At 50.9% G+C, this 115,673-nt stretch overlaps 3 protein-coding genes across 6 annotated transcripts; 2 read left to right on the top strand and 1 right to left on the bottom strand.

Moving 5' to 3' along the window:
• Positions 1 to 17,001: 17,001 nt before the first annotated feature.
• Positions 17,002 to 87,886, top strand: LTBP2 (latent transforming growth factor beta binding protein 2). Of its 4 annotated transcripts, none has more exons than XM_059473884.1 (35): positions 17,002 to 17,706; positions 25,484 to 25,554; positions 31,169 to 31,409; positions 49,648 to 49,829; positions 51,169 to 51,339; positions 52,909 to 53,109; positions 53,438 to 53,706; positions 55,242 to 55,344; positions 63,837 to 63,911; positions 66,834 to 66,956; positions 67,416 to 67,580; positions 68,409 to 68,639; positions 69,174 to 69,196; positions 70,838 to 70,877; positions 71,297 to 71,380; positions 72,406 to 72,531; positions 72,714 to 72,842; positions 73,240 to 73,359; positions 74,299 to 74,418; positions 74,624 to 74,746; positions 74,946 to 75,071; positions 77,431 to 77,553; positions 77,851 to 77,976; positions 78,074 to 78,196; positions 78,425 to 78,556; positions 79,506 to 79,631; positions 80,358 to 80,501; positions 80,776 to 80,967; positions 81,090 to 81,170; positions 81,770 to 81,898; positions 82,133 to 82,273; positions 82,518 to 82,685; positions 83,173 to 83,436; positions 83,671 to 83,820; positions 87,026 to 87,886. In XM_059473884.1, exons 1-35 carry the CDS (start codon positions 17,252 to 17,254, stop codon positions 87,190 to 87,192), a joined length of 5,244 nt encoding a protein of 1,747 aa, XP_059329867.1. In that variant the 5' UTR covers positions 17,002 to 17,251; the 3' UTR covers positions 87,193 to 87,886. The 4 variants fall into 4 exon arrangements, with proteins under 4 accessions (XP_059329867.1, XP_059329866.1, XP_059329868.1 ...); XM_059473883.1 differs by having other exon boundaries at positions 71,294 to 71,380; XM_059473885.1 differs by lacking the exon at positions 74,946 to 75,071 and having other exon boundaries at positions 71,294 to 71,380.
• Positions 87,887 to 88,516: 630 nt separating this feature from the next.
• On the bottom strand, positions 88,517 to 90,657 carry NPC2 (NPC intracellular cholesterol transporter 2). Its single transcript, XM_059473887.1, has 4 exons — positions 90,489 to 90,657; positions 90,301 to 90,408; positions 89,939 to 90,111; positions 88,517 to 89,309 (listed from the first exon to the last, which is right to left on the bottom strand). The coding sequence occupies exons 1-4, from the start codon at positions 90,571 to 90,573 to the stop codon at positions 89,223 to 89,225; spliced, it is 453 nt and encodes a 150-aa protein (XP_059329870.1). The 5' UTR covers positions 90,574 to 90,657; the 3' UTR covers positions 88,517 to 89,222.
• A 4,197-nt stretch (positions 90,658 to 94,854) lies between these two features.
• Positions 94,855 to 96,291, top strand: ISCA2 (iron-sulfur cluster assembly 2). The gene is made up of 4 exons (XM_059475298.1): positions 94,855 to 94,966; positions 95,128 to 95,296; positions 95,434 to 95,549; positions 95,742 to 96,291. Exons 1-4 carry the CDS (start codon positions 94,881 to 94,883, stop codon positions 95,914 to 95,916), a joined length of 546 nt encoding a protein of 181 aa, XP_059331281.1. The 5' UTR covers positions 94,855 to 94,880; the 3' UTR covers positions 95,917 to 96,291.
• Positions 96,292 to 115,673: the final 19,382 nt, after the last annotated feature.

Genomic DNA, 115,673 nt, shown 5'->3' with positions numbered 1-115,673 from the left:
GGCCCCTGCACAGGCCAGTGCCTTCCTTGGATACTCTTTGCATCAGGTTGTTTTTGGGTAGAGGAGGCTTGGGCCAGCTAACCTTACACTCAGCAGTCAGTGGTGTCAGTAGCCTGTTGGCAGTGCCTTTGGGAAGTGCTCCAAGAATGTCTTTCTAAAAGATGGCTCTGCTGTGCTCATCTCCCGTGGTTCCTCCTCCTGGGCAGGGCTGAGCTTCGTTTCAGGTGTGAAGGGGCAGAGTGTCAGAGGAGCTGTGTAACAAAGACATTACTGAGGCGTAAGGCACTTGATGCTGTGGAGCCAATTCAGGCCTGAGGCCCTGCCCTGGGCAGGGCTGCTCCCAGCAGTGCAAGGAGCAGAGGGAAAGGCACCAGGTCAACAACAGCACCGGGCTGGAAGGTGGTAAAGAGTCATGGCACTGGTCATGCTGGACTCAAGAGGCATCTTTGGATTCTAGTGCAGAAATGCTTCTGGGCCAGAAGGCACCCGGACCTTCTAACTGCATTTCTCAGCAGGATTCCTGATTCTTAAGTGCTCCGTTTAGTGCTGGAGGTTTAGGATTGCATGAGCAGGTAGCCCATGGAGATGGGGAGAGGAGCAGAGTTTGATATGAGGTTGTGGTGTTGAAGTTTATAAGAGACTGAAGGAAACACACCACTTCTCATGCCTTTGTCTTGTTGAACAAGGTCACAGTGACAGCCAGCAGGGATTGAAAGGCAAAAAGCACGTGGCTAATCAAAACTGTCTGCTCCACATATGGACTGAGGAAAGCCTGAGTTTTCCTGCCTATCCTCCTAAGGGCAGATAAAAGAGTGTGACATGCATGTGGATAATGAAAACATCCATGTCTAAATAAGATTTAAAGCAAATAAACATTCCTGCTTCAGGGCCAAAACCTGTCTCTGACAGACAGAAGTCAGAAAGGAGTTTTTTTCTGCTTTTCTTGAAGCTGTCCACTGTCCTGTGCTGGATGCTGATCAGGAGGAGTGTTTGGTAGGTGGTGGCCCTAGGCAGGAAGAAGAAGGTAGAATCTGCTTTAATCCTGTCATATATATTGTGCTAGTTAGGCTTGAGTCAATTTAATACAGGAGTAAGGATATATCCTAAGGCATATCCTTCACAAAACTGGGTGTTAATGTCTTTCCAGAAAATCCCCTCCAGTCTAGAGGAGGGCCACCCTCAGCATCCTGCTGTGTCTCTAAGAGGGACTTCATGGAGAACTGGCTTTTCCTCCTGCCCTGTGGCCCCAGTGCAGCACTCACCATGTTCCTAGTGGATGTATCACCAAATATGGTGAGAAGTCTTTGACATGTTTCCAGAGTGTCTAGGAGTCTGCTGTTAGTCAAATTTCAGTATTGTTGCTCTGTTTGCTGCATAGCTTATTTCCTTTTCACTCTCTGAATTGTTGTATGGGTGTGGGATGATGACAGAGCCTGAGCCTGGAAGAGAGCTGTGCTGTGGCACTGCATCAGGGAGCCCCACACTGTGCTCTTACATGTCCGGGAGCTGGCAGATTCATGGCAGGCAGTGTGCACTGCTCCATGAGGCCAGCACCTGCCCCATGCCCTTCTTGAGCTGTGAAGCCTGCTTGCAGATAAAAGAGTACCTCTGGTCCTCTGTGCCCTCAGCCCAGCACAGGTGTGAGGAGAAGGAGGGTTGTCTCCTGAAGCTCATCCCGGGTGAGCCCCATGGAGAGGTGGATGCAGCTGTAGTTCTTTGCCTCCTCACCTCCATGCCTCTCCCTGCATCTCATCCTCTGCCTTTTTCTCTTCCACTATTGCCCCTTCTACTCTGTTTGCCAATATGGCAGTGGAGAAGACAAAGTACCCTGATGAACTCTGGCTTGGCCTTCTCCCATCTGCCCAGGGAGAGCACTCTCCCCAGCCTTCTCTGCCTTTTGCCTTTCTAATCAGTCATGGTCATTTACCCTGGCACTCTTTGGCAGGGGCTGTACCTTGGCATCATGAGCAGCCAGGGTCAGCTGTCAGCCTCTGAGCCATGAGTGTAATGCAACAGAACAGATGTAGGTATTTTTTCCAAGTTTTTCCTGGGCAGCAAGATTAAAGTCTCTGTTCTCAGCTGGGGTCCCCAGTGTAGTCACTTCCCTCTGTGTTACACAACACCCTATTAAGAACAGCACAAACATGTTCATTGGGATCCCTTCCCCCAACCCTACAGGGTCAAGGAACAAAGGCAAGGGAGGTTTCCAAAGGCTGAGGAGCAGTCTGGTCCAGGAGCCCTGGGATAATCTTGCCCACTCCTGTGAGAGGGCCCTGCCTCTCTCTGCTGTTCTCCATCCTTGTGGTGCCAGAGGTAAGAGGGAACACACAGGGTGGTGGTGGTGGTAAAAGAGCAGCGGGTCGTGTTCCTACATGCATCTGGCTGTAGGCAAACTCGAGTGAGCACCAATGCAGGGAGAAACTATTGTGGCAGCAGCATCCCTGCCAGGCTGGTGTCTGCCCATCCCACTGAACTGGAGGCTTCTGTGAGTGTGTGTGTGTGCATGAGCACCAAGCAAATAACAGCACATGTTGAGAAACCCCAAGGGGTTTCTTGGTGCTAGCAAGGCAAAAGGGGAAGGTGCAGTCCATGGTCTAGACTTGCTTGAGTTCAAAGGTGTCATGTCCTGAGACAATCTGTGTCTTCTGATTGCAAAAGTACTGAGAGAGATTGCTGGAAATGGAGGCAGTGCTCTCCCTAGATGATCCTGAAGTGTCTGGCCACAGAGAGGGGCTGCAGGCACCCTTGGTGAGCAGGAGAGGGCTTCCCTAGCAGCCCAAAGGGAGCAGTCAGGTCCATGTGAGCACACGAGGATCTGCTGCTTGTGTGCACCAATTACTTGCTTTAGTGACAAAAGACCATAAATGAACAAGAGAGTTAATTAGGTCTGCAGCAGGCGAGGTCTGGAAGCCTGCAGAGCTGAGAAATTTGGAAAGGGTTCAAAGGCTCAGGGGGAGGAGAAGGCCCTGGAGCTCTGGGTAGCAAAGGTTCTGCTGGTTTTTCCCCTCAGAGAGCACCAAGAAAAAACATCTCTGACCTGAAGGACGGTCCCCAGGAGGGGAAGAGGCCAGCTCCTGGCAGCATCTGTTTCTTCAGCCTCCAATGAAGGCCTTAAACAGCTTGTTAATTCACTGCTTTGTACAGCTGCAGACCCTTCATCATTGCAAGCAAGCCTCCAGGCAGCGTGTGCAGTTGTGAGCCAGCTCCTTCACCCTGGTACTCTGTGCACTGGGGCATCCAGTGAGCTGTCAGCAGGCTGGGGGGCACACTGCAGCTGTCTGGCCCATGTCTAGTAAAATACTCACAGCAGGTCCTTTCCATCTGTCTTGGCCCAGGAGTGACCCTTGCAAACCTCCTCTCCCTTGCAGCCGCCTCAGCAGATGGTGGGAAGGCAGATGGGAAGAGAAATCTCTGAAGATTTAGCAACAGAAAAGTCTGACCTTGTGATACCTCTCATCCCACCACCCACAGGTACTGGGTTCTTGCAGTGCCACCTTAACCCCCTCTGTGTCCCTTCTCCCACCCCCTTGGAGCACCTCCTGCTCCCTTCTCTGGACCTCAGTGGAGGTCTGCATGGCATCCAGTTGGAAGAAAGCCTGCCCTAGCTCTGCAAGCAGGGTGGGAAGGGGCAGCCGTGTTATGAGGGAAGCTCACAGCATGAAGAGATCTGATGTGCTCTACGTGATGTCCCTTTGGGGTCTCAGGGTTTATGGTTTGGGGCTGAGGGTGTTCAAGTGTGGTGAATCTCTGCAAACCACTTTGAGCAGCTGGTCTTGACTACCCCCTCTTGTACCCTGAAAGCATAAAATTTGCTTTGGGAGTGGGGCAGAGGGTCCTTTCTCTATCTGCAGTTGTGGGGACTGCAGCAGTTCGAGGAGGTGAAAGGGGCACTTGGCCTGTGGGAGCAGTGGAGGAAGTTCCAGCTCAGCAAGGGTGCTGGGGACAGCTGAGTCGAGTATTGCCTGCCAGACTGCACCAGCTGCTCTGGAGTCAGGACTCAAACGCAGGCTTGGTCACTGTTCCAGACTTTTCCTTCACCTCATTTGTTAGTGGCTTCAGATGCAAATCCAGTGGCCGGTATGTGGAGCCTTGGTTGGTTTGCAGGGCTCCTGTCCAGCTGCCCTCACTCAATCTGCCTCCCTGGTGGGCCTGGCTGGATGTGAGCACTGCAAAGGTCCTGGAGGGAATGTGTGGGGCATCCAGGCTGTAGCACTGTCACCTTTCTCTCTGTGTGGTGGCAGTGGCTGGCTTGGACAGAGGACAGGCCCTTCCCACAACACCAGTGGTGTTGATCCAAGTACAACACAGAGGTGGAAGGTTTGCTCTGCAGAGGCTGTTCACCCCACCTCACATCAGTACACACAGACAGCTCATGAGAGATGACCCTTCTTCCTGCAAAATAGCTTGTGCAGGCAGTGTGGACAAGGAGCAAGAAACAGACTGAAAAGAAATAGCAGGATAATGGAGAAAAGCTTGGAAAGGTCTCCAGGCCTGCAAGTACAAAGATGTCCAGGGGCCATGTAGAGGGGCTCCACTGTAGGGTTTGGTACCATGCCCAGCCTGAAGCTCTAGCACCATTTAGAAGGCTGGACCAGCCTTGGCCTCAGTCTTGTTTGGCTGGATGAAGCAGTTGTCATCATGTCCCAAGTACAGTATCATCATTGCTTTTTAATTCCTCCAATGAGGTGTTGCAAACAGATATACATGTGCTGTAACTGTAGTTTGGAATTAGACTTGTCTCTGGGGGCAGGCAGTGATAAGTGATAAGAGCTGTTTGGTTCCCAAACTCTTGTGTTTCTGGACTGGTTTCTAACAAGAGCAGAAGGCACAAAGCTGGGAAGAGGCTGAGCTCCCCACCAGCACAGCCCTATGGTTGGGGAAGGGATGCTAAGCTGGTGGTGCCCCTCCAGCAGCTGGGGTTAATAACCACTCTAAGGTCACTGGAAGCGTTACCTGACAGCTGCTAATTGGGTTTGCCCTTGTTCAGTGCCTGCCCCTGGGGTTTCCTTGGCAGCTGCATGGGCAGGTCTGGGTCTGTGGACATGGGACCCCTGTGGGAGGAGGCTGCTGTGATAAATGACCATTGGTGGATAAGAGGATAAGGGGTAGGAGGAGAAAGTTGCCAAAGCTGTAACTCCAGTGAGTGCAGAGGTTCAGCCTGGTTCAGGTCTGCTGGCAGGCAGGGAAGTGTCCTTGGCCAGCCAGGGTGTTAACCAGCCAGAGGTGAGCTTGGGTGAACAGGACACCAGGACATGTTGCATAAGTCAGACTTAAAGTTCCAGAGAAAGCCTCCAGGGAGATAAAATGTCTTAAGTGTCATCAGCTCTGCAGGGATAATGAGAACCAGAGAACAGCAGGAGGTGAAATGGCACAGACTTGTGAAACCAGGCTTGTGGGCCTGGGATCATCATGGCTCTGTGCTGGCTGGAAGGGCTGGAAGGGACAGTGGCCATGGGGTACTCTGGTGTTTATGGAGGGGCTGAAGAGTTAATCCTCCTAAATCTTAGAGGCAATCAACTCTGAAAGAAGAAAGTCCTTCTCCCAAGCGATGTCCCCTGCTCCTCACCCCTGCTTCTTCAGTTGTCTTGAACAGAAAGCAAGAAACCAGGGAAACAGCAAGGGCTGGATCTGCTGTCACCGTGTTTGCATGGTCAGGGAGACATTCTCAGGCTCCAGGCTCAGCCTCTGGGCCAGCCTGGGGGCTGAGGGAGCCCCTTGGCACTGGAGCCAGCAAGTGCAGCTAAAAGCATGTGTGGGTCCAGTGTCACAGCCCCAAGAGGGGCACCTCCACCTCCTCTGATGGTGACAAAACCCATTACAGCAAAGTTGGTGGATGAGCACCTGTGTTAGAGGTCAGAAAAGAGTTAACAATGCTGGAGCAAGTTGCCCAGGGGTCTGTGGAGCCTCCATCCGTAGAAGGGTTCAAAAACTCAATCGAATGTGACTCCAGCATCCTGGCCTGAGCAGGGGACTGGGCCCTTCTCTAGAGGTCACATCCCACCTCAGCCAGCTTGTGAGTGTGTGGGAGAGCACCAGGGAATGATCTCCACTGCCAGGACAACCTCTTGCTTGGCTGTGGCTGAGAGGTTCACAGCTGGCTGAGGCAAGGACAGTAGGAACTTTTTTCTCCTTACCTGCACTGTGAAACTAGAGTGAGGGAGTCCTTCACCTCTCCCTTACCTGTGTCAGTCCTTGCAGGGCTGTGGTGAGACCTGCAGGGCAGGAGCACTCCAGGGCACAGCAGAGTGCTTTTGGAAGCCATCTCAGCTGGGCCCCAGGGTGTAAAACTGACTTGGTTCCACACTCCCAGGGGGAGGCAGGGCTGTAAGGCAGCTGTGGAAGTTGGGCACCATCTGGCTGTCTTTGGCATCAGGCCTGAGCTGGTGAGGATGAGGGCAGGCTTATTTCACAGAATAGTGATGAAGTACCTGCAGGGGGTTTGTCTTCCTAGCTGGCTCCCTCCTGGTGCACTGAAGACCTGTGGTGAAGGACAGATGTTTGCACTTACACCTGTGCCTCAGGTGTGTGCCTCCCTCTGCCCACAGAGTGTTCCCAGGCTGGAGAGAAGCTCTGTGTTGGCTGTGAGATCTCAGGCTGGATTAAGTGGCAAAGGCAGATCCTCAGCTTTGGGAAGAGCACACTTGACCTTTGCCTCTAGAGGGTTATGCTCTCCCTTGGGAGGAAGTGTTGGCTCAGCTGCTAAACAAAGCACTGGCTGTCATGAGCAGGACCTGCTGCCTCAGGGAGGGCCGGCCTGGGCTGGGGGTCACATTTATAGTCCAGGGGGGAGGAGGAGACAACACACTCATTGACCTGTAAGCTTAGAGGTGACCAGCTCAATTTAATGAGAAATGAGAAGTTATGCTGCCTCCTCTCTCAGTAAAAATAGACCATCTGGAATGGTCTGGGCAGATGGGCTCACTGGCACATGCAAAAGCAAAAGGGAATTTTGCTTGGCAAGATCAAAATGATATTTTGAATCCCATTCCATTATTTTCCAACCTGTTCTTCTCTGTTATGTCTTGCAGTGCCTCTTAACCTGAATTCCTTCTAGCAACTTTGTAGGTTCTCAAGTCCCATGGAAGAAGAATCCAGCAGTAGAACTGGGCCCTGGCATGGACTGCAGACAATGTTATATGTGCTCAGTGGAAGGAGCAGCTAAACAAGGTGCTTCCCCCTATGCAGTGACCTGTGTACAGCTCTCACACTCATTCAGGTGTTTTCTCCTGCCCTTTGTTCTATGCAGTGTGGCTCACTCTAGACCAGAGGGCCTAGCAAGGTATGTGGGCAAACACAGAGTGGGTGTGTGGGGTGGTCTCTTTTCCACTTTTCCCTCAAGTTTTTAAAACAAACAAGTAAAGACATAGAAATTGACTGAGTGCAAAGAACCATAGAAATCTATTTGTATCTTCATCACTACAGGTACACTGTTTGAAGGTTTGGGGTTACCCCTGACCATCACATCTTTCCCTATCTCCAGGCTCCTCCATTAAATCCTCTTGAATTTGGAACCACTTTGAATTAGTGACTCTAAAGAGGTAGTTCAATATTACTGAGAGCATATGAGTTTGGGAGGGAAGATATTCCCTGGGGTGGAGGTGATGGAAGAATCTATGTTTGCCCCAGTCTCCAAATGGCTCAATGGTCTCCAACAGTGCTCAGCCACTATGTTGGCAGAGTGGTTTCTGTCAGGGGTGATGGGAGCATAGAGTGGTAGACAGCACTGCAGGACAGGAATGTTGCCTTCACCTGCAGGTGGACTGTCAAATTGGAAGCAGATGAGAGGATTGTTAATCAGTCACTGATTAACTTTGGCCCAGACCATCTGAAGATCTTGTGGGAAACAGCCACCACACTACCAAAGCTCTCCTGCATACTGGGGCTGCAGCTACCTCCTGCCCTCTCTTTACAGGTTGTATGTGTCTCCTGCCTCTGTCACCCACACATCCCAAAGTATCAGCTGTGTTTCTGTTGGTGTGGATGACTGGATAGAGACCAAAATCTGTAGAGTGTGTTACTGAACACTGATGTGGGAGGTCTGTTGTTAGCACCAGTGTGAGTGCTGCACATCTGAGAAACAAATACGATGAGAGGGGCTGCACACATGAAACACTCAGGGCAGCGGGGCCTGCTCCTCCTTTAGATCTGCTTGGTGCTGACAAACCCATTAGTGGCAGCTTGGTGCTGCTGCTCAGCAGGACTGCTGGGAGAAGCAGCCCTGGAGCCTGTTGGCAGCTGAGCTTTGCACAGGACCAGGCTGGTGGAGCCAGTTACCCCTCCCAACCCATATGGTGCAGATTCACAATCAATTTTCTGAGCACGTGGAGTTTCTGGGAGACATTTGGCTGAGGTCTAGGCTTTGTGCAGCTGTGTCAGCGGGTTCTGAGGTGGGAAGGGCACTGGATTTCACTTCCCTGTTTCCTTCCTAGAGCCTTGCTGACACAGCTTCCTGGACCACTAGTGTCAGGAAGGGGCAGTTCAGTTTCTAGAGGAAGGTGGGAGGGAGGAGAGGCTCAGCCCAACCTGCATGAGCTGTGAGAAGGGCACCAAACCATCCTTGTAGCCCAGCTGCTTCCTCCACTAAAGCGACCAGACAGAGTTTCTGCCATACTCAGACTGTTTGGAAACATGTTGATAAACTTCCAAATGTCTATTTTACAATCCAGATGTGCTGGTCTTGGCTGTAAACCCTCATCTGAAGAACAGGTGTGCTATAATGTTTCTAGCAGTGGCTCTAAAGCCAGCTGGAGGCTTGAACTGAGCAGGGGCCAAGGGGCTGGTGCCATATAGGATATGGATACTAGGGCAGGGACAGGTGAGGCAGAGAGCTGTAGGTCAGCTGTAGTTCACATCAACTCAGATTCAGACTGTGCGGGAAGAAAGGGACAAGCCAGAATATCCCTCAGCCCCCAGGCTCTGCTCAGCAGCACTGGAACCGTCACTGAAGAGGCTGCCCTGCTTGTATGCATCCCTGGGGTGCATTGGTCTTGCTTGGATCTGTCCTGGTAAGGACGCACAGGGCTGGAGCTGGCCACCAGCCTCTGTGATTTCTCTTGACATCCCCAGGAGTTCTATGGTCTGGGAGGCACTGCAGGTCAGAGCCCCTGCCTGCTGGCATTGCCTTGGGAACTGAAATAAGTGGGGCAGCTGCTTCCTTGGGCCAAACTCCGCATGCACCTTTGTCCTGAAAAGCAGGTGTTCCTTCTGGGCTGGGAAAGGTGTCTTGCTGGGTCTGGATCTGGTTTCTGCAAGCTGTGCTGAGGAGAAGCACAGTCCCAGTGGAAGGGCTGGTGGCAGCAGTGGGATGTCAAAGAGGAGCAGCAGTTCTCTGGGGTGGGAAGGACAGCCAGCCCGAGGTGCAGGCTGACAGGAGGAGGCAGGGCACAAGGTGCTGATACCAAATCACTCAGTTACACGTGGTGCCTGTGAACTCAGACACGAGGTGTGTGCTCACAGCCTATTGTTCTCCCCAGGTCCCCAAACTTGCTCTCACATGGGATTTTAGCTCCCCTGTTACCTCTTGGTGATTTGTGTAGCCTAAAGCTTTTGTCAGTGGTGTTCATACCCTGCATAGCTCCCACAGATCCAGCCAAAGCTGCAGGGAAGCAGAGCCTGACTGAGAGCAACCTGCCATAGGAGCAGCTGCCTTTGCTGACAGCGGGCAGCAAGGTTGGCATGACTCACGCCAGGGGCCATATGTGTCCCGTCTCCTGGTGGAACAAGAAACCAAAGTGGCATTGAGAGGGATCCCCAGAGACAGCACTTCTCCTGCCACCTGGGGTGGCCCTGGCCATGCTCTGTGCCCAGCCAGGAGCATCCAGCATCCCAATGTCCCTTACAGTGGGCATAAGGCTGGCTAGTGCTGTTGCTTCATTTTCATCTGCTCCCAGATTGCACTCTTGGCTGGGGAAGAACTTTCCTGCCTTGTAGCTCTGCCTTCCTTCCTTCCTCCTGATGCTCTGCAGCAGGAGCTGCCCAGAGAGCAGCCCAGCTTGCACGGCCTCAAAGCAGGCAGTTCCGACCTGATGCTGTTGATGCAGGGATGTGCCCCAGAAATACCAGGAGCTCCCCATCTCCTTCACTCCTGCCACCCTCCTGGAGCTTCCCTTGGCTCAGGGGTGCAGGGGGCCTGGCTGTGGCAGGGAGGAAGGAGAGGGTATCTCCCTCCTGCCTTCCTCAGCTGCCACCTCTGCTGTCAGGGCCTCCCAGCCTAGAGAGAAAGCAGGAGGCCCCTGGGCTCTTGGCATTGCCTTGGGCTTGAGCTGTGCAGCTCTTCCTTGCCTGCTCAGAGGGGCTGAAATGGGGAAAGTGAGAGGGTGGGAAGGCAGAGGCACAGCCTGAAAATGCAGGCCAGAGCTGAGCACAGAGGTAATCACCATCATCAGAGAACACTGTCCCTGCTTTTGTCTTTAACTCCAAACTCCTCTGGGGGAGGTAGAACAATCATGAATGCCATCCCTTTAATCATGTTATAGATTTCTGTGCCTGGCATGGCCCCTGTCTGGGTGGGAAGTGGATGCTTCCTCATCTGAAGTTCCTTGCATTTCTCAGAAGATTATGACCGGATGTGGTGTGGTAAGAAAGGAGGCTTTGCTCATCTTCTCTGCAGATGACCTGCATTTATCTCTTTGTTAGACTCCCAGTCATCATTATTCTTATTTCCTGTAAGAGTGTGGGTCCTTGCTTAAGGCTCTGTGCCACCTCCATGTAGTCACCACCTGACAGTAGTCAGCATGGCAACTCGTGAGGGAGACTGTGGAGCTGTGATGTCACCAGAGAGCTGGATTCCCAGCCTGTGAAGTCATAGCTGGGAAATTGGGTACTCAGCCTAGTCCCAATGATTACCCAATGGGACTGTAAAGTGTCAATGCATTAGTCTCCTGCATGATGACTATTTAAGCTCTAACACATGCCACCTAATAATTGCCACTTTTTTCAGTTCCCTAAGATTCACTTATTAATAAGCTATTAAACATCCCCTTGAAATCATTGCATTGTAATGAGCTGAGATCACAGCTCACACAGTGATTGCAGTGCCCAAACTGGTAGGAAAGCACCTAAAATCCTGTGATGGGTGTGAGCCCACAATCTCAGGATGGTAGAGTAATCAAATTAATATGCAGATATAACATCACTCCCACCAATCATTCTTATTTCAGGATCTACCATCATCAGTTTTACTCTGTAATGCAAAGCTGAAGAGCTTGAAGTCCAAGGTCCCCATGCCCTGGGCAGCTACAATGAGGTTCTTAGGGAAGGAACAGCAACCTGAAAGAAACTAATTGCTTTTTAGGAAGATTGCTTTGGAATCAGAAGTAGGAATGAAGCTACTTTAATCACAAACACTGTAGAATTCAAAGTCTGATTCAGGTTTGTTTTTTCTGATGTCTTTGTTGTTAAGAAGATCAGCATGGGAGGAATTTCTCAGGAAGAGCTTCTTCATCACAATCTGGACATTGCCTGGTTTCTTCTGTCTTCACTGCTGGATCAGCTGGCTTGCATCTCTTATATTTTCTACAGGTTGTGGTTTTGTTCAGAGGTGCTGCCTGTGAAGTTGTACCAGACACCAGGAAGGGAGACTTTTCCCTTAGGAGAGCACCTCAGGCTCCCTGCATCCCCTCAAGCTGCAGTTCCTGCTTCCCTGATCCCTTCCAGTCCGTGACAGGCTGATGTTCAATAGCTGCCACAGGAACAGCCTCCTGGCATTGAGACCCCAGGGAAAAGGGGAGAAGAAGGTTATGGTAATTCACTATCAGAGCCCTTTCCACTGTTTTCAGCAGTGCCCTGGCCTCCCAAGAAGAGGGTCACAACCCATAAAAATGGGAAGATGTTCTGCTTCCTTCTTCCCTTTCCCTTTCCCTTTCCCTTTCTTTCCTTAGTGAGGACAGCTGACAAATGAGTGGAGCAGCTGAAGTCCCCCATCTGGCTGATGTCCTGAGCAGGCTTGTTCCACAGGGAACATGTGATGGGATGGATTTCCTGGTCAGGGCAGCCTCTGTGCTCTTAGGGCATGATCAGGCTTTCCTGATTTTCAGGCCCTGCTCACTGCCACGCTCAGTTCCAGCCACAGGTACTGAAGAAGCAGAGAGGCCAGACCAGCCTCTTGGGAAGAGGGAAGATTGCAGTCAGATCATTTCAAACAGGACTTCATTAATTATAAATGAACAGACTCCCTTGAGCTGCTGTAGCTCTGCATGAGTCACATTCGAACTGAGCATTCTTTTTTTCCTCCAGAGGAGTTGCCAAACGGGCTCTAAACAGTGTGATGGATAAATAAGGAACCAGCTGTGCTCTGCAGCCAGCCCAACCAGGGCATTTCTACAGCAGTAGCCCACAGCAATCTCCTCTCTGCCTCACTCTGCACTCCCATCCCTTGGGCTTTGCCACCTGATCATTCTCTCCAGGTTTCATTTTCCTGGTGGCAAGTCTTTGTGTTCTCTTGTAACCTGTTTCTCAGCACGTGGTCTCAGCCCTTGGCAATGCATGGACACATGCTTAGACAGCAGCATGAGCAGCACATCCAGGTGTAGGACACCAGCTGCCTGGTCTGGGCCTCCATCTCAGAGATTGCCCTGGTGAAATGAAAGCAGAAGGAAAAATAAAACCAGCAAGTCTTGGCTTTAGACTAGGAACTGGACAATTTCTCTTCTGTTTTCTGACAACAAATCACTGCTCACACAGCTCTCAGCTGCCTGCTGGTGGCCTCCTCCCAGGGAGAAGCCAAGATGTGCCCAAGGCTTTGAGGGATGCACCAGGAGTGCGTGGAGGTGGCTGAAGGGCCAGGCTGTGTGTCTGGCTGTGGTGCCTTGTCTGTTGGGTGGGGATGTCTACTACCCTGGGTGCCCAGAAATATGGGTGTGCTGAGCTGTGTGTGTCTCATGGCAAAGGCAATGGGTGCAAGTGCTGTCCATGGAGGGTTTGCAGGCTGTGTTTGCAAATTCAGAAGCTGCTTTTCCTGCCTCTCTGATACCCATGGTTACAGAGATCCTCTCCAGAGATCTCTCTGTATTGCTGCCTTGAAATTGTTTCTCTATCCAGCTCCCCACAGCTGCCATGTTCTCCCTCCTGGTGTGAGATGGCTCTTTTCAGAGAAGCTGTGAGTTCTAGCTCTACAAGGCTGGCTCCACACCCCCATTTTTAAGCCAGTGAGCCTGGCCAACCTTCCCCTGCCCTTGAGCCCTGAGCTATGGGAGCCCTCCTTCTTCCTCTGTGGGAGCTGCAGGCAGCTTCTGAATCCATGGAATGTGTCCCATCTGCAGCGTGTTACGGGTGTGCTCTCAGCAGAGGAAGAGGCACATGTGGGCTGTGAACCCTTCTGAAGAGAAAGAAAAGGGGCTAATTAATCTAAGGGATACGGTGCCAGGAGCCACATCTGGGGGCCAACTGGCCCTGGAAGCATGGCTCCCAGGTGTTAGCACCCCAAGGGAATTGTGCAGAGCTGCTGTGGACCCAATGGTATCTCATGGGTGGGGTAATGGAGGTGTGAGGGGGCCTAGCACAGAGGGGCCCCCATCAGCACAGTCTGGAATAGTCCCTTCTCCCTGTCCTTTGAGAGGGCTCAAGATGGTGTGACATGCATGTCCCTCCAGGTCACAGCCTGCTGTGACCCCTCTGCCTCTGGCCCTGTGGCTTTGATCCTCAGCTGCCCAAGAGCCCCACCCAGCCTGCCACAGACCAAGCAGGTGAGACATGTCATCAACGCAGGCCACACGTGCTCTTCTCTGCAGGGTCTGATGAGCCCTTACTTTCTGAACTGGCTGCCTCATTCAGCTCAGGGCCCTGGTCCTGGAAAGCATGGGCTTGTAGGGGTGCTGCAGGGGTGTCTGCCCTCAGACCCTCCCCTGGTGCCATTTCTGTCACCTAGCAGGTCACTTGGTGAATTAAGGGAATGAAGGCAGCAAAAAGCACTTTGAACTGCCTGCCTGCAGGTCATGTCCCCAGAGGTGCCCTGTGCTCCCTGCTGCTGGGGGCTGGTCTGTCACACCCTGCTTGCCAGCTTATTGCCCCATCCTCACTCTGCTGCTGCTGCTTTCTCTTCCCAAGCGCGGGCTTGACCTCAGAAGCAAGCAGCCCAACCATGCACACTTTGCCTGGGTGAGTTCCTGAGCAATGAGGTATTTCATGTTTGACTGCTGAGCCCCCACTGTGCCGCATGCTGAAGCCCAGCCTGCACTGCACCCCTGTCCTTCCCCTTTTCTAATGGGTTTTGTTTTGGGAATGGCCAAATACCTGCACCCCTGTCCTTCCCTTTTTCTAATGGGTTTTGTTTTGGGAATGGCCAAATATCAGCCATCTGCAAATAACTCCTGTGCCATCAGCTCCTTGTGCCAGACAGCCTCAGGTGGGGGGATTGGGGGCACTGCCCTCAGCTGCCCCCTGCTCTGCTGCAGCACTCCCCTGGGATCAAATGGCAGCAGCGCATCCCTGAAAAGCTGAGGAGTGTTTGCCTATGAGAGGCAGCAAGGAGCTCAGTGTCCAGCTCCAGGGGGTCACTGTAAACACGGAGCTAAGCTGATTTGAGGAGGGATGCCAGCTCCCTAGGCCAGGCTCCACCGCAGCCAGGGGCAGCTGCAAGAGGTGCCAGGGGGCTGTTCATGGCTCTCATTGCACGTCATTGCTCAGCCCCATCAGGGGGCACAAGCCCCTGGAACCCACTACCACTGGTGCCCCACGTGCAGGCTCCTGTGCACATGATGTCCTCTGGGGATGCTGAAGTCATCTTTTTCTCTGGGGTGATCCAACACCTCTGGGAAGGAGGAATCCACTTGTGCCCCCTGTTCTGGGGTCTCCTGTTCTGGCTTTGAGCCTACCCTGGCTCTTGGCTGCTTTGTTTATGGCTTTGTTTATAGTATTGATAATTTTCTCATGTCAGGTTTAGGCACAAGCATTCTTTCCATTGCTGCATAAGAAAGTAATTAGGTGAGGATGGAAAGGACATTCTTCTTCTTCAGAACAAAGAAACAAGCCACGGCTGTTAGTGGGCATTGCTTATGACATCCACTGCCATGCAAACCCCTGCCCAAGTGACTGTCCCTGCCCTCACAGGACAGGGAGGTAAACTGATTGCACCCCAGGGAGTGCCAAAGCACCCTCTGAAATTTCTGCCTGCCCTTCAGCTGCCAGCACCAAGGTAAAGCCTGAACCCACTCTGCCCATTATTCTGGTCACACTTACTCACCTGGTGGTTGCCTCCCATCTCCCCCGCTTGCCATCCCCGGCCAGAAGGAATGTGCTGGGGTCCTGCTCCACTCCAGAGCCAGCATGCTTTCAGGGGGATTCATTCCCTGTGCTTTTGCTCCTTTCCCAGCTCCTCTGCACGCTGGAGGGTAGGCAGCAGTGCTCCTATCCCATGAAGGAGGTGGCTGTGGTCTGAGAGTGTAAAAGGCAAGGGGCAATGAGAAGAAGAGAGATGGAACCACTGGTTTCAAATAGGAGAGGCTTTAGGAGCACAACTGCTGGAGGCTGGAGAGACAGAACTGAGTGAGCTGGACACACCCCTCTGCCACAAAGCTGTTGGAAAGCAGACAGCTTGGTGAGGACCTGGGAGGGCAGCACCTGTAGTAGGAGGCTGAAGGGGGAGGAGCATCAGTGGGATGGGGCTGTAATGGGCTGGGGGAGCAGTGGGCACAGAAGAGGAGCCAGCAGTCCTATGTTGCAGTCACCCCACAGATCAAAAGGAACAAAAGAAATCAGATAAAATCATGGACTGATATGACAATTTGCCTTTTAAACCCAGTGGCTGAGCTGCAGCAGCTGGCTGAAGGAGCCCCTACCCTGCACACTGCTGGAAGATGTGAAGATGCCCCTGAAGGATCACTCTGTGCACACAGTTCCTTGTGCTCTCCTGCAGACATCCAGCTGCTGCACTCAGGGCCACCACAGGACCCACTGCAGGCACATAATCCAGTGTATCTCCTTCCTGTGAGCATTTCCAGTGCCCTAGCATGTCTCTTTGCATGTAGAGATGCAGCAAAAGGCCTTTAGTCACCCACTAAGGTAACCAGTGCTTCTGTGGGTTGGAATGAGCCCACCCCAAATAAAGGACAGTGTCTGCACTCCAGTGGGAGGATTTGCTCCTTGCCCAAGATGGCCAAGAGCAGCAGGATCTGTAGAGATGTGGCAGAGCACGAGGTTAAACTGATGTGTGTGGCTGAAAGGGGATTTGTGCCCCTGTTCTCCCTCCTCCTACTCTTCTCTCAGTCTTCCTCAGCACATATAAAGCAAAGCAGTCATTTTAAGTCCTCCCTCGACCTCTTGGTACTCAAGCAGAGGCAGACAGAGGGAGAAGGATGGGCATCTGCTCTAAGCTCCTGGAATACATCCCCAGAAAGATCTGTCAGGCTGAAGGACCTGGAGTTTCTGAGTAGGTCTTTTTCTAGCCTAAATTTATACAAGGAAGATTATAAAACCCTGGATGGGGTTGAGAGGATCCAAGATCTCTGGAGCCAGCGTGGGATAGCCAACAAGGCTCTTCCCATTGCCGTGCCTTTCTCCTGGTCGATGCGATCCGGAGCAGCGAGAGGGCCAGCGGTGCTGATGCAGCTCCAGAAGTGCCCAGATGCTGAGGGGCAGCGGTGTATTCTTCTGGCATCCGAGTCTTCTGCTCCGTGCCCTCAAAGCCGGGGTCACTCCCCCTTTCCCGAGCGCTCCCAGCTGCGGCGGTCGCTGCGGGCCGGGCGGCGGGGCGGGCTGCGGGGGCTGCACACCGACTGCCGGGCCGGCGGCGGCCGGGGCTCCCTGGCCAGGCAGGGGTTAAGGCTTCTCTGTTGTAGTTTGTTTCCCTTTGCCAAAGTGGGTGTTGCTGGAATGTCTCCTCTCCCAAGAAGGGGGGCCGAGCCGTGTCCTCTGGAGAGGGGGGATGTCAGCATCAAAAAGACACAAAGGGGGAGGTTTCCAAAAATAAAACCCTCCATCCCCTCCAGGCGCTGCCAGTGCCAGAGGCAGGCGCGAAGGTGCTTGGAGCTGCCTGCGGAGCGCGGGATCTCGCTGGCAGCCCGGATAGCGGGGCCGGCCGCCCTTCTCCTCTTCCTCCTCCTGCGGGGGCCGCCCGGCAGCCCTCTCCCCGGCTCGGCACCGCTCTCTGCGCCCCCGGCCCCGGTGGGCGGCAGGTCCCGCCGGAGTCCCGGAACGGGATGGGGCGGTGAGCGGGGGCGGAGAGCCGGCGGTCCCCGCTGCCCCGCGCCCGCCGGGGATGCCAGCCGGGCTCTGAGCGCTCCGCACCGCCCGTCTCCCCTCGCCACCGGCTGACACCATGCGGGGCGCTGCCGCCAGCCTCCTCCCGCTCACCTTCGCCGTCCTCCTGGGCTTCTCCCGCTGCCGGCCGGACTCGGCGGCCCGGCTGGAGCCGGGGGCCGGGGGCGCGGCGCGGCTGCGGAGCCGCGGGGCTGCCCTGGGGGCGGCGGGCACGGCCAACGGCCTGTCCCCAGCGTCCCGGTCCCCTCCGCCGTCACGGCCCCTCCCCGCAGCCCTCCACGTGGATCGCGGCTCCGCGGCCGCCGCGGGGAGCCCGAACGGTGCCCACGGCCGCAGGCAGCGTCCCGACCGCGGGCTGCCCGCGCCCCGGGGCCAGGCGGGAGATGCCGGGCTCGGTCCCGGCGCGGGGCAGAGGAACCGGCAGGACTCCTCCCGCCAGCGGCAGGGCGGCGGGCTGAAGGCGCGAGTGGTGCCCCGGGCGAAGGAGCCAAGCGGCAGAGGGAGGATGGCGGGGTAAGTGCTGCGGCCGGGGGGATCCTGCCGGGGCTGCGCAGCGTGAGCCCCGGTGGTCCCGGCGCTGGGCGCCCCGGACAGAGGGGCAGGGTCCCATCCCGAGCCCCGTGTGCATCCCCTCTTCCATCCCACGGGGCTCCCGGCGCTGCCACGTCCCTCGCGGGATGGCGGGCAGTGTTCCCCGGGACCGGGTCCGGAGCGGCGCAGGGCACCCCGCTGGATGCTCGCTGTCCTGTGGCGCCTCTGTCCCGCACCGCTGCAACCACTCGTGGTGCCTGTGTGTGTGTGTGTGTGTGTGTGTGTGTGTCGGTGTGCACGCAGGCGGGGCGCGCTCCCGAGTGTGCGTGGGCCGCCGTCTGCCGGGCGAGGGGCTGCGTGCTTCAGGCGTGGTGGGATGCAGTGCCCTGTGGCGGGTCGGGGCCCCGGGCGGCAGAGAGCTGCTGTCCCCGCTGCCCTCCGAAGCTGCCCTGGGAGGCTGCAGCGTGGGGAACTCCCGAGGGGGATCGAGTATGATTGAGGTGTGGAGCAGCTGGAGGGGCTTGCTTGGCTCTGCGGGACGAGGGTGTCGTCTGCCGCCCTTGCTGCAGGTACCTGGCCTCTTGGCTCCTTCCTCCCATAATGGGCCCCTTGTAAGCACTCCACGCCGCAGCTTCCCATGGCTTGAGCTGGCTCAGCCGAAGGAGGCTTCCTATGACTTGCCTGGCAGGGCTGCTTCCAGCTCCAGCCTCTGGCTGCAGCCCTAAGGAGGTGGCGGGGCCAACTGCTCCATCGTGAGGGGAGCCTGCCGTCTGTGCAGGGCTGATGGACTCCTCAGCCCGGGGCCCCTTCTTCGGCAGCTCCCCCACATCTCGTGGCTGATGCCCTTGGAGATCAGCTCCTTTGCATTTGGGCAGGGCTGCCAAAACCATCGCGCAGGAGCTTGACCAGCCCGTGTGGCACTGTGTGTGTGTCTGCTCTCGTGTGAGCCTTGCTAGGGGGACTGTTGGGGGCAGGCTCTGGGTTACAGCCCTCTGAAATGGGCAGAAATGTCTTCTAACATCTGGTGGGAAGCTTCACTAGAACACAAAAGGTCTGTCTCTGGGTTTTCTCTCTCCCTTACTTGTCTCCTTGTAAAGTTTGGAGACAGAAATTTTTTCTGTGCCACTCTGTGTACTTTCCTTCAACACATCCACAGAAGCACCAAGTTCACTCTACTTCTATTATGTTTGATATATAAAGTATCACTACTATAGGTTCTGAGCTTACCCAGCTCATTATCTTGGCTTGTTAGCCACCCAGAGAGGCAGTCTTGGGAAGATTCAGTCCTGCTCAGTCAGATTTGGGTGTTTTTGGGCTCAGAAAGATTTTACCCTTTCTGCAGTTGGAATGTTGTCAGTGTTGCTTTGGGATCATGTAGCAGTTTGGTTGAATTGGAGTCATCTGATACCCAGCATGTTTGTTTTCAGACTGCAGCTGCCTCTGGTGACAACAGCTGGCCTGTGCTGCTGTCAGGAGCGTGAGGGCAGCCCCAAGGTTCACACTGTGCTCGGAAGAGCCCTGAACCTTTTTGCAAGCAGCTCTCATGCCTTAATCCAGGGTGTAAACAGGGATGATTGGTCCAGCACTTACACAGTTTACCTGTTATTATCTGTATCTGAGAGTGCCACTGCCTCCAAGCTCAAAGCAAGGAAGAGCTGTGTCCTACCACTGTGCTTCTCATGCAGGCTCTGCTGCACTTTCTGCCTCTGCTCTGCACTGGAAGATCAAGGCTGGGGATACAAAGCTTTCTGCAGTCCCCAGGAGCCTCAGTTCTGCAAAGTGTCTGTAATGGCTTTCTGTCTGTTCTGGACTCCAAAGCATCACTTTGAAGATTCTCTATAACTCACTGTCTTTGGAGCTTAAGAGGAAGCCTAGCTGCAACAAGTGCCCATGAGTAACCACATGGTGCTGCTCCTCATGGAAAGCTAGCTGCTGCTGCCTCCAGCCACTCTGGGGGCCTCTGTCCTTCCACCTCATCCATCTTCTTACACCCCTTGCTGCACCAGACACATTTTCATCCAGGAAACTCAGGGCCCCTAAAAAACTTCAGTTTGTGATGTTTCATTGTTTTGCCAGGTGAGATATTTTCTGTTCTGCTATTTACACTGAACTCCTGCAAGTCTCTGGTATGACAACCTTCATTTTCCCTTACTCAGGTAACTTTTCAGGCACACTAAACCCCACTACTATTTATACAATTATTTTGGCTAAAAATCACAACTCCTGCATGTGTTGCCTTTTCAGATTCCCCAGTGAGAGCTCTCTGCTGGTACCTTCAGGGGCCCTGCAGAGTTCTGTGGTTGAAAAATCCCCTTTTATTGGCACTCTATGTTTTTCTAGATAATTATTTTCTCACCTTGTCTGATAGCTGCATACCCAAGATTGAGTTTCTTTCCTGGGGACTCTTTGGATGCCATCCTGCTCAGTCTCTTTCTGACCTTTTTGCAGGTGTGACTTGTACAAACAATTTCATGAATGCATCCAGCTTCAAGACTTGCAAGAGCTGGGTTTTAGTATTTTCCCCAGAAGACTCACTGTGAGGTGACTTTTGGTATCCCCACAAACATCACAGAAAATTACTGACTCCTGACTCTGAGTGAACAAAACAATCCAGCCCTGAAAACATCACTGCTTTGCTCTGCTCAGCTTAACATCCCTGTTTCTCCAGCTCCCCTGACTAGAAGGATTTTCCTCTTGAGTGTTGTGGGGTAGGGTAGCTGTGACACATACCAGCTGTGACTGTACTTGTGTGCTGGATGCATCCCGAATCTGGGGTGGCCAGTCCTGCTGCGAGGACACTGTGGGCATCTCCCTCTACACCAGTGTCCCCTGGGATGTGTCCCCTCTTGTTCTTCTGCCCCGTGGCTGGGAGGTGGGTCACAGTGATGAGGAAGGTGGGTGATGGGAGAGTAATCTGGGGAAGCCTCTACTTCTGGTACCTGCCTGGACACTAGCAGGCAGAGAGTCCCAGACCCATTCTTTCCCCTCCCATTTTCTTTTGGGGCATTCTACACCCCAGTTCACGTTTTATTGCTGTTGTAGACACCATCTGTGGCTGTGTAATCCTGCATTACCCAGGCTTTGTGGTATATAGGCTCTCACTGCAATGTGTTTACAGGATTGCTCAGGAGTGGAGGCAGTTAAGTGCTGGTGTGGACTTGGCAGAGGGTTTTCAGAGACTCATCGATGCCAACAGCCTTTTGCTAATGTTCTTTACTGGGTCTGACTGCAAATATTTCATATGCATTTGGATGAAGTTCACTTTCCTGCAGTAGAAAGGCAGACCTGATGATCTAATGGTCCCTTGGCCTCCTGTGAGGATGCTGTACATGGTCTGAGTGGAGTCAGCATATCTGGCAGCACAGAGTTCTGTGTGAAGCTGAAAGATGATGCATAGATTGCTATTAAAATAAGTGGTGGAAAAAAGGGTTCAACTGAATGCTTCAGAAACAGCATGTGATCATTGCTGTAAAATCCATGATCTTACTTCTGTTTTCTTGTTTTCCTTCCCCCTGGTGCCTGTTATGGTTGCTTGGTCTTGTTTAAGATAACACTGCAAGATCTTGCAGGCTGTTCTCATCCTGGGTACCTCAGCCCACCTGAGTCTGATCCTGCTGGTGGCCTCTGGCTGCAGCAGCAGAGGAGGGGATGAGGGAGAGGCTTGCAGCAGCTCCTTTGCTCACGTCCAAGGTTGTGCCAGTGCATCAGTCAGGGCTATGAATGGTTCTTTGGGGTGCAGGGAGATTTCATGGCACTGGCTTCAGCTCTGTGGGGAGTTTCAAGGAGCTGTCTATCCCAGAAAAGGAGCAGGTCAGTGAAGAGTGCCTGGGAGCTCCTGTGCACCAAGCTCACCATGCCAGGGATTATACCTGGGCATGGATGGTGCACGCTAGCCACAGAATGAAGAAAAAGCTTGGTTTGCAGTTGCTGGCTGCTGCCTGTGCTCTTTGGAGACCTCAGGGTGTACCTGGTACTTGAGGCAGAGGCTGAGATGTGGATCCAGTGCCCCACTCTGCATTTTCCCAGAGAAGTACTGAGTTCTGCCTTAGGGTTTTCTCTGGTACTGTGTCTATTTAGCTGCCTGAGCTATTCAGTGCCCTTTCTCTTCAAAAAGGGGGAACTGGCTGCTGGAAATGGTCTCTGTCTGCTTTGGTCTGAGCTGGGCTGGGAACTATTTTGGAAGGTGCTAAGTAGACCATGAGCCCTGAAGCAGAACAGTGTTACAAGCAATCAAGTTCAGTGCCTTTGAATGCTCTCAGCAATGTTTCTTTTCACAGGATATGTGCTAGTTGACCTGACCCTTAGGAAGGCTAATACATTATTAAAATCTTCCACTGGTATGGAGACAGAGATAGGAAATACTGATTGTTTGCTGAAGGCTTGTTTTGGCATCAGCATTAGGGCTGGGATGAGGGCATCCCATGGAACGTGACCAATATGAGGTTCAGTGGAACTTCAGTTTGCAAGGCCCCTGTGAGGACATGTCCTCCCTTCTGCTTTGACTGTTGAGTTTCTCTCCAGCTGGGAGAGCTGCTGACCCCTCCACCTGCCCATTCATCCTCTGGTCCCCCTGCAGCCCAGGCTGCCCTGGATGGGGGTGTGAGTCATGCTCCCGTTTCCTTTCTGCTCTGCTTCCTGTTCCAAGGAGTGGCTAAGCAGGAGAAAACCTGCTCAGGCAGCTGCTGAATGCTTCAAAGTTCCGATCGTGGCTCTGGCCTGTGCCATTGTTGGGTCTCCAGGGGCTCGGTGTGTCACTTACGGCACCCAGCAGCTCCTCTTGCCGGGCTGTTCTGCCCGATGCCTTGGCAGTCCTTGTTCCCTGTGCCATGAGGGGTGACCAGGGGCTGCTCAGTGTCTGCAGGTGGCTCCTCAGAAGACACCCCCATTGTGGTGACACCAGACCTGGGGGACCCTGCCACTTGTTTGTTCTCCAGAAGCAGCCCTGGATGGAGAGGCCAAGGGCTGGGCTTGCCCCACAGGGGCCTCGTGCTTGAGCCACATCTCTGCCTAAAGTGTTTGTGGTGTCATGTGCAGCAGGACAAATGGATGTGGAAGCCACCACTCTCTCTCAAGCACCATCCCACAATGCTGTAAACATGCCATGCTCCTTAAATTTCCTTGGATTCATTCTGAATTCTTTGCAAGGCAGTACAAACCCCATGGCATTCAAACCAGGCAAATGACAACAAAATACTTGAAGTAGAACCAGAAGTGCTCAGGAATGGGTCCCATGCAGCAAAGCTCCCATAGCTATTTTCTTGCAGCTGATACTCTTGCTTACCTGTGCCTCATGCTCTGTGAGGCCCTGCTCACTGGGCTTTCATCAGGAAATAGTTGTGGTTCTTCTCTACCCTCCAGCACTACCTACATGTTGTTCCTTCCAGCTGCTTATTTCCAGTCTAGGAGGTCCTCCCTGCCTCCTGTTCCCATTCTCTCATCCAGGACCTTATGGTAGGAAGGAACATTCCTTTCCAGGCATTCCTTCTGCCCCTGAGGGCAGCCCTGCCAGGCTGTCCTCCCTCCAGGAGCATTGCCCTGGTTGGTGCTGGCATCAACACCAGCCCTTCCCCTGGGGCTGGCAGCTCATGTCTGGAGCTGGCAGTGACACAGAGGGGCTCTGTTGAGGAGGGAGCTGTGCTGAGCCCAACAGGGGTTTCATGACTCCAGGAGTGGCCTTGTCTGCTCAGCCTTGGGCCTCTGTCCGTTTGAGCCTCGGATCTTTTCTCCTATGACTGCTGGCTTGGTGTGGGCATTGAGAGCAGCTATTTTGCCCACAAGAAACATGATTTTCTGGATAAGTTGAGGTGGGAAAGGGCAGGGGCTTTGCTCACTGAAGAGACTGAATATGACTTATGAGATGTGTTTCACCTGTGCCAAAGGAAGAATGGGAGCTGTGACAGTCTAAGCAAAGCTGCTTATGTTGCTGCTTGGAGCAGAGTCCCTCTCAGGACCTTAATTATCCAAAGACCTGCTCCAGCTCAATGGTTTTCTCTTTTTACTGATCAGGACACCTTGAAAGTGTTTAAGGCCTTGTAAGCTCTTATGCAGTAAATAAAGGAAGGTTTGGTTTTTTTTTAATGGATGCATTCTGAGGATGTGTTAAAGAAGAGACTCATACATCTCTTTGAGTTGACCAACAAAATGCTGGAAATTGGTGGTTTTACCCAGCTAGAGCAGATACGAGTGCGTGCTAGAATTACTTTGGCTTGTTCTGCATGCAGGAAGTTGCACCAAGGGAATTTAAATGCTTTCTCCCTATAAAAATTTACCTAGATTAATACAATATTGATCCTGAAGGACTAGGTAACACTTTTAAATGATATGTCTTCTCAGACCACTTCCCTTTCCCACATGTAGCAATTGTACCTCTGCAGGCAGCTGCATCTGTGAACACCAGAACAATCCTTGGCATACCTGCCACCCACTGTCCTTGGCTCTCCTAAAGAGAGCCCCACAGCTCGAGCCCTGGCACTTCTGGAGTCCCATTTCAGGCCATGTGGATGCAGGAGTCTGGACGATGCCAGTTTAGAGCAGGATTTTCCTCTGACCCTGCTGTGTTCATGTTAAAGTCAGCCCAGAAGATAAATGCGCATGTTTCTGTGGTTCCTGTAAATTCTGTCAGCAGCTCTGACTGCCTTGTCCAGCATTAGAAATAAACCATACTTTCCACTTCTTTTCCAGAGGATTTCCAGAGCTTTCTGGCTATTTCTAAGTTTCTATCTTTTGACAACTGTTCTTTCTCATCTACTTTGACATGCAAAGGTTACCTATCTCTAAAATCTTCCCTCCATGATGATTAATACTCTTGGAGAGCACCCTGCAACTTGTTATTCCTTCTCATTATAGACACTTAAATATGATGTGACCAGAGGAAGCAGCATTAGCTGCCTGCTTGGGCATTGCAGAGCACCCCTTAGATGCCCAGCACTGTCTGTGATAGCTGTATGTTGACTGTTATCCCTACCTGAAAAGAGACAAGAAAAGAGAGGTGGGGATGATGTCATTTATGTAAGGGCAGTCAAAAAGTAACTGCAGCTAAATCCTGGACTCAACACTCATGGATATGATTTCAGCATCTTGGAATTAATGTAGCTCTGTGCACATCAGGTAGACACAAATTTCATAGCACCAGAGAGTCCTCAGAGCCCTGGGTCACTGCACTAGAGACAGATCACAAAGGAGGACTGGGGTGCTTGCAAAGGGAGAGCAAGCTGGGGAGCATCCCAGAGTGTGGCTTCTGACGTGCCATCCCTGCCAGGGCAGGGCTGGGCAGTGAACAGCAGCAGGCAGCAGCAGTCAGGTGGAGAATGGAGTGTTGTCCTCGGCTGGAGCAGCTCAGGACATTGGCAGGGGCAAGATACTATGACCAAAGTTGAAATTGAGCCAAATTTACACCCCAATACCATGAAGAACCATGAGATCTTTAATGATCTCTGGCTGCTGGCCTCCAATTGCTCTCAGGAGGAAAATGGTTCCTCTGAGTGCTGTGCCAGGAATCCAGCATAATGCCAGTTCAAAAGGGAGCTCCTCTCTCAGGGATCGCTCACACTGCAGCATTCACAGTCCTTGGGGGTTTCTTTTCCAAACACTTAAACAACTCAGCCCTTGTCCCATTGGTTTTGATCTCAGCTGCTGGTCCATCTGGAAGGAAATATCAGATGCTGCAGGAAATAATTTTGTGGGTGACTCAGAGGTGATGGCTGCAGCAAGACCTCAGCTTCCCCCTCTCCTAACCACATTGCTTTGTCTCTCTGCTTAGGCCAAATGTCTGTGGCCGACAGTGTTGCCCAGGATGGACCACAGCTCCAGGCACAAACCGCTGCATCAAACGTGAGTATGAGAGTCTCAGCCAGTGCAAGTCTCAGGATGCACCTCTAAAAAGTGCTTGAATACTTCTGTGACCCCACACACTGCCCATGCACTGTGCCAGGGCGGGAGATAAATCCTGGGGTCTTTGGAGGCAGTGCCAAAGCCTTGCTGTGGGACTGCCAGGCTATAGGTCAGCTCTTCCCGTCTGCCAGCAAAGTTGGAGTAGAATAATTATGGTTTTATTTCATTATTGTTATTAGTGTCCATCCATGGCAGGATCTTGTTGGGGCAGAGCATTGCAGTGGCCAATTTGTGTGTGAGTTTTGAGCCTTGGGCTCTCACCTGTCCTGCTTGGAGCAAAGACAGGTCTGTGAGAGTCCCAGCAGCTGGGAACCAGCACACTGGGGCTGTGCTCATGTGGGTGAGCATTGCTGATGCTGAGTGGGGAATCAGGGCTGCAAATTATCTGAGTGCTATTAACAAAAGCAATTAATGGATTTGGCACAAGGGCTGGGATGGGTGGGGCTGGAGCATGGGGTGCCTAAGATGGCAGTGAGGCACAGGGCGCTCCTGCAGTGCAAACTGCCTGGCCAGGACCCTCCTGCCTACCCACAGAGGAAGCATGAAGTGCTCTGCTCACCCAGGCAGCGCTGGTACGGCCCTGTGGGCTGTGGTCACTGTGGGCTCCCTGACACAGCCCTGGAGAGAAGATGTTTGGGTAGGCACCAGTGCAATGCCCACCAGAGACAAGTGAGCTGCCACCTCCATCCTCAGTAGCTCCTCAGCTCTGAGCAGCCCTTGTGTGGCCCCTGTCCCTGAACAGCAGGGCTGCCCCAGCAGCCCATCCGTGGCCTTCGGAGGCGCTGCTGGCCCCGTGCACCTGCCTGGTGCCAGGGAGGTGCGGGGCTGCCTGTGGCTCTCTGTCAGCTCTGGGGGCTGGAGCACGGCCGGGGGGAACGCCCGGCCCACAACAGCGACAGCATCTGCCTCTGCTGGGGCGGCAGCAGCAGCTGCCCAGATGTGAGGCAGGGAAGGAGGCTCAGCTTTGTTTGCCGCGGGATCTCACGGCGCTCTGGCCGTGCCGGGGTGATTGCATTCGCGATCCTGTTTGGGAGCAGGGGGCCAAGGGCTGACTCACCTCCCTTCTCCCTCTCCCCCCTCCGGCAGAAGCCAAACGGTAGAGAGCGTGCTGTGCTGCCAGACAGTGTCTGTAAACACAGCGCGGGCCAACCATGGCAGCATCTTTCTCTCATTAGGGATTTTGGTAGGAGCCGTGGATCTGGGCTTGCAGCCACGCGGGCTGCCTGGTGATTGCTCAGGTGCTGAGCCCTTGTTCCCAAGGATTCATTAAAAGGACAGTGTCAACATGATCAGGCCTGACAGTGTCCCCCTGACCGGGGACGGTAAAGCTCAGCCGGGACTTCGGTGGAGACTGGTGATGTGTAAACATAATTTAATTCCCAGCTACCTCCTTCCCTGAGCTTTTCTGCTGGAACTCAAGCTGCTGGAGACATACAGCTGTTTTTAAAGCTGCCAAGGCAAGCTGGACAGCCCATCCCCATTAAGTTTCTGCAGTGTAATGCTGTTTAATATCTGTTCCCATGGTCTTTGATATGTGGCATATCAAGGAAGTCAGTGGGGTAGAAATGCAGCCAGAGAGACCCTCTTAAGAGTGATGAAACATGAAAGAATTAGTATTCAGGCGTTGGACAGATACTTGGTTTTCAAGGATATGAGCCTTGAGGTACAAGACAGAGGACATGTCAAATTGTTGCCATAATCTACTTCCTCTCACCTACCAAGGGTGATGGTTTCTTCCTTCACCCATGCTTTTGTAGGCACTTTGTTCTTTCAATATCCCTGCATATAACTTAACTCCAGCCTTAGAAAAGTGTCTCTCCGTATGTTTCAGATTTGAGGACCAAAGTTGCAGTGAGGACTTGTGGAATTTTCAGACAGTCTGTGACTGGGAAGATAAAAAGAGAAATATCTTTCCCTGGAGCAACAACATCTCCTGGGATGGTGGAAATGAGCTAAGGGAGTTTAGGAGGAAGACCTTGGCTATTTGCAGAGATCCCTGTGACCTCTGCCCCCAGGCTGCCAGGTGATGCCATTGAGCTGCATACAGAGGACCTCTCACAGAAGGGGCCTTTAGGGATAGTGAGCTGCATCTGAATGTAGGCCTGAAGGGTTCAACCTCCTGCCTGGTTAACTTTGTTCTGGAGTGAGATTCTGGCCATTATGTTCTTAGTCTGGTGGAGAAGAAACCTGTATACACAAGTAGCCAGATGCCCCCTTGCACTGCCCACATTTTCAGGGCTGCAGTGGCTGCAGGGTACACTTGTCAGTAATTTAGCTGCTGCCTGTTAGCTCATCATGCTCAGCCTCCCCATGTTAGTTTATCAGCCTCCACTTCCATCAGCATTACTCATGATAGTTCTTTGCTGCTTCCAGAGATAGTAACCTGGGCTGGGAATGCAGCATGAGCTTTTTTCCTGACTGGAATATTTTAAAATTTAAAAGAAACATTTTTAATCAGTGTGTCAGGAAGGACTAAATAAACTAATGCACTTTCCAATCTTATACAGATGGTCTTGCAGTTAAGATGGTGAATAAAGGTGCAGGGATTCCAGGCTGAGACTCTGGCTCTGCTGTGGCCTCACAGCGTGACTTCAGACAGTCCCATTAACATCCCTGGGGCTTTTCCACATCTGCAAAATGACATTCACATGCCTCTTCATTTGTCTTTCTTCTGAACAGTGGCTATAGGGTTTTTTGAACCCTGGCTGTTTTTCACTGAAGTTCTGTTTCCTCTCTGTTATTCCTGCATTGCTGTTGATCCACCTCCCTGTCACTCTGCACAGATCTCACTTGTGGTAAACTGTCCATCCCTTCTGGGAGTGCTCCCACAGTCAGAGCCATAAGTTAGAACTGAGAAGTTCTAAGTTAGAACTTTTCCATGAGAAAGTGGACTGAATAACCCCAGTGGTACAAGTCCTTTAGCACCTTCTCAGTTTTCCTATGGAGGCCTTAGCTGATGGACAGGTTCCCCTGCATTTTAAGTGGAATTGCACAGGAGCTGCTTGCAGTGAAGATCTGCATCACTCTCCTAGATGAAGAGCATGAGCAGAGCTTCAGGGACTCAGTAATTGAATGTTACCTTACATGTCATTGCTCAACCCCGGGCCAGGTGTGCCTGCAAAGCAAAGCTGGGCTGAACTTGGTGGCATTCCCCTCTGACAGGCCTGGCTTGGTGGTCGAGTCATGCCACAGTCATCCCTGCTGTGTGACCTTGCTGGGAGGACTTACCTCATGCACTAAAGACTAGACTTGACCTGTGAGGGCACTGCTAGATGGTCTTGAACAAACTACATTTTCTATTAGTGATACTTCAGTAATGTTCCAAGTTATATTATTTTATTAAGAGTTTTGGGATGGCTATTTTTGTTTTCCCTAATCCCCAGCTCCTGGAAGAGGTGATTGCATGAGACTCCAGTGAGAAGAAATGAGTGCCTGTCATCTTAACAGAAACTGTTTATAGTACCCTGAGTTGGGGAGCAACGCCTCAAAGTAACCCCTGAGGTCAGAAAACAGAAAGCAAAGAGAAAGATTTCAAATATATATGTGTATTTTAACCATCTTGTTTCTTCAGCTAATGTTATGGTTTGGGGGGCCTGACTGGTGATTTCACACACTTGTCAGTGGCAGTGCTGCCACTGACTGATCTGCTCTCTTTGTATTGCATAGCTGAACTGAGTGGAAACCAGCAAATTTTAAAGCTCTTTCAAGTTTCCCCCGAGTCTGTAAAGGCAACTAGGAAGGGGATTAATCCTAGAGCTGAAATATTTCAGCTAGGGCAGCTCCCCATTCATCCTTCTTGAAGAGACCAGAAGACTAATCTCATTCCCTCCTTCCTCTTCTCTATGTAAACTGCCTTAGGGGCTTTTTAGAGTGCCTGGTCACTTATCAGCACTTTCCTGCTGAAGGGTACAGTTGAAGGTGACTCTGTTGGTGGGAGAGGTTGTGAGAACTGCTGTGGTTCCAGGTCCCAGCATCGTGGCTCTGCAGTATTTCAGCATGTGAAGTGGTTGTTTTCAATGGCAGGCTTCCTGGGCTGGTGGCCTTTGTTAAAAACCAGGCATTTATTGGGAGATAACAGTAGGGACTGGCAGCCTATTTAAATCACAGCTGAGTTTTGTATTATAAATTACATCAACTTCTGGAGTGCCAGACTTCCCAGAGACGCTTAATTCCTGCCTGACTAGGACCTTGTCCCTGTTCCAGGGACTGCAGTGTTGGCTGATTTATTTTACTGGGAGATTTCATCAAAACCTCTGGCTTTAACCTATACAGCCTTACGTGACTTGGGGTCTCCTTTTCCTTGAGATCTCCCTCTCTTCTTGAGTGTTAACATGGTAATAAATGTCGCATGAAGCATTCCAGTGAGCATATCCTTGATCTAGTTAGGAAAAGTTGATAGCAGGCTAGTTTTGGGATGAGGGAAGGGTTGTGGGGGCTATGCTGCAGTGAAAAGAATTCAAGTGTCTGCATAAGGACTTCTCTCACTTGATGACTGCAGGATGATGTGTGGATGGCACACGAGGAATGAGCTCTCTGTATGTTTGTTGTCCAGAAGCAGTGTTTCTTACAGGCATGCTTGTATCTCACAGGAGTGGAGAGTTGCAGCCAGAAGGGGAGGGACATGCTCTTGAAAGCCCTGCAGCTGTGTGTAAAGGTGGTGAGATGCCCCTGCAGTCTCCCTAGGGCAGTCCTGGGAGAGGGGATTATCAGCAGAAGCAGTGGCTTCATGGGTTGAAACCCATTCACAGGGTTTCCATGTGACTGGAGGTTGGTGTCCACCTTGTGTTGTCCAACACGGTTTTATTACCCTTTGACCAGCTGGCATCTTCTTTCTTTGAAGGACAACACTGTTTTCCAGTGCCTTTTCAATTACCCTTGCACAGAACAATGAGCCCAGTCCTACTGGAGCAATCTGTGGATTCCTGGCTGCCACTGCCTGGGTCATAAACCCAATTTGGCATCTGTTGACTTGGGAAGTGTTAGGGTCCTGTGTATAATTAATAGCACTTTCCTCCCAGGGCACAAACTGAAGCTGATGTGCTGTAATTAGGAACACACAGGCTCAGAGGTTGATTTAGGCATAAGGTTAATGAACTGTAAGTCCCCGTAGCAGTGGAGGAATTTGAGTGACTCCAAAATCAGCCGTGGAAGGAAAGCTGGAGAGCACTGAAAGGGACAGGCCGGGGGCATTGTGCAAATCAGACCCCAAAACTGACTAAAGGTAACATGCAATCCCTTGCTTTGTGAATTAGGAACCTATTCCTGTCCAGAGCACTCTGGGCAATGCTAGCAGCCATGTGCTCTCTGCAGGCCATGCTGCTCATTTCTGAACTTTCTGAAATGAGCCTTGCTGGAGAAGAGCTCTGCAGAGACCAGTGTGGAGAATAGAGGTGACCTTGTGTTAGGGGCTGACAGCATTGTAACACCAAAGCTGTGAGGGTCACCTGCCTGTAGAGATGAGATGGGACTGTCCCAGTTGTGCTGCCCCAGCTGGGTGTCACCACCATGGGGCTCAAGTCCTGTGTGCACTAACTGCCTTTCTGTGTCTCCTCAGCTGTCTGCGACCCGCCGTGCCAGAACAAGGGCTCCTGCAGCCGCCCCCAGGTCTGTACCTGCCGCTCAGGCTTCCAGGGCTCCCGCTGTGAAGAAGTTGTTCCTGAGCAGGAGTACCACCCGCCTGGTGCCGCTGCCTTCCAGCCCCCCGCAGGCTCCCTCCGGAGGAGGACCAGCACAGTGGGGCGGGATGCCTCCCAGCACGGGGCTCAGGCGCCCATCCCACGGCACGTCCCAGCTGTGTAAGTCAAACTGAGTCCTGGCATCATGCTGTGCCCATCCCTCAGGCAGATAACACCTTGGTCAGCTGGGCCACGGCCTCTGCTTCATGAGACCAGGCAACCTGGCTCTTGATGAGCACTCCTCCATAGGCTGTAGTAGCTGACATAAGGGGGTCAGGTCCTGCTGTCCCTCCAAGGGACTCAGTTTGTTTCCAGCACTTTGTCACAGTCCCCTGGCTACACAGGAATGTGATGGGCTAATGATGATCCCATGAGAGAGGAAAACTGTGAAGGTCATCAGTTTGCCCTTGTCCTGCTGGTGAATAGCCTTCATGGTAGCAGCAGGGTGGACAGACGAGTGGTGGGTAAATCTCTTTCCCAAGAGGGTATGTTTAGAGCAATATATCCAGGTAGTACCGACAGAAGAGAACACCTGAGGTGTGCTTGTAAGTGCTGGTATTAGCAAAACAATGACACTCACAGATGTCTCCTGGCAGACTCTAGCAATTATTGAACCATTTGTTCTGTATTTCTGAGTAATTTTGCTTTGGTTTGGGTCATTTTGGCACTCAGGCAGATGCCTGCATATTGGGTACAGAAGCAAAGGTGGAGCTGCTGGAGCTCAGAGGTCCATGCAGGGGGGAGTGTGAGGAGTGTGTTAAGCTCAGAATGACAACTGTGGCATCGTCTGGTCTTTTCTGAGAGGAAGGACCTAGGGCTTCAATGCACCTGCCTCAGATCAGTGCTGAGATATGCTCCTGTACCTGAGCTACCACTGCTTCACAAAACTTTGTGTTTTGTGACACCCTGCTGGAGCTGGAGCTGTTTTTACTGAATGAGGCAGTAAAGATGGGAGAGGTTATTAGAGATGCTTCCCCTAATAAGCACTACTACTGTGCCAGCAGCTTTTTGGGGATGGAGCACTGAGAGTAGTGCCTGCTACAATAACCCACACATATTACTTGTTTGGGTTTTTTTAGACCATCTCCACTTCTCTATAACAGTCCATGAATGTGGGAGCAAATTGTTAGACTGCATCACCCCTAAAGGCCCCTGTGTTTCTTGGAGCTGTTCAGTCAATTGCTGGGCCAGAAAGACTGGTTTTGTTGGTGGTCATTAAAGCAGAGAATTTTCTCATGGCTTCCAGGAGGAGCTCCTCTGTCACAATCAGGAAGACATTACAGCAAATTACAGGTGTTTAACTGGGATGTAACTTCAGTTTTTCCTTCATCTTCTCTGAACTTTTGGCTTTCTCTGTCAACATCACTTTGAGCTGCCTGAGGAGAGGGCAATTTGGCCTTTGCTTTTCTATTTTCCTGCAGGTGGTTTCTGACATGCCCATTGCTCCTACAGTAGCTACTGCCTTTCTGTCTCTTTTGAAACAGAGGCAATGCACGGGCTGGAGACAATTCTAGACCCTTGGCTGTCAACAGTTTTGGAGAGGCTCAAATGACTGGCTAAGATTTTACTGGCACCGAGTAGTTCACTGAAGCTGACTTATCTTGTGCCCAAATGGAAGACTATCTGATAGAAACCAAACTGAGCAAAGGCAGAGGTGATGCTGGCAGGGAGAGGTGACCAAGCCCCTGTCATTGCTGCTCTAAGAGAGGCTTGCTGCCCACGTGAGCACACAGCCCTCTCACGTGCCTGTAACCCTGGGCATTGCTGCTGAGTTTCCCTGTGGTGATGACCTCCTCCTACCCCTCTGTGCTACCACTCTGTGAGGAGGGGCTGGAGGGGAGGGAGAGCAGTGTCCTTGGAGATACAGCACCTGTTGAAGGCTTTCCCTGTAGGGAACATGACCTCAGGCTCCGCACAGAGGACGGAGCGCTGTGCAGGCACTGGCAGAGCATTCTTGCCCAGTCAGTCAGACATAGCAGCTAGTGATCACTGAGCTGGGATTGCTGAATGCCCAGCTGCCCAACGTACCTTAAATCCCCTGGCACTATCCCAAGGAAACAGGACTCCATTAAGGACCGTGCTCTGCTGTTCCTCCTTCTCTGTCCACGAAGGCCATAGGATGTCACCTTCATCCCATGCTTCAGCAAGAGAATTTGACTATTGCCCTTTGCAATGGCCACAGTTAGGACACCAGGACATGTCCACCACTGATGGCCTTCTGGAGAATCCTGAAGGATTCACTGAGGCTGCTGTGTGTCTCTCCAAGAGGGAGTTGTCACCCCCCTCTGAGTGCTGTGCTGCCCAGGCAATGTTTGCCAGCCCTGCTCTGCAGGCAGGTGGAGGGCTGCCTGCACCCTGCCACTGGTCTGCATTGAAATACCTCTCTTCAGCCCCTGGGTGCTCTTCTATACAACTCAGTCACTTGGATTTTTTCTGTGGTCTGTGCAACTTATAACATGGTGTGGTACTGCATAACTTAAAAGCCTTGTTGCTGTTAGAAGAGTAGTTTCCCAAAAGTTTTTGCGTGTCCCTTTCAGCATGCCAACTTCTGGGCTAGCTGCAGAGCCTACTGTAAGAGTGAGCATCTGCAGCCAAAGGCATGGTCTTGGCCATACCCTCCCATTGCTTCACTTGTTGGTCCCCACCTGGTCTCTGGGTGAGTTGGCTCAGTTCAGTAAACCAGCAAAAAAATTAATGCAGCAAAATCAAAGATAATTTTCTGCCACTTCAGGGGACTAAATTGGCTTATTGGAAGATCATGAGACCAAAAGAATTGGACAGAACTGCAAGTCTAGCAGTGAAGGGGAGGAAAGGAGGGTGGGGAAGTCACTTCTCTAGGTTGGTTATTTGTATCATGAAACCACACTCTTAGACTCGTCTGAACTTGCAGTGACAACATCATCTCTTTCCACTGAAGTACATTCTGTGCTTTTGCATGAAGCTCTCTTCATACAGTTTTGTAGCAGCAAAAGCAAGAAGTTTGTCTTAAAAGAGCTAGGTAGTGGTTGTTCATGTTTGCAGGTGTGAGGATTGGCTTTTAGGCACTGCAAACTCAGAGCTGCATTCAGTGGAGTTCAGTTCACTGTAAAGTGTGAGAGGAACAGCTTGGGTTGTCAGGTCCATGGTCTGCTCCAGGATAGGGGGGTTTTGCTGGTGGACACTGATTTTTTCTAGTCAGCCTGGCATGATTTCACAGGAGCTGGCTTACTCATCTGATTTGTCTATAAGGAAGAGGTAGAAGAAGTTCTTGAATGGTTCTGTGGATGGAGGACACTGGTGATTCTAGGTCAGTGTTGTGAGAAGACTCTGAGTTCCAGGACAAATACCCAGTCCCCAGCCTCCATGTACATTTGAATTGCTTACAAGCAGGAGTTGCACAAGAGTAGGAGCTTATAGACATCTTAGCCTTGTCTTGCTATTTCAAGACAGGAAATCAATCCTCACATGAGTGAATTTGCATTCTCTTTTTGTTTATTTGCATCTATATTGCCTTTATTTGTGTTTGCTTGTACAGAGCTAAGTATCAGAAGCTCTGAAGCTATACACTAGAACAGTACTATATTAGATTCCCTATAAACATGCAACAAAACCCATGAATCCACCACAGAGACCTGGTCTCTAAGAAGTAATTGGGTTGCTATTGGTTTCAATGTGTTTTGAAGTGAGTCTTCAGAGAGAGAGTTAAGAGAGCAGCCAGCTGAATTAGTTAGGAACTGCCTGGACCAAAATATTCCCCACTTACCTGAGTGATGGGACTGCTTTAAAATTATTTCTTGTCCTCATCTAGTTGGATTTGCTGCTTACCATGACTGCTCCTTCATTGTGGGGACTAACTTGGTCTGGAGGTAGGAAATTTTTGGGGGTCTGTAGGAGCCCATAAAGTGTTAGTGAAGAGCATGACCAGACAGCTGCCTGTTTTCATGGTTCTGCTTCTGGTATGCACATGCTTCTGGTTCTGCTGCAGAACCACAGTAGCCTTCTGTGGCTTCCCTGCCAGGAGAGCCCAGGAAGCACAGCTGGGACAGCAGAGATGTTACTGTCAGTCCTCTACCCTCAGGTACCTCCTCACCCTTGGTGAGAAGCAGCAGCTCCTTGAGCAGCAGGGCTGTACCAGTCATATGCCTCTGGTTGTACTGCTTGGTTGGCACTTTCACCTGCCAGATGTGAGGGCTAGTGAATGGACCTGTGGGCATTCCCACTGCAGCTGTCATAGATCCTTTTCTGGGTGTGCTGGCAGTCTTGGAAAAATATGGATTGAAGGTCAGCTTGAATGTTGTGCTGAGCACAGGCATCAGTGCTGCAGAGTTACTTGTAGCCCTCAGTGTTTCTGTCTGGAGAGCTACTGGGTAAGAACCACTCCATCCTGGGCTGGCCTCTATGGTGTGCATTCTCTCTTCCTCCTGGGACTAAAGAAGAAGAAGATGTATTCAGTCTTACTTGAGCTCAACCCTTGCCCAGGGAAGGACAAGGCTAGGAGAAAGGCAGCTCTGAGTCTACTTTGCTGACACCAGAGCTGGTGATGCTCCAGCTGTCATCCCTGGAAATATAGGCTAAGCAGTGAGTACCACTTCCCAAGTCCCTTCAGCAGTCTGTGGCTCAGTGCAGATTTGGAGTCATGTGTCCAAGAGAGCCTGTGGAGACTTGTTAGCTGCTGCAGAAGCTGAGAGGGCCCCATTCTGTGTTGGGTGGAACAGCAAGTGCTCTGGAGAGCAAAATCCTGGGGGTGTTAGAGGCCCTCCCAGCATGGACTAGCTGCAAACCCTCCCTCTTCTTGATCTCAGCCTGAATCTCTGCCTGGAGAAGCAAAACCCTGATGGATGATTGTGCGGGTGGAGTTGCACCTCAGCCCAGAAGCTGAGCTAAATGGAAACAGCTTTGTTTTCCTAAGGCTGGAGTATCAGCAGAATTCATGTTTATTTAGCAGGGGGTGGAAAGGGTTTGTTCCCTTGCCCCTTACCCTCAGGATGGCTGACCAGATGCCTTTGACTCTGGCAGGGTGTGTGGAGGGTCCTGTTGCTGCCCCCTGAGAAGGTCCCTTCTGCCAGGGATATATAAATCTGTAGCCAGCATGTGTGCAAGGGAGCTGTGCTACCTGGATGGGAGGTGTGTGCTGGGTGATGGCTGCTTGCAAAGCAAGGCATCCTTCCTCTGGGAAGAGAAGCAGAGATGGCTGGGACCTGCAAAGGATTCCCCCAGTGATGCAGGCAAGGGAAAAGGACATAGCTATGGTGTCAGGTGCTGAGACACTGTGCAGACAGCTTAATGCAGCTAAGCTCTTGAGGGCAGGGAGCTTCCTGCTCTGAGAGGGTTCTGTTTAGGCAAGGCAGTTGTTGGGAGTTGCCTGGTGTTTTCAGGGTGGAAAAGGAAGAAGGCTGAGTTGCAACATGCCTGGCCCACTGATTTCTGATCCCAGACTCTCTGCAGCACCCTGGAGGAGACACCTCCTCCCTTCCTGATCAGAGGAAGTGCTGTATGCAGCCCTTGAGGAGCTGTGGCAAGCGCTCCTGGCCTGGGAACACTGGGAACCTCATGCCAGCAGGCAGGCTCTGCCAAAAATCTCTGTTCTCTCTCCTGGAAGCAAAGGATTAGAACAGCAGGGAGCAAACAGATGGGAGGATCTTGGGTGGGTGGCAGAGGTTGCTGGATGGAGAAAGTGTATTTCTCCCCATTTGAAAATTGTTCTCTTTCATTTGAAAATCCTGTCCCGGTGGTAGTCAAATGTCAAGCATGATCCTTTGCAAAGGGGAGTGGAGCCCATGGATGGATACAAAGCTGTCTGCCCTGGGGTCACCACTTAAACCACGACATTGAGAACTGTGGCTCGGCAAAATCAGTTTGATGAGCTTGTTGTCATTGAGGACTAGCAGATAGAACAAAAAGTTCACTGCAAGGTCACTTGCTTTTTAAAGATGCTGCTCCAAACAGAGGCAGATTTGTCTTAATTGTTAAAGCAGGATCTGGAGCCTCCTGTCTTGCCAGCTTTGAACTTTCCACATTCATGAGAAAAAGGGGAACTTGCTTACTGCCTTACTTGAGTTGCTGACGAGTGTCCAGGACTGTTTATCCACCATATGTCTAGCACTAGCAGGAGGTCTGTACTAGCTACATACTTATTGAATGCATCTTTGCTCTTCTGCTCACTTATGATTGTCACTCAGTCCACATTTATGAGTGTTGCAATTTATTAATATCCAAATATCAGAGAAAAAAAAAGCCAGACCTTGATGAGAAGCATCCCCCTGTTTAAGTGCATTCCTGTGGCATAGGCTGTGGCAGCTTTCCCACTTCATTTGGTATGGGACCAGCCCAGGAGATCCATAGTACACAATGTTGAATTCCCGGGGTAGAACACCGGTGCCAGCCTTGTGCCACTACAGTGTCTGTGCTTGTCACTCGAATGGCATATTTTCTCAGTGCAGATAAGCCCTAACTGCAGCTTTCTAAGGTGCTTCCCTTTGGCAGTATGGTTTTTACAAGGTAGCCAAACATTTACATTCCTTGATCCAAAGCCAACTTTGAGTAGATATCTGAGACATTGTTAAAAAATTGGAACTAAAAAGCCAGTGCCACTCCGGGTGAGAATATGTGAAAAGGAAAATATGTCACTCAGGACAATGGGATCTCCATAAGCTCCAGATCTAGGCCCCTTTCCTGCTTTGACATAGTCAAAAGTCCTTGGCAAGCTGGATGAGAAGCCTAAAGGAAAAACTCAAGCTACTCAAGAGGAGTGTAAATGCCATTTTTCTTATATTAAAAAAACCCTCCTATTTTTAAATTACATTATATACCTTCTCTAATCTGGCACCAGATTCAGTTGCTTTATTTTCTAGTGTTTTAAAGTTGTCAGCACCCTTCTGGTTTATATGTTTTATGTATTTACTTTCTAGGGGGTTGCATACCCTTCAGAGCAGCAGGAGAATAGCTGGCTTTCAGGCCCCTTTTCAAAACTCCAAATATGGTCTTTACATTAGACCTGGTTTTTCTGCACCTCCTTGGGAGCCATTCATGTAGCTTAATGCAGCCTTTAGGCAGTTCAAATGCACTTTTCCTTCTAACTGAGAGTGCTGCTACTGTCAGCTCAATCTGAGACTCCATGCAAGAGAGCAGGGTGCAGGGCAAGTACATTGTACATGTGGTAGGTAAGGTAGTACAGAAAATCCAGTTTATAGCCTATTTTATATACTATACATATATCATTTAGGACATTTATGACAATACAATTTATATAGCAGTTGTATAAAAAAGAAAGTTGTTAGAAGAGCACTAAGGCCACATGATCAAATACTGGGAAGAGCTTTCCTAATGCCTGAATTTGGATTGCCATCTATCTTGCTTTCAGCTCCCTTGTGCCTGTGGATTGCTGCAGTTTCTCATACCTGACTGTGTGTTGCCTTTTTTGGTTTAAACTGGTACTTCACTAAAATCAAAGCTGCTCTCTTTAGTTGAGAATGTTTCACATAAATCACCGGTGCTAGCAGGAAACAAGGGATTAATTGAAGTTTTAATTTGATACAAGAAGTGGTTGAAATGAAGATCTAAAAGTCTTCATATAAAATTTACTCGTTCTCTTTTCCTTTCTTCAGAAGCATCCTGAGAAATGCTGCCCTGAGTTCTTGATGCTTGGTGGGATTGGTACCTTGCTCTCCACACCACCTCATTTTTTTTCCACCTGTGTGAAAGCTCTCATTTAGGCAGAAACTAAACATCTAGACAGGAATTAAGAAGACATTCAGGCTGGAAGAATCTTATTTATCTATTGCTGCTGAAGGAAAAATATCCTCTATGCAAGGAAGAAATCTGGAAGCAAAGGCTAGGATTTTTCAGGGTAGAAGTGAAAAGCAAATTAGTCAATGGTGGGTAATTCATGTGGTGCATACCAGAGACTGACGGTGCTTAGGACCCAAGTCAGATGAGTTTTTTTCCCTGTACACCCTGGGCTCCTGCTCTGAGTCAAGGTATTCTTTATTGCCAGAAAAGATCTTGACAAATTGGAAAGAATTCTGAGGGAGGGAGGGAGCTGAGCGGAATGGTTAACAGACCCACATCTGCAAAACTGAGCCAAGTGTTGGCCTTGGAGGATGAGGAACATACTTGGAGGCTGAGGCTATCAGGATGGGGCAGAGTGTATTAGGTTGCCTGTAGCCTTGGCAGGGTGGCCATGATAATATTTCAATGGTATGGCTTTCTAAAAAGCAATGTGCCAAACTATTCCAGGGATGTAATGACAGGTTGATAATGACACTGAAGCTTTGCCTTCTCCATGACTTTGGAGCTCTGTTGTTGCTGAACTGGAGTCCAGGCACTGCCAAAGCAGGTGCAGGGCTCCATATCTCTTCTCAATGAGGAGTCTGGGAAACCTGTTCCTCCCTTGTAGTCCTTGGTGTGGGTGCTGAGGGCTATGTGAGAGAGGTCTAGAGCAGACTGATGGTCATGGTACTCCTGAAGTCACTGGCTTTGCCATCAGGCATCATGCTGACGTGGCCAGGAGTGTTCCTGGTTCCCAGACACCCACTAGGCATTTGGCTAGTGAGCACGTGGAGGGATGGAGCCGGTGCAGAACAGTACAGACTAAAAATCACCGGGATGCTCATTCCCTGATCCTCATCTGGAACGAGACTTCAAGAGTGGATAGCAAAGGTTACATCTCAGCTCAGCTCTCATGGATTGAGTGCTGAAGGTGCAGGAATCCTGTGTGTGGCTGGGGATGGAGCAATGTGAGAAGACCTAACAACACTGAGGTAATAGATCCAAAGGCCAGGACATCCTGCTGGGTGTTTAACCATGATTTTAGCTTAAAATATGTCTTAGATCTACAGTGTTCCCAGGATGAGTGGGAGACCACCTGCTGTAGATGAAAAGCCTTCACTTCTTCAGATGAGAGCACTACACACATCTCTTCACGTTGTTGCTCTCATGCTGTGTGTGTGTGTTCATCCACAAACTCCTCACCCCCCTCACATGCCTGGGATGAGAGAGGCATTTCTAGTCCTCTCTGTGTCCTGTGTAGAGCAGTGGGCAGGCAGCTGGCTCCCCCCACTCCCAGGGGTGCATGTGGGTGCAAGGATGAATAGGCTAAAGTGTTTTCTCAGGGCTTTGAAGCTGGCAGCCGAGTGAAGGGGGTGGGTGTTGCTAGTCAACAAGATGGAAATGAAACTCAAATGTGCTTGTTTTCTCACTGTGTTATGGGGAAGATGAGTGACCTCCCTGCAGCCAGTGTTGAGCTTTTCTCTGCCTGATGCTTCTGCAGCAGGTTTCATTAGATGGCAGCCAGGCCCTCAGCTTGCAGCTGTTGTGTCTTGTGGAAACAGAGGGCCCTTTGAGATGGAGATCTGTGCTCTGTGTGTACAAGCACAGGTTGATGTGTTGTCCTCTCCTCTTGTATGCCACTGCCCTAAGCACAGATCCTTCCCTGCCAGGTAGGACCCTGTACTGGGGAGTGTGGGGAGCAGGAGAGGGGCAGAGGAGGCATTGCTGTGGTTGGTGGGGGGTTGAACCTCGGTGGGGTGGTCACAGTGTGTGACTGACAGCTCATTGTGTGACTGACAGAGCCCACTGTGTGACAGACAGCCCATTGCTGACTGACAGCCCATTGTGTGACTGACAGCCCACTGTGTGAGTGACACCCCATTGTGTGACTGACAGCCCATTGTGTGACTAACAGCCCATTGCTGACTGACAGCCCACTGTGTGACTGACAGCCCACTGTGTGACTGACAGCCCATTGTGTGACTGACACCCCATTGCTGACTGACAGCCCACTGTGTGACTGACAGCCCATTGTGTGACAGACAGCGCACTGTGTGACTGACAGCCCATTGTGTGACTGACAGCCCACTGTGTGACTGACAGCCCATTGTGTGACAGACAGCCCATTGCTGACTGACAGCCCACTTTGTGACTGACAGCCCATTGCTGACTGACAGCCCAGCTCTGGCTGTGCCAGCAGCTTGTGCCAGGGCTTGTGGTGGAGCACAGGCTGCGGCCATGGCGTGATGGCTGCAGTGAGATGGTGACACTGATGGTGACCTGCGTGTGATGGCAGCTGTTAGGATGCTTCTGCATGTGTCTCTAATCACTAAGGTGTGAGACTGCCTGTGTGACTGCATTTGGCAGCAGTGCTGTGCCTGTTGATTGTGCTGCTCAGCACCAGCCCCTCCATGCAGCAGGGAAGCCAACTGAGGCAGTTTTGTCACTGTTCCAGCCCAAAGGAGTGTGCAGCTGAGCACCACAGGCCATCCTGGGCAGTTCTGACAGAGAGGTGGTTCCTTGCCTGGTCTCCCTCACCACTGAAATCCCAGTTTTAGTCTATGGAGTGTTCAAGATATGGCCCAAATGTGGCATTTGTAATCAAGTAACCTGGCATGGTTCCTCTGTTGGCTCCACTTGGAGCTCAGAGCAGTTGCAGGCTGCATTTTTATTTTTGGCTTTGGCCTGCACTTCAGCTCTGGAGACAAGCAGATTGCAGACAGCTCTTTATCACATTTGGCATTTGGAAATCATTATTCTGGCCGTTTAATGGATCAGCACTAAGGTCTGATGGATGCACAGTCTGCAGCTCCTAGTGACCACCTGATGCCATGTCCTTGAGCAGGGCATGTTTCTGCAGCCTCACTGGGCCAGGCAGGTGCTGTTCCCATGCTTGGAGAGTTGGACTTCTTCCAGGGAGTCAGTTGCTCACTGCCTAATACATGAGAGCAAAGAAGAGCATTCAACAGAGTGGCAGGTGGCATGTGTGGCACATGTGGAAAAGGAAGGGCATTTAATGTCAGCAGAGAGCTGTGTGGAGGCATGTGAGCAGCCACTTTGGCTAAGGAGAAAATTGGATCCCAAGAGACTGGTTGAAAAGGACTTGTTAGTTGTCTGTGGGCTTAGAGGGGTTCAGTTACGTATGTGGTGTCTGGCAACTCCTGAACAGATAAAATTAGAGTTCACAGCCCTCTGTCTCTCTGTTCTCACACAGTACATGGCAGGCTGGGAGCCAGCTAGGATGGCTCTGCAGCACTGGCACTGCTTTGGGGGCCAGAAGAAGGTAGATGCCAAGGTGGTGGTGATGGAGTCTGAGCTTGGTGGCATGAAGCAGACAGCTGGTGATTCTGCTGCCCCATGGACTTGCACATCTACTACATCAACTGCTGCTACAGTTTGTAGTGAGAGATTCAGAGAAATCTTGGCCAGCCACTCGCACATATGTCAAGTGGAGCTGGAGTTACCCCTGCAACATGGCACAGGTGAGAGCCCAAAATAAGAGCCATGTGGGCTCTATGAGAGCCTCTTCATCACTGTGGTAAAGGATAGGGCTGGCACCTGGGTGCTGGATTGACATGACTCTTGGCATGTGCCAGTGACAGAGTGTAATGTGCATCAGGGAGCCTGACACATGTTCTTGGCCCTGCAGCCCCACTTTGTGGGTGCTGTTTGTGCCCTCCCACACAAAGGGTGTCATCAGTGACACTCTGCCAACAGCAGCTCTAGAGGTCTTGGAGGGGAAGAAAGATTTTAATGACTTGCACCTTGATGTCCCTGCGATGGTCCAGGTGCCAGTGTCTCGTGTCCTGTTTTGCATGGCATCTGGCTGTAGATGTCTGTGGACCTGGCCCAAAGGCACCAAGCAGTCATTCTTGTGGCCTTCATGGTACATAGATTCTGCTTGGCTCTCCCAGGAAGGTCTTATTCCTGTGGAGGCTGGCAACTGCTTCTCCTGTGCAGGAGAACTTCCCTTGCCTTCCATCAAATGCTGGGGAGCATGAGCTTCAGACTTCAGGGACTCCTCATTTCAATGGTAGGTACCAGGGCTGAAGACACCAGCAGGAGGGACAGCAGGCAGGTTTCAGTGGTATTTCTGCTGCTCTGGAGATAATAAACTGAGCCAGGATTTATGGACCTAATGTGGGTGAAGTCAGGTACCTTGTACAGTGTGGTTTTCCCCCTCCTCCCAGAGTCTTAACAGAGCTGTCTTTCTTGTCATGTTTGTGAGCTAATTGATAATAAACTGGAGTGATCTCTAAGCAATGCCTCTCCTGTGCCTGAGCCCTGAATCCTTTCTGCCTGCTGAGGAACCTATTTGGAATCCAAGAAAGGGGAAGTTTCTGGTTTGCAGTCAATTTACTGCTTTCCAAGGCTGGCTGCTTCTCTTTCCCCCATAGACACAGATGCTGGTGTTAAGGCTGCCCATTCTTCTGTTATGCTTTAGTGGAAAATCAGCAACTGCTGAGCATTACAAAGGGGGAAGTGAATCACTGATTTTGGTCCCTGTGGCCCCAAGCAGGGAGGGCATCTTGCCAGAGGGACAGGCAGATGGACAAGACAGACACCAAATATATTGTTCAGCATTTAAAATCCAGGGGAGAACCTGCCTGTTGCCCTGGCAGGTTATCAGGGATTGAGCATGACTCAGTCCCTGTCCTGGCTGAGCCCACTCATGTGGAGATGCACATGCAGGCTGCAGTCTGGAGTAACTGGGGTGCACTGACCATGGACTCTGCTCCCAGCCCACGGGCAGCACATCTTCTTTCTGGGTACCTGGAGGCAGCAACTGCATCCCAAGCAGCAAGCTGGTTATATTTGGAGAGATGGAGCTTGTTGGGCCCTGATATGGGGTTTTCTAGACCCTGGGAAGATATTTTCTTCTCTGATATCTGCTTATCTTCAGATTGGTTTTGGCCAGTGCTATTGTTGCCCTTCTGAGAATTGTCCCTTAGGTCTCAATAGTCTCTGTCATCTTTCCCTGATCTTCAGCATGAACATCAGAAGATTTGTTTCCAGCTGGAAGAGTAAATTTCCAATCCTCATCTCCTCTGTCCGTTCCTTGTCTGGGGTTAGTGCCCCTCCCTGCTGACCACACTGCCCAGGACTCACTCTCTCCACAGTGCCTCAAGCCATCCACCCTGCTGTGGTCTGTCAGGCTTTGGCTGGGGAGAGGGTGAGGCAGGCTGGATGAAAAACCAGTAATACTCTTGTGGTACTTGGCTCGGCATTTCTTTTACACAAATAGAAAAAAGCCCCACCGTTTCCCAGCTCACTAGCACTCTGGCCAAAGTCAACAGCTGGATGAAGAGCAGCCGATAGAAGCTAAATCCAGGAAAGACTGAGGTGTTGCTGCTGGGGAGAGGGAAGTGCTTTGAAGAGTTTGCCACCTTTGCCTCTAGCTCCAAGGAGGATGCCTGGTGTTAAGTCACTAAGAGAACAGTTTGCCCACCTGTACTCCCTCTGGCTTTTGCTTACCCAGAGAATCGTGATCACCAGGAGTGATCAGAGATTTGCAAATAGTTTCTATATACAGTGGGTTAGGAAAATAATATTGTTTTCCAGATACCTCAGTCTCAGTGATTTAGACTTGGTTATTGTGACTCTGCGTATCTAATCTTGAAATTGCAGGCTTTAAAAAAACCCTGTTGTTGATTCAGAAAACAGAAGTCCTCCTATCCATCTGTGCAGTTTCTGGGAGTCTGCCAGCTCAGCCCTCAGTGGAGTGACAGGAAATCACTCACCTGCTCTGTTCAGAGAAAGGGCACCTTGTAGGTTCATCTGGGACTGGCAGCAGAGCCATGATATCCAGAGCATACAATATTTTTGTACCTTCTCTACCCTGCTAAGACTGAAGTAAATATAGAGCAGGGTTCAAGTGGTACCAAAATTCATTGAAAATAAAGTGTTTACACACAAAAATGCTGTGGTGATGTGTGGGATCGCTTGGTGAATGAAATACAAGTGTTATTTGGGTCCTGCAGGGATATGTAGCACAAGAATGTAGGGGACCAGACCTCCCTTAGTTCTCTTGACTTCTACCATGTGTCCTCAGGCTTACAGAGGATCCAGGCCATTGACCTGCACCTCAGAATAGGGCAGCTAAAAGTGCTTGTTGGATAGTTTTGACCTGTTGCAGATGTGGGTCAATCTGTCTGCACAGCTTCCTCCCATCCCAAATCTCTTAATTCTGATAAGCACCCAATACCTATAGGTGTTTCCATGGGAAGGTGACTGAGGTCTCTCAGCTGGACCTTTCAGCTGGTAGAAATCAGCAGGAGTGCTCACATCCATGCTCCTGGAAGGAGAACTCTGCTCCCTCTGCCTTCCCTCCTTGCCCCATGTTCTGTCCTGGATCACTGCCACCGTGAGCTCCAGAGGTGGGTGCTACAGGACAGCCCAGAAGGAGAGGGGTCCTCGGAGTCTGCATGCTGATTTTGCCCTACAGGCTGTCCCTGACACAGAGAAAGTTGTCAGCAGCTCTGATGGAAGAAGAGCAGGCAGTTGTCTGTAAAAGGAGAGACCACTACCTCTTTGCAGAGATGTGTGCTGGCCACGTGCCTGGCTGAAGGAGTGGAAGTGAGTGATACCATGTTGGGGGAGGCTGTAAGACTGAATGAATATGAGGCCCTGGGACTTTTAGTGACTGGAACGTAGTGCTTGAAGTGTCAAACTCCTCTGCCTGTTCATTGCCTCTTCTCAAGCAGGTGAAGGCATGGAGTGTGGCAACACAAGCTCCACACTGCTGATTTGGAGCTACCCCATCTGTTTCCCATCCTCACCCTTCCCCCTAGGACAGCCACACCACTGAGAGAACCTGTGGCAGTGCAAATCCCTGGGAACTGGCCAAGCTCTGGCCCTATGTTTATTAGGATCCATGAAGTGGAAAGGGATTGCTAATGGCTTCTGATCAGATCTGTACTGCTGTGGTGAGCTCAGGTGTATTTCCTGAGACACTTCAAGCAAGCCAGTCCCTGTCTGCCCAGCATGGACTGATTCTGAAGGTTTGGACGGGAAAAAACACTGTTTTGTTTTCCCTGACCATGAGCCAGCTGCTCAGCACGACAAATTGAGATGGAAGGATGCCTTTTGCCATTGACTTCTGTAGCTCAGGCTTGAATGGTATTACTCAACTCAGTCCACAAATCCCAGAGCTCATCCGCCTAGAATAGAACCAAATAAACAAATTAATTCAAAGCAAATCTGACCCCCCCACACCTCCTCCCTGCTTCAACTCACACTGGAATGCTTTGCCAATGAGATCTCAGTAGGATGACTTTTCCTCAAGTGTTGCAAACCATAATGTTCCTACTCTATTTTTCCTTTGTGAAGTTGGCACTGCCCCTTGTAGTAAGGTCATGTAATCCCTCTTTCTTTGGAACTGAAATGCTAATGATTATTTTATTTAAAACCCTTCTCATGTTGTTGTTATGGGGTTTTGTGGGTTTTGTTACAAAATTTGGTAATCCTGGGAATGACAAGAGATATTCCTAAAGACAAAGGGTGAAGTTCCCTCAGGCAGGCAGTGCGTAGAGCCCAGCCAAGCTCTGCTACTTGCACACAGCATGCTCCCTTTTCTCAAGGGTAGACGTGATGTGAGGGTTTTCAGGCAGAAGAGCTGATATTTTCCTCTGTTATGCTACCTGTCACCTTCACTCAGTGACTCTTCAGATGCCAGGGCCGGCACTAGGACAGTCACTGTGTTTGGGGGAATGCACTTCTTTTCCTCAGGGTGCTTCCATCTCTGCAGGAAAAGACCTTGGAATCCCAGACATGTTCACCCATATGACTGTGCTTGTGATCTCTTACTGGAAATCAGAGAACAAATGTACCTGAGCTTCCAAGGTCTGGTAGCTCCTCCCTAGCCTCCCTAGAGTTCCATACGGCTTTTCCTTTGTCACTAACAAAATTAGCAGTAGCACACCAGGTGACAAAGCAGTACATCAGAAATTCCTTTTCTGGCTGCAGGGCTGAATTAGTAGCTCAGAAATGTGTGGGCAGGCCATGCCTGGCTGCCTTGGCCATCTGGGGTGGGTGGTACTCTGCAGAATCTCAGGGGAGCTTCTGAAAGGGACTGAGGCAGAACTGAAATAAGGTTCACTTCTCTTTAATTATTCTGGCTAGCCTTGCTGATTATTGAAAAACAAGCGCTATTTACTGTCCTCATCTCAGTTTAAATCTTGATTTTAGCAAGACAAGAAATATTTTTGTCAGCACACTCTCCTCTGCTGAAGGGATGTATTGGGAGTTTGGGAATCCACCACTGAGGTTTTTGCAGAAGGAAGAGATCTATACTGCTGTATGTAGGCCTGCTTTCTAGTAAGGAATCATTTGGCTTCAGTTTGCAGATGTTGTCAGCTCTTTACACTTGGTATTTTGTTCCTGTGGATAAACCTGTGCCCTCTAATCAGAGCACCTTTTCTTTATTCTAAATTGAAGAGATTGAATACTTTATGTTTCTTACAGAAAGGCATTTTCACTAGTCCCCCAATTATTTCCATCATGTTTTTTCCTGTATTCTCTCCATATTTTTCACATCCCTTAGAAGATGTGACATATTTTACATCACAGGTAGGGTGATATTATAGCATGTATACACCCTCCTGTGATGAGGACGTGTAGGGAGGCAAAATACCTCCCTGTTCCTGCAGTGTTTCAATGTCCTAATGTCAGAGCATTGAACTGACAGTTCATATTTAATTGCTTGTCATTAGCCCTGAAATCTTCTCTGAATTGCTGTTTTCCAGGATCATCTCCAACTATCTGCAGCTGCTGCCTGCATTCCTTCTTCCTAGAAGTGTAATCCTGCATTTGGCTCTATTAAAATCCCATGTTGCTTGGATGTATTTACCCTCCACAGAGATCCAAACTGCTCTGTGTGATTGCTCTGTTCTCATCACAATACACCACATTGCAAATTTTTGTGTCAGCAGCACACATTATCAATGTGGATTGTATGTTTATTTAGAAATAAAAATATTTATTTCCAGATGAAATTCTTGAATCATGCCAGGCCTCATACTGATCACCCTGGAACCCATCTAATTCCCTCCCCAGTGACAACTACTTCTTGTGTTCTGTTTCACAGCCAGTTTGTTATTAATTTTGCATGTGCCTGATTGACATCGTACTGCCTGTTTATTTTTTTATGGAAATAGCATAGGCTCTCAGATGGTTGGTGTGCATGTGTCTAATTCTATCAAATTATGAAAATGGACTCCTTTGACAAGAGTGGTTCTTCACAGACCTCCTTGACTCCACATCAGTTTGTATTCCTTTGGTTTAGTTCCCAGATAATTGACCTGTGTGTCATCTTTTCCATTGTTCAGGGCTGATTTTGGGCTTGCTGGCTGACAGTTACCTTGTGTGTTGTTCTTGACCTGCTGGAATACCAGCACAGCATGAGCTCCCTTTCCATCTCCCCAGATCTTATTGTTATTCCAAGCCATCCAAGGAATGTCTGCAAGGCAGAGCTGCTGTCAGCCAATTCTCATTGAATCACCCAGACCTGTTTGGTTTAGAAATTTGCCTTTCCTGTAGACACTGTAACACATCTCCTCTGCTGACTGTGACAGGGAAGATAGTAAAGACCACAGAATGGGAAAGGCCTCTCTGGGCACTTCAGTGGGAAGTGCCACTCTTTGCCTCAGCCACCTTTGTCAGAGATGGAGGTGTTGGACAGGGTACGCAGAAGAGTTGTCAGTACTGAAGTTCAGTTAGAGAGGCATCCAAGGCTGGAACTTTCAAAGAAACCCAAGGAGCATGTGGGCAGCCAACTTGTTTTGGCCATTGGCTGTACCAAGCCTTTTTCCTTGCAGGTAGTGCAGGTGAGAGTGAGATGATTTTGTTGGAAAGCAGAGTACCCTCTTGGAGGCTTAGTGCTGCAGTCAGTAAAAGGAAATGGGAGCAAATGCAGTAGATCAAGATCTTTAACACAAAGAGCTCTGCCTTGTGGCCTACATGGCTTTGTAAATGAGTGTGTATGAGATTGACCTTGAGAGCTGGATGGCTTCTCTGTGCTTAGTCCCCCGAGAGTACCAAAAGCCATCAATGCAGTTAGTGCAGAAAGTTGTAACTGCTCTTACAGACTTCTTGGTCATTCTCTCGTTTGTGACTCTCAGGGGCCAAGTTTTGTGTATTTGCTTGGTCTGGCCTCTTCTCTGACTGTCTTACTGTTTTTAGTGCTTGTTTGGGGCTGGGAAGGCAGGTCCTGAGAAAACTTCCACCATAAGAACATGTGTATTTGGAGCTGCTTACATTTGCTATGGTCAAGGAACAAACTTGAGTGTGACGGGCAGGTAGAGGTTCTTCAAGGCAGCCAAAGCATCCCTGTGGAAGGACAGCCTGATGTGATGGTACAGAGGGGGTGTCTTGGTGAATGGCGTGTCCTGCCAGGCTCAGGCCATGGGGCATGGTTCCTAGAGGGGAACAGTGTGCCATGGTGATGACTGAAAGTAGGGGAGGAGTGGGATCCTGCACAGGTGGATGAATCTCTGTGTCCAGGTGGCAGCTCAGGCAGCTTGGCAGTGGAGGTTGTTGTTACATTGGTGGACAGGCACTGTGGGTTAGTGCAGTCACCTGTGAGGCATATTGGTCCATTTTTTCTCTTCCACAGGATTCAGAGCAGAATTGGCTCTCCTGTCTCCCCTCAGCACACAGTGTCCTCAAGGACTGTGCGGCGTTACCCAGCCAACAATGGCCAGCTCACCTCTAATGCACTCCCCAATGGGAATGGACATGAGCAGAGCAGACCTGGCCCACACGCTGTTTCCCAGGAGCACACCTTGTCTGCCAAAGGTAAGATCTGTAGGGCTGTCACTCCTTTGGGTCTTCTTGTTGGGGTCATGGAAAGGGCAACAGTTTAACTGGGGATTCCCAAGAAACCATGGATTCCCAGGACTGTGCTGCTCAGTGGAATGAAAAGGGAAGGTCAGCATGGGCATTGCTGGGCTTGGCAAAGAAAGGGGCTCTACTGAAGGAGGACACATCAGGGGAGCAAAATGCTGATGGCTTGAAACAGGAGCCAGGGCTTTTGCCAATTGCATCTCAGAGATGTTGAACATCACCCCAGCCCCGAAGAGGAATTGCCTCAGTGTGTAGGAATGGTGTCTCCCAGCTTACTCCTCAGTCTGAGCAGCTCTCAAGGTCAGATTGTGCAACCACCATCTATTTCTTCCCTTTGGCTGCTGCCTTGATGCCTTCTGACATGAGCAGGGATTAGGCCAGGCTGCTGGGACATGCAGATGCTGAGCCCAATGCTTTCCCAGCTAGGACAGATGCCAGTTGTCTTCTGCAGCTTGGTTCCCTCCTGAAGCTATGGTTCCCCAAGGAGGCACCTCAGCCCCTGTGAGTAGGGCCATGAACCCAGCTGAAGCTGTAATCTGAAAGTGGGGATTGAAACAGGGAGTGGGGTGAGCACAGCAAAGACAGCACATGACTGTCCCATTGGGGTGGGATGGAAGGCTCTGGTGTCAAGCCAGATGGATAAACAACAGTTCTGTCTGTTGACCATTTTCCACAAGTCCCAAAGAGCTCTGAGTGTGATTTCCCATCATATGGGAGGATGGTGAGGGAGCAGAAGAGGACCATAGATACCTGCAAGAGTTCAGGGGACACTTGTAGGGTGACAATGGTTTTCTTAAGACCTGATGCTCTCTCTTCTGAATGACAGTGTGTTTATGTGGGAAGACTTCCAGTGGTTTAAGAGCAGCCAGTCTTCTGAGTACTGATGTGGCTGGAGAAAGAATATTGCCTGAAGTGCCATTGTTCGTGTGTTGACCAACTCTTACAGCTGCTGGAGCAGAAAACAGGGTGGCGTGAGCAGGGGCAAGGAGAGGCAGAATCACAGAATTGCAGAGTCAGCTAGTGGAGAGTTGGAAAAGATTTTTAAGATCATCAAGTCAAATCAATGATGTAACACTACCCTGTCAGCTAGGCCATGGCACTAGTGCCACATCCAGTCTTTTCTTAAACACCTCCAGGGATGGTGACTCCACCACCTTGGGGAGGGACATAAATCCCTCTTTGCATTGGGAATGCTTTGGAGCTTGAGCTGTGAATGACAACTTGAGCTGCAAATAACAGCTCCCTTGGCCTAGAGATGCTGTTTCCACTTAGCACTCTTTTTCTTTCATAGGGGCCAACCTGACAGAGAAGATTAGGAAGATAAAAATTGTCTTCACACCCACCATCTGCAAACAGACGTGCCAGAGTGGGCGCTGCTACAACAGCTGCGAGAAAGGAGACACCACCACTCTCTACAGCCAAGGGGGGCAGGACCACGATCCCAAATCTGGCTTCCGCATCTGTGAGCACCCCCATGTCCTCCACATATTTTCTTGCCTGTCTCCCCACTCTATCTTCCTGCTTTTCCTGACTCTACAGACTAAGGGCTTGGGCTGCTGTAGGGAGAGGAAGCAATGGCTACTCTCAGTGCCTTCGAAGGTCTTTTCTGGGGTGTTTGGAGCTTACTCTCTCTCTGGGGGAGGAAGAGAGACTTTGCCTCATTGCTCTCTTTCCTGAGCAAGCAGATCCTGTTTCCATCTCACCCTGGGTAGAGGGGATGTATGTGTTTGAGTCAGGCCTGCAGCCAAGCCTCACCACCTCCTTCTTCTCAGAGCCAGCTCACTGCTTTAGTTGGCATCCAGTCTTGGGGCTGACTTTCATCACCTAATTTCCTCCTGTTCTCTCCTTTCACTCACATGGCAGCCAGTAGAGCTGGCTGCAGGTTGCAAACTGTTCTTATAAACAGGCCTTGCTGAAATCACTGCTCACCCTTCAGAGCCACTGGGATTGCTCATCAAGTCACTGGGATATCCAGCTGTGGGTTGGTCACATTGTCTTGGAGCAAGCTGGTGGGAGAAGCGTGCTGGACTTGTTGGGACTTGTCCTTTGAGTGCCTCTGTATCACTCAAATTCTTCTACTCAGAGAATGAAAAGTCTTGCTGTTGTGGACACTGATGGAAGATTGTGTTCACAGAAATTTCTGCCCAGGTCCCAGTTCAAACATGTGTCTCCTCCCCTTAAACTGGGTGCTGGGCTTGAGCATATGAGCTTGAAACAGGATGGGTGTTCATCCCCTGGGATGAACCTGACAAGCCATCCAGGAATGTGGAGCAGCAGTGTCTCATCTCATACTGAAATGAGTCAGGATAATCTGTCAAGGCATCCCATGTGTTGCTTGAGTTTAGTTCACATTGAGAACTGCTCTGGGTTGCTCCAAGCATGATGAGGTCAGAAAGGACATGACTTTGGTTTCATCTGTGAATGCTTTTTCTGAGCCTGTGCGGATGAATTGCTCCTGATTATTTTGCCCCACTCCACACTTCTCCCACATGAACTGCTGGCAGGGCCAGGGCTGGATGTGAGACAGGCTCTGAGGATGTGGCTCTCTGCCTGTTCTGTCTGCCTCTCCCATCCTGCTGAGTTCCATTCTGGGCTAGGAGTAAAAACCCTAGCCAAGGTGGGGAGGGGGCAATGCAGAAGGGAAGAAATTGGGCAGACTTGGCTACATATGGCTGCCATGGCCTCTGACCCACTCCAAGAGATCCTGCTGTGTCAGCAACACCACCTTGGCAGCTCCCCAGGACATGGGTTCCCCAGCCTGGCTGTGGCCTCAGAGCCCAAGGGAGGGTTCATCTTCTTCAAGCCATGCCTCCAGTTGTGAGCAGAGCTTGGGGAAGATGGTGTTGCCCAGCAGGGACCTGAGCCTGCCTCCAGGCTGCAAGTGCTGACCCCAGCCCAGTGCTGGGCCTGGTCCTTGGGACATCATGGGGTTAGTGCTGTCCAGGTGCAGCTGCCTGGTGTCCCCCAGCTGCCCTTGGCTAGAGCCAGTGTCTCAGTTTTTCCTCTAAGCAGACCTCTCTTTGCCTTGCAGACTTCTGTCAGATCCCCTGCCTGAATGGAGGGCGCTGTGTGGGCCGCGATGAATGCTGGTGCCCCTCCAACTCCACGGGGAAGTTTTGCCACCTGCCAGCTCCGTCTTTGGAAAAGAAGCAAGGAGGAAGAGGCCCAAAGACCCCAACTGACAGCTCCATGAGGCACTCCACATACACCCTGCCCTTGTCCAACCAGCTTGGTGAGCATGGCCAATGGCTCCATTTTTCTCCTACTTGTGTGCTCCTCAGAGCTTTTCTAAGAGGCCTGAGGAAGCCACTACCTCCTTATGCATGTAGTTTCAGGCCAGGTTGTTAGACAGGAGGTTTCCCTAGTTTCTTGTGGAGATTTTGGTAGGTTTGTCCTCTTTTTAGACCAGAGAAATATTTTCTCTTAGATGCAGTCTTCCTCTAGATTTCCTGGCGGGCTCAGTCTACCTCTCCTCCCGTTTGACTTTGTTCATGATGATATTCTTTGGGTGCCAAATTGTTGCCATATTGTCACAAATGTGGTGTAAACTCATCTTCCAGCTTCCCTAAACCCTTCTCTGGTGAACGTCCACATCAACCACCCTCCAGAAGCCATTGTGCAAATTCACCAGGTGGCCAGGGTGCGGGGGGATGCAGAGGCGTCGGAGGAGAACAGTGTGGAGGCAGTGCTGGTGCCTCAGCTGGCTGCTGTGCCCTGGTACACCTATTCCCATGGGAATGGGAACAGCATTGCCACTGAGAGCAGACAGCAACAGCAGAGAGCCCCAGGGCTGCTGGGGAGGTGCTTTCGTGAGGCTCTCCATGGGCAGGTAAGAGGACATCTTCAAGTGTTGGTGTATTTCTTGTTCTGGGGTAGGGGAGCGTTGGCTTTTGGGGCATAGGGGGTGGCTTTATTCTGTGAAGCTGTTCAGCATCAGCATGGGCATCATGCAGGTGCCATGGGCACAGGCAGCAATGTGTTACTACTTGGGAAGAAAAAATTTCCTTGCTTTGATCCAACAGACAGACCTCACTGCCTTGCCCTGACCAGGCTGTGCCCTGGGGCAGCACAGCCCAGACTTGATGGCTTTCACACACAGTCTGGTTTTAAAAGGGTGCCCTATTTATAGCAACATTTACAGCCACGCTCTGCGATTATTATAGGAAACGTATAAAACATAGGAAAATTCCTTTCCCTCTCAGACGATAAATGGAAGTCTGATTTCCATGGAACCATGCCTTCCTGGAGAGCTCAACTGGGGCTTGGGAAGCAAATGCACGTGAGGGACTTTCTCACCCCTGTCCCACAGTCATCATAATTTCTTATTTTGTCTTTCCCCATATGTTTCTCTTGCGTCACTGGAAAAGCATTGGAGGTTTTTGGCACCCACAGGAACACCTGTGAGCTCCCCCAGTGCAGTTCGTGCTCAGAGAGACCCCCAGCCTGCCAGTCTGGGACTCAGCCCCCTCCCCGCTGCTCCCCAGCCTTTTTGGGGGGACTGCTCCCAGTTCCCATCCCACCCTTCAGTCACTCCCATCCAAGTCGTTTCTAGCAGGAAATATTCTTAGCCATTCTCTAGTGCAAGAAGAGAGGTCAGAACCTGGGGCTGGAAAAGCCCTGCTTCTCTGTGGGGGAATGGCAGTGCTGCGACCTTAGGAGCAGAGAATGATGACGCACAGAGATGCTTACTGATGCCTGGAGAGGCTGTAGGAGATGCTCTAGGGGCGGCAGGGGGTACCCTTGCTGTGCTCACAGCTCACTCAGCTGGGTGATGCCGTGCCCGGGAGGGGGTGAGGAGCGGGGCGGGGAGGGCCTGCCTCTCCCGCCCGCCTGCCGCAGCCCCGCGCTCGGTATGCAGCGCTGGGCAGGCGGCCACGCGTGCCTGGACGGGCGCCAGCCCCAGCCCGCGGCCCAGCGGCTCCGCTCCGATGGGGGAGCCTGTAATCCAGAGGGCCTTGCCGACACTGGGGGGAAAGAGAGACTCATTCAGCAGAGGAAAGCGCCTGACAACAAGCTCCCTGCCGGGCTGGAGTGGTGCGCCCATTTCACAGGCTAATCAGCCGGGCAAGGGGCTGATTCTGGGGCTTTGCCAGGTGATATCATCTCTGGTTCATCTCTGCTCTGTTTGATGGCCCCTTCCCCTCTGAAGGGTGCAGTCAAGGGAGGTTCTGTCTGCACAACTTTTTACTATCTTAATCCATATCCCTGGACCCGCTGTGTCCCAGGGGGAGCTGTGCCAAGAGGGCCATGCCAGCCTCTCACCCCAGACAGCTGTTCCCTCTGCTGGCTCTGCTGCTGTCCTACCAGCTGGGCACATGTTTCCTCTGCATCCCACAGAAGCCTGATCTGCTCTTCTCTCCACAGTGCACCAACCCCCTGCCAGGGCTTACCAAGCTGGAGGATTGCTGTGGCAGTGTGGGCCTCTTCTGGGGCATGGACCAGTGCCTGGCCTGTCCCCCCCGGCCAGGTGAGTACTGCTACTGGCCAGGAGCTGGGACAGTGTGAGGGACAGCCTGCACCCTTGCTGAGCTAAGAAAAAGGGCTGCCGCATGTAGCTGAGGCAAGGAGCAGAGCTGTGGGTCTTGATACATGGCTCTCCTTGGCCCTTGGGGATGAGCAGCATGTCCCAGGTGAGTGCAGGGCCATGCCAGCTGCTGCCCCAGCCCACCAGGAACAGTGCTCTGGGTTGGGTGCTGGGCCAGGCTCGTGTAGCCAATGGTTCCCACCATGCTAGCCCCATTCAGAGGTAGAAACAGGAAAAAAGCAGCTGTGGTTTTAGGAGGTGCAGTTCTAGGTTGGAGAAGGAGGCTGCAGACTTGGCCCTATAGAGTTACGGGCTTGCTCTGGGCCCAACACGGGTTTGGCAGGGGCTCTGGAAATAACACTACATCAAACAATTGGCAGGAGCACACCCGGGGTCCGTTCCAGGGGCATGGGCGTCCAGCTCTGTTTCTGCTGCACTTGGGAGCTGGACAGACTGATCTAGCAGGAGATGGGGATTCCTCAACTGCTCTGCTCGGGGAGCTTCATGACGAACATGGCCCCTTGACCATGGTCACATCCTGTGTTGTGGTGGAGAAGCCATACAGGAGGGCTCCTGGCTGGAGAGGAGGCAGTCCCCTGGGCACAATGGCTCCAGCATCCAGTGCTGAGTGGCTGTGGTGCAGGGCAAGGTGCACTCACCTGGTGGAATGTAGGCAGGGAGCTGCTCACCTCTTCCCTGCCCATCTGCCTGCCTGCCCCCTTTCATTGCTGCCTGCCTGCTCAATCACATCCCTTCACTGGATCAAAGAACTAAAGAAAACAGACCCCATGGTTCAGGAGACTTTGGACTCCTGAAGTACAGTCTAGGTATCCAAGGTAGCAGGTTTTGCAAGCAAGTGTGGTGCTGGTGACTTCTAGCTCTGCTCAGAGTTTTTCCTGCTCACTTACACACACATTCCCAAGAGCTGAATTTGTGTCTCATTATCCTCCCTCAATTCGATTCCTACTCAGCCAGGGGTAGGGCTGACTGGAGCCAAATTCCTTGCAATCACAGACGAGGTTGTCAGCATCCTGGAACCCAGTCCAGATCTTAGGAGCTCTGATTGCTGTCATCTTCCCAAGCTGCATGGCTGTGCTGTGGCCCATGCGCCAGCCCCAAAAAAGTCTTGGGCATTTGTGGTGTGGGGGTGACCCTGGGGTCTGCAGGTTCAGTACAAACAAGGAAATGCCCCACACAGGCCTTAGTCCCTCTTCTTTGTCCCTCACCTTCTTAACAACAGTCATGGCTTTCTCTTCCCCATCCTATAGCAGTCTCCCTGTTTCTCACCCATCTTTCTGTGACCCCTCCATTAGAAAGCAGGGGGCTGCTTAATACTTCAGTTGTGCTGCAGACTGCTGCAAAAACTCTGCACCTCCTTTCTTCCTCTCCATGCCAGGATGCAAGGTGATTGCAGAGAATGCAGCCGGAGCTGCAGCAGTGATTTGCTCTGCTGGACTTAGTGCTTCACAATGTGTCTAATTACAGACTTCTAAGATGTGAAAACAGACACAAAATACTCCCATGTGCTCCTTGCAGTCAGCCAACCAAATGCACTTAAGACATGACTCGAGCTGCCAGCAGGCTCCACAGCTCATAGCTCAATGCATGCTCTGTGTCCCAGGAGCAGCTGCAACTCAAGGCAAGTTGTCACTGCTGGTTTTCACTGAGAGGACAGATGCCTGTCTGGCTTTGTTTTCAGTCTAATTCCAGGGTGCTATGAAAAATGTATGTGGGTCTTTTGTATTCCTGTGCCACAAGAAATTCCCTCTGGCTTTGGGTGATAAAATTCCTCCTTGGAGACTTAATGGCTCTTGTAATTTTGGCAGGAATTCAGGCTAGTTGAAGGAGCCATTTTCATCCTGTTCTATGGTATGCAAGTATCTTGCTGCTTTGGCTGCCTCTGGTGTAAGGAGCTGTAAGGCAGACACATGATGGAGGCAGCTTAAGAGAGCCCGAGATTGTGGAGTGAGAAGCCCAGGTAGATGGCAGGCCTTTCTCTGGCATGTTGTCTTCATACACAAGATAGCTGACTCCAGAGTGGAGTCAGCAAAACAGATCTTTCTCAGTGACCTTACTTCTTTAACAGCGCCACCAAGCACTGTGACCTTTCATTGCCTTGTGCCTTGTCTGCCAGGGTTTCCAGTTCCATGCCAGTGTGAAGGTATTGTTCCATGTACTTCCTGCTTGTAGACCACATCCCACACTCACATTCCTTCTGCCTTCTGGTCTTGCTGGCCTGTATTGTGCTCACTCAAAGTCACTGGGCTGTAGTTCATTGATCTGGTGTCTCGTGCACAGAGATAACGTGTCCAGTGTCTGTTTCCAGCTTTCTTCTTAGCATTGTGATCTTCAGAGACAACTTATTGCTCTCATGAGTGCCAGGGAAGCATGCAGCAGAGCAGACTTGACAGCATTGGGAATTTAACTCCAGCAACTAGAGACAGAAATGGCAGCAGCTAGTTCAGTGTAAACACTTAAAAACGTACAGAAGTGCAGCCAGGCAAGAGCTAGACAAATGGGGAACTTGTTTGGATTGACTGTCTGCCCGAGACACTGATTGTTAGTAGAGTCTGGATACGTCCGGATGTCTCCATCGTCTGCAGCTTTCATGTTTGGTACGTGTTTGTGTGCGGAAAGACATCAGAGAAGATGAATAGGAGGCAGGCATCTGTCTGAGCAAACTTACCATGACCAATCCTTGCTATTTTTTTATGTTTTGCTCAGCATCAGAAAAGCCAAGGCACTCAAATGCTTTGTCTGCTTCCTAACGAGACCATGTTAAAAGCTGAGTTCAAAATTAAGGGTTGACCTAGCCAGGATTGTCTCTGTAGTGAGAGTTACTTTAGTCTTAGCTATTTCCTTAGGCCATGCTCAGGCTGTGTGGTTTGCTGCTGGGGGGCTGTACATTGTTAAGTGTCTTCAGAGAAGTGGGCACAGAGGTGGGTTGGGTGTTCCAGCAGGCTATAGTAGAAGTTCCTGGGAGCTCATGCAAGTGAGAACTAAAGATAAGACCCCCATGACATGTCAGAATCAGCCCTGGGAGAAGGGGAAGATCCAAGGGCTTGCTCCATGAGCTGTTGGAGCAAAGGCTGGTTGTTGCCTGGTCCATGAGAGAAAGAGATGAGCCAGAGACAGGTCCCTGGAGGGTGGCAGGACACCTGCATGTTGCCATGCAGCTGCAGTCCTTCAGCTCTGGCCAGAATTTGGTGGATGAAATGTGTTGTGTTGCAAGATAGGATAAATCAGGTGGAGACATTCACTGACCCTCCTGGTTCTTTAGTACTTGGAGAAAGCAATGGAGCACACACTGAAAGGCTAGAACAGAAGGGTAGGAGCAAACAGGAGCTGGAAAGTAAAACCTGGAGAAGACTGATAGTAGGGAAAGAGAATTAGAGGCTGATGAAGCAGCTGAAGTAGACACACTAGGATGTGACTGAAAGGGAGCTCAGGAACAAGCACGGTAGTTGAGCGGGGCTGGTGAGGAGCCTGCCCTGAAGCAATGTCCTGTCCTGTGGCAAGCTCAGGAGGTGTGACTAGTAGCAGGTACACTGCTGGGCAGAGCTGCTCCTGCTTACCTGCCAGACCATGTGTCATTTTGGGGGATACAGCGGTCTGTGGAAAGAACATGTTGGAACAATATTAAGAGATGGTCTGTAGAAATTAAACCAAATGAGACTGGAGCTACAGGTCAACACATACCCCATGGCAGTTGTGGATTTGGATACTGGTTTTCCCAAAGCCTTGGCCCTTCTCAGGCACATGGGGATAAAGGAAACTGGTAGCAGAGAATTCTGTCCAGAGGGTATCACAGCCCTGCTCTTCTACCTCCTCCCTGTCCATGAGACCACCCACCTCTGGAACCAGCAGCATTCCAGGAAAACACCCATATCAGTGGACACCATCTGCAGTACTGCCAGAAGCTACAAGTCTCATCCTTCTGTGCAAATGACAGACTTTCTGGGTGCAGGAGTAAACCTGCATTTTCTAGGTCCTGATTTTTCAGTGCCCCCTGTCCCTTATTTCCAGCTGCAGTCAGCCTGAGCATGGACCAGGTTGTGCACCCACTCATTGTGCTCACTGCAGATCTTCCTGGGCTGCTTTCTCTCCTCCTATGGGTTTTAACTGCATTAAGAAACAAGTCTTTGAAGGCTATTGTTTTGTTTTTATTCCCACTCCACGTGTTTTTTCAAGTTTTTTGTCCTAGAGAAAAGTCTGAATTTCACTGGAAAGTTGGATCTTGTAATGTCTGGCTTGGCACCCGCAGCACTCTCCTAACAGACCTCCCACTGTGAGAGGGGTGGCAGCTCACCCATGGAGCCGTCATGTCAGAAACGCCAAGGCTCTGCAAGCCTCCCCTGCGCTGTGCCTGCAGGCATTGAAACAGCCACAGGCAGCCCCTTGGAAATCAACCCCCTGCTCTGCTCCTGGGAGCAGATGGGGTAGGACACAGGAAAAAAATCCCTGGATATATGGGAAGGAGGCCACTGTTACCATGTGCCACAGGGAGTCTGTGCAGAACAGTAAAGAAAGGCTGGAGGTGGGAAAGAAGCTGAAACCTCTGCAAGGTTGTGCCAGTACTACAGAAAGCAATACTTAACCTGGGAAAGCACAGCATTTTCAGGAGTGCTTTGTTCTGCACAGTGCTTGTTTTGCTCATCATTCATGTACAGCATTGTTGTAGCAGCACGCAGCAGCACAGTGTTACAAAACTAGGGGTTTTAGGTACAAAGCATCTTCTTGGAGTTGGAAGCCACCTTGGGAGCAGAATAAGGATCTTTCTGTTGAAACAGTAAATGGCAAAAAGGAAATATCAGAGTCTTTTTCCTTCAAGCATCTTTTGCACCTTCAAGACTGATCATGAGTAGAGCCAGAGGACTGCGTTTTGTATTGCACATGTAGCACTGGTGCATGCCCTCCCCACCACTACTATCATAACCCTTGTTGGGGCATTGGACAAAGTCTTGCTGGAGCCTCCTTACAACAGCCCATCCAGAGAGCAGTCATGACAGACCTGGCCAGAAGGATTTATCTCTTTCCCTCTGTCCATTCTGCGTTAGAACTCAGCTGATGCCCACAGCCACAGCCTAACTTCTTGCCGTGGCACCTCTAATACATCTCCGGAGGCTGCTGTGGGGCCCAACCTGCTCTGATCTTCTGCCAGTGAACTCAGCAGCACATGTCCTCTGTGCAATGGAGGCTGATCTTCTCTGCTTCACACTAAAACAGGCTATGGCTTAACTGGGTCCACCACCCCCATTTCTCCAGGCATCATGAAACCATTCACTCTGGCTCCTTTCACCTCCCAGGACTAGCAGATGCACCACAGCCACCTTCAAGGTTTCTCAGTGAGTTGATGTCTTTGGTAGGGTAGATGGAAAGACTCAAAATAAATGGGCTAGCTTAATGGACTAATAAATGGGCATTTCCTCACTTCTCATCTGACCAGAGGCTTGCTTCTTCCCCTTTTAACAGAGTGGTATTGTATGGACTAATGTAATGTAATATCTCATCCAACAAACATTGTCTCACTTCAGACCCTTGTGCCTACCACCGCTAGAAGAAGTTTTCCACTTCACCATCACCCTGAGCTTCTCCAGACAATGTTTGGGTAGCCAGGGCTGTTGGGTAAAATCTCTTCTCATAGGAAGTGATGAAAAATTAGCCTAATTGCTTAAAGACTGCCCTGCTAGGTGACAAAATCCCTCTGCCCAATTTCCATTTATTCATTTCCTTTCATATTATGATCTACTTGAGTATTTTTCTAGCTGGGGACAAAGATGCTGATGGAAGTCTGCTTCACACTCACCTCCTTTCTGAGCCTGTGAGCCTATTGCATGCATGCTCCTTTGTTATGAGCCCAGCCCTGACAGGGATGCCTGGTGCCTGCAGAGCTTGCAGAGAGATAGAGGAAGCAATGAGAGCCAAGAGGGACTCCTAATGTGCAGCTTCCTGGTGACCACATTGGTTTGGCACCGTGTCCTCAGGGCTGAAATGCCCAGGAGGCAAGGTTCTGAAATCACAGCCTTCAATGAGGAACCAGAGCTCTCTGCCCTCAGCAAGCCTGAAATCTGTCTGCCTGATAGATGCAACTCAGCTGCTCCATCCCTAGCCTCAGGCTCTGGGAGAACCCTTCTTGGAGAGAGTGTAGACAGACAAAGGAGACTGGGCCCCCTTCAGCTCTGGATGCGACAGATTTCTGCCCTCTCTGATCATCAGATTAGCTTTTTCCTTTTGGTGGGTTCCTGAGGAATAACCTCCCAACAGCTGCATGAGGGAAGGTTGGATGCTGATCACCTTTGCAGGAAACCTAGGTGTCCTAGGCTGGTTTTTTTCAGGAGGTTTTGGCCATCTCTGTTGTTGTTTGGCCACATCTGAGTGTGTGGAAGGAAATAGTCCTCTACTCAAGAAACCAAGCACAAAGCTGAGAGTTAATAGCTTATATCCTCCTGCAGCCACACACTGTCTTCCCTTGTGGATAGATCCTGGCAGCCTCCAACCAATACTTCAAAACTTTCTTGGTTCCCTCTTGGTACAGAGAGATCTGCTTACATTACATTACAATTATTCTTTCCAGGGAACATGGGTTTCTTTGCAGAGTTAAGACGTTTGTCCATAGCTTCACAAGTGATTTGCTGAAGTAGAGAGGTTTCTCCAAACTGGAGTTTGGTAAGTGCTAAGGTGGCACAGACCTGCAATTTATCTGCCCACCACTGGCATTTTCTGCCTTGCCCTCTCCCCAGCAGCATCTGTTGGAGGGATGCTACACAATCTGTTTCTCTGCAAACTTTCCAGAGGGGGAGCATGGCTCTGACACGTCATCACTGTTTGATCTCCACCACACTTGGCTTCTGCTCAGAGGGCTTGCACATAACAATGGTGCTTCATTTGAGTGTCTGTTATCACGTTGTGCTGAGGTTGACAGATGCTTCCAAGCACAGTTAATGCCTGTCGGCAGCCCCGAGCCCACAAGCTATGGTGTGGGAGGACCTGAAATCCCACTGGGCCACTCAGCCTGGAGCCCATAAGCCAGAGGGTTTTTTACCTTCCCAGAAGGTTGGAAAGGTACCTTGGGATTCCCAGTATCACCAGGAGCTCCCTCATCCCTAACATCCAGATATTTGTTAGCACCTGCTGCCTACAATTCATGACTAAACTGTAGAAGATAGATTTTTTTTTGTCTTTGTCATTCACTCAGCTGCTGAGGATCAATGTACACATGGAAAACCTTATAGCTTCATTTAATATAACTGAGAAAACCAGGTTTTCTGTTCTCCTTCCTGGTACAGGCTGGTAATGATGTGTTCTCCTGGCTTTTATTTCCTAAGCACCTTTATCTTAGGAGGCTGGTCTCTAACTTTTGCCTTAGAAGAACTGTCCTAGAATGGCTTTAAATTGCTTTATAGAGTTTAAGTGTTCAGGAGAAAGAGTTGTGGACATGCCTTCTCTCTGGCTCCAGAGTGTGTTCTTAAACTTTGCGGGCTTTCTTTGTGGTCTTAAACTTTGCAGGCTCTTGTCAAGCATCTCCTGCTCTAAGGATGGTCTCAGTTTGTCCCTGGTTCTTGAAGTTGCAATGTGTAAGGAATCTGCCAGACCTTGATATGACTATTGCCATGGAGGGCTTTCTACATATGACACCAAGGAGTGAGCTACTAATGCCAGGCAGGAGAAATTAAGAGGGGTTGGAATCTGCCTGGGCAGTCTCTTAACTGTTGCATGCACTCCTTGTTCCCAAGCAAAAGATCCAGAAATTGTAAAAGAAACCCCACCCTGGGAAAATCCCAACCTTAGGCAAAGTACCCTTCTTCCTACCCCCCACCCCATTCTTACTCATTTCCCAACCCATCCACTCAGATTCCCTGTTCCTTGCTCCAAAATTCAGTGCCTAAATTTGACTTCCTAGGAATTTATGGGCCACATTTTACTTGCCTTTAAAAAATTCGGAGAGGTTTAATTGTGCGTGTTACAGAACATTTTGAAACCCACAAAACCATTTAAAGCAGAAATCTGAATTTTTCTTTGATGAGAGGGATTGGGGCAGGAAATCACATGCAGTATAAAAAGAAATGTAATAAACAGGGCCTGAGTTGTTATTTCAGCAGCTTGTCAAGAACCTCAGCCATTCCTTTCACTCTTGTCTCCCTTGTCATGTGCCACCTGGCTATCCAAACTGACGTAGAAGGAGACAAAGTGACATAGTGGTAGATATGAGGCACAGGCAGCACCTCTGGGTCACCAGTTTGGCACTTGCCAAGAAGCAGAAGGCACTGCATGAATAACGTGGCTGCTCTTACCTTTCCCTCTGCCCTGGGAGTCATCAGGAGCCCACCCAAGGCAGGCCTAGGGACACTTTCCCCTCTGGAAGGAAGGCAGAGAAGGGAGGGCACCGGTGGCTGGCTCTAGTGCCAGTGTCCCACACTGTTTGCTTTTCTCCCCAGCACATCCTGTGATTGAGAATGGACAGGTGGAGTGTCCCCAGGGATACAAGAGGCTGAACCGGAGCCACTGCCAAGGTAAGGATGCTGCTTTCATCTGTTTTTCTCCTTCTCACATTCTCTGTTAGAACTGAAATTATCTACACAAAATACATTTATCTAAATCCCTGGTTTTGGTCTGCAAAGAATGTGACTTATAAAAACCTCCATGTTCTTATCAAGAATAAAAGAAAACCAGGTAACACAGGACTGTGTGACTCTGCTGACAAGCACAGTGAGCACTCAGTTGGGCCAGTACAAGGAAACTCCCCTGTTAAGTCCCACTGACCCAATAAGAACCTGTGTTTATGCTCTGTTAAATGGGAGTGTAAAAACACTTCTTCCATGGTCGGAAGCAACAGAAATTCTGTTTCCTAAAAATATTTGTGAAGGTTATCAGCTTGTTCATTTGTTCATTTACAAGTAGGACAGTACCAATTTGAACATTTACAAGTGGGAGGGGGCCATAAAAGTGATGCCTTCTGTTCTGACTGTGTCACTTGTTCATGCTGCTAGGCTCCCCTGCCTGCCCCAGGCTGCCAGGATCGATCCATTTCTCACTTCTGTGGTCCCTCAGTTCCATATGAGGAAGGCACCAATCTCTCCCCTTTTCTCTCTTGTTCATGTTTATTAGACATTTCTTGGACCCACACTGTGTTTTTCTGTCCTCTGACTAAAGAGGAATTTTATTGTTCCCTTCTCATGATCCCCGAAAAGCTGAGAGGTGTCATCTCACATGCAGCAGGGAGCAAACCCAGGGCTGGCAGTCCAATGACTCATCTCTTTCAGCTGGGACTTTCCACCATGCTTACTTAATTAATGATTCAACCTGCCCACATTGTCCTGAGGGAGAACTTTTAACAACACAACAACTATTCAGCTTGGTGCTCAGATCTCATCCCTTATGTGGCCACAGACAGTGCTGTGATTATGAGGAGCTACCCAGAGGCATAAAATACAAGTTGGGGGAACAAAGCAGCTGCAGGGACTCATGTCAGAAAGCAGAGATCTGCAGTGCCTGCTCTGGATTTCTGTCCCCTGTGGATCAGGAAGGAGCAGAGGGAGATGACAGTGTGGATTTGGCTAGGAAGATGTTTTTGCACAGGAAAAAGCATGAACCAGAGATTTGTGCCTCTGGATACTCCTTTGTAAGCTGGACTGGAGAAGTTCTGTTCTTCAGACACTACTGCTTCAAGGTGCTATTCCCATTTCTACTGCTGCAGCAGAACATGTGTCAGGAAGCCTTAGCACTTCACTTTAGGGCCTAGAGTGAGCAATTTGGTGGACAGATGTAGGAGAGGCTACATGGGGTCTTTTTTTGCCAGCCCACGTAGGAGGGGAGACTACCTGGCTTTGTGGGCTATTGTTAAAAAATTGTGACTGGAGGAGGACCCTGGCAGAAGCCCACTTTGCTCTGTTCAGTATGGACAGAAGGGGTTTTGTCCAGTGCCTTCCAGCAGAGGAAGGCACTAGAGGATTTGGCTGCCCTACGTTGTGCAGCGAAATCCTACTCTTCCTTCCTTCTGCAGATCCCTGTAGCATTGGTACCCCTGACTGACTTAACTTCTGGCCTGTTCTTCATGGCCCTGTGTGTCTCACCTGTGTGTGGAGCAGCTGGTGGGATGAATGGAGGAGTTTTAGAGCACAGGACTGGGGAGGACCTCTAGGTCATTAAGTCTGAACTTCAGCTGTCATTGCTGGCTGTGTGACTCACAAGACAGCCCCCTCCACCAAGCAGTAGTGCTTTGACTCTGAGGAATAAGGCAGTGCTGTGAAAGCTGTTCCTGAGTCTTCCACCCCATCCATCTTGAAACAGTTCCTAGAGCACCACTGGGTGCTCTGAGGGCACTTGAGGTCTCACCAGGGCCATGTACACTGGCCCTGGGACTGCCCTGTGTCTTTGGCCTAGCATCACGTTGGCATTTCTTCGTCTTGGCAGCTCAGAGCTGTCCTGTGAGCAGTGAGTGGGCCCTGAACCCTCTCACTGATGGCTTTCACCTCTTAGCTTGCAGTATATGTTCCTGTGGTTTGTCTCAGGATTGTGCTGAGATTACTCCCAGTCCTACTGCTCTGTGTCTCATCCAGCTCTTCCTGCACTGCTTGTGCCTCTTGACACTGCACATTTTATCAGCATTCTGACTTTTTTGGGCCAAGATCTTTAGTGAAGATAGAAGGCTACATTATTCCATGAGGACACCTTCCTCCTTACTCTCTAACTGAAAACTGCCCTCAGCTCCCCTTAATGCACTGTTTGCCAATTCCTGTCTTCTCTGGCTTAGCTCATACATTCGTACATGCTGCTGCAGGAGAGCCTTTACTGCAGGTCAAATGGATGATCCCAATGGTGTTTCCCTAGGATAAACCCAGCTTTCTTCCCAAAGACTGTGTCTGATGAGTGCTGAGTCAGGGGCAGAGGCAGAACTTGAGGCAGGGCTTGAATGTGATGACTTCACACTTGCTCACCCTGTTCTTAGAAGAAGGCACAGTGAGCCACAGCTGGCCCACCACCCTTCTGCCTCTGGATGGGATCTGTCAATGCCCTCCCTGCATGCTGGCGCCAAGTTTCTCAACAAGGATCCTCTGTGGGTGATAGCTCTATGGAAGCAGTACCAGGAATCAGGAGAAAGGACAGGACTCGCCATTCCTGGCTTGCAAACGGCCATGATAATAGTGATCCTGACAGAGTTGCTCACCATAGGGGCCACATCTGTTTTCCACAAGGACCAAAAAGCAGAGCAGTCATCTACAAGCCATCCTGCAGCTGCAACAAGCAAGCTCTGCGGATGTGGGACTACTGTCACCACAGAGGTCCCCTCTGTGCTGCTTGGTGTAGAGGCTGCCTCGGACACCAGCCCAGCTGGGACCCCTTTGGTTCACAGCACCTGAATAGGAGGCACTGTGTAGGGAGTTTAGCTCACCCTCAGCTTCTTCACATCTCACAAGGTTCTCTTCTCTCCACAGATATCAATGAGTGCTTGATGCAGGGCCTCTGCAAAGATGCCAAGTGTATGAACACCCGTGGCAGCTTCCGGTGTACCTGCAAGCCTGGAAGCATGCTCGACCCGTCCCGCAGCCATTGCGTCTGTAAGTGCTCCAGGGCACCCCTCGGTCTGGAGAGGGCCCTGAGCGTGACCCCATGGCTGAGTTGAAGCCACAGCCTGCTTCACATCTCCTTTGAGTGTACCTGAGCTGGGTTGTTCTGCACTTTTGTGCACAATGGGTTCCAGCCATGCATTATCATTCTCAGTGGACATTGCATGGTCCCTGAAGAGGCTGAAGAGAATGTGCATGTGGTGTGGCAGCAGACAACACAGCCCCCTGGGATGAGAGAACTCCCACACGAGCTGGATTTTTTGGGGATGACACTGTTGGGGTAAAGGCCCAATGGTTGATGGCCAGGCTGTGTCCTGGAGAGAAGACAGGGCAGCCCTCGGGCAGGCTGGGAGGCACAAGCAGAGAAAGAGCCCAGGGGGAGAGCTGAGCGTCCCCATTGTCTCTGTGAGAGCTCGGGCACCTCCGGCCCTGACACGCTGTTTGTTTCAGCGGACAAGGCAGTGTCCATGGAGCAGGGGCTGTGCTACCGCTCGGCCGCCGGAGGCGTGTGCACCCTGCCCCTCCCGCACCGCATCACCCAGCAGATCTGCTGCTGCAGCCGCGTCGGCAAGGGCTGGGGCGACAGCTGCCAGGAGTGCCCCATGCCCGGCTCAGGTGAGATGGGCCTGCCTCGGCTCTGCTCTGGTTACTCTGGGGCTGGGGCTTGCCTGGGCACAGATTGGGGTTGGGGCTTGCCTGGACACAGACAGCTGCAGGGCCCAGAGCTGAGCAGTGCATATGCTGTCCTGGGAGATGGGTACAGAACCCAGGAAGCAGACCTGGATAATACTGGGAAGATGAAGAAGTCCGTAATGGGAAACCACTCTGTACCAGAGGGAGAACACAGCCATGTGTGTGCCTGGCTTTATTCAACAGCCCTTTTCTGTCCTACATCTTTTGCTGGGAAGAAAGGCAGGTGAGGATGAGTTTGAGTATCTCAGCATGGGATTGAGTGGAAGGAAAAGCACAAAAACCCTCAGGGACCAGAAAAATGTTCAGGTGGTTTGTACAGAGTATCTTGAGTGCTGTGCAGAGTGCTCAGTGCTGAGGTACTCCAGGTTTGCTTTTATCTGCTCCCTTGGTCAGCTTGGACCTTCCTGTGGCATGATCTCTTTCTAGCAGTACTGACCATGGGAAGGGATTTCATTTTTGGGGTCTGGTAATGCCTGTGAGAAACCCACCCTGCTCTGTGAGCACATTCCTTATGCTTGAAGCTTCCACCCACTGCAATTGAGATGTGTTTCTTTAAGAATTTAACTCTTAGAAATTACAGAAAATTATAGGATTGGGGAAACTGGCACCTGCACTCACATACATGCCTGCCCATCTTCACTCCTTTATTCCACTGTCCCACTATCATGTCTGGGTATGGTAAGCCAAGTGATCCCTCCACCAGCCTACAACCTCTGCTTTCTAGAGTTTTGATTTGATTTTCCTTCACAGAGGCCTTCAAGGAAATTTGCCCAGCAGGACATGGCTACACCTACTCCAGCTCTGATATCCGACTGTCAATGAGGAAAGCAGAGACAGACGAGCTGCCCGTCAGCTTAGAAGGGCAAGGGGAGAACAGCAACTGGACTCTGGACTGGACAGCGAGGAGACAGCAACTGCAGGACAGCCTGCGTGGCAGCATCCAGGAGGCATTCCTCTACCCTGGCACCTCAGCAAGACAGGGTAGTGTGGGGTTCTCCTGCTTAAAGCTGCTCCATCTGGGCCCCTAGCAAGGGTGGAAAACTTCTCAGGTCGTGTCATATACCATGGATGGATCTCTGGCTGTAAAGGGCTCCCTACATCTGTATGACTGTAGTGTTCCTGAGGCATGAGGCACTAGGTCTTCAGGTCTTTGGAAACAAGGTTGAGTGTTTCAGGCTTCTGCAACTGCATCTTTGCAGTTGGTGCTGACTGGCCAGGCTGCCTCCACCAGGACCTCAGGCCTGAATGGCGAGCCTAGGACTCCAGTCCTTGGGCTTCTGTCCAGCCCAGCTGGAGGGCAGTGTGACCAAGTGCTTGTGCCAGTATTTGCTGGAGCAGTTGTTCCTGGGGTCTGCACAGTGCCAGGAGTCCAGGTGTGCTGGCTTTGGGAACAAGCTCTTGCAGACAAATGTGAGGGACCGAATGGCAGTGTCTTAGAGGTGAAGTTAGGGCAGTCAGGGTTTGAGGAGGATGCCTGTCTTCTCTCTACTCATCATGCACTGTTTCCTTTTCCAGGTGAAATTTCTCCTGCTGTGCAGGTAAGGTTTGTCTGGCTGGAAGGAGGATGTCATACAAATTAACTAAAAGAGTGGAGATTTAGATTAGATATTAGGAAGAAGGTCTTTACTGTGAGGGTGGTGAGACACTCAAACAGGTTGCCCAGAGAAGTTGTGGATGCCCCAGCCCAGGAAGTTTTCAAGACCAAATTGGATGGGGCTCTGAGCAACCTGGTCTAGTAGAAGGTATCCCTTCCTATGGCAGGGGGAACTAGATGATCTTTAAGGTCCCTTCCAACCCAAAACATTCTATGATTCTATTCCTGCTTACACTCTTTTTACTGTTCAGCCAGGCAGGTATGGGAGTTGTGGCTCCAGCCATGTCTACACTGCATCTCTCAGGGACTGAAGCTCTAGATGGGAGGGATTATCTGTGATGAACTCAGTCCTAAAGAGCAAAAGGGTGAATTACAGCAAGGATCTATCCCACTATAAAAGGACATCATGAAGAATTTTGGTTTGACATTCTGTTCTATGCTGCATATTCAAGTTTGCTCTGCTTTCACTAACTTAATATCAGCTGTATTTACACAGCTGAGTTGTGGGCACTCACTGTCAGACTGGCCTGGCTGTAGGGCTGATGGGCAGCAGGATAAGGGGAACTGCTGTAGTCAGCTTTAGGCATGCTTCTCTCATGGAGCCCAGTGTCCTGCTTAAGCCCAGCTCACCCTGTGTTGATGTGAGTGCAGCAGGAACACCACTGGAGCAGTCAGGGCAGGAGTCTCCAACACTGGCTGTGTGAATTCACCCTGTCTGATGGAAGCAGCCTGGGGACTGATTTTCTGCTAGGCTCTCCTAGGGCTGTGTGACATCATTTGAGTCTCACTTGAAAAATGTGTGCCTCTTGATCCGTGCTGTCAGTAGAGGTCTGGCCATATCCCTCCTGAGCATGGCTGTGCTCCCTCTGTGCTCTCTTGCTGTATCAGCTCATCCCTCGGACACATGCAGCACCTCTGAGGGAAAGGACAGCACTGCCATTGTCACTGCTTCATAAACATGAAGTGACGTGGCTCAAGTACATGTGAGAAATCTCAAGACAGGGCAGAAATTTGAACCAAAGCTTCCAAATGTGAAGTCTACGACTTACATTGTTCAGTTACCTGTTTTCTTCATCCATTGTGGAAAGCTCCACAGAGCAGGGACTTGGGACTCAGGTTGTGCTCCAGCATTTCCTTTGGCAGCCATAGGTTTGCCTGGAGGGGATGCTGAGAAAGAGCTTCTAGCACAAAACACCCTTCTGGTAAGGGAGCACTGTTGAGGCTGGTCAAAGCAGCAGCTGTCTTCAGCACTCCAGAGCTGCTGGTGACAGTGGCAATATTTACCGTGCCTTGATGACCTTCCTGGCCACCTTGAGGAGATGCCTGCCTGGCAGCAGTGCCCTGGTCTCACCTGCACAGTGTGCTGCCACAGCTCCTCTGTGGGTGGCCCTCGGGGCATGGCCTGAAGCTGTTCTGCCCAGGATGACAACAGAGCAGCCCTGCCAAATGCACCCAGTTGGGACAGCTTCTCCTCCTAGGATGGTGATCCTGGGGAGAAAAAGGAGCCAGGAGGTGGATGGGAAAATGTCACAGGGGTGCTGCATCCCAGTTCCATGCACAAGAATGCTATGTTTCTGTCCCTCAGGGAACTGCTGATGCCACTGCAGAGCCTGCCGTGCGCAGAGGTGAGTGCCAGGCTGGTGGGAGGGCAAGGCATGTGTGGGGAAGAGAATGGGGCAGTGAGGAAAGTGGAGAGACTGGGAGCTCATGCCATGCCCCAAGGGCCACCCCTCTCTTCATGGCAGCCCCCAGTGCTGGGCAGGACAGGCTCCTGGCTGGGCTGGCTGTGAGCAACACAGAGGACCCCATCACACTGGGTGGCTGATGTGGGGCTATTGGAATGTGGGGAGGTGATGAATATCCAGCAAGTGAAGGAGGCTGTGTTAAATAATAAGATTATAGAGTTGCAACCACCCTGCAGCTTCTTCCTATGTTCTTTTTTGGTGCTGTGGTTGCCAGGACAGCCAGCACAGGTAAATTTTGGGTTAGCATCTCTGCCTGGGATCAGGTAGCTTGACCTTCCTCTTTTCTTCTTCCACAGCAGAGGAAGAGGAGTTCTGGCATGGTCCTCGCCAGCCTGGCCCCACTCCCACCTGGGATGCTGCTGCTCCAACACAGGTGCCAGCAGGTGGGTGTGTGTCCACCGGTCATGGGGATTTCCTGCCACAGCCCCTCTGTGCCTGGTACTACAGTGAAATTATGTCCTAAGTTCTGCCCACGGGCTCTCTCCCTTAACCAGTCTGTTTATCTGCCCACATGCCTCCTTGATTTCCCAAAGAAAGGTCCCTGACCTGCCACTCTTGTCCCAGCCTGGGCCCAGCTGCTGCCGGCCGCGGGGAGTCACAAGAGCAAACCTGAATGGGGAGCAAAGTGTTTGTATCTCCGGGTCCTTCCCCGCCTGCAGCTGCCCTGGCCGGCACAGCGGTGGCTGCCGAGCAGGACAATCCCACACCCGCTCGGTGGCTCTGGCCCTGTGCTCCGGCCGAGCCGTGCGCTGACTCATCGGGCAGGGGGGAAAGGGCAGCCATGTGGCCGCGGGGCGGCTTGTTTACTGCGCCGGAAACAAGGCCGCTGTTGTTCCAGCCTTGCTCAAGTGTCTGGGAGTGTGGTCCCTGCCCTGCGCCGGGGGCTGGAGCACCTTGGGGAGCGGGCCTGGCGGAGGCACCTTGCTGAGGAATGCGTCTCCTCAATAGCCTTTTGTTTGGGTTGGGCTGCCCCTCACTCTCCCCCCCCCGCTGGCTTTATGCCGAGGGGTGTGTGGTGCTTCGCTGCCCCTTCACTGCTGCCTGTGCTCGGCTTAGCAGGGTGGTGCGAGGCAGGGGGCCCTGCCGTCACCCCACAAGGAACGCCATCACAGGTGTCAGGATCTGCTGCCAGCTCTAGTTTAAGGCACAGGGCTGCAGTGCAGGTGAGAATATACAGCACTGGGGCATGCCAGCTCAGGCCACAGGAGCCCCAGGAGGTGACAGGCTCTGCTGTGTCCTCCCTGCTGTCCCGTGGGTGCAGGCTCTCTGAAGGAGAGGAGCAGGCTCAGCATCGCTCTCCAAGAAGGGAAAAAGCAGCCTCCTGGTATGGTGCTGGGGACACAAAGCAGGCACCAGATTCCATGCACCCTTTTGGTGCTGCTCCCAACCCTGTGCTCTCTCTTTGCAGGGGTCAGTGGCTGTGCCTCCTCACCCCTTTCCTGTGGAGCTGGTGCTTGTGTTCTGACCCCAGAGGGATACAGCTGCTTGTGCCACCCTGGTTACACCTTGGACCCCAGCCGCCTCCACTGCATTGGTAGGTTGGCCATTGATGGTCTGACTGCTCTGCCTTCTGGGCCTCAGCAGCCCATTCAGTCCTTCTGGGGAAGGTCTTCTGGCAGCTGTGCTGAGGCCCTGCCCACTGCTGCTCTGCGGGGCTGGCAGGGGCTGCAAGCAGAAGGTGGTGACTGCTGGTCTTCCTTCCCTGCCTGGTGGTAGATGAAGATGAGTGTCTGAAAGACCCTTGTGCTGGAAAAGGTCGCTGCATCAATAGTGTGGGCTCCTATTTCTGCCTCTGCTACTCTGGGTACACCCTGGCTGTTTCAGCGGGCAAGCAAAGCTGTGAGGGTAAGTAGTGTTCACCTGGCACAGAGCTGCCATCTCTCCAGGGCCTCTTTGTTCTCTCAACCTCACACTCTCTCATCAGTGTGCACACACACGTGTACACCTGCACATCCTCCCTTCCCACAGGCCTGCCACAGACAGCTTGATCATGGCAATCACTCTCTCCTGCTTGCTTGGGGATAGGACCTTGCCCATGATGGTCCAGGCAGGAGTCTGTGATGCCAGCCCTGATCACTGCTTCATGGCTAGGAAGATGCTGGGGCAGGTGGGCGATAGAGGAGAGCCCCAGCACAGATTCCTTGGGTAGAGCTAGCTGCAGGGGGAGTATGTGCTCTCCTGCACCCAGCCTTCCTGGCACTGGTGGAGGAAGACTCAGGACTCTCTCCCTGTGTGTTCCCAGACCAAGATGAATGTGAGCAGCCTTCTATCTGCCGAGGACAGCAGTGCATCAACACACCTGGCTCCTACCACTGCCAGTGCAAGGAGGGCTTTGCCATGGGCCCCAGAGGACAGTGTGAAGGTAAAGCTTGCTGCTCCCAGCAACCCCTGCGCCTCCAATCTACCCTATACACTTCCTTTTCTCATCACTATGTGTCTCCTCCTGTAAGGGAGGTAGGACACTCCCACATTTGTCTGCCCTGTGCCCTCCCCAAGGACTGCCTGTCCTCTCCTTTGACTGCAGGAGAAACAGTCTTTCCTGGCCAGAGGGAATGGAGCTCTCCCAAGATTCTCTCCCATCTCTCCATGGAGTTCCCCAATGACCAGCCCATTCCAGCTTCCCATTATGGAAGGACATGCCTATATATTTTCATGCCACCTTGGCTTTGTCACAAAATTGTCATGCTGGCAGGTGGACTGCAGAGAGAGCAGGCTGCAGAGACTCAGGCCACCCATCCCCATTGCATCCCATTCACATGTCAAGACCTGGGCCCTTCAAAGCTTTCACTCTTGTCAATGTATGTTGTGCTTGATCAAAGACTCCCCTTTCTCAGTAGCTCATCTCCATCACAGAGTGGAGGCTATTTTAGGAGGCAGCACAGGAAACAGGGCATGCACAGAATGCTGCTTCTCCCCACACAGCCTCCAGAAAGCACTTGCCTTAAGGACAACTGAGCTGGAGGTTGCTTCCTAATCATAGTTACAAAACTCCCTGATGAGATGGCCCTGCACAGATGTTCTCTGATCCCTTTCTCTGCCCATGCACATTCCTGGCCTTGGCAACACCCTGCAGCAGTGAGTTTAGCTGCTGACTTATGTCAGCTCTCAGATGTGGGTGTAGGATCCTGAGGGATAGGTGGGGCCAAAAGAGATTTTGTTTAAGCCCCAGCAAACACATCTCAACTCCTATTGGGTATCACTGTGCCCTGGAGGGAAACTCTGAGGATCCAGCTGGAAAGGACATTGGAGACTGCTGCACTGTTTACCTTTGGGAGCCTGAAAGAACTGTGTTTCTTGGCAGATGTCAACGAGTGCATGGATCCCAGCTCTTGCCCCAGTGGGAGATGTGTCAATACACTAGGATCCTACCAGTGTGTCAGCTGTGGGGCTGGCTACCGGCCCAGGAACGGAAGATGTATTGGTGAGAAATTTGGGCTGTCTCTGGGCAGCACCCCTGCCCCCCACGGCAGCGCTCCCTGTAAGCCTCAAAAGGAGCAGGGGCACAGGCAGCATCCTTCTCCTGCAGTCAGCCAGCCTGTTTGGCCAGAGCATATTGCACTCATAGCTTGTGTGGAGGGACTGCTGTGAGCACCCTCCCATGCCATGGTGCCTTCTGTGTCACACAGATGTGGATGAGTGTCTCGTGGAGGGGACTTGTGCTCACGGGCAGTGTGTCAACCTGGATGGCTCCTTCCTCTGCTCCTGCTACCGCGGCTACGAGCTGGCGCCTGATGGGAAGAGCTGCCAAGGTACTAAGGAGCCATGTGTCCAGACACTCTGAAGTGTCACATACTCAGTCCAGAGGGTTCCCTAGGCTCTCCCTAAGCACTTGGCTCTGCCTGAGTCCTGGCCATCATGCTAGCGAGTTCCCCCAGCACATGTGCCCCTTAGTCATGGTTGCTCTGCATTTTTTCCTCTTATCCCTCTCTCCCTCATGTGTTTATGCAGACATTGATGAATGCACAGCTCGGGTTCCCTGTCCCTCCGGACTCTGCCTCAATACTGAGGGTTCCTATTCCTGCATGTCTTGTGACACCGGCTATGCTGTCTCCAGAGATGGCAGCATGTGTGAAGGTATCCCTTCCCCAGGAACAGAGCAGGGGGTGCTGGAGGAAATGAAGGAAGAGACATTGCCATAGCTGGGTTACTGGTGGGGCGGGAGGGCTTCTTTAGCCTCAGGATCCTTTTCCAGCTCTTTAGCTTCCTGTTCAGCAGAGAGCATGGAAGGTTGCGAGCATATGACACTTGGAGCAGCAGGAAGGTGATTTTGCTCACACAGGAAGGGATGGGGGAAGGATTCATGGACCAATGTTGATCTAGAAGATGATGACAAAGGCCAGAGGAGTACAGGGGGCCTGGAAACATTGGCAGAGTTGTGTGTCTTTTAGTTCAGAACTGTGTACATATACATCAAATGTAGGCCTTCAACAGAAGGAGAAACCTTGGGTCCACAGCCCATGAAGAGACTGTGAGCACCCAGGTTTCATAATTTTTCTCCAGTCCCTAATATAACTTGGACATGTTTAAAAGGAAAAGCTTAGAACAAGGTCTCTGCTGTGCCAGGTATGCTGGCGGAGACTTAACAGCAGCACTAATTTGTGTTGGTTGCAGTGCTGAGACATGAGAGTGCTCAGTCCCAGCTTTACAGCTCAACTGCCCCAGCACAAGCAGGAAAACTCCATCTCTGATGGCTGACTGGAGGGGGATATCCTGGGCTTGAAATGGCTTGATGCAAATTCCCTGTTTGGAGCAAGGAAGGGAAAGGGCAGAGCTGGCAAAGGTATTTGTTTAAAGAATGGCCACGTGCTGAGAATTTATCTCTGGAGCACTGCAGAGCCCTGCAGCCTGCACGTAGCTGGCAAATGTAAGATCTTGCCTTTGATGTGACTCTCAGAAGGATCCCCCTGTAAGGAGGCCTCCAGGAGGGGAGTAGAGGGAAGTTTTCCTCCCTTAATTCTCTCTGTTTTGATGTCTGAGAAAGCCAGTGTGAAATGAACTAATTTTGCATTTGATTTTTGGGTGTGATGGAAGAGCCGTGGTTTGATGCCTTACATCTGCCCTCCCCTTTTCCCAAGACTCCACATGAGCTGCCCCAGCTCAGCCACCTTGCCCCAGCCATTTCACGAGGGCATCTTATCAGGGTTTGATATTGTTTGGGTCACACTGACCTGATGGCAGGATGGTATGTTCCTCCCTGCCTTGGCTGGTGGCCTTGTCTGTGGATTTAGGTTTCATATTTGAAACATGATAAGGGTTTTGTGATAGTTTTTTGGTAAATAAACTAGATTTTGGTTCCTGTCCAGAAGGATTCAATAATACTGCTTCTTGCAACCCTTTGAGAGTGAAAAGCTGGGAATCCTCCCTGAGGTGGTAGGGATCGATGCTCTTTGTGCCTGTGGCATGCTCAGTGCTCTGCAAAGGGGAAAGTGTCCCTCCGTGCCTTCAGAAGCTGCCAGTCTCAGGGCTTTACCTCCTGTCAGTACCATGTTCTCCCGTGCTTGCCCCTACCTCAAGGGCTGCAGGCAGTCTGCTGGCATCTTGCAGCCCTCTGTGTGAGAGAAGGTATCCCTCTCTCCTCTGCTGTGAGCAAAATCCTCAGAGTGACAGCAGATTCTGGCCAAGGCCTGGGAGAGTTGGGTGAGAGAGGGTTTGTGGAGAGCTCTGCAGTTGGGTAAGAGTTGTTGTAGGCACCTGGACAGCTCTTCCACGAGAAGGACATTGTAAACAAGTCTGGCAAGTGAGAAAGCAGAGCCTTGGAAGGTAGGGCTGCTGCTGCGTTGCTCTGCTGATGTTTGCTCTTGTGCAGTCAGCTGAAGGGAGGATTTGTCAACAACTGTGACTCTGCATTGGCCTCTTGGTGGTTGTTGTATGCAGAGCAGAGTTCTGCTGGAGACAGACACTGGGGTTAGCAGTACCCCTGTGCTCACAGAGTCACAGAATGTCTAAGGCTGGAGGGGACCTCTGGAGTTCATCTCATCAACACACTGCTCAAGCAGAGCCACCAACAGTTGCCTGCCCAGGACTACATCCAGATAGTTTTTCAGTATCTCCAAGAAGGGAGACTCCACAATGTCTTTGGGCAACCTAGGCCAGTGCTCTGCCACTGTCACAGAAAGTGTGTTCAGGCAGGACCTCCTGTATTTCAGTTTGTGCCCCTTGCCTTTAGTCCTGTCACTGGGCACCATTGACTTGGGGCTGGGATAGTGTTTTGCTGGTCCCTGTGATGGAAGGGAGTGAAGAGTCTGGGCTGAATCTGCACGGCCCAGTAACAGGGAGTCTCTACGCTTTTCTCACTGTGATGGGATGGTCTGGGAGGACAGCTCAAACCCACTTTGCAGGCCAACAGCTGGGTGATGCTTCTGTGGATGGGGATCTTCTCCAGTGGTGGCAAGAGCTGGGGCCTCACTCTGTGCTGTGCCCTTCCTCTTGGCAGATCTGGATGAGTGTAAGGACCCTGCTGTCCAGTGCCTGGGGGGAGAGTGCAGAAACACACCGGGCTCCTATGAGTGCCACTGCCAGACTGGCTTTGAGCTCATCAATGGCACCATATGCAAAGGTATGAACCCCATCCATGCAGCCCTCTGGGTCCAGGACATAGTGGATCCCCCTTCTTTTTCAGCAAGGAGGCTGCTGGTGCCAAGGCAAGTGATGCCACTGTGCATGGCACATCGATAAGGCTGTAGTCAAATTTGGGCTCACCATGGACAGGGAAGATCTCTGTTTCCATGATGAGAAAATAAGGGGCCAGGAGCCCTTTGAAGGCTGCCTGTACGAGACTGGGAACAGGGAATCCATGTGGCTTTGGTGAAGGATGAACCCCAGGGCTGGGTGCATGGTTCTGCTTCCTCTGCAGATGTGAATGAGTGCCTGAACAGTGAGATCTGTAGTCCCAATGGCGAATGTCTTAACAGTCAAGGATCCTACTTCTGCATTTGTGCTCCTGGCTTCTCAAATGTGGCTGGTGGAGTCAGCTGCCAAGGTGAGTTGAAGGGTGGCAGGAACAAACCTTAGGTCCTGCCCTCTGCTTCCTGCCCTGCTTTGAGATCCAGGCTGATGTTTTTGTCTTGATTTCACAGATGTGGATGAATGTGCAGACAAGTCCCTGTGCTCACAAGGCCAGTGCCTGAACACAGAAGGCTCCTACAGATGCCTGTGTGAAAATGGATTCAAACACTCCCCAGAGACTGATGATTGCGTGGGTGAGAGCTCATTGCTGGGAAGATCAGCCTCCCAGAATTTGAGGGGACGAATGAAGCCAGTGCAGGGGGAGGGCAGTTCTGCTCCCAGCACTCAAAGATGCTGGTGACTTGTAAGGAGGACTAGCACTGGTTCAAGACCTCTGGCCAGCCAAAGCAGACCCAGGTGCTGCATTGAACAAACAGGGTCCCCATCTGACCATCTTCATCCCCTTGCTCTCCTTCCTGCAGATGTGGATGAGTGTAAAGAATATGGGGATGCCATCTGCGGCACTTGGCGGTGCCAGAACAGCCTGGGCTCCTACCGTTGTATCATGGGCTGCCAGCCTGGCTTCCACTGGACCCCCTTGGGTGACTGCATTGGTGAGTACAGCCCTGGCTCTCCCTGCCCCTCACCCTGGCAGGAACAGGGACATCTCTGCCAGAGGCGCAAGGGAGAAGGAGGAGGAGGAGGAGGAAATGTGTGGCTGGTGGAGAAGCAGATAATGCTGAGAATTTGTTTTCTTGGCTGCGCTGCCTGCTTGCGTCTAGACTTCTCTCTTCCTGGCATCTGGAACAGACACTGCATTGTGCTGCTTTCCGCTTGGGGAGAGTCCTGGGCAGGTTACAGCCATTCCAGGCTTGGGGCTGGACCACAGCTCCCTGTAGGCTGTGCTTGCTGGGGCCACTGCCAGTCACCTGCCTGGCAGGCCTGGGTGAGTGGAAAGGCTGCTGGTACCAGAGCATGCTAGACTAGTCAGTCTGGGTTTCAAGGCTAGGCTTCAGCAAAGAGGAAAGAGCAAAGGGGTTTTTGCATTTTTTGAGGCTCCCCCCAGCTCAGGGAAGGTTGCAGCAGGGAGGAGCTGCTGCCAGCCACTGGGCTCTGGGCTGCACTAAGACTCAGCTTTAGCATGTGGAGCTGCCCCTGGCCTTGGGAACCTTGGGTTGTGGACACACAGCTGTTCTGACTGCTCCAAGAAAGTTTCCATGCAGCAGCTGGAGCTTGTAGGCTCTGTGTCCCTTTACACCTCTGCGGGAAACTGCTACCCTCAGCCACTCCTGCCAGTCACCTCCCATACTTCCCATCAATTTCCCATTCCCTCCTGCCCCTATTGCTCTTTTCACATGGCTTCTTTGTGGCTCTCAGTGTTGCAAGAAGCTTCTCTTAACATGCATACTCATAGGTAATTGGAGCAGCCAGACCCAGTCCCTCACATCAAGGAAATGCCTGTCCCATTCCCAGATCTTGGGGTCAGAGCCAAAAGACCTGAGTAGGGGTGTCCACTGGGAGAAGTGGCGACTAGGACAGTTCTTGTTTTTGGCTTTGCTGCAGACATTGATGAATGTGCCAATGAGACGCTGTGCGGGAGCCATGGCTTCTGCGAGAACTCGGATGGCTCCTTCCGCTGCCTCTGTGACCGTGGCTATGAGAGCTCACCTTCCGGGCACTACTGCATTGGTGAGTCTGCAGTCAGCAAAGGAGAGCCATCCCTGCTGGGTAATGGCTCCCAGGCCACAGACAGGGACTGCTCTCACGCATTGAGAATCACACACATGGACAGGGAAGCTCATGGAGTCAAAACCCCTTCCCTTATCACAGCAGATCTTTGGGATTGCAAAGGACCAGGCTCTGAAAAAGTGAGTGTTTAACCATGAACATGGAGCCCTATTCTGTCCAGGTGGAAAGGAGGTCCTTGGGGGATGGAGACAGTGAAGGTGCTACAAAGGTACTTTAATTGGTCCCTGTAGAGATCAGGCAGGGTGTATTACAAGGAAGAAAGTTTTCATTGGAAAACTTTCAGGTAGTGGAACTGTTGCCTGTGATGTTTGTTCAGTTGCCATGCTTGGAGATTTTAAAGACCCAAGAAGAAAAAGCTCTGAGCAGCCTGGTGGGGTCTTGTAACTGAGTAGGGGATTGGACTGGAGTCCTCCAAACCTAGACCATTCTGTGATCCAGCAACCCACTGGATTTCAGCAAGCTGGAGTTCAGGCTCTGGATCCACTAAGAGCAGGGCATGAGGCTCCTGCCAGACTTGTGTCAAGCCACAGTGTGAATGTAGTTCTCAGCTCGTCCCTAGCAGCTTTCATCTCCCTACTGCAGGGTAGCTTCATGCTGCAGACCATGCACAGGCTGCCCATGCAGAGGCAGGGCTCCTCCTGCCCACTGCTGCTCTTTGCTTTGCAGATGTGAATGAGTGTGAGCTGATGGTGGCCGTGTGCGGAACTGCGCTTTGTGAGAATGTGGAGGGATCCTTCCTGTGCCTCTGCCCCAGTGACCACGAGGAGTACGACACAGAGGCAGGGCAGTGCAAGCCCCGAGCTGCCGTGGGTGAGTAGGCAACTGTGACACAGCATGGGTGGCAGCTAGAGCAGGAGCGTGATAGCCCTGGCTGGGGTGAGATAAAGATGAGGGGCTGACAGGGCTGTACAAGCCTGCACAGATAATGGCCAAGTGTTAGTCTGGGGAGAGCTCGGGAGCCTGAAAGTGAGGACTTGGGAAGGCCACACTGCTGGTGAGGGGTGTGCTCTGGGACCTCCTAGGTGTGGGATGCTGCGTTGGGGCACCAAGGACCCCATCCCGTCCCTGCTCTGCTGTTTTCTAGAGAGCTCCGACACACGTGCAGCCCACGTCTCTGACAGCGCAGAGCGCAAGCAGTGCTACTACCACATCAGTGACATGCGCCTGTGTGACAGCGTCCTGGCCAAGAACATCACCAAGGAGGAGTGCTGCTGTACGGTGGGGGCAGCCTGGGGTGACAATTGTGAGACTTACCCCTGCCCCATCCCAGGCACAGGTAGGTCTGTGACCCCACCACACCAGGCAGGGCCAGTGCTCTGCCTGCCAGTTCCACCTTGATTGCATCAACGAGCTGCTTCTTTTCTTTCCATCTCCTCTTGGCATCTGTATCGTGGTCAGTGGAGTACCAAGAGATCTGCCCTCTTGGGAAGGGCTATATTCCCCAGGAAGATCTGCTCTCAGGAAAAGTTTCTTTCACAGGTACTAGAACCATTTTCTTTCATTTCTTCCAAGGGAAAGAGGGAGAGCAGTATGTAAAACCCTGCATGAAAATGCAGTGACAAAACTATCTCCCCAGGCCTATCATGGGGGGTGCTAATCCTGCTGCTGCTTTCCCCATTCCAGAGAAATCCCAGACTGCCAGTATTGTTGGGCTGGAAGTGCCCCTGCCTCCAGTCCTGCCTGGTTGCTGGCAGTCATTCTTTCTTGGTGCAAGTCTCCCATTATGAACCAGGGATGGGGACCATTAAGACACAGCTCTTCCAGTTACTGATTAGATCTGCCAGTGGCCAGCTCGCTCAGTCTTTGGCACTTTGCCTCCATGGGGGTTGTGTGCTTAAGATACACATGAATTTGTGAGTGTCCTGCTCACACCATCCCTCCTCCTGCTCTGCCTGGGGGTGCTTCTCCCTCTGCTCCCAAGCATGGGGCCTGTGGGAGAGGTGGGGGGCTCACTCAGGGACCTGTCAGTGATCCAGGCAAGGTGCTGTGACAGCTTTCTGCAGGTATAGCACCCAGCACACCTTGCTTCCAAGGCTCTGCTTCCTGAGACACTTGCCCTCCCTCCATCCCTCTTTCAGACATGGATGAGTGTGAGATATTTGGCTCTGAGTTCTGCCGCAATGGACAGTGTTTGAACACGGTGCCCGGCTACAAGTGCTTCTGCCGTACAGGATACTTCTATGACTCCAGCAGGCTTGAGTGTGTTGGTAAGATGGCCTCAAAGAGCAGTGGGCACCCCACTGCACAAAGGGGGACGGCTGTGCTGCTACACTCAGACTTGTCCCTGCTGGGCCAGGTCTAGGTAACAGGCTTCCTGGGACCCTCCTGGGGAACAAGAGAGGAGGGCCTGAGGGCCATGAGGTCCCCATTTGGGCAGGGAAAGGGTCATATTGCTCATGTCTGCCAGCCTGAAACATTGCCCTGTCCTTGTGTGTGGGCAGATCAGGATGAGTGTCAGAATGAAGTGTACTGCATCAATGGCGAGTGTCTGAACACAGAAGGCTCCTACCACTGTTTCTGCAGCCTCCCTCTTGTGCTGGATGCCACTGGCAACCGGTGTGTGAATTTCTCCAGCAGGGCAGGTGAGCCTGATCCCCCACTGCAGCACACCTTTGCCCCACACATCCTGCCCCATGGCTGGGTCCTCCAAGAGGAGCAGTGGGTGGGGACTTGGTGCCTGGCTGAGGTGTGTCAGCACCAGTACAGGGTGCAGCCAGGGCAAGGAGGGGGCAGATCCTGGTGCACATGGTCATATATCTTGGGACAAGATTGACAGGCACTCTTATGGATGATTTCCATGGCATCCTTTGCTTGTGTCACTCACAGATACCGTGGAGGAGTATGAAATCCACCTGGACGTCTGCTGGCAGACCGTTGCCGACTACATCTGCCAAGACCTGCTGCATGGCCAGCAGACCACGTACACTGAGTGCTGCTGCCGGCTCGGCGAAGCCTGGGGCCAGAACTGTGCACTTTGTCCCCACAGGTCCTCTGGTAAGTTGGGTGGCATGGGCAACCATCTCCCAGCAGAGGTGGGAATGGGCTGGGCTGCCACTTGTCATGTCATGCATAAGATGTCTGCACTGTTGGAGCCAGCCCAAGGAGTAGGTAACCCCACACACACTTCAATAGGGCTGAGCTGCACCAGTGGGTAGAATGTGCCTGAAACTGGTTTGCAGCAAGTCCAATGTATTTGAGGGGAGAGTTGCCCTGTGCATCCCACTGCTTCTGCACACGTTAGGAGGCAGTGGTAGCTGGGGATGGGAGCACCCTGGGAATTGGGGTTGTTGCTGCTCAAGAACCTGCTGGCCCCAGATGGGAGCTAGTCTTCTTGACAATCAACAAACTACAGAGCTGCAGCTTTGGAGGGCACTGAAGGTAGGTCTGGCTCAGCTGACCCAGTGTGGATGCACACCCTCTGGCCATATAGTGGACCTTGAGCCAGGCTGCACTGACCCTTCCTTTTCCTCACTACCTGCAGCTGATTTTGCTTTCCTGTGTAATGGGGCCAGTGAAGACAGTGAGCGAGGGGGTGAGCTCCGAGAAAGACCTAGGTATGAGTACGGACCGGGCTTGGAAGACCCCCACTATGGCCTTCCCAGCCCCTACTACAACTACCTGGAGTCTGAGTACGGAAGCCCCGAGGCCAGTTTCCCTCGGAGGGTACCCAGCAGTGAGTTTCGTGGCAGCCCTCTCCACCATGGCCCAGTGCGGTCTCCACCCCGCTACCTGCCCGGCCAAACTGGTAAGTACTGGAGACACAGCACTGCCTCCCCACCCAGACTGTCCATGGGGACTGACTGCCTCCTGGTTCCCACCCTGGCCGGGCTGCGCCAGGGCTGGAGCAAGCTCTGTTCCTGGCTGTTCTGAGTCAGTCCTGAGTCAGTCCCGGTCAGTCACTGTCTTGCAGCATGCCCGATATTCCCTGTGTGACTGGGCTGAGGCTCACCCTGCTCTGACTCCGCCTTCGGCCCTCCAGGTCTCTACGAGGGTTTCGAGGGGCTGCAGGCGGAGGAGTGCGGGATCCTCAACGGCTGCGAGAATGGGCGCTGCGTGCGCGTCCCGGAGGGATACACCTGCGACTGCTTCGACGGCTTCCAGCTGGACATGACCCGCATGGCCTGCGTGGGTGAGTGAAGCCCCGCGTCCCCTGGCCGCGGCTGCTCCCTGCCGGTGCCGGCCAGGACGGCAGCAGGAGCGCTCCCGCTCTTCCGATTCCTTCCCATACGGCTGGGAGGGCCCTCGTGGAAGTTCCGCCGGCCACTTTCTGCTGGCAGCTAGGTAAGAGCGGCTTGGGGCATCACCGAGAGCGGCTGATGTCTCTTGTCTTCTCATACCACTCTTGTACATCATAAGCCATTGTTACTTTGATTAATGTCCTCTACATTTGCCACTGCCCTGGTGAAATTCCTCACTTTCCACCTTGCCCTATGAGACATGCTTTCTAAATTTTCTCTCTGCATTTCCTCTAAATCCCTATGCCATGTCTCCATCCTTTTCATTATATGTCTCCAAGCCAGCTGAGACCTCAGGCACTCATCAGAGCAGATGAAGACACTCTTTCCTTAGGCACAGCACTGACTCCAACTCAGGGCATCCTTACTGTACAAAACAATGGTGCAGCTTCTTCATACAGAACCCATGGTCTATACCACCCCAAAGGCAGCTGTGCAAAATGGCAGCCTGAGATGTTACTCCCTCTTCTGCATTTGTGCACTGTTTTCCTTTCACTGGCCATAATGTTTTGCATTTGCCTTCAATGAATTTTGTCTGGTTGAATTTGGACTGCTACTATATCAGAGTAAGTCTGAACCCTGCAAAGTGCTTGCAGCCTGGTGTCACACACATATATTTTATAAGCATGGGGATTTTTCCTTTGTCTACCTTAATGACAATATTTGCTTAGAGTAGGGCTAAGGACAGACCACTGCAGCCTGTGCTTTAAAGGGTTTTTGTTGTAACAGCCAGGTATTTCTAATTGTCTTTGAAGTGCAGCTGTGTGGTCCATTGTGCAATTGCCACAGTTTAATCTAGAGGGTATTTTCTCAATCTGTTTGAGTGTGTCATGTGAGAGTGTGTTGAAATCCTCACCATGGCCAAGGCACATCATATCCACCACTTCTCTCTTATCTGACAGGCCAGTTATCAGGTCAGGGAAGAGAACCAGATTGGCTTAACGTAATCAGGCCTTAACTGATCTGCACCAGCTATTTAATGATCTTGTTATTCTTTAGAGGGTTATGACCTAATCATTCACAAACCTGAACTGCTTAGGGGTGAGCAGACTATAATTCTGGATTTTCCCTTCTCTGTTTTTGAAGATGGTTATGAGATTTATCTTTTGTTGCTTTTCTGAGGCCTCCTTTATGCTCCCACCTCAGAAAGAACTGTCAACTTTTAAGGGGCTACAGGCAGCATTAACATATGAATTTGTGTTGCCACAAAACTTTATGGATGTAACTGCTTTATTTCTGGCTGTTGAACCTCTCCATCAGTGTGACCTTTCTCCCCCTGTGCTCCTGCACCCTTGTTTAAACACTTCAAACATGGTCTGTGCCCTGCCTGATCACCACTAATGTTTTTATGATGGCTGGAACAAAACCCATGTTAGCTGCTCCAGCCAGCTCAACTGGCTGTTGTTTTCTCTGTTGATAAGAAATAGACTGACATTCCCCATTGTTTCCTGCCAACATATTTATGGAGCCTTTGCTTGTTGCCTTTTCTATCCTGAACTAACTAGCCCTCATTTTACACTGCAACCTGTTTTTTTCCTTTCAGTTCTTTTGCTTGATTCTTAGTCATCACCATGTTTTTACCTTGCTGACTTCAGGCCTTTAGAATATTCCTGCAGCTGCTGCAGCACTTCCCCTCTCACTTCCCTATGGCAGCAGCTTAGCCATGCCCTGAAAGTGGGCTGTGTGTCCCCACCCCTGCCCATGTGGGCAAACTGCAGGACTTGGTGCAAACTGCTAGCAACACTACACTGTTGCTTCTGGCTTTTGGGTCTCTCTAGGCTAAAGTGTCCTTGTTTCATTTCTCCTCTTGATTTGGTGGCCAGACTGCAGCCTGTCTGCTCTTTCAGCTTTTACTTTCCCTTGCTTCTGAGGCTGCAAAGCACATCTCCCTCCCTTGGTGTGCCTGACTTCTCCTTGGGCTTTCCAGCAAGCCATCCTGTTCATGGCAATGTCTGATCCTGAGGTTTAGTGTGAGTCCATAGTGTCAGTTCAGCAATTGGTTTGGCTGTGTGTGAAGTCTACCTTGTTCTTCAAGCTCTCTCTTCTCATGTTTCCCCTCTCCATCTTCCTCCTGTGACTGCTGTGCTTTCTCTTACCTCCCTTAAAATTTTGCTTCCAGCATCTCTCCCTTGGGTTGCACTTCTCTTTCTTTGTCAGATGGCCCCCTCCACCTATGCTAGAGATAAAACAAGGTCCCTGGGGTGGCAGAGCACTTTGGTCCTCCCAGGGTCCATTGGCTACTGCTGGGGCCTTCTTTCTCCCTTGGGTGGCCAGCTGAACCCATCAGCTGCTCCCCACTCCCTGCTGATCAGTGGGGATTGAGTCTGGAGTTTGTGGTCAGAGGGGTTGGGCCTGCCTTGGTAGGTGAGGATTTGGGCTCTGTTTGCACCTGTGGGTGTAAACAATGGTTCTGGGGTTGTACATGGGTGCTCTGTCCTGCTCATGGCCTCACCACAAGTGGGTGTATCTCAGGCAGAGTGTTTAGGTGAGTACAAGTAGCAGAGCAGACCTGTCACAGGAGGGCAGCTGCTGTAGGGCTCACGTGCACACTCCAGCCTGACAAGCTGACCAACTGAGCCCTTTGGCACAGTTTTTCAGGTTAATGAAATAAGCTGTTGTTTGTGCAGCACAAAATCCCTCTGTGTTTTGGTCCTGGAGGTGATAACTGGCTTCTCAGGGCCACCATCATTTGCCTGGTTGACCTTGTTGGATCAGAAAAGAACATTTTCCAAGGCTAGAAGTGGCCTTTTCCCCAGATCTTAGGCTATTATAACTTGTTAGCCAAAAGCTGCTACTCGGGGGTGTCACCAGCTGCAGAGCTTGGAGGGACTCTTGTCTGGTGTACATGGGGCAGGGTTCAGTACTGTGCTGAAGGACACTGGGGATGCCACCCTTGGATACTACAGATGCTCTGCAGATATGCTGAGGGCATGGGAGGCTGCTGGGGTCACTGTGGACATCCTGAAGGTACTGGTTGGGAGACAGGGCAGACAGAACGTGTGTGGGAGGGCTAGTGGGGACAGCAGGGGCACAAGGAGATGGCTGTGGGCTGGGACTACTCACTGTGCCACCAGCTCAGCCCAATCCTTCTCCTTGCAGATATCAACGAGTGTGAGGAAGTGGGCAACCCTGAGCCCCTGTGTCGAGGTGGCACCTGCGAGAACACAGAGGGCTCCTACCGCTGCCAGTGCCTGCCGGGCTACGTGGCCCTGGCCCGGTCACACCACTGCGTGCCCCAGACAGCCCAGAACCCAGCAGCTGCGTAGCTCTAGAAGAGCAGGGGTGAGGCTGCTCCCCTGCACATGGCTCTGGGACCTGGGAGCACACAGAAAGGCCTCCCACAGCTGTGGGTGCTTCGAGGCTCTTTGTTCCTTCGCCTTCGAAGTGCACAGCTTCCCCACCACCTCTCTCTATAGGTCAGGGCTGAGCTCCCAGCCTCTGCACCCCTCTTGGCCCTGCCAGCCCCTGCTCTTCCTGCAGCAGAGCCCACCCCAGCCCTCAGCACCTGTCACATTGCCCTGTGTCATGGAGGCTCACAGGACACCTTCCCTTGCCACACAGCCCCTGCCTGTCCCCCTCACCCTGCAAGAAAGGGGGTTCACCTCCCTGCCACTGCTGCACTGACCTAGTGACAAGCCTTACCCACACTGTGGGTGCTGGCCCCACTCCTTGTGAAGCGTCCAGGCCAGAGCTAAGATGGGGGTTCAACCCCAGCTTTCTAGAGCTGCTGCCTAACCTTGGGGCATGGGAAAGAGGCCTGAGGGGCCCCAGGTGCAGCTCTCCCTGTGGCCTTTAGCCCTGTACTTTGTGCCCCATGCTAGCTGGGCAGGGGGAGGGGAAGCAGGTCCAGCTTCCTTTCTGTAAAGTTGTTGGTGGTTATTTTTTTAAACTGAGTCTGCTGGAAACTTCTCTCATGTTGTTAAATAAAACATTTATTTTGGGCCCCTGTGGCTCAAGACACTGGGGCTTGTCAGAACTATGCTTGTCTTGCCTCTGCCAAGGGCACAGCCATCCCACTTGTAAGCCAATTCTTGGCCCTCTCAGTGGGCACATGGCCTCCTCCTGCTCCCAAACTGGAGTAGGGAGCTTTGCCAGGCCAAATATCCAGCCCAGCACCAGTGGCAGGAGCCAGCTCCAGTCCCTGCAGACAGCACGGAAGTTGTAGCTGTTCACACCCTGCCTTGTTCTCACACAAGGGAGCAGCAGCTCCCACGTGAGAAAGTATAGCTTACTGCAGTTGGTAAGGGCTGTCTGGCAGTTGTTTTTCCAGCCCTGGAGCCCTTAGTATGAAGACCTTTACCTATGCTGCAGCAAGCAAGGCTATGTTCTATGCCACCACCTCTTCAGGGAGCCTTTGCACAATTTCAAGCCTGCATAGGACTAGCAAAGCAGGAGCACAGCCAGACCCTGCCAGCTGGATACCAGCAACAGAGATGCTTGGCTGCTTCCAGGTTACCCACACTTAGGCCAGCATACCACCTTTATTCATGCCTTCAGCTAAGAAGACCAGCTGAATCCCAACTAGAAGATGCCCAGACACTCTGCTTTTCCTCCTGATCCTCTTCACTCACAGAATACAACACAAGCAGATTTTGTCTAGCCTTTATTAAAAGGAAAGTTATAAAAAGAGATTCAGGAGCTCACAGCAGCTCCAAGTTAGTAGTAGTGCAAAACATTGGTTAGAGAAAGAATCATCCCTGCAGAGACATTGAATGCCATTTGGCTTCGCATCCACAAAACGGAAGTTTTCCCAGCTGGAGTCCTGCTGTCTTGAGCAGAAACCCAGGACATAGCAGGCTGTCAGCTCAGAGAAAGACTCCTCCCCTCTGCTTCACTGCATGGATAGCAAATGCAGGTCCTGGGGGCATCCCAATCACAACAGAGCAGGAGAAACACAGGAGGGTGGATGCAGCTGGCATTCTAGAAGAGGCACTGAAGGGTTATCAGGTAGCTCAGACAATAGCCAGGTTCATCACTGAGAAATTCCTTTGTGAGGACAGACAGCTCCATGTCTAACAGATAAAGCGCCTCCGCAGAGCGGCTGGAGGATGATGCTCAGTCACTCCTGCAGCAGACACTGCTGCCCTTTGAGCTGCTAGAAAAACACCCCAGGGGGGTCACCTAAACACAGTAAGAGCACTCTGCCAGCGGCTGATCTTGCAAGGAACACAGTGCTGGCTGCTCAGAGGCTGCAGAGCTCTGAAGGAAGCAGTAAGAAATGTTTATTATATAAAAGAATTTGGCCTGTGTTGTTTCCAGTTTTCCCCTCCCCAAACCCTACTAATGGCAGAGCTCCTCAGCTGGTAATCTGCACTGGTATCTTCCAGCAGAACAACATCTGGTCCTGGTCATCTACCAGCTCCCACTTCACAATCAGTTTAATCTGAAAGAGAAAGAATTAGAGGGAAATAAGAACATTCAGGAAATCTTAAGGCAAGGGCATCAGGAGAAAAGTTTTCACTTGTGTGGAGCAAAGAGGTCCTGGGGGCTCTGCACAAAAAGGACAGAGCTGGAGCCTTGCCCTTGCGTGCAGTAGATGGGCCATGCTCATGCACTGATTCCTGGAGCACCATCTGTGGTTGGAATGCACCCAGTTACATGACACAGGAGACCTCCACACACTTGAATTCCCACTCCCTGCAAAAGTAGAGTAGAAGCACCCTGCAGCATCCCTAGCTGAACTGCACGCCAGAGTCAAGCGCACCCAGTCTGGGAACATTCAGCTGCAGGCAGCAGGCTCTGGTGGGAAGCATGGTGCAGGAAGCACAGAGCAGGAAGATACTGGAGCAGCTGAAGCCACTTCTCAGCTGGAGCTGGGCTGCTTCCTTAGCTGGGCCTGTCCCAAAGTGGGAACTTGAAACTAGGGTCATACAGCAAAAAGAACACCAGGCTGTGTATGGAGTCTACTCTGTCTCACCAGAACAGAACAGGTGTCTTCCCTTAAAGGCAGGTGGTGAGACTACTCCAGTATAGGTGGTAGCTGAGAAGCTGACCAGCTGCCTGCATACTTACACTGGGGTACTCGCTCTTCACAGGCAGTTTATTCAGGTAGCTGTAGGAATGGCCCTTCTGAATGGGGCACTGGATCCCAGACTTGCATCCATCAGGCTCAGGAATAGGGAAGGGTATGTCCACGTGCAGCATCTCCCCATACACCCTTGCTTTACTGCCCTGGCTCTCGATCTCTGCAAAACATGGAGAACACACATATACCACACGTGCCCTTCACACACCCCAGAGGCTGCAAGAACACAACTAAGGGACACTCTCCCTCCACCCAGATCCTTCTCCAGCCGCCCTTCTCCCGTCCCAGCAGAGGGACACAGAGGGGATCCCCTGCCCCTGCCCACTCCCGCTGGGGATGTGCTCCTTACTGCTGGCGAAGGTGACGTTGATGCTGTAAGATGTCCCCTTGTGGAGCAGGCAAGGCTGAGTGGGGCAGGGGCTCACGTTCACCTCCTGGATGCTGCCGTCTATGGAACCTGCAAGGAAGAGCCGGGATTACCGGGCCGTCTCCGCCTGCTGCTCTCCTCCCGCTGCCCCGCGGGCCGGAGCCACTCACCGCAGTCAACGAAGCGGAGGGGCTCGGCCAGGGCGGTGGCGGCGGCGCCCAGCGCCAGGAGCAGGGCGAGCGGGGAGGGCACCATGGCGGCAGCGGCGGGCGCGGCAGCGGCAGCGGCGGCTCCGCGGTGTCACATGAGCGCGGCGGCCCCGCCCGCCGGTCAGCTTGGGCGGGCCCCGCCCCGGGGCCGGGCCGGAGCCACCGAGCGATGCCCGGGAGAGCCGGGGGGAGGAACCGCCCGCCCCCGTGGCCGAGGGCAAGGCTGCAGCCGCGAAAAGGGCGGTGGGAGCTCCTCACTACGGCCCCCGTCGTGACAGGGGACGACAGGACAGCCCGGGAGTGGTGGTGGTGCTGGAACTACAGCCCTTGGACAGACGGACTGACACCATCTCCAAAAGCGCTGCCACTGGCCATGCCCACTCCCGGGCTGTCCTGGGACCGTCAGTGTCAAAGGCAGCAGCCGGAGGACAGGCTCAGATACAGTGCCATGGACCGGCAAGCTCTTTTGCTGCCCCCGCTGAAAGGGGATAAAACATAACGCCCGCAAAGTTGCTGTGGTAGACTCGTCCGTGGCCTTGTTCGTACATATCCCATGCCTCCTGTTCTGCATGTTGAAAGCTGTTTGCGCAACACGAGTGCCAAGAGTTACATCTGCTGAGTACCTGGCGTGTCTGCCGCCTTTCACAGAGCACACACACGCCAGTTCTGGTTCTCAAACTGGTGAATTGCTAGACACTCCCTGCTTTGTGCTGGGGATGCCGAGGCAAACCAGATGACGCTTCAGAAAGCATTTGACCCAAACTGTTTACAACTTTTCACCAATTTCACATGGTAGCAAATTTTAGCCTTTCTGGGATCATGTTAGAGCACAGTAGAGAGGCACGTGAGTGCTGATTTGGTAGGAACGTGGCAGAGCTGACACAGCGTCCCCATTCAGACCTCTGTCCCGGTGAGGTGTCTGCTGCTCAGCTGCAGCTGCACAGCCCAGTGACTCAGAGGTGGCACCCTACGCTTTGCTCAGGCCCTCTGCAAAGGGTGTCACATCAGAAAGGGCTGTGGGGCTTTTTAATGGGTGTTTTTTTAGACTTCAACTAAGCATTCCGTTTCAAGACACATGCATAGCAGGATACTTACCAAAGCTCTATTAAAAAAAAAAAAAAAAAAAAAAACAAAACAAACCAAACAAACAAACAAATAAAAACCCCCAAAAACCAAAAAACCACCCTCAAAAAACCCCTGCTGAGACTAAGCCATGTATTTAACACTACCTAGCACACTTTATAACTGACCCAGATAAAGGCTTTTCCTTGCACATGGAAAGCATGCCCTTCAAAAGGCTTCCCTTATTCACATCCTTCAAGTCTTACAGATGGTAAAGAAAGTTGCCTATCTGACTGCTGGTAACAGAACTGCTGTCAAGTCAGAGCAACACCATAAAGTGCCATCACACATTCACAGGATAAGCAGTGCTTGGAATTTGCTTGGGAGCAAATTCCACAGTCCATTAAATCAGGATGCCTCCCTGTGAAACAACTCACCAGGTATCTTTGCTTCACAGATGCTTTTACACAATGGCAGTGACTATGTACATACAAGTCAACACATATTTCAAAGGCTTTGAACTAAAAATCATTGCATCTAGGATCCAACTTAACATTTTCACAGAAAATGTTTCCCTCCCTGCACCCCAAAATGGAGTAGTAAAAAGCCAAATAAGTGTATATCTGTAAATCTACAGCCAAGGCCTTTACAGAGGAAAGAAGCAGAAACCTTCTGCCCAAGGTTTTTAGCTGATATCATACATTACTATGGTGTCAGTTTTGCAATAACATCACTAAAGCTTAAATTCCCCAGGGCAGCATAAGCACCTTGGGCCAAACAGACCTTGCTTTTAGGCACATGCCCCCTGTGACATCTGATAACAGGCATAAGCCTCCAGGTTCCCTTGGAGCCAAAAATTGCTTAAGAAAGATTCAAATCAACTTCAGGCAGATCTCATTATTTTGCAGATGGAGGTCCTTTCAGATTACCAACATCACAGGGAGCTTATGCTGCACTGCAGAAACACCAGTGGAAAAGGCTAAGAAAGCTAGCAGACAAATTCTCTCCAGCAAGACTGAAACTGGACTTGTTAATTTTTGTAGTTCAACCAACTCAACTTTATTACACGAGGATAAAGCCTGAAGTTCCACTTCATCAGCCATCTACACCTGATTAATCCAAATCCCTCCAACACAGCACTTGCAGCTCTGTAAACAAATGTGCTTGCAGGCACTACAGTAGCAGTGAATACAGCAGGCAGGTTCTCAAGAAAATCCACATACAGACACTAATCAATTTAACTGTTCTTTCAGCCAGAACATGTTCCTTTTGCTACAGATCGTCAGAACTCACATTTAAATTCATCACATCCACTCTTGTATTCAACACCACGCCTGAGGTTTTATTATCACCAGTTTCTGAAGCACGGAAAAAAATTTCGTTTCCCTTCAGAATAGATAAAAGATGATTTTAGCATCATATTGCAGAGGAGAAATGAGCAAAATAGCTAGAAAATTCAACTTTCAGATAAATCTTTTCAATACAGTGCACTTAAAGAGAGCTAAAGGAACTCCCCAAACCAGGACACCACAAACCAGAATAAGAACAGAAAATCAAAACACAAACTTAAAAACAGATTATGTCTACCTATCAGAAACAATATGACCAAAAAATTATAAGAATCCAAGAAGGAAGAAAAACTAGACTGTAACTCCATGAAAAAAAAAAAGTGACTAACCATCCCTGTACCACATAGCTGATTGAAGGAAAAATGGCCAGTGATGAGATGCAAGGGAATAGCTGTTCTCCTTAGTTACCCCCACCTCCCCTTGTCACACCAAAAAGTTGTCCCCAGACCATGAGTCTCTCAGCACAGCAGATTATTAATTATATTAACTGTGAGTGATGATAGTTGCCCGTTTCCTCATTCTTTCAGTCTGCAGTAATCATTTCAGCAATGTCCCAAAGACCCTTGAAGCTGCACGCCACATTTCTGTCAATTTAACACAGTAAAAATGAAGGCAACTCCAAAGTGTCGGTTTTTTGGGGCTACATCCATTCTCCACAAGGTGTTCACAGTGAATACAGCCACAACATGGAGAAATGCAGCAAGGTCAATCTAATACACCCGACAGGAGTGAGAAAGAAAGCTAATGCAATATAGAAAGAAATCAGGCATGATCCCTCTGCGTCTTTTCTCCAAGGAGGTTTTCATTCCCTCCTCCAAAGTTGTCAGCTTTTGGGATGCCACATTGATAATAATCGAGAAACACCCTAACATGTTTTTAAACATTCAGTGTTCCAATATTCCTGATGAGGATTCATCAACTATTGCAGGTGCCTGCATTAGTACCAGTCCTGCTGGGACCTTTGCCTGTGATACTTTCCTGGCTTTACCCTAGCATCATCAGAGCTAACCCAAGAGTAGGCAAAATTAAACAGCTCAAACCAGTCTTTATTTACATGCTCAGGGTGGAACAAAAAGCAAAACCCCGTGGTTACAGAAGAATCACTTTGCTTGGAGCAGGATGGTGAGAAAGCCAACTGTGACAAGGTCCTGAAGTCCTCTGACGGTAAATCACCCCCTCCTGCTGGGATGACAGGTTTTTTTCCACCAGTCTTTCACACAGTCACTGTATGACTCTCCACAGGCCTGGCTAGGGCTGAGGAACAGGATTCCTCCCCCAGAAGCGCAAGAGGAACAGAGATAAAACACTCTTTTAACCACAAGCGCTCCGTGATCGACCGGCTAGGCCACTGTCACACGGCAAACGAGCAGGAGGAGCTGAAAACACCGTGGCAGGGCAGTGAGCCCCGGGTGGCTGCAGGGGCCTGCCCGGAGTCGGGGGGGCCCTCCGGGGCCAGGGCCTCCGCCCGCCCTCGCTGCGGTGGGAGGCGAGGGACGGTGTGGGGGTGAGAGCGCCGGGCAAGCGCTCCAACTGGGGACGACTGGCGTCCAGCTGATAAAGGAGAGCAAAGCAGAAAAGCCGGAATCAGGGAGAAACCCTAAAACCCCCGTGTTTGCTCTTCAGCCTACCCAACTGCCCTGCGGCGGCACCTTGATCCTTCTCTGGGTTCTACTCAGGATAACCCTACGGCTAATGCCGTGACAAGCATGCGCGGACAGACTGCTCTCGGTGCTTATTTCATTACTCTTCACTGCTTCATGGCTGCAAACACCCCCAAAGGCGAATAGCAGCTTCGTGCCTTTGAGCACCTGTAACGCGTTCACCGAAGCTGACGCCGAGGACTGCCCGCGAAGGGGCACGGGCACGGGCACCGCCACGACCGCCCCGGTGCCGCCCCGCCGTGGGCGCGGCCGCTCCCGCCCGCCACGGCCGCATTTCCGCCATGGCGGCGGGGCGGGGCTGGGCCGGCATGGCGGCGCCGGCGGCGCTGCGGCGGTGGTGGATGTTGGCGCTGGGCGGCCGGACGAGGTACCGTTCCCTTGGACACTCGACCCCTCGCACCCTCCCTCGGGGGCACAGAACGTCCCCGCTGCGCCGCAGGGGTTGGTGGCTGCAGGGGTCGGGCCCGCCGCCCGCTCCGGCGGCGCGGACCCCTCTGAGGCGCCCCCTCTCCCTTCTTCCCGAGGCAGCCGCTGCTCCGCTCCGCCGTGCCCAGGCCGAGCGCTGCCGAGGCCCCCGGGCGGCCCTGCCCGCCCCGCTGGCTCCCTGCTGCGCTGGGCGTCGTCCTTCTCCGAGCCGGGCCCGACGGAGAGCGGCCCCAGCGAAGGACAGATCTTCCTCAGCGAGAGCTGCGTGAAGGTGGGGACTCGGAGCGGCCTGGTGTCTCTGGGAGGGTTTCCACCCTGCCTGCCCTGCCGTCACGCAGAGGAGGCGTTTGTGTGTTCACTAGTTTGTTCAGCAGGGCTTTTAGTCCTCTTCCTTTTATTTATTTGCAGAGGCTGCTGGAGATTGCAGAAGGATCAGAGTTTCTCAGGCTGCAGGTTGAAGGAGGTGGCTGCTCTGGCTTCCAGTACAAGTTTTCCTTGGACACAGTTATCAATCCCGATGACAGGCAAGGACAAAGGGACATTTTGGTGGTCAGGTGTTACTGTTCTTGGCAAAAGTGACAGGAAGGGTATGTGTGAGATGATAGTGTCTTGAATTGAAGGGAAGAAGCCTGTGAGATAAGGAGCATGCTGAGGTTGTGCTTTTCTGTAAGGTCTTTGGCACAGTTAGTGGTTAAATATGCTGCTTTTTTTTGCAGGGTGTTTGAACAAGGTGGTGCCCGTGTGGTTGTGGATGTGGACAGCCTGGCCTTTGTGAAAGGATCCATGGTGGATTTCAGCCAAGAGCTGATCCGAAGCTCCTTCCAGGTGGTGAGCAACCCCCAGGCAGAGAAGGGTTGCTCATGTGGAACTTCCTTCTCTATCAAAATCTGACTGGACTTACCATGGATGGACACTGTTTGCAGACACTTTTGGCAGAGGGTTTATGTTTGTCCTTTTCTCTGCTGCTCCCTCTCATCTCCCTTACCCTGCGACACAGCTGTTACAGAATACTGCAGCTGTGTGTGTGTTTGCACTGAGCTTGTCTCCAAGACTTATTGGCCTTCCCTTCAGAAGCAATGCAGTAACCATGAGCACGCACACAGAAGCATCTTCAGCACCTTGTGATCCACTGGCCAGGTGGTGCTGACTGGCCAGCCCTGTCCTGATTGTGGAACTACTTAACTGTCTCTGCGAGAGAAGGCTGTATATGTATGTGTGTATGTGTGTTTATTGAAAGGTCTTACTAAAAAAAGTCTGTGAGGTTGATTGGTATTGCTTATGCATTTACATGCGAGTGGAATCTGGGTTCTTTCAGGCTAGTGTTGCTTATTCCTTACCTTCCAAGCAAATGGGACTTGGAGTCTTCCTCACATTTACTGCTGACTCTCCACTGCCCAGCTTACAGTGGGCTTTTCCAGATGCTTTTCTTTTTTCTTGCTGAACAGGATTCTCTTGGTCCCAGGAACCTGTGGTGTCTTTGCTGTAAGTTCCTGGGATGATGGTTTTTACTTGTTCAGAGTAAGTGAAACCAAAAACATTGAGGTTGGAAGAATTAATATCTTGTGTCTTTTATCTATGAAAAGAAGAAAAATCTTTATATATATATATATATTTATATATATGTAAAGTACACAGCTCTCTGTGTGCTGTTTAATGCTTCAGTGCTGTTTAAGCCTGACTTGGAATTTTAGGTCGTACAGGCTTTCAGGTTTCACAGTGTGGTTGCTGCCTTCTCTTGCCAACAGGAAGGGAGGTTAAGGTGATAGAGGAGAGCAGGAGTACTGCCTAAGGCTTCACAAGTCCTTTTGACTTACAGTTGTCTGGGAAGCTTTTCCATAACTTGGTTTATCATTTAGTCTCTGTCTAACATTCATGGTTTAATGAAAGACTGGAACTCCACTCCTTTCTAAGACTCCATGGAATGGGAAGTCTGGAAGTTTCCAGAATAACATCCTTTAGATTAGTCATTTTCTATAGTTTTTTATCTGCCACTAGATGTCTTTTAAGTCAGTGATTCACCTGCTTCTGGATGAAAGGAGAGATGGGGAAGCTATTTTTGTTCCCTCTTTTGTGTTTTATCTGATCATAACTGAATTGTTTAAGACTTGAGTCTTTCACGTGAGTGTGGGAGCACTGCATGACTTTGGTCTCGAGGGAACTGCCTGTGACAAACGAGCTTTTCTAGACCATGCCACAGGCATTTTTTGTTAAGATTCCTAAAAGCCTTTTTAAACTGTTTAGTAGTGCCTATGTTCAGCTCTGTTTTGCCTGTTTGTTTCTAGTGCTCAGAGCTGATAGCCAGCTAGTTTCAGTTTCATCCGCAGATGTTACAGGAGCTCATATACGATCTGCTCCGACTTTGTCACTTGGGGATGCACATGGATAGGATGTGGAGCAGTGGCTCTTTCAGTTTAGCCCTTTCCATTTCCTGTAGCCAACAACACCTGCCTAGTTATGTTGGTAAAAGGGACTAGAAGAATGTGGTTAAAAGATTTGTCTAAACCCCTGCAAGGTATTTTAACCCTATCTTTATGCTCCCAGATCTTGAAGGTGGTGTCAGCCAGAACTGCCTTTGAAAAGTGTAAGACCTTAAAGCTTGTGTAGGTAGAATACATTAGATAAACTCAATTTCTTTCAGCTGGGATAGCTACAAGTAGGCCAGAGGAGTTGCTTTCTGAACCAGGAAGATCCATTCTTGATCCATTTCACACAGACTGACCTAGGTCAAGTCTCTTGAGATCTTTTATGGGAAATAAAAGTGCAGCAGTAGTGCTGGAGAGGTAGCAAGCCAGCAGCTACCAAGGCTTTTCTTCCCTGGCCTAAAGCCAGCCTTCAGCCCCTATAAACACACAGGCTTCATCTTGATTGCTGTTCTTGCTGAATGTAAATGTGCCGTGTCTGTTCAGCCTAGCCAGGTGCCCACACTTGCTCTGTGCTGATGCAGTAGGCGGAGCAGGTGTTGTCCACGTGGCTGCTGCCCCTTGCAGAGGGTGTGCCTCTCGCTCCAGGGGCAGAGCAGAGCCCCAGGCTTCGCTGCCCACCCGTGTCACCCGCAGCGTTGCTGTGCAGCTGGCCTGAGTGAGTGCTGTGCCCGCGGTTCTGGCAGTACTGCTCTGACTGCACTAGGTGGACCCCTTTCTCCTTGGGACTCTCTGCACTGGACAGACACAGGCGTTCTGGCGTGAGGCTGGATCTGCTCCACGCAGGACCTGAGCAAGAGCAAAAGTTTCTTTGCAGGTGTCTGTTTTGGAGGCAGGCTGGTATTGCTGCAGTGTGGTCTTTAGATCAGAGAAACTGCTAGGAGCCAGAGAGATTCCAGCCCATACACCATGTTGCCCTTGGCTTCCTAGACCTGCTTCTTGGGAGAAGGTGTAACCTATTGGCAAAAGCTACTGGTTTTCCAGTTCCCATTAGGGAATGGGTGCAAAGGGCTGTCTGTCACCTCCAGAGTTGTCCTGCCTCTTTAGAAGTGTGTCAGTACATCAGAACTTCTGTCAATGTTGGGAAGTCAGCAAAGGGGCTGTTGTTGACACAGGGTTACAAAGGTGATCTTGGTGCATTTTGGCTGTATAGGCAGAAAGGCTAGGTCTTGGTTCCTACTGGAAAAGTCTAACCTGGCAAGTTTTGTGCACTGAATAGGTGACAGAGATGGCACCACACTGTAGCCTGTGGGGCAAGACTTGTGGTGCGAAGAGAAGGACACAGATGATTAGACAGGGAATTTGATGCTGCTTGGACCATGAGGGGCTGGCAAGGCCTGTCTGCAGGAGGTCTGCACTGTGGGAATAGTTGGGAGCCCTTGTACTGAACCACTGAGAAAAAGCTGAAGGAGCTGGAGGTGCTGCCTTCATGCCAAATGAGAAACTGCAGTGGAAAACCTTTCTCTGCTCCCACATAAAGCAGGAGGATTCTCTCAGTTCACCCACCTGACAAGGAGTGAATGATCAACAAAGATATTTATGGAAACCTTAAGATGAAACTTCAAGGGAAAAGGGCACAATCTTCAGTGTCACTGACAAGAAGGTAGAAAAAGATGGAATAGAAATTTTCCCTTTGGTGGGAGCTTCTGGGATCTCTGTAGAGACTTGTTAGTAGATGACCAGCATATCCTCAGCCTGTGACTGGCTCTGGTCTTCAGATTCAGTATCTATCTGTCTGTCTGTCTGTCTTTACAGAAGGTCCCACTTCAAGGCCTCAAGCCAGGCAATGGTAGGGAAATAGGAGATCTTCATTATCCCCTTTTATTTTGTGGTTTAGGGATATGCATGTGTGCTGTGCTTGTGTTGGTGGGCCCCTGTGTGGTATCATTTACTACAAAGAGCATTTTGAGGTGAGTAGCTGCAATAGGAGCAATGGCCAACCTGGGGTGAGTGTTAGGGGAATAGCAGTCCATCTCACCCAAGATTTTCATCTGTAAAATTTCACTAATGTCAGAGCTTTCTCTTGTGTCATTATTCATCTGTATAGAGCTGTCAGGAAGACAGCTAAGGTTGTGGAACCAGTACCCTATGGATGACACCCACTGGGACTTCTGCTTCTCCCACACAGTAGTGTCATTTCTTGCCACTTTAAGGGCTTGTCTGAATCCAGCACCTGGGGGAGGAATCATTGAACAGTGGAGGAGGCAGTAATGGGAAGGCAGAAATGCATGAAAGAAAGCTTCTCTTGTCTGTTTCCCACGCTGGGGAGGCACATGCTTTGTACTAAGGCTGCCTTCAACATTACAAACATTTCAAACATCTGGTGGCAGCTGCAAGTAAAAATCAGAGTTTTTTAAATTGAGTTTTTACACTGTGAACAGTTCCACTGTTCATGCTGTAAGCTGGGACTGACTGGTCAGTGGAGTTTATTGTATTATAGGATGTCCTGAGTTGGAAGGGACCCCCAAGGATCATTGTGTCCGACTCCTGGCCCCACACAGGATAGCCCCAAGAGTCACATGTACCTGAGAGCATTGTCCAAATGCTTCTTGAACTCTGGCAGCCTTGGTCCTGTAACCATTTCCCCATGGAGCCTAATCCAGTCTCAGTCACCCTCTGGATGAAGAATCTCTTCCTAATATCTAACCTAAACCTCCCCTGACACAACTTCATGCCATTTCCTTGGGTCCTATCACTGATCACAAGGGAGATCAGTGTCTACCACTCCTCCTCACAAGGAAGTTGTAACTGCAGTGAGGTCTCCCCTCAGTCTGCTCCAGGCTGAACAGTAACCAAGTGACCTCAGCCACTCGTCATACAGCTTCCTCTCAAGGCCCTCACCATCTTCATGGCCCTCCTTTGGACACTCTCTAATAGCTTTGTATCCTTCTTATATTGTGGCACCCAGAACTGCCCCCAGCCCTGGAGGTGAGGCTGCCCCAGTGCAGAGCAGAGCAGGACAATCCCCTCCCTTGCCTGGCTGCTGATGCTGTGCCTGATGCACCCCAGGGCAGGGCTGGCCCTCCTGGCTGCCAGGGCACTGCTGGCTCAGGTTCAACTTGTCATCAACCAGGGCCCCTGGTCCCTTTCCATGGGACTGTCTTGGGAGTTCAAGCAAAAGTTCAGAGCAAGTGTGCTGTATTTCCTGATGAGCTGCTACAATATATGCTTCAGGACTAAACCAAACATTGCCTCCACAAGCAAACTCCACCATCAAACTCATTGGCAGAGATCATGACAGCATGTGCAGTGTTTTGATACTCCCTTTTCTTTGCCTGTTTTCATGCACACCAGCCAAAGCTCTGACCATGCTTCTCTGGAATGGGCCATAGCTGCCAGAGAGACTGGCAGTAGAGGAAGGGATAGCCTTGTGTAATGGTGTGTTTGCTACAACTATCAGCCAGCCTGGATAAAGAACCACCATTCAAGGACACAGAGCACTGGCAAGAATAAACTGCAGCCACCTGTATTGTATCAGACTTATATTTGGGAAGCTCTTTATTGGCTTCTTTTTTGTGGTTTTTCTTTTTTCTTTTTTCTTTTTTTTTTTTTTTTCTTTTTTTTTCTTTTTTCTTTTTTTCCTTTTATCTATTTTTCTTTTTTTTTTTTCCTTTTTCTTTTTTTTTCTTTTTTCTTCTCTTTTTTTTTTTCCTTTTTAAAGTTTTTTTTTTCTTCTCTTTTCAAATTTTCTTCTTCTTCTTTTTCTTTCTTTTGGTTCGTTTTTTTTTTAGAGGATGGATCCTTGAACCAAATGCCATTAGAAGCTAGGTAGAGGCTTAATGGTGCAGTTCAGATCCTGCTGGGTTCTAAGGAATATGTTTGCTCTGCATGGTTTCCAGGATTAGGCTGCAACTGGCTTTGATCTGTGCAGATACCTGCCCAGGAAGCAGCTGAGTAGATCATGAACTTTGGGTTGGTTTAGTATCCAGCTGTGGACAGAAATACCGCGTGAGTCAGCTGAAGCTGTTCATGACAGTGAGATGGGCCATTACACCAAGGCTGTGATTCTGCAGCCCGTGGGGAGCAGTTTGTGTGCAGTGCTTCCTGCCACTGGCCTTCCCAGAATTTGTATGGTTCTTAATATCTCCTGCTTGAGCAATAAGAGTTTATGGTCCTAGTCTTTGTTGTTGATTAGAACCCAAGTTTGTGCCCCTGTTTTAATCAGTGCTCATTTACCTTTGGCATCCTTCAGAGGAACAGAATGGTATGTCTTTCAGTTGCCATGGAAACAGTGAGACTAAATGCACATTTCCATGGCAACCTGCCATTATCTTCAGCTCTATCTGTGGGTCTCATTTTCTGACCATGGGGGTGGGGTGGTGAAAATGGAACTTCATCTCTTAAAAAAAATTTAAAAATAAAGAAAAATGCTACCAACACCATCATCACCACCCCCTTTCCTCCTCTGACTCAGGCTTGGGGTTGAGAGAGACCCATAACTGCTGCCACCATGCCATGCACCAAGGCTCCAAGGTATTCTCTTCAGCTCCTTCTCTTCTTCACCCTCTAAAAATAGATACATTCAGAACAATTTGATGACAATATTCCAGCACTTCTCTGAATTCTTTGTTTCCTCAACTAATGTTCCTAGCAAAGGCCCTTGAAGTTAATTGAACTTTCCAACAGGTTCCAAAGGTCAAAGTGTCCCAGCTTCTTTTGCTCCAAAGGGCCAAGGGTTAATTACAGGGTCTAAGACTCCAAGGAGAAGAAGCTTTTGTCTGCTGTGACTGGAGGCACCAGGGCACATCACATTAACCTCAGGAGTGAGAGATGTTCTTGCAAGGGGGGCAGCTTTGACTGTGCAGGAGGCAGCACCCATCAGAGAGTAAGGGATGAAAGGCAATGCTTATCTGTTTTGTGTGTGACTCAGGAGATACAGGGCAGAGAAAACAGGTATATGCTTATGATGCATCTAACAGTCCTCTACCCAGAAGTGCTTTTGGCCACTGCTAAAATTTCTGCCTCCCCCAGACACTGAGTCAGGAAAAGGACAAAATCTGCTGTACTTTGAGCAATTGCACACAGCTGTTCCTTAAGCCCGCTTTCATTATTCTTGTTCTAGCTGGCTTGACCTTTAGCTAATTCCTATATTCATGGTCTAATCTTGGTTACTGAGGGAAAAAGCTTGTCTTGCACAGTTCTAGCCTGATGCAATAGTTATCTGGGGAGGGGATGTGGTAGAGCTCTCCTACATCTGCCCCACTAGTCTTTACCACATGCTGAAGCAGAGGGTGATAGAGCTCTGTGCATTCAGAGGTCAACATGGAGACAGAGGTGATCTTCACAACAGGTCTGCCAGTTAAGGCAGGCACTGCTCAAGCAGTTTTCCTTTCTGTAACAGATCATACATGACAAAGAGCTGTCACAGTCAGCCTGGGTTTGTGCTCTTTGATCAAGGGAAGAACAAAGACCAGTGAGTCTTCTACAGTGCTGACCTTGCAGGATTTCAGCAAGATTACTGCCTATTCACATTGCCAGTGTTTGGCTGGGAGCTATTTCTTGAAAGCACTGAGAATGTTCTCTAAGCTGTGGGGACCTCCTTAGGTGCTGAGCACTGGACAAACTCTGTGTGGTTTGCATGGACAGCAGCTTGCTGGAGGATGTGCTGCTGGACCAGGCTGGCTTGGCCCCATGAGGTGTCAAGGTAGAGTGTACAGAGAAGGTTTTGCTGTACATGCTCTGTCTGCTGTGGGGAGCTAACCTGCTGTGCAACAGCCTGAGAGCAGATACAGCCTCCTCCTGCTGAGGGCTGGTGAGTTTGTGCTGCAGGCTAGGACCCACAGGAGGTTTCTGTGCTGGCTCAGTCCTAGCCCTGCAGCTGTGGCTCAGAGCCACAAGCCAGGGCGGCTTGAGGTGCTTCCCCTCCTCTCAAGCAGGCACTGAGTGAGGGAGTGGCAGGACCCCCTGTCCAGCTTCTCCTTGGCATCCTGTGCTGTGTCCAGGTGAGCAGGTTGGGCAGGCTGCGTGGCAAGCTTCCCTTCGCCTCCCTGCCTGTCCATGCATGATTGCCACAAACTTCAGACATGGAAGATTTACATTAATATAGAAACTTTAGAGGGAAGAGCTAAAGCATTTTGGGAAAAAAAATCAGTAACTGCCTTTGGTGACAAAGGCAGAAGTAACGGGGTAATGCTATTGTTAGCAGAACTTTATCTACCAATGTCTGCAAAAGCTTAGTGGGGAGCAGGAAAGCAGTAGGACCGTGTGGCAGATACCCTGGCCTCTTAATAAAATGCTTCCCCCTGCTGCCACTGTCCTATGTTCCCTGATAACAGGCACAGGCAGAAATAGGACTGCCATGGTGAAAGAATTTACTTAATCCTCTTCAAGCTAAGCAAAAATGTATCAGTGAAGAGCCGATTCACAGGGCAGAGCTGAATTGCATGAAAGAAAATTGTGTCTGCAAATCAAATAGAGCTCAAAGGATTGTGAGAGAGCAAAGGCAAAACAGGATGGTTTGGCAGGAGGAATAGCCCAGAGAGATGCTTAGGGGTGGAAGGCAACAGGAGGAATATGCTGAGCCTTCCCCAGCTCTGCTATGGAAACACAGTTTGGTGGGTGGATGAACCTCTCAGAAAGTGGGAGGGCACTGAGAGCTGGCCAGGTATTGTAAGAGGCAAAAGAACCTGGTGAGACCCATGAGACCCTGAGAAGACAAGAACTGGTGAAGGGTTGGTGTATAGTTCAAATAGACAAAAATGAAGGGGATGGAGGAACAAAGAATAGGCAGGTGGACCAAGGGAATGAAAGGCCTGAGGAGAGCTTGTGCCCATGCACATGCACCCCCAACAGCTGTATCATGGGCACCTGTCACCCCAAGATACAGCTGTTGGGGGTGCCAGATCCATGAAGCATCCAACCTGCTCTTCTCTGCGTTGGCTGAACTTTGAATGGCAGCAGTCTGTGCAGAAGGACCATCAGCAAACTGAAACTGCCAAAGTCTCAGAGTGAAAACCTGCCAAAGGACTGGAACATTGCCTGCTTTTCAAGAACTGGGCCCCACTGGCTGGGAGAAAAGGTGGCAGATCTGAAAAGCAAGGGTGCACAGAGCCTTGGTGATTGTTTTATATGCTTAGAAGCAAGGGCTAGTTCTCAAAAGCAGTCAAGACTCCTGTTGTAAGGATTTGAGGAACAGACTTCTGTTGCTTGAGAATGCCTACTTCTGCAGTATCCTGGGCTTTGTGGGTTGATGTCCTTTTGATCTGTGCTGGATGAGATAATTTTACATGGCAGATGAGACTACTCAGTTTGGGAGACTTTGTGAAGACTGAGCCCTGGGGATGGACAAGGAGGTCCTAGCTCTCCTGGAGGTGCTCCAAGTACTTCAGCAGAACAGCTTATTGAAAGAGTTGTTTATCCTAAGACAAAATGAGGGCACACTTTGCACAGCATGTTCGATGCTGGGCACAGAGAGGTCTCAATTACCGCCTGAGCTCCTCACTTACTGATCAGATGTGAAGGGCTTGCTACACACGAGCCTGCAAGCTACCTCTTGCCCAGAGGGACCTGATTGCCTCCTCCCAGGGAGGTTGATTTATGTAACTTCTTTTGGAGTCTGTGCTCCTTTTGTCCCCTCTCTTCTTGTTCGTGTTTTTCAGATACATTTGATTTATACGTGCTCGTTCCCTTCCTCACAGGAATGAGTTTTGGTGCGTGTCAGTTGCATGAGAGAAAAATTTATAGAGCAAGCTGCAGAGGAAAGCAGCTGGGATCTTTCTTAGGAGAGCCGCAGTCGTTAATTATAGGAGTCTAACTAAACCTCAGCTCAGGCAAGAAGCGTTTTCCAGATCTCCCTGCTTTCTTTTGTACCTTCCTGCACAAGTTGTCACATCAAAGTCAGGATTCAGGAACGACTGAAAACAACACCCACCTTTTTACATAAAAAAGGGATGTTGGGTGCCAAGGAGCAGCTCTCTTTCTGGCTCCCTCTTCTCACAAACTGGTGTGAGGGGCACTGCACCATTCCTCAACAAGGGCTGCAGACAGCATTTGTCTATCCCTTGGGCTTGGTCATACTTCTTCGCTGCCTCAGGCAGCATGGTGATTCAGCTGCTACCTTACTAAAATCTCTCAGGTCTGATCTAAACACCTGCTTTCTCTCTCCAGCTCAATTCTGTGCAGGCAGGCCTGTCCTTGGGACAGCAGGTTTCCCAAGAGTACATTTTATTAGCAGAGTCACAGTAGAGCTGGGGAGCTGGGTCCCAGACATCTTCATGGGTGCATTGCTGGCAGAGCCAGCAGCACTGCAAAGGATTTTCTCTGTATGAATTTACCCCAGGGGAAGAGAGGGAGGAGACATAACCTGGACATTCTTAAAAACCTAAAAATTCCTAAGTGTGTGCCTCTCTGGTATGGTTTTGGCTGATGATCCCAGTGCAGGCCAGGCTATTCAGAGACTGCCTACACAGATAGCTTGTCTTAACTTTGCCAACATGACCTTTGCTCATGTCACCTCATGAACTGTAATGCTGAGATAAGAGTATCAGCAGGAGACTGCTTTAAGAGCTAGGAGATACTAAAAGGAAAGAACTGAGAACATGCCTAGGGTAGATAAAGCTGGTTTGGGGTCTTTGACAAAGAAAGTTGTTACATGTTTTCCTCAGAGTTTCACAGGGCTGCCAGGACACATGGGTGTCCAACCAAGGGCACTGTCATCAGAAGCTGATTTTGGTGCCCCACATGGATGTTCATGGCCTTTTGCTGGGGCTTGGACAAGGACAGAAAGAAAGGGAGGCACTGGCTCACTAATTAAGAGGCATTCTCTCTCTGCTGTCTTTCTGCTGCTCAAAGGGGAAGGCAGAATCTGTGCCTGATGAGAGCCTCTCACCCATGCTGAGACCCCTCTTAAAAGCTGCTTAACATTAAAAAAATGAGAAAGAAAAAAATTCTGTGAGCACTTTGATAGTCCTCACAAGAAAGTCAAACAGAAGAGCCTTTGAGCTGCACATAAGAAAACCTCTGTATATTGGTAGGGGAAGAAAGGCTGGTGAAGCTGAAATCTGGCAACAGTTCCCAGCTGGTGAGGGAGGTGCTTTTCTGCTGCAAGCTCCTGTCATGACTGATGCAGAGACAGAGAGAGGAAAAGCACAGAATCCTCTGCAGGCAATAACTAGCACCTCAAACCCCCCTCCCCCAGGGTGTCAGGGGGATGGGGAGGCTGAGCCAGCGCTCATCTTCTCCCTTCTTGCAGGGGCTTGGCCCTGGGCTCACCCCACAGCAGCACCCAGCCTGCCCATCCAGCCTCCTCCTGCGGGACCCCTTCCCACTGCAGGAGCCTTCCAGCCAGGCAGCTTTCCCCTGCCTCACATCCTCCCGGGTTTCCATAGCAATCGCTGGTGGCAGCTGTGCGGGGAAGTCAATGGAGGGAAATGAGGCTTCATCCTGTCCTGGGCCAGCTGAAGGCTGGGAGAACAGGACCACCCTGATGCTTCTGATGAAGGTAGCAACACCCAGGCTGCCCCAGTTCACCCCCAGCCAGGCCAGGGACAAGAATGTAATGGGGATGCACAGGTCCCAGGGCTCTGCAGGGCAGGTTTTGGGGGACTGCATGCACCCCAGAGCCATCCCCACACACACTCTGCTCTGCTAGAAAGCTACTGATATGGAACTGATGCCACCCCTGATTTTTTTGTCTTCTTCCATAGCCTTCATGTCTTTCACTCCTCAGCCTGCACCATTTTTTTCACCCTTGGCACATTGTCAATCAGTGAGGCCAGAAATTAATCTTTAGCTTTAATGGAAAACACTTTGGAGGGAGACAGGGAGAGTGGGCACAGGCAGCCTTGACAGCAGCTGTTTTTATTTCCAGGATGGAGCAACAGGGCAGGAGAGTAAAACCTCAGGGATGGAGAACAGCGTGGGGAATACAGGTATTCAAGATAGTGCTTCAGCACAAAGACAAGGAGCATCCTGGGTAAGCTCCCTGTACTCTTGGCTCCATGGAGAGACTAAATTTCATCATCTGCTAACCCATCCCTGTTCCTCCATACACAGATAGGAGGAAGGGGGAGACCTGTCCATTCAAACCAAATGGAAAACTTGAGGGGTTACTTCCAAAAATAAAACTAAAATGTCAATTTGAACCCCAAATATTTCATATTATTTAGCTTTAAAAAATGATTAAAAGGTAGGTTAGTTTTGAGATACAACTGTCATGTTGAAAGCAAGCCAAGCTACTTCATTTGTTAAATGTCCAAACATAATGTTTTGACATTTTCAGGAAAAAAATATTCCATACTTTTTCAGATAAATCTTGCCACAAATGTGTCTGAAAATTTGGGCATCCTGCAAACTGCATTTTGAGGCAAGCTTCGTTTCACATGTTCCTGGGCACAACCCAGGCATCTGAAGCACAGCAGTGCTAGGCAAATCCCAGAGACCTGCATGGGGAGCAAAGCTGCTTGACACAATTTGGGCAGGTTCCATTTGTGCCCAGGGCAGCTCCATGTGGCTGCCTAATGGTTTCCCCCTGCCCCAACTCCCACCAGCACTTCTGTGCCTGCAGTTGGAAGCATGGCACAGGTACTCACAGGGTGATGTGCCTGCTCCTGCCTTTGGCCCAAGCCTCAGCTCTGCTGTCGGTTGAAATTGGGGGCCTGATTATTTTTAGCTTATGATAGTGGGGAAAGGAACTATAAATAAGCTAGAACCATCCTTCAATTGTTCATGCAGCATGGGGAAAGAAACACAGAGGTTTCTGGCATAATCATGTTCATAATCAAGGGGACCCTTGGAGAGCTTGAATGCAAGATTTGTAGATTGGAGAGAGGGGAGCAGGCACAGGCACTGAATGCTGTGTCCTGTGCAGCCTATTGAGAGATTTATGTGCTTTTCAGCAGCAAGATTAGATGTCAAGAGGAGATTACCATTTACAACACAGTGTACCAGTGCACACTGAGACCTCTGCTCTCACACAGCACCTCTGGGCCGGGCACTGGCTGCGGTACAGCTTTGACCACCCACACACCTCTCACCAATTCCCACCCCAGGCCTCAGCATGTTAGAGGGGCTAAGGGCACAGGTCTGGCAGGGGACTTCACAATTGCCCATGCCAGACAGGGCTGGGCTGTCTGGGGCTTATTTTGAGCTCAATAACACAGACCTTTACAAGATACATCCTTGAACTGGGAGGGTGGCAAAAGCTGGTGCCAGGCAGAACCCTCTGCCTCATTTCATGGCTTACATAGCTTCAAGCTTGCCTGTCACTATAACCTGTTCTGGCACACTGTGAGACCCGAGAGTCTCTGACCTATTTCCATGAATCCAGCATTTTCCTGTCTTCGCTGCTCCTTCTCCTGCAGCCTGGAGGAGGGAAAGAAGGGCTTGCTGGAGGAAGTGTGAGGAAAATACATCTGCAAAGGTAAGAGAGAAAGAAGCAAGCAGCAGTTGTGACTTGAGCTGCCTGCAAATCCCTAGAGGGACTGGAGGACTGCTGACAGCATCTCCACTGAAGCAGCTCACTCCTGAGAATGCCTTGTGTCACTGCAACAGGCTTGACACTAGCACTCCCAGGCCAGAGCCCTGAGGACCTCTCAGCCCTGACAGCTGCCAGAGACATTTACTTTAAGCCAGAGCAGGTTCCAGGGTTAACATCCTTTCCCCCAGGGGGGCTGAAAACATTCCCTGGAGCCCGATTCCTTCAAATTAGGCCATACATAGCAGCAACAGATGGTGATAAAGTTTTGTCTTGGGGCACAGGTCTTCTCTGTATATATTCCTGCTTTAATACAAAATAGCTCAAGAAATAAAGCTGTTTCCTGCCTGCAGCTGAGGCCAAGGCTCCTTGCAGCAGCCAAGGACCATGGAGAGGTACAAGACAGCCCCTGTGGCAGCTGTGTAGTCCAGAGTAGACAGATGGAGCTGCACTCCCTGCCTGCCTGGCTCCCAGCACCACTGCCTGCAAGCTTTTCAGAAGAGAATTCAGTTGTTCTGACATTTAGAATAGATTAAAAATCGTTACAGGTTCTTCTGGAACATTTTAGAAGGTGAAGCTATTGATTTAAAAACTCAACATCAGTTTTGTAAGAGAGTTGAAACCTTCCTGGTTTCCAACTGTGAGCACCAATGCCTGGCCCTGGCTGACAGCAGGAGTACATTTATCACACTGCCCTCTGTCCCTGTTTCGTCTCTGCCCTATGCCTTGTGCAGGGTTTTGTGACAGAGCACTCAACTCCCCAAAAGCCTCTCAGTATATGAAGGGTGCTTGGTCTCTTCTATTTTGTGGATCAGCTAGGGACTGGTGTATTTTGACGCCAAAAAACAGCACCATGTGAACCTGCTGCCTGGTGTTGGGAGCATTTTGGATGCTCCTGGGTTCCAAGGACAGGCCACCTTAGCCAAACCACTCCTATTTCCTTCATAAGGATTGCCCCTGATGCAGGATGCAACACTGCCAATGTTTTCCAGTTGCATATTCCAGCTTACACTGTGGCAGGCTAGATTTTTTTTAATATATGAACAATATTACAATCTGTGAAAAATTTTATTTACAGCTCACAGAAATATGCCTGTAGACACTGGCCTCAAAGGAAGGGTGTCAAACTCCATGACCTTAGGGATGATGTTGTGAAGACTGGCAGCACTGTCTGCATGACAAGCGTTTGTGCTATCAGGAAACAAGTGGCCTGGTCCTCAGTGCTCCACATGTCTCCTCCTCCTCTGTCCCCACTCAGAGGACCCTGTGTTTGAGGAGCAACTTCACACCTGCTGTCATTTATATCTCCTCCTGACTTTGCTGCCTCAGTCTCAGATGCCACTTCCCCCAAGTCAGTGTAGCATCCTGCTCTAGCTCATCATGCTGATGGCAATCAATAACTTCACTGGTTTCACTCCAAGTACAGGCAAAGGTCCTTCTTTCCATGCCTCCTGTTCATACCTACACACTCACCTACTCCAGCTTTGGTTGCAGAGCTGGAGTTTTGTTGCCCAATTTTTCCCCACTTGAGCTTTGCCCTGTGGGATGCCAGGATGGATGCCAGTTGGATGCCAGGACTGCTCAGAGCAATTTGGTCCTGGCCAGCTGGCCCCTCTGGGTCATGAAGGACATCCAGCCTACCATGGACTTGCTGCATACCTTGGACCGCTGCTGAGGACAGAGATGCTCAAGCACATGTGCCCCTGCCGTGACATGATTTGTGTTCTGACCCATGTGCAGAGCTCACTGTGCTGTGACACAGCCCATTTCACATGGTCTGTGGCAGCAAGACAGCCGGAAAGCAGCAGGGACTTGAGTTCCAAGAGAATTAGGCAATATATCTAGTAAGACATTTTGTCATGCTGAGCTGTGAAAGACATCACAAAAGTGTTACACATCTGACACAGGGTGACACCAAGCTTAAGCACACCCATGTGCTATGATGGCTGCAGCCTGACTTTGATTTTCTTTACCAGTCTGGGTGTTTTGCACTTAGGATGAAGGAGCAGACGCTATGAGGTGCCAGGTACCACCAGCACAGGCAGCAAGGGCCTGGGAACCCTCTGCCCTCCAGGTGCTGAGCAGGAGGATGAGCATCTCACACTGCCCCAAGCCCTCATGCTGTGTTCACTGCCAGATGACAGCCAGCTGGCATGATGCCTTCCTGGCCGAGTTCCTCAGCATCCCTGAGCTCCTCAGTGTCCCCATGCCCACTGCGAGCAGGCAGGTCCCTCCTGTGGTGACATTAATGCAGCAAACTGCAGCAGTGCTTAACCCCTCAAACTTCTTTCTCTGTCAGCAGAAGTGAAATGAAATTGCCTCTGCTGCTGGCTCTGGAGCAAGCTCATATCTGCTAGCCTTTAATCAGGGCAGATATGAAATTTCTTATCTGTTAAGTAAAACGGTGCTGCACTTCAATCCATCCAATTATTTTTTCCAATAAGTGTGAGTGAGGGGGCTGGCAGGGCCAGCTGTGGGAACTTGTACTGTCAGCAGTGTGCTGGCAGTGAAGGGGCCCTGCCTTGGCAGGCACTTCAACCGGAGCAGCCCACACAGGATCAGCTAAAAACATCCCAAAACACATATTCTCCTGGGTCCTGTGACCCAGGGAGGGGCCTGGGGTGGGGTGTTGTGGGGGCAGGCTGGTGAGCACGTCCTTGGAAGCTTGTTGCCCACCAAGGTGATTTCCAGGAATCCCCCCACCACAGCGTGGTGTCTCTCCCTGTGGCCTGGAGAGTGGGCACTGCAGGCTGTGGGCACTCTGCTTGGCACTTGTAAAGCAGAGGTAACAGGCTCTCTGTCCAACATCAGTCTGTCTTCAAGGCCAGCAAAACTGTCATTGAAACCTGCCCAGAGGAGACCCATCCATCTCCAAGAGGATGCCTGTGCTCAGCCCCAGAGCCTCAGGATCACCTCTAGTGGGCACTCAGCTGAGAGCACGGAGGCCAGCCCAACAGAGACAGCAAAATCAATGACAATGAAGCAGCTTTCCCATCCTGGATCAGAGCTGAACCCTTTCCAACAGCATCCAATGCCTGGGTCACCCAGCTCAAGCATTTCTCCATTCCCAGGAGGGCAACTTTTCTTTCTTGCCTCTTGGAAGTCAGCAAATGTGGTTAGGTGTGAAGGAGGATCAGAAAAGCTGACCTTGTTACATGTAGCATTGATCTGTGGGCATCTGGAAACTCCAGACAGGGATGTGGGCACAGAGAAAAGGGAAAAGTAAGAAAAGGAGGAAAAAAAGTGAGACCAACCAGACGGTGGGAGAAGGGATGCAGGAGTCCTGCAGTAAGAAGAAAAGGGAGATGAGTCAGAGAAAGAGGTCTTGTAGGAGAAGACCAGGCAAGGTAGCAAAAGAGAGATAAAAATGAGACAAATGGAATTGTCACAGAAGAGTCCTCCCTGCATTGTCCTGCTTGCAGTCACGCTGAGGAGCAGGTCTAACATCACTTTACTCAGTGTGGCAATGACTGCAGCCTCCTGCCATTTCCCTTGTAGCTGTCCCTGCATATCAAGGCACTAGCTGGGTGGGAGTAAGGCCTCCCTTCTTTGGCACTCCTCTGCAGGCTGAGCAAGCCCTCAGGAGGGGTACCCAGAACTTGGGCTCTGCAGCAGTGAGGCTAAAGACAGGGTTAGGGACAGCACTGTCAGCCACTACCTGGACTTGGGTGCTCAGAGCAGCTCTGGACAGGTTGTGCTTCCTGTCATCTTGCACCTCACTGTAACATTTGTCTGGCACCTCCCTGTTCCCCCAAGTCCTCTGCATTGCTGCTCCCCCTTCCCCAGCCAGCGCTCCCCCATCCCAACAGCTGTGCCAAAGCCAGTCCTGGGCTCTGTCCCCAGCCCCTCTAGCCCTTATGGGATCAGGGTGCTAGTCCTCTCTGCAGTCTTATGGATCCCTCACAGAACCTTGCTGCACCCAAATAATTCAAACAGTAACCAAAGTCCCTCTTTTGGGAGGGGGGAGCAGGCACCAGCCTCAACTTTTGCTGGTGAGATCTGTATTTCCTAACAGAATGATTATGGAGGCTGCAAGGGGCTGGAAATGCTGGAAATCCCCTGCAGCAGTAGTTCCTATGGCAAGCACCTTTACAGACAGACCTCCACATCAGCAGCAGAAAAGGGATGTTCATATGGAATAAGGGAAACAGTTCCTGATAGTCATGCTGCCCTTCCCAAGCCATCGCACTGCGCTGCTTCACCAGGTCCAGGCAGTTGCCTGTGAAGATGAGCAGCCAAAACACTGGGGAAGTAGAAATCAGGCCTCAGCTTCATGAGATGACAGCTAAATTTTACCCCAACTTTCCAATAATGACAATATAGAGTCATAATAATTTAATGCAGTTCAGCAGTTAACATGCATAGCATCCCTACTTAATTGGCAAACTGTTCTGCAAGCTTCTGAATTAGCAAGAGAAGAAAGAGAAGCTCATTCAAGGCAGAGAAATTTGATCTCTATGTAAATGATAAAAATAGCAATTGACCATTTTTTTCTCTAATCTTCTGAATTTCTGACTTGGAGTGAGACAAGGAGTCTTTTCTTTCCAACTGAGATTGTGGGAAAGGTTTTGGGAGAAAAGCCCGCCATCTTTGCTCTCTGAAATAAGGCAGGAGGGTAGGAACTCTGCCCAGAAGAGTATCTCCAGTGTAATGCTCAACACTGAGTTTGAGTCAGCCCCATCAGTGAAACCCCTGTTTAGTATCTGTTGCTTTCAAGGACCATGAGAACAAGTACCAGGAGATCACCCTGGAAAGATAGCCTTGTTCCTGAGAAAAGCAAAGCTGGGTGATGCAGACTTTTGCCATGGTGGTACTGATTCTCACAATTTTCTAAAATGTTTTCTCTATTTACATATTAGTTGCAAAGTGGATTTGCTCTTGAACTCTCTGACTGAGCAGCAGGGGAATTAATACAACAAAAATGTGGCTATGTAGAGCAGTTCTCCACTGACCTCTCAGCCTTCCTCTGATGGTAGGCTTTGAGTCTGAACAGGATTAATTTGGTTTCCTTTCCCATTAAAGAGGACAGCTCCAGCTCACCCCCTGCCCGCCAACAGCAGAGCTGAGCTTTTACTCTGTGTCCCACCTAATGCTGCAGACACTGCCTGGATGAAAAAAGGCTGCAGAAAATCTAATTTTAGGGAATAGGTGGCTCCTGATTTTCTGTGATGAAACTTCAGTCAAGGGTGCTCATTCAGAGCCAGGGTTGTGCATCATCCCCAATCTTTTAATACCTCTGGGCACTTCACTGAAGCACCTCACAGGGATGAAGGATTTTTTAAAAGGAGGATATAAGTGCTAAAATCTGTCTTTAATATTTGGACGTAGCTGTTTGAATCACAAATGGACTTCATCACATTTTTCCTCTCTTTCTTTTTTTTTTTTTGTCTCCATTACTTTGTGACACATTTTTAAAGCAAGAACACCCATGTACACAAGGGAGCAATTCAATACCTTGAAACTTCAGGCTAGTTTCCCTTGTGGAAGAGCACTTTACATCCTGTGCACTGGTTTTGTTTCAGACAGAAACCCCATATTTGTTATGAAAAGTAATCAAACAGCTATGAACTGCCTTGACCCAGAGAAAACAGACACAAAGTGATGGAAACAGCCCATTCCCCTGTGACACCAACCCCTAAAAAGATCTAAAACACATACATCCTTCCAAAGTGTCTCTTTTTCAGCAGTAGCTGGTAAAGGTCCTTCTGACATGACATTTCAAACAATTGCATTTTAGAGAAGCCCAGCTCAAGAGCACTCTAGGGAAAAGTCAGTCTGGGCTCTGCTTTAAATAATGCATGTGCAGGTGACCTCCTCTTGCCAGCCTGGCAGTGCTGTGTGTGTGATGGCCCCTTGATGCTGCTGGCAGGGCATCCTCCTCCAAAAGAATTGAGGACACAACTTAAGAGTGTCTTCATCACCAGGGAAAATGGCATGCTGAGAACTGTGGTCCTAAATTTTGAAAAGAAGGCTTAACAAGACAATTTTTTAATTAAAAAAAATGGAAAAAGAATGTGGCTAGTAGCCATTTCTAGGTAATTCTCAGATGAGGAAGCCTGTGGGCCTAATGCTCCATGCTGACACCTCTCCTGCTGTGCTTAGAGGCTATTCAAGCCTAACACACATTCTTCCAAAAAATGGGATGCTGACATGGTGGACAGCCCCAGCACACTGACTGTCATTATCTCTCACCAACCAAAAAAGTCTTTGGCAAGGCAGCCAGGGCTTCCTCCTGCCAGCAGCAGGGCACAGCAGTCAGATCAGAAATGGTTCATCCTCCAGCAGTGATGCTGGAGAGCTGAGACCCACATCCCATCCTGGTCAGGGGCATGATCCCCCCCAGGTCTCCAGGAACCTGTGTCCATAGGCAGGAGCTGCACTCCTCCTCCTGTTTGCCAGCAAATGGGGGTTTTGGGAAATGCTAACCACTGACTTGTCACTTTGACAACAATGCTTTCTTGATGGCCTGTCGACTGCTGATAATAGCAACATCCTCACGCTTAGGAACACAAATCCCAGCATAATAAATCCCATGCTCCTGTCTCAGGTTGAGTGGTGGAGAGAGATGAAATTGGGTCATTGCTGCTGCAGATTTGTCAGTGGAGTTGGAGGCGCATTCAGCCAAGAGCTGGTGTCTTGTGAAGGCCCTAATCCCCAGCTCTGATGGGCCTCACAAACATCCCTGGCGCTGACAAGCTGCCGGGCTGGGGCTGTGAGGTGTGTGAACCTCTGAAAGCAGAAAGCAGAGGGGAAACAACAAATAGCAGTGTCCTCTGCTGGGAGAACTAAGGAGGGGTGGCATCTTCAGTTGTCAT

This window comes from Ammospiza nelsoni, chromosome 6 (assembly GCF_027579445.1).
Source record: "Ammospiza nelsoni isolate bAmmNel1 chromosome 6, bAmmNel1.pri, whole genome shotgun sequence".
In the NCBI taxonomy this organism is placed as follows: Eukaryota; Metazoa; Chordata; class Aves; order Passeriformes; family Passerellidae; genus Ammospiza; species Ammospiza nelsoni.
The sequence above is the reverse complement of the archived record's forward strand: the minus strand, read 5'-3'. Positions and strand labels throughout refer to the sequence as shown.

Coding starts and splice junctions, on each gene's coding strand:
- LTBP2 (XM_059473883.1), top strand. CDS start 17,252: ATGCGGGGCGCTGCCGCCAGCCTCCTCCCGCTCACCTTCGCCGTCCTC. Junction 70,878..71,293: donor AGAGCCTGCCGTGCGCAGAG/GTGAGTGCCAGG, acceptor CTTCTTCCACAG/CAGAGGAAGAGGAGTTCTGG. Junction 78,557..79,505: donor CCCCTTGGGTGACTGCATTG/GTGAGTACAGCC, acceptor GCTTTGCTGCAG/ACATTGATGAATGTGCCAAT.
- NPC2 (XM_059473887.1), bottom strand. CDS start 90,573: ATGGTGCCCTCCCCGCTCGCCCTGCTCCTGGCGCTGGGCGCCGCCGCC. Junction 90,409..90,488: donor CCTCCGCTTCGTTGACTGCG/GTGAGTGGCTCC, acceptor TCTTCCTTGCAG/GTTCCATAGACGGCAGCATC. Junction 89,310..89,938: donor TGAAGAGCGAGTACCCCAGT/GTAAGTATGCAG, acceptor TTTCTCTTTCAG/ATTAAACTGATTGTGAAGTG.
- ISCA2 (XM_059475298.1), top strand. CDS start 94,881: ATGGCGGCGGGGCGGGGCTGGGCCGGCATGGCGGCGCCGGCGGCGCTG. Junction 94,967..95,127: donor GCGCTGGGCGGCCGGACGAG/GTACCGTTCCCT, acceptor TTCCCGAGGCAG/CCGCTGCTCCGCTCCGCCGT. Junction 95,297..95,433: donor TCAGCGAGAGCTGCGTGAAG/GTGGGGACTCGG, acceptor ATTTATTTGCAG/AGGCTGCTGGAGATTGCAGA.